This window comes from Nipponia nippon, unplaced genomic scaffold, assembly GCF_047370975.1.
Source record: "Nipponia nippon isolate SJK-2023a ecotype South Korea unplaced genomic scaffold, ASM4737097v1 scaffold_5, whole genome shotgun sequence".
In the NCBI taxonomy this organism is placed as follows: Eukaryota; Metazoa; Chordata; class Aves; order Pelecaniformes; family Threskiornithidae; genus Nipponia; species Nipponia nippon.
In genome coordinates this window covers 9,177,772-9,313,498 of record NW_028262369.1, presented here as the reverse complement: position 1 = coordinate 9,313,498, position 135,727 = coordinate 9,177,772, and the positions used below count along the sequence as shown (strand labels likewise).

At 41.9% G+C, this 135,727-nt stretch overlaps 3 protein-coding genes across 8 annotated transcripts; all 3 read left to right on the top strand.

The window, feature by feature from the left end:
- The first annotated feature begins 32,873 nt into the window (after window positions 1–32,873).
- Window positions 32,874–101,210, top strand: SMG1 (SMG1 nonsense mediated mRNA decay associated PI3K related kinase). 5 transcript variants are annotated; one of them, XM_087731184.1, is made up of 63 exons: window positions 32,874–33,141; window positions 42,560–42,723; window positions 46,790–46,945; window positions 52,209–52,345; window positions 54,680–54,738; window positions 55,391–55,604; window positions 56,423–56,548; window positions 56,646–56,718; window positions 57,405–57,502; window positions 59,127–59,300; window positions 60,360–60,584; window positions 61,257–61,358; window positions 61,807–62,076; window positions 62,639–62,769; window positions 63,495–63,656; window positions 64,146–64,264; window positions 65,046–65,133; window positions 65,217–65,318; window positions 65,786–65,926; window positions 66,245–66,444; window positions 66,723–66,919; window positions 67,620–67,787; window positions 68,623–68,777; window positions 69,873–70,018; window positions 70,706–70,907; window positions 72,717–72,826; window positions 73,220–73,367; window positions 73,759–73,918; window positions 74,600–74,720; window positions 75,407–75,655; window positions 75,949–76,233; window positions 77,298–77,442; window positions 77,728–77,866; window positions 78,171–78,401; window positions 78,497–78,674; window positions 79,510–79,671; window positions 80,000–80,217; window positions 80,420–80,574; window positions 81,529–81,751; window positions 82,798–83,044; window positions 83,663–83,892; window positions 84,454–84,702; window positions 85,106–85,244; window positions 85,332–85,441; window positions 86,063–86,281; window positions 86,707–86,897; window positions 87,522–87,694; window positions 88,084–88,363; window positions 89,110–89,382; window positions 89,518–89,752; window positions 91,258–91,484; window positions 92,729–92,879; window positions 92,973–93,162; window positions 93,393–93,862; window positions 94,876–95,013; window positions 95,939–96,091; window positions 96,463–96,642; window positions 96,864–97,091; window positions 97,541–97,752; window positions 97,951–98,057; window positions 98,823–99,002; window positions 99,145–99,251; window positions 99,552–99,942. In XM_087731184.1, the coding sequence occupies exons 1-63, from the start codon at window positions 33,053–33,055 to the stop codon at window positions 99,699–99,701; spliced, it is 11,061 nt and encodes a 3,686-aa protein (XP_087587310.1). In that variant the 5' UTR covers window positions 32,874–33,052; the 3' UTR covers window positions 99,702–99,942. The 5 variants fall into 5 exon arrangements, with proteins under 5 accessions (XP_087587310.1, XP_087587312.1, XP_087587314.1 ...); XM_087731185.1 differs by lacking the exon at window positions 99,552–99,942 and adding an exon at window positions 99,959–101,210 and having other exon boundaries at window positions 32,875–33,141; XM_087731186.1 differs by lacking the exon at window positions 67,620–67,787.
- Window positions 101,211–106,900: 5,690 nt separating this feature from the next.
- Window positions 106,901–114,271, top strand: ARL6IP1 (ARL6 interacting reticulophagy regulator 1). The gene is made up of 6 exons (XM_087732472.1): window positions 106,901–106,998; window positions 109,171–109,304; window positions 111,036–111,155; window positions 112,076–112,193; window positions 112,866–112,950; window positions 113,180–114,271. Exons 1-6 carry the CDS (start codon window positions 106,963–106,965, stop codon window positions 113,296–113,298), a joined length of 612 nt encoding a protein of 203 aa, XP_087588598.1. The 5' UTR covers window positions 106,901–106,962; the 3' UTR covers window positions 113,299–114,271.
- Window positions 114,272–115,239: 968 nt separating this feature from the next.
- Window positions 115,240–119,979, top strand: RPS15A (ribosomal protein S15a). Of its 2 annotated transcripts, none has more exons than XM_087732473.1 (5): window positions 115,240–115,391; window positions 116,555–116,692; window positions 116,884–116,963; window positions 118,488–118,573; window positions 119,844–119,979. In XM_087732473.1, exons 2-5 carry the CDS (start codon window positions 116,560–116,562, stop codon window positions 119,935–119,937), a joined length of 393 nt encoding a protein of 130 aa, XP_087588599.1. In that variant the 5' UTR covers window positions 115,240–115,391; window positions 116,555–116,559; the 3' UTR covers window positions 119,938–119,979. The 2 variants fall into 2 exon arrangements, with proteins under 2 accessions (XP_087588599.1, XP_087588600.1); XM_087732474.1 differs by lacking the exon at window positions 115,240–115,391 and adding an exon at window positions 115,403–115,762.
- Window positions 119,980–135,727: the final 15,748 nt, after the last annotated feature.

The following is a 135,727-nucleotide window of genomic DNA, read 5'->3' as shown; positions in this document are numbered from 1 at the left end:
ACCAGCAAGCAAGCCCAGAAGGATGCAGTACAATTGTCAGCGTGGAACTGGTGACTGAAGAACAAAAGCAGTTTCCTCTCCAATTCTCTGAATTGCCCTTGCAGTGATTTATTTTAGTTAAATGGTTTGTCCCTGCTAGCTGATTTGGGGAACTGGGTTCTCTGCTAATGACAGATTTTTCGTGGAATCAGATGCCGCACTGATTTACTTCTTGCCCCTTTGCTGACTTCCCTGGCAATGCCCGGGGTGGAAAACAGCACAGCTCCCATATGCCAGACTGAGAAAGGTCCCTATTTTGATCATAAAATGCCTTCTGCAATACTAAATAAGCAGTTTAAAAATAAAGCCTAAAATCACTATTATTAAGCCATGACTGCCGCTGGCCTCTGCCTTTTCTTGAAGGTTATTGATTGCCACCGTGGATAACAATTTTTCCTGCTTGGGCTTTCTTTCTCCCCAGGCAGCTGAGTTCCCGGGGAGCCCGTAGTTATCTGTGGTGGCCTCATGCCCAGGGCATGGTGCTCATCAGCTGGGGTGAAGTGTGGGGTGTCCTGGGGAGGACGTGGTGGCTCCTGTGACGGCTGGTTCGCCCGGTGCCACTTGCCTCCCCGTGGAGAGCGGCTCTGCAAAGCCTGAAACACTGCTTGATGCCTGGGGTTGCAGCAACGCTGCTCTGTGATCCGAGGGAGGTGGTTGCCATTGCTTATAAACATCCTGCAGAGATTAGATCTGTCGGTCCTTTTTCCTAGGAAAGCAGCTCAGCTCTCTGCTTGCTTTGAACACTTCAGCACAAGCTGAGCATCGGAGGAGCCCGTAGGACGAGTTACAGACGGGTACTGTGATAATGCTTACTCTGCTCCTTGCAGCACATCTGCAAATACACAAACAATATTGCGCTCTTGTTTTTCTATTATGCTCATTTTGAACACGTAATTTCCAAATGGCTCTGGGTGTTTGGTTTTTCCATTAACCCAGACAAGGCATCCTCAAGTACCACCAGAAACCAAATGAAATGCCTGCCAGCGTAAGCAAATCTAGGAAACATCATGCGCTGCATTTTGCAAGAGAGATGATAAAGATCCTATTTCCATGGCAGGCTGCTGTAATGTTTGTTGCTGCTCGTCCCCTAGCAATGGTGCTGAGGTCATGCCAGGGCTGTGGGCCAAATTCGGCCTGGGTGGAAGCGCCGGGCTCTCCTTGGCTTTGCAGAGGGTAAGGAAGGCAGTGCCTGCTGCATCCTTGTCTAGCCTGCCAGTGCTGGACTAGTGCAGAGACTTTTAAGGAAGCCCAAAAATCAGTGGGGCTGAGATATTTCACATGTCGCCAAAAGCAGCTTCCAGGTGTCACAGAGGCTGCCCTGCTGCTGGAGATGTCTTTTTTCCCAGGCTGGTGGGTCCTCCGCACTGCACTGGCGTTACCCCAAGGTTACCCCAAGGTTACCCCGCCGTCTGCTCGCCCTGAGGGGGACAGAAGCACCAGCAGGGACGGGGCACAGATGCTGGCCCCTGGGCAATGTCCAGCCCCGGGAGCTGCTCGGGTAGCACAGAAATACCAAAAAAAAAGGAGGGGAAAGGATGTGAGTGCATGGGAGCTGCAGACGGGGCGTCTGCCCCTGCAGCCCAGGGAGCACTGTAATGGAAACTCATCACATCTGCAGGAAATCAAGGAGACAACACTAAACCAAGCATGCTCAGTAAGTTTTCTGTCAATTTTTATTTACAGTTGGTCCAGACCCCAGATTCCTTGTTTTGTAAAGTCTGGATCTGGGCTTTTAGCATGCTTTGCTCTGGGTACTTGTGCTGGAGAGCGGCAGCTGGAGCAGTAATGCCCTCGCAGAGCAGTGGACAGAAAGTAGTCAGGCTTAATGAGCAGCTGGCACATGTAAAGTTTTCCATGCTAAGGAAAACATTTGATGCATTTTTTTTAAGCAAAGAGCCCCAATAAAACCTTTCCCATTGAAGCTGGCTCCCACGGGCTGCCGGAGGAGGTGGGTGCCCAGCGGGAAGGTGCTGCCAGCTCAGGGCTCCCTTCCCGTGACAGGCGAGGAGGCTGTGGCGCAGTGGCATTTGCAGGTAAGGCCACCTTGCTGCTTCTAATGAATGCTGTCACTAATTAATTCTGTCCCTAATTCTCTGCCCAAATTTCCCATGTTGGTGTTAGTGGGCTGTCTGCTGCAGAAACATGAGCCAGAGGCTCCTTGAGGTGATGGAGTGGAGCTGTGGGTCCTGCCGAAAGCCAATGGTGAAGGAGCATCTCTGGTTCGTGCTACCACCCGAGCAGACACAGGTCGCCTCAGAGGCTCTTTTTTGTAAAAATTTGTCATAATTATAAATTATTTTCCCTCCCCAGCTCTCAGAGTGACACCTTTCACTGTTGCTACTTCTGATGTGACAGCATTAAGCAGAGAGAGCTCAGGTCACGCTCATGTTTCACACTAAATCTGCCCGCGGTCATGGTCAACAGTGGCAGGGATAAAGGGTCTGTCCCTCTCCAAAAGCAGCGACCGAGGCCACTGCCCCGCTGTGCGCCTCCTGGGAGATCATCACTTTAGGCCAGGACTTTCCAAAGATGGGAGTCCCAGAAGCATCTTGGCAGGGAGTTTATGCCTCTTAAGTTAAAATCCAAGTAATGTTTTAACCAAAACGCTGGGAATTGGGGCAGGGTTGTGGTTGGGAAGCGGGGTGTGCACGAGGGATTTGGCTGGAAGTGCACAGCGCAGGTCAGATTGGAGCCACCCCCGGCTGCCTCGCTTGATGGCATGGCAAACACTGGCCAGGGCCCCATGGGAAGGAGAAACTCAGCAGGGAGCTGGGCATGAGGCTGCACCGGGGGCCCCATTAGAGCCGGCAGGACCGAGCAGCAGCGTTTCCCCCCTCCCCATTTCTGCCTGCCCTGGATGCAGCATTGCATGTTGGGCTCGTCATGCCCAGAGAAATGAAGCTTTTCCTCCTTCATTTGGCACAAGCTGACTCGTGGAGCCAGAGTAGTTTCCCCACCGCGGGCTCTCCGGATCTGCTGGACAGGCCCCTGGGGGACTGGAAACACTCAGCTCTGACTTCGACCTTAATGCACCAAAGATGTGATTATCCTAACACAGCACGGCTTCTGTTGCGCCATTACGTCCTGTTGCCGATGGGCTTCTTGATACGAGGTGGCTTCCTCTGGGTGCAGACACCCATGTCACCCACGGTGGGGAGGGACTGTCACCTCCAGCTTTTCCCCACGTGCAAATGCCATGATCTGCTCTGCAAATCTGAATTTCCCTGCAGCTCTCCATCCTCTTAGTTCCTTCTGTTTTCATAGGGATTATAAAGCAAATCTTTGCATCAGAATTATTGAAAGCAAACCTCAGGTTCTTCTGTTTGCAAAGCGCTGGGAATGAAGGAGGCATGGCTGCAATACCAGGCAGCAGTAACAGCCTGGTGGGATCCCACGGGAACCGAGCCTTGGCGGGGGCCGGAGGGTCAATGCACAGCAGGCTCCTGGGGCTGCACACAAACGAGCTCAGCAAAGTCACACTTACAATAGGTGCAGGGTAGGAAAAAAAAAAAAGCAAGTGGATGGAATCACATGGTGGATTTATCATCTTGGGAAAGGCAGAAATCAAGACTGAACGTTTTCTCTGAGTTTCTTTGCTCGAGCTCTTCCCGTGCACTTGACCTAGGAGAGGGTGTGCACTGGGGGCACCTGGGAGCTGCACTGCGTGGGGTGGCAGGGGAAGGAAGAGTCATTCCAGATGCAAAATTTGGCAAAAAGAATGCTATTAACTTCTTTTTTTTTCTCCCCCAAACAACACCCAGAAGACAAAGAACAAGTCCTTTTACTGACACCTAGCAAGCACCTGGATGCACAGCCCAGCATCGGCGCAGGGCTGATGGGGATGACCAGGCGTGGGTGAAATGACTACTGCCATTTCTTCTGTGCGTGGCAATGCTTGGCAGGGGCAAGGCCGGTGCCGTAGGCAGGCAGCAGCATCGTCCCTGCCCTGCACGCTCACAGCCTGCCTGGCTGCCACCGCAGCCCCACGGCTGTTAGTCTGGCTGTGTGCTAGAGCAGATGAGACAGGAAAATGTGCCTCCCATGTGCATCGCGGCTAGATTAGTTATACACGTTTGTATGCATTTGTAGGGAGAGAGGGAGCTTTTGCAGTGACAAATGTGAGAGAGTGCTGCCATCTTTTGGCTATGCAAATCAGGAGAGGTATAGAGGAGTTATAGAGGGGTCCTATGGCAACTTGCGTTGGCTGGGAAAATGTTGCTTGTGTGCTACTTTATTTTGTTCTGTGGATTTTTACCCTTATTCCCATTACCATATATTATTCCTGTTACTGTGTGAAGTGACCCTGGGTGTGAAGGGAGAGCCCTGACTTATGCTCAGCGCTGGTCGAGGGCACACCGTGGTGGTTCCCGACACTCCAAGCTGAGCATCCAAGCAAGCGTACTCTGTTGCAGGACACCAGCATCTCTCTCTTCCAAACAACATGCTTAATCAAGTAGCTGTTGTTAGTGTTTCAACCCAACATAGATAAAGATTTTCTGTAAATTTGAGAATTAATTATTGAATGATGGAAAGTCTCGGGCTTACCTATTTGCTTTAGTGGTGCACTGCAATATCTGAAGCCATGTAATTAGCACTTTCCTGGGTTTAAAAATGCAGTGTACAATCAGCAAACAAGTGAGCGCTATTTTATATACAGTGTTTGCTCTGTGTATGTGTTGCCCAGGATTGAATGGTAAATACTACCACTAAGCACAACAGGTTTCAGAAATGAACTTCAGAAAACAGGATAGCTGGTCCCTTTCTGGTGAGCACCATCCAGAGCTAAGCATGACTCCATCCATCCATCCATCCATCCATCCATCCATCCATCCATCCATCACCACAAAATCCACCAGTGTGATTTCTCTCAAAGAAAATGGGTTATGCTTTAACAGCTCCAGGGCACCATCAGCTATAGAAGTTATTTGTCAGTACAGCAGCCTTTCTTTTTCATTTCTGTGGGTCCAAGCAGCTCATCTGTAGTCCTTTGCCTTTGAAAAGGAAAAGAAAATGGAAATTATTGGAAAAATAGAAGTGAATACTCGTGGCTGCCACAGCTGGATGTAGGAAACGTAACCTGATGGCTCGCTTCCCACGCTAGGCTGGAGCCGAGCTGCCACCCATGCTGCAGTGGCATGTTTTGAACCCCACTGACGTTACTTTGTGCTGTGTGATCCCTTCCCTGGCTGGAAAGCACCGGCCGTTGGCGCTCTGTTCGTCTCCATCGCGGCCGCGGTCCTGCCCGATGGCTTGGCTGCAGCTGCGCAGTGCTGGGCTGAAATACCTCCCCGGGGCTCACCCTGATGTAAACATCTCTTTTGGGGTGAATGCTTTTGGGAGAACACCCCTGTGAAAATAGCCCTGAAAAGCTAATATGAGCATTTGCTCTACAGGTCACTCCTATCCTTCCTGTGGCGATAAAGCCAATATTTGAGCAGCCTTGAAAAAAGAAAGAAAAATTGCCTGGGGAGATGAGAGGGTCAAACTGTGCCAGGTATTTTGTTGATGCAGATGTGATCCATTTGAATGTGACATCTCTGGCAGTGACATAAGCTGCTTTCCCAAATATAAGGCTGTCAATATATCACTTTTCCAATATAGAAAAATAAATTTCAGTGATGCAGCACTGAAAGAAGGTGAAGGGGTTGGGGGACGGGAAGCTGCTCTGAGCTAATAGCCCTTGCTGAGAATATGAATGTTGAACTGGCGCATTTCAGGCTGTTTTTCTTGCCTCTGCCCAAATCAACAGTGGTGACTCATCACAGCAGACGGTATCAGCTGCCATGGCGTTCGCAGCGGTTCATAGCGCAGGCTGCCGAAACCCGCTGCTTTCCTCTGCTGCTGACAGGAGCGGGACTCTGATCCCGGCCATCCTCGGCACCAAAATGATGATTGCTCAACAGAAATGTGGTTTCAGGAGCCAGAGACCCTACGTTTTATTTTCAGTACCAAAAGAAGCGGTGCTGCGCTCCCGCGCTGGGATGGGAGACTGCGAAAGATTGGGCAGAGTCCATCCCAGCGGGTGCTGGGGAAGAGGAGCTGTGAGATGGGCAGCCCAGCGCTCCTGCCTGGCAAATCCCACAGATGCAGCCCCCCGAGGGTGTGAGTGTCGTGGTGCCGTTGTGATAGTGATACGGGAACTCTGCAAGAGGCAGACAAGCAAAGGTCTGGTTTTAGCTTCCTTCTCCCCCACTTGCCCTTTGGCCATCCCTACACCGCCACAGCTGCTGCCGGAGCATCCCTGCAGATGCAAGCCCAGTGTTTCCCCTATCCTACCCCATCTCAGCAAGGAATAAAGCGAAGTGCAGCCAGGGTCAGCTGGGCCAAGCCGCAGCACCCTTTTGGTCCGTGCAGCTGATCACCTGTCTCATGGAGAGCAGGACATTGAGTGGGGAAAGGGCAGTTTGGCACCTCGGTGTCCTGGCCCAGTATGAATTCAAGATACCTCCAGGGCATGTCCCCAAACCCATGACTGGGGCTCCCCACATGCACCCACTTGCACAGAGCTGGTGCAAGGTTGGTGGGGTCCGACTTCTTCCCCATCTGGAAAGGTGGGGTGGTGATCAGTGTCTGGGGTTCCCCATGGCCCTGCGGGTAGAAGGCACTGCTCAGCACCTCTCCTGCCAAATCCACCACTGACCACCCCAAAACCTCCTGGCTGGTGGCTCCAGGAGGGCCAGCGTGGTGCTTGGCAGGGCAGAGCAGGCATCCTGGGGAAGTGCCAGGGCTGCACGGGCCATGCACACCCTCTCCTCTGGGACCACACATGCACGCTGCTGGGGACTGGGGAATACCTGGATTTCTCTAGGAAAGCTGCAGGATGTGGATGTCACTGAGCAGCCTGACATGGCTGAGAAGGAAAGCCTCAGTACTTGTAGTCATTTTCCAGGATTGACCAGCACAGCTTAGCAAAAGGTCAGTCTGTGGCTGGAGCTGACGGACAGTCCCCGCGGGTGCAGGTACGTACCCACAGCACCAGCAAAAACAGCAAATGATGAAACACGCTGGCAGGACGTGGGAGGATTTAGTTCAGTTTGCTACAGAGGGAAGTATTTCAGCAGCTTTTCAAGGTCAATAGAGATGCCCTTTTGCCTCGGAAGTCCTTGTTGCTGCAGCTCCTCTCTGCCTCTTGCTTGGGAATGGAAATGCAGTTGAATTTAAAGGAGCAGAGCTGAAAGTTGCTGCTTTGGCACAGCCTGGGCTTTGCCCTGTGAAAGCCCCAGCAGCTCTGCTTAGGCTCTGGGGAGAAGACAACCTTCCTCGCTGCCCAGGCGGCTCCCTGCACAAAGAGCAATGGGATGGGGAAAGCATGAGCCTGCATAATCATCGCTATTAATGCCTTCAGCCTGGCCAGCCTCTGAAAGCATTCTCCCTTGAACACCAACCTCACAGATATTAATCAACCAGCCAGGCAGATTAGATTAACCGGATTTCTGCATCTAAAGCTGATGCTGATATCTGCTGATTGGAAATCACTCCAGAGCACAGGCAGTTAAATAGGAAGGTGTTTCCTATTCCCGCACAAGCATTTCTCAAGGAGATAAGGATTCATAATAAAAGGAGGCAGAGGAGACAAGGAACAAGGCTGAATTAGCAAGGAGTTTGGTATGCTTTTGGTCTGATGGTTACTACAGCCTCAGGAATTTGCTAATTAGCTGTGTGGGACAACTAATTATCTTGTCAGCCAGTAAGTCAAATACTAATTCAGTTTAAGCACTTTTTTTTTTTTTTTTTTCTGTTTGGAAGCATATTTAGCACTTTGGCATCTCCACGTGCAGTTGTGGTGCTGCACAGGCTGCAGCTCATTACTCCCCCTGGCTCTGCGGGAAGGTGGGCTCCCACCCCCTGGTCTCTGGGGTGACACTGCACACAGCCTCGCTCGCTGCTGTGGCAAAGCGAAGCAGGACAAAATGTTGGAGTTTGGGTTTTTTCTTTGTTTGCTTTTTCGTTTTTTGTTTGTTGGGGTTTTTTTTTGCATCCCACAAGACCCTCAATTACATCTCAAGGATGGGGCCAAAAGACAAGCCCAGAGCGAATGGGAGTTTTCAGCCTGCTATAGGGGAGCAGTGGTCCACCGGGGCCAGAGCTAGTGGAAAATAAAAGCCTGAATGTTTTTAATAAGAGACATGGGTCTGAGCCAGCAGTACAGAAACCTGTGCTTTAAGCAGGTGCCCTGGTTACCCCAGGTCCTAATTTCCTCAGTTTTGTATGCTTCCCATGTGAGTAACTGAAGCTGTGTGCACTAGATGAGGCTGAAATTAATAGCTGGAAAAGGCATTTCTTTCCCACCTAGTTGGTAAATATTTTAGTCTCTGGGCTTAAGCTTGCTCTGAGTGATACCAGAGTAAATCTGAACTTAATTTAATTTATTAGAGATACCCCAGGTGTAATGAAATGCAGAATTCGTCCCTGCATCTGATGAGGGATCCACGTCCTGGGCAGGAGAAGGAAATCTAGGATCAATGCTGCATTTTCCCCCATCAGTGTAAGAGTTATCTCCCCCACCTCCCCTGAGCCAAGGGAGAGTGGAACAAGGGGGTGACTTACATTATTCATGAGCCGAGTCCTAATGAGGCTAATCACCAGCTAATTAAAGTCCTCCTATTAGATATCCTGCGCTGCTTTGCCCCAACATACAGCATGGGCAGTTCTTAGCTGAAAAAATATCTTTGGAATACATTCCAAAATTAATTTAATATATGATGTCTGCTGGGACTGGGTGAGTCAGAGCGCTGTGATGGGACTGTGAATGCGCTGCAATTTATTTGTACTGAAGTTTAAATAAGATTGATGGAGCCATAAAAACATTATTGAAGAGTCTTCATGGTGGAGCCTAGGGGGGAAATAAAGCACAGCAACAGGCTCTTGGTTTTGTAGCATCCTCCCACCTCACTGTAAGGGTGTGATGGTGGTAGGTCTTCATCGGATGGGATTGGGTCTGCGGAGAGCTGTGGGTGGCTGTAGGTGGGGGTGGATATCTGGGACTTGCAAGAGTCGCCAAAGCTCTGCAAGGAGATTTCCCAGGAGATGAGGATGGCTGCTGGAGCCATATCTAGTATAAGTTTAAGGTCAATCTGAATTTTCTGGTTTAGATCTGAGGTTTTGTCAGAATTGGCCTTGAGGAAGAAAGCGTGCAAGCCTGGTGAGGTCTGAGGCCAGCAGGGTGGGGATAACTCAGTGGGGATGTGGAGGTCTCAGCTGACTTGAGCTGCAGCTCCTGAACAGCTGAGATCCTCAGACTTGCCCTTTTCAACTGCAAATTCATATTCAGTTGCCTCCTAATGCCTTTTATTAGCAAAGACATCAAGCACTGGTCCCAGGAGTATTCCCTTCCCTTTCACCCACTGAGGACCTCAACATGCCCCAGTGGTTGAAGGGTAAAAATGTTCTGGTCCAAAGGACGCAGGCAAAAGGCTGGATTTGGCCAACTCACTGCTTCCTTGAGCCATTTTTTTAAGACATCCCATGAGTGGAGAGCTTGAATCTCTTCCTGTATTCCTTGAAACAGTGATTGGAGAGTAGACCAGAAGAAGCCCTTTGGCTGCCTGGGATGAGTCAGGGCCGTGGCAGGGAAAGGTGGTTTGGAACAGAAACCAGAAAATCCAGAACTCCAGAAGGTTTTGCTGAAAGTTACTGGTGCTCAGACAGTTCAGAGATGGCTTGGGACACCATAATATCTCTTGGAAAAGAGCATTCATGCTCCTACAAGAGAAACCAAACTATGTTGCTGGCTGCAGTGCCTGGGAAAGTATTTGCAGCAGCAAGTGACTGCAGTTAATAAGGGAGATGCCTTGAGGGTCCGGGCACCTCTCTCTGTATCTGAGGCTGTCTGTCCACATCCTTTTTTCCCCAGGGCAGCTGAAGCTGGTTACCCTCTCCTCGCTGCACTCCTTCTCAGTGGTGCCAGTGCCTCTGCATGCAGAGCTGTGCAACGAACCCCACCAGCAAACTCTGCCAGGCTGGAAACTGGAGACTGCCCATCTGCCACAAACACTTTTGGAAGCAGAGCAAAAGAAACTGGATGGATGGTATAATAAAACTACAAAGGATTATTTGCTTTGGTTTGCTTTTCAAAGATTAAGTAGCTCTTTCAAGTGTCTTGGGCTTCATTTATCACCTAGATATAGACCAGCACAGACAAGTACATTTATGGTGCAAGATATCTCTAAAGGTCTTTCTTTATACTTCACAGCTGTGAGGTATCAAACCCTCAGCTTTTTAATAGTAATTCAGTCGAAGTAAGCTGTAAAGAGGAGCAGAGTATATGTGGAGTCTGCAACCACAGGCTGGGCATCCATGGGCCCCAGGCAGCTCCGCTTTCCCAGTGCTCATCACGCTGTCACATCGCTGGCATGCTTCAGCGGCAGGATGGCCTGGGAAGAGTAGCGAAAAGCCTGCTGTAAAATGTGTACAGGCATCCTATTTTGGCTGAACCCTCTCCATTTGGGTTTGTAGAAAGGTTTAGTGGCTGCTGCCTCAAGTTTTTCAATGCTGTATGTGTGCAGCTGACACGTACAACATTTCTCTCTTGGAAATCTCTTTCCAAATGTGCTGAGACCACAGCTTCAGGGCAAGAGCAGGAAAGACCCAGGACACACCAGGATTTCCAGCTGGGATATTTCTATCATTGCTGGATAAAAAGCGTGAAAGCAGAATCCTTCTGAGTAATTCAGAGTCTCCCTTTGCAACTGGGCGTGGGAGTCATCAATATGTTGACACACACTCATTTTAGTAAAATCTGGTATTTGTTTCACTACCAGTGTTGATGTACAAAAGGCATTGAAATTAAGTGCTGCATGTTAAAGATCAATTAGCTTTTACTCCCACTGAAAATGACATTGGTATTTGGAAGACATATGTGCACCCACAGCCCCGCATACACTCACTGGGAAATTTATGGCCCTCTCCCCAGCTGCAGAGAGGCCATTTCCTCTGCAGTGAACTTGAAACTTTGGTTTCTAGCTCTGCCCTTTTTCCATATGAGTATGCTTTTGTGTGCAGGAAGGAAAGTCCTGGTAAGAGTGAGTGGGTTGGTGCTGGCCAGGAGAGGCTGGGAGCCGCCTGCTGCTCTTCAGACCTCACTCCCTTCTCCTGGGGCTTATTTTGGGTAACCAAAGGAGCCAATTCACATCATGCGTGTGGGCTGCAGGTGGAAACACATCACCTGCCATGAGACCTGCACCCCCCGGGTCGTTAACAGCAGTTTAAAGGAAGGAGAGAAGGGGGAGCACTGTTACAGGTACCTCCATGGGAAGCACTGTGAGACCTGGTGCTGTTTGCAAGGCTGGTACCAGGGACTTTATGCTGCTCTACCAGAAGAAGAGATGAGGCAGGAGTAAACCACGGTAAAGGTGCTTGCCTGGATTACTAGAGGCACTGGGTTAAGCTTGTCCTGGTCCTTGCAGGTGTCCTTATGTGGGTGGCCTGGGGCCCTGATTGCTGGAGTGCTCCTCTGTCTCCACTGGTTTGAGCAGGGAGGGGTTTAATGCTGCTCTCTACTTAAGCAGCTTTGCTTATCAGTTCCCTGTGATCTTGGGCCACTGTTTTAAAAGAAAGTGGTATTTTGAGGAGTAAAGCACATCCCTCAGATGCATTATTTAAAGCAACAGTCATCCTTAAATGTGGGGTGGCACCTGCCCGGACTTTCCTGTTCCTGTGGTTGGTGTTGCAAGGAGGTGGAGGAGGCTGTTGCCCAACGTCTGTGACTAACGCACCCCTCCCTGCCCACAGCTCTCACAGGCAGCCGGCACCCTTGTCGCACCCCAGCCCTGCTGGGATCTGGGGTGCCTGGCCTGGAATTCTGCATAAGCAGACCTGGGCCAAAATAACCCTGGGAAAAGGGGGCTTGGGGGCTATTTTCAGCCTGGTCATTTCCCTGATGTGGTTAAGGGGGGTGGAGAGGGGCTGCTGCTCATGGAGGAAGGGGGTGCTCAAGAAATTTCTTGCTGGCAAAAGAAATGCCTGAGAGGTGGTCGCAGGTGGCAGCTGTGCTGGCTTAAGCCATCATTCAAAAATTATAAAACGAAAGAAACCAGCACAGAAGAGAGGCGATTCTTGCACTAGATCAGTTCCCTGGTGTGGTTTTTGCAACTGTGCCTCCCCGCAAAAAAGGTGTAGTGGCCCAATCTGGGCAGGACTGAGCCGGTGGGGAGAGGCTCTGCCTGGGCCAGCTCTGCCCTTGAGAGGACGATGATGCGTCGGGAGCCAAAAAGGTAAAACACAAGGCTCCCTCCTGCCACTTCTCTCTCTTCTGGACCCAGAAATTCAACCACTGCTGCATAAAGGATATGTGCACCTTTTCCTGTGTTCTGGCTTATTTTCTCTTCTATCCCTGTGTGAAGATAGATGCAGACTGAGTTCGGTACAGACTAGCTACAGAAGTGATTCCAACTTCCCAGAGCAACAGACTGGAAAGACAGAGGGATGAGAGGGCTGTGCATGCTCTGCCTCTCCTTTATACCAAAGTTGTAGATGTTATTTGTCATTTCCAATCGTGTGTGTGATTTTGTCAGTTTAATCAAGTTGCTCCTTTTGACACTAGATTTGCTGAGGGGCTCCTTTCCATTCCTGCCTACATCAGGCGAGGCTCCTGCAGCCTCCCCAAAGGGCTGCTGGGCAGGGATGCTGCTGGGGTGCTGCGCCCAGCTTTGGGCACAGGCTGGGGCTGGATGCACAGAAGCAGCATCTCGGGAGCTGCCAGCGGTGCTGATCCCTGCCATGATGCTGGTCTCCAGGGAGGCCCGGAGGAACTTGCCCGGTCATCGAAGGCATCTGTGAGCGACGGCAAGGAGGGCAGCAGTACGAAACTTGACGTCACCCGCTACGGCTGCTCGCTCCATCTCGTCTGCCAGGGACTATTTTTAGCATTATCTCAAAAGTGCCTCCATGCTGGGGTTTAGTTGCTTAGCAGCCGCCTTGCAGCTGGCGTGATTAGGATGCGAGCAGGCAGTTATTAATGCACACGTGTGGAGATTACCTTGAGGTTTCCACCCAGTCACTGCCTGAAAACCTAGCAGCTCTCAGGTGTGCGGGGATGGGGGTTTTCTGCCCCAGGGACTGATCTCCTCTGCATGCTGTGGCCTCAGGGGGCTGCCTGCATCCCCTGTCCTGGGCTCACCCCTCTCGCACAGCGGACCCCTTCTCTCTGGGTTTGCTCTGTTTGGGAACAGGCATCAAAAAAGGGGCTCGGGCTCAAAATATGCCTCTATGGAAGTCCCCAGCCCACAGCCAAGAAAACGCGGTGCACAAAAGATTGGCAGGATGCTTCGTTTATTCTTTGGTGAGCCATTTTACTTTCAGATGATCTATTTCCTCTGACATATATAGAATTGCATGTTTCTAAAACTGCCTACCAGGATTGCTGGTGTCTGAGAGTGGAATTATGTTTGTCGTAAAGTCAGTGATACCCTCAGTCATAATAGGGCTCTCAGAAGACAAAGGGAGTTATTTTCTCAAATTGAAAAGTTTGGTACTTAAATTATGTCTGCTCAAATTGATTAAATCAGATTGCTGAGCCACAGATAACTATAAATACGTTAAGCTGAAGAAAAAATTTTTCTAAGACTCTGTGCCCTGACAGGCTCCTTTTAAAACTGCAAAATCCTGAAATGAGTTACTGCAGGTGCAAATATAATACACAAAAAGGACTTTTAGGGACTGGTTTCCAAAATGGCAGGAGACCAAGCTGATGCACAATTGTAAGTGTGTCCCAGCTGCTGGCAAAGTGATGTCTGCCCATGGAGACCACTGCAGCCTTGCAACAGTCGGAGTATTGCAGCTCCTCCTAGGAGTTACTACAAGAGGTTATTTAGACACCAAAGTCGTCCTTCAACCGCTGTTCAGGGATGGTCTTGCTCAGTGGCAGTGTTGGACAGTGCCTCTTTGGGATGGCCACTGGGCGAAGGGACATGTCTCAGCCAAGTGCCTGCCCCAGGGAACCTCCATAAAGGGACAGACAGGTCTTGGAGATTAGGTGGCGAAGACAGGGGCTTTCGTGGATGGGCAGAAAGGGACATCCACCACCTCAATGCCATCCTTGACTGTGGTCTGGCCCTCAGCGCTTTCTTTTTTTGAGCTGTTGTAGAACAAGAACTTCCTTAGCAGGGTCCCAGCTGGGGACAGCAGCGTCTCATTAGCACCTTTAATCCTTTTCAAATTCCAGGATAGTGCAAATAATATTCCTCAAGAGTGATCAAAAGCTTGCACGTGGACATGGAGCAAAACTGGAGATCACACAAAGTGGAAAATTGGGCATAATCTGATAAACCTGAAAAATCAGGCTGAGGCTGTGTGTGTCTTCTGGGACACATCCTACTCCTGTCGGCCCAAGACCCTCAAGGATATGCTGTAGCTCCTGTTCCTGCACTCGCATCTCCTCATTGCATATGACTGGATATGTCTGGGAGTGCATCCAAGCTGGAGAGTGCTGATGCAGAGCCACAGGTCTCTGAGCACAGGCAAAGGTAGTGTCAGGAAGGTGAAGGCAGTGGGGCTGTGTGGGGAGGGCTGCCTGGGCTGGGAAGGTGCTTGATCTGGGCAGCTGAGGGAGGGAACGGAGGTCTGGGATCTCCTTGATAACCCACTGCCCGATTATCAGGGAGGGAGGTGTCATTGCAAGGAGAGATGCTATTTCAGGAGCGATGCTGTCTGTGAGACAGAAGGTCTCTGTCCAGCACCAGGGCCTGAAGGCTACTGGCAGGAGAGGGCTTCTGCCACGTGTCAGAAGCTGCCAGGAGGAGTCCCACAGCTTCCAAACCAGGGCCAGGGATCAGATTGCTACTCAAGGCAAGTGATCTCTGAACATCACCCCCTGTTAAATCCAGGGTAGGTTATACTGCTTGGTGTTTTATGCCCAGCATCTCATCTGGAGTATCTCCATGCCCCTCCTAGGCTGTGGGCAGGGAAAGGAGGTGGGAGCACTGGCTCCCAGCACGAACGCCCTGCATGCATATCTGTAGTCTTATCGATTTAGCATAAAAGGCATAAACCAAGTATGAATTCAGCCTTCTTTGCCAGCTTGGTCCACAGATCATGAATTTTTAGAAAGCCATCCTACATTCTTCAGGTAACTGAGGGTTACAAGCCACCACTCTTGATAAATGTCAGCCAAGAATTAAGTAGGGTATGGGAATGGGACAATCGTGCCTTTCCTGCAGGTGATGGTGACACCAAAAGCCTTTCTGGTGGCACATATTACTACCCAGCTAGTTGGTGAGCTGGAACAGAGCTCAAACAGTTTGAGGAAAAGTGAAATACAGCACTGCACAACAGAGGAGGCATTTCGGTTGGGTTACCATTGGTGCCCTAGAGTAATCTTGAATCACTTAAAAATTAAATGGCAATTCCCGAGCTACTGGAAACTCAGCATTTCAGGAGAATCATTCTCTTAAAGCATGCTTGAGTGACGGAGCTGTTTCCTCTCCCTTTGTCCTCTTTAACTGATGTACAGTAAAGGGTGCAGAGCCAGTTACTAAGTTGTTTTTCCTGACCAGCCCCTGGAGAGGTGGATCTGCCAGACAACAGCAGCAACAGCCTGGGAGTCCTGGCCAAAGCAGCAAAATGCGGGTGTGTGTTTCTGTCATGATCCCAAAAAGGTGATGGAGAGCCGGGTACTGCTGTGCTGGTGCTCCTGTTCCTCTGCAGCTACAGCCGGCTCATTTTCACTGTCTGGCACGTGTCCTGGCTGAATCAACTCAGTGTACGCCCAACTGTCTGCACAGGCATGCCCCGAGGTGATGCTGGGAAGGTTATTCCTCGGCTTTTTGCTCCTATTAGTCATGTTAGTGCTTGTGCCCATATTGATTACTTTCAGACATTAGTCAACATTAAAGTGTGAAGTTAAAGCCCCTCTGCCTTTGTGAGGCAGCGTGAGAGCAGATTTGCGTGCTTTTCTTTGAAACAGCTAAAACTATAAAACTATGCATTTGCAAAAACAACCCCTCGCTGGGCCTTTTTACGTTTTTAATGAAACACTTTCTGCATTCCAATTCCAGTTGCCTCTCGCTCTGTGCGACAGTGCCTTCGCTCTGCCACCTGCTGCCAGCTGCTGCGAACGCTGGCTTCACTGCAGCCAGGTCTAGGCCTTGGGGTTTTTTTCTTTATTGTAAAATAAAATTGAAATAAGAAATAATATTTAGGTGTTTTAGGGCAGAGCTTTATCCAACTACTTGTTTGCTTAATGCTCTTTGCTTTGGCAAGCATGTCAAGAGTGGGAAAGGAAATGAGTGTTAACATTTGTCACGCATTTGGTAATATTGCATATAGAAAGGTAAATGCTAAATGTACATATGCCATTTTATAAATAAATGCTTCTGGCAAGCAAAGGCGTTTTCTACCCAATTATGTGGCCTTTTTGATGTAAATGTTATGAATGTGTGGTAATATTTGGCCATCTGCTGATGACAGTAAGTATTGCATGGGCATGGCAGAACGGAGCCCCTTCACGCTGGCTTCTGCGGGAGCCACAGCCAACTGCGCTGCTGCGGGCGGGAGGAGGGATCGTGGGGACCCCCGCACCCCGCAGAGGTACCAGGATCTGCCCCACATGGCGGGATGGGGGTGACAGCCTCATCCAGACTTTCTGACATCAAAAGAAACCTAAATCCAGGTTTGGGATCACCACCTCGGTCTGTAATAGTATCTGTGGGTGGCAACTAGCAGATGAACCTGCCGGCCCTGGTGGCAAGCTTTCCCCAGGCTGTTGATCGCTTGTTGCTTTCAATGGCTGGAGGTGTTTCTAGAAATCCGTTTGCCTAATGCCTGTAACCTGTAGGGTCATGGACCGCACTCGGGAACAAAACCAGGGCACAGTATCTGGGTGAGAGGGGAAAAGGGGAGGTGCGTGAAGAAAGAAGAGGAGGTGAGAAAAACACAAAGTGGAAAAGGTCTAAATAAAAAGAAGGTGGGAAAGTCTTGGTTTGTGTGGTCGAGGCTGTGTGAAGGAGGAGATGGAGGTTGGGAGAGCAAGGAAAAGCTGATGAGGGAAGATGTGGAGACAAGAAAAGGAGAAAGGTGAGGAGCGGTGGAAGTAATGAGCCCTTCTCAGAAGAGAGAAGTTAGGATCTGCCATCCACATCATGATATACAGAAACTCATCCTTTCAAAGTCCCCTGTGCTCCCCCTCTGTCCGCACAGTCTGTGGGGCAGGGGGAAGAGGGGAGGGTGCGGGACTTCTCTGCTCCTGTCCAAGCTCTGCCAGCACCCGCATTTGGATTTCACACCTTCCTGGCTCGGTGTGCCTGATGGGCAGTGGGATGCACTGTCCCTACGTGGGCAGAGTGGGGTGTTTCAATGCCCTTCCAGCCTGCTGGCTTTCCCCATGGATTGGTGAAAGTGGTGGGTTCAAGTCTTATAGTCACAAGCTGGAGTCAGTCGGGATGGGAGAGCTGGGGCGAACACGCTGTGTGCTGGGGTGACGGCAGGGACAGGAGACTGTGACAACAGAGGTACGGTCTAACTTTGCCTCGACTCCATTTCAGAACGGAAAGAAGTTGGTTAAAGGTTTCATTGCTGGTTTTGTTTTCCTTTTCCTCTCTGAGACCGTCCGCCCCGTTTCATGTGCCAGCACAGACCGGCACTGCAGTGGCCCCGGCCAGGGTGGACACAGGGACATGGGTGCCCAACTGTGTCACCTACGAGACACCTGGTGCTAAAGTCTTCACAGTCCTTTCCTGCTCTTCCCTCATCACATGCACATATTGCAGGCTATTGGTATCGTGCTTTACAAAAAAAGGTTGCGTAAGGGGATGTGATTTTACAGTCTGCCCAGCAGTAGGCAGTCAGGTGAGCGCCGACAATATTTGATTATCTTCTCTTCCTCCCATCAGAGGGAGCTTTCAGAAGTTCTCATCCCTGCCACCCCACAAAAGGTACCAAGGACGTGTTTTAGGAGGTGAAAAAGGAGAACTTGGCTTTTAAACCCACAGAAACATAGTGAGTCAGGAAAGGTTTCTAGAAGAGACAGATAAAATAATAGCACAACCGTTTTCTTTTGATCTTTCCTAAACATGTTTGTTACATCTCTTTCTGCTGAATTAATCCTGAATTTTCTCAGCACAGCCAGAGTTTTGCCCTGCAAGCCCGCGCCCCCCCCCCAAGACAGGGGCATCTGGCATTGTTATAACACCAGTCCCACCTGTATCCATCAAACCCTGAGTCTCAGCTGTGGGTCATGAGCTGGGAACAGAGGACCATGTCCTCCAGTGAGAGCTAGAACTGGGTAAGGGAAGGTGACAAATACATGGCAGGGATTCTGAATCACTAGAGTTCAACAGGAGTACGGAGGCTGGCCAGCGCTGAGAGCCTCCAGCATGAGGAGCAGTCCTTGGGGCATGCGTCGCTGCTGGTCTGGCTTTCTTAGGTGAGAAGGAGAAATTCTCATCATCTGTCAAAAGTCATCACCTGAAACCCCCCAGTCCCTGGTTCAGCCCCAGGGTCATTCCACTGCTGCAATGAATTTGTGCCAGGTAGGAACTCTGTTGATTGCATCTGTAAAAAATATTTATTCTTTTACTTTCAGCTATCATCAGTTTGAAAACCGCTTCTATATTTGACAGGCAGTGTATTGACTCGCTTCTGCTCATTTGCTTTCCAACCCAGCGTTTCACCAGAAGCTATTCAAGTTTGTGCTCTTTCTGTGACAGGGCACATCCTCAAACTCGAAATTGCACATTTTGGACAAGAGATGACTGCTCCAAGGCTTACAGCTTGGCTTTTTATAAAGACCTGAACAATTTGCAAAATTTGGATCCAGCTGCTGTTTCAAATGAATGCAGCCAAGACTGTATCTGGGAGCTCAAATACAGCATTGGAGCTGTTTTGCTGCAGCACTAGGTTTTTGTTCCAGCTTAGAGTAAAAAATAAACCTGATGTATATTGAAGGAATTGGTGGAGATGTCATACAGAAGGGTGAGGTACTTGTGTTAGAGGTATGGGGAAAATTTCCCTGTTAGGGGACCCTACAGGGGAGACTCTGACTTCCAGGGGTGAGGTGTTCCTTTGGCCAAAAACCCTGCACAATGCCTTCACCCTGCTAAGTGACAAGCTTTGCTCTCTCTCTCTTACCACAGTCCTTAATCATAAGTGAAAATCTTTCCACATGTGGCTGAGATCTCTCTGTGTCCTAACAGTGTTCATAGCAATTGTATTCCAATTTCCTCTCTTATTTGATAGTTTAGTAATATCCTGAGTAGCATTTAATGCTACTGCTATACTTGCCACATTTGGTACAGAATGAATATCGATCCCTTACAAAGCTGGAGGCTGGGTTATTAATGAAAACTTTCTTCTATGCTGAGTTCATCCCCTTTCACATCTTCTGTTTCAATTAAAGGAAAAACAACTCTGAAAAAGAAAGGGAGGAGAAAAGGCAGTTTTTGTGGGCTCACATTAATGTTCCCGACCTACAGCCTCTTGGTCCTCCTTGCCTGTAGCTCTGTTGAAGTCAAGCAGACATACAACCCCTGTCACTGTACCAGGCTGGCCCATACTGATCTTTATGTATAGATTTCCCTAACTTCAAGGAGAATATTTGACCTCTGAAGGGCCTGAGCAACCCCCATAGCCAGGAATGGGAAAGGTGTCCTCTGTGCCTTTGCCACCGGGAACCACTGAGCTGTATTTCAGGCCATTGCTCCCTGCTCCAGAGGCAGCTACGTTGCAGCAACAGCGAAAGAAACCCCAGGTCGGAGGGCTGCGAGGTTAAACTGAAGCAGACATGGACTCATTTCTTGCCAAAAGACAAACGGTATTACTCACACAACGTGAACAAGATCTATCCCAGGGCTTAGGAAGACTGTCGGCTTTGCACATGTGGATAAAAGGCATTAAGGAAATCTCCCTTATTTTTTCGATGTGTTGTCTTTTCTGGGACTTGCCCATTTGCTGAATGCATTTTGAAGCTCTCTTGAAGTGCTGTGTATTTAATTGGCTTCACAGGCAGGCACCTTGCGCGACACAGTCTGTCTTGTTGGCAGTCTGTGAAATATTTTGCCATTGTTCTTTTTCATTTGGCACACGAGTGTCTGCACACAGTGTCCAGAATAGCCAGGTCCAAGTCACTCATGACGTCATGGTCTCTGGAAGAAAAACTTCCTTGGGGAGCAGGGGCAGTACGTGCAGCTTTGGGCTAACTACAAAACAAATCCACTTTTTGTGTAGCAAAGTAAAGATATGCTCAGAAAGCTAAAAGGGAATAATAACGTTGACTACTAGCAGAGGATCTGTTGGATGAGCCCAAAGTCAATGTGATTGTACTTCGCACTGTACCAGCAATTACATCTGTAGGATGAGCCCCAGTTCTCAGTGAATTCATCCTCGTGCCTTGGCGGCCCTTTCCCTCTTACAGGGGCAAACTGTGGTCCAGAATGACCTGCCAGGATTCAGCAGCAGGTGACCTGAAGGAAGGTAGGGCTCCCCAGCCAGCCTCCTGTCTTGGGAACCCGTCACTTCCAGACTAGAGCCTGCTGGGCCCCACGTTCTGACCGTGGTTTCCCTTTTTCTTCCTTTTCTTTATTTTTTTTGAGCTGGCTGCTGGTAGCAAATGGTAAAAGCCCTCTTTGCTGACACTGCTGCAGGAATTTTCATAGATTCTTCCTGGTTTCCAGGAAATATTGCAAACTCTAAGGCAGGGAAGAGTCAGCTGGGAGAGAAGGAGGAGGAACACAGCAGGAGCTATTCAACTGTCCTGGGAGATTTGCATCCTTCAGCTAATAACTGAAGTAGGGTATAACAATGGAATTAATTTTAAATTGCCTAAACAATCAAGGAGCAATTACTTCCTTTAATTACAAGCAAGATGGGGGGAAACAATAGGATTTAATTTCAATAAAAACTCAACCAACTCAGCTATGACTTTTATTTAATATAGAAGTGACAGAACTTCCTGCTTTGCAATACTCTATGTGCCTGAAAATACCCGGCTTTATCTTCACCACTGACACGATAAACCATGATATGGACTTTGCTTAATACTCAGCACCTGACTGAAAAATAAATCAGGGTCCTGCGCTTTGTTTTTAAATTATAATCCCAAGTCTCTACAGCACTATCTGCTCTCAGTGCCAAAGTTCACTGGGAGAACCTGGCACTAAGTTGAGTGATGCCCTGTTTGTTTTGGTATTACTTATTAATTATATTTTTTTAGACCCCCTCCGAGCATCATAGTTCCTTTACAGAGCACACAGCTAACTCCATCTGTCCCTGGAGGGGCTGAGGGCTCAGCGAGGGGGACGTGAGGAGGCCTTCGGGTACTTCCGAGCTGGGAAAACTTACTGAAATCTGGGTAAACAGAAAGGGAAATGAGAGCAAAAGTAACAGCTGGATTAGTTGGCTGCTGGAGTGCTGCAGGCGAGCTGGTGAGCGGCACAGCTGTAGAACAGTTTTGGCTTGCTTCTTTCTGCTTTTTTGCCTTTGTAGTTGCAGTTTATTTTTTTGGTAATATTTTTAGCATTATTCCAGTTTGGTAGCATTTAACCTTGCTGCTATAATAACTGCTGCAGAAATTGTCATGAGAGAATTTATTCTGTCTTTGTGAATACGTTTGTACAGCATGAAATAAAGAAGGCCTGAGGCAAGCTATTGAACAAGGAAAAGACAAAATATTGACTCACCAATTCAGTAAGCATCATCTGCCTAGTGTGCTGAACAAGGCAGGGGTCCTCTTAAGAAAAATCTCCCTTGATCATGTTATTAAGGAATATCTCATAAGGCAAAGAAACAGGAGGACTGGCGACAGCTGCGTGGCCTGTAGTAAGCCTGATAATTTTTGAATACTTGACTTCGCAGCATGTGAATATATAAAACTCATACATAATTCATATAGGTAGGCAAAGGAACCGATATACCCAGACATATATTTCCAATTCACGTAAATCAGTGGTAGTTTCATTCCTAGTGTTAGTGGTTCCATTTATTCTTGTGTTGGTGCTCGTTGCTTGTGTTTAGAGTAGCCCCTTCTGATGTCCTGAGTCACTTCAGAAGAGGAGGACATGAGGATCCAGCTTTAGTTTCTCCAGGCAACGCCCTCAGTCCCATGCCTCGATTGTTGTCAAGGAGACATATCTCTGGCATATATCTTCTCTGTGGTTTCTCTTCTTAGTATGCTTTTTCATTGCTATGGAGACTATCAGAAACTCATTTAGCAGCTCCCAGTGCCCCACGAGGAATGTGTATTTCATAACTCACTGCTCAGAATGAGGAGTGCTGTTTAATATTTGGCCTCTCACCTGCAGTGCCCAGCCTGGCTATGCCAGGGATTGTCTGTGCTGAGACTTTCTGAACCGACACAGCACAGGTCTAAGGGCAGGGCTATAAAAAGGTGTCTTTAATGGGGACAGTTCTGAAGCTGAAGGCAAACCTTGCATGTGGGAGGTAGCCAAAGGCTTAGCCTGGCTCCTTGGCACGGCTCTCCAAGTCCAAAACCCTCCTGTTCTCCAGGTCTTCAGCTTGTGTTCTGCTGAGTTCTCATGCCATTGCTATCTCCAGTAAAGAGACCATTTCAGATCAAGAAGTAAGTGTTTGCATGCTGTAGGTGAACTGTAGCTCTGGAGACCTTAAGGATTTCCTAATAATTTATTTTGAGGAGACATAATTACAGGAAAGACTACTAAGAGACAAGTCTCCAAATAGCAAGAGGGGCTGAACTTGTTGGGATAAGAGCAGAAGGAGCTCACAAACTTGAGGACTGGGGCAGAAAACACAGATATGGTGGTCTTTCATGAATACTACATGAAGCAAAACAGATGAAACCAAGGAAAATGCCTAACTATAATGGTGCAAAAGAGAGGGGAAGAGAACCACTCTGTTGGCCACCACTGCAGGGCAGGAGAGAGGGAATCACACAGCGGGGCTAGTGGTGTGGGGGTCTGCAGTGAGAGGGAGGATCTGTGCCTTGGTTTGACCAGCTCCCAAGGCGGTCAGCGTCCTGACACTGCAGATGAAGGCTGCATCCCCCTCAGGGCAGTACCTGAGTTTGTGTCAGTCAAGTGGTGGCACGTCGACTCCCAGAGAGCGGTGGGGCAGTTGTGCTAGAAGCGGCATCATCCCAGCAATAGAAGTGGCAATAGCAGGCTGGAGGAGCCTAACCGTGTGCTGGCACTGTGCACTCAAACCACTTTGGCCAGTACAGAAGCGTAGGTTTTACTAAGAAAACCAAGACATACGAGAAGTTATCATTTGGGGTTTACAACAGCTGGTACACAGGAAAGCGGTCACTGCGGGGCTGAAGGGCCAGCAAGCAGTGGGTTTGAGCACACCAGAGCTCCTTCCTTCTGAGACAGGAGGGAGAATAATCCTTGCAGCCTGGTCCAACAGGGACTTGGTACCATGGAAAGACCCCTTTCAAAGTGGATGCAAGTGAGCAGGCAAAAATTAGAAATAAATAGGGCAGCCTGTAAAATAATAAAGTTCCATATTCAAGGTGGGAATTACAGCCTCTCTGACGAGCTCTGCGGTTCATGTTGAGATGGCAGCTGAGGCTGCAGTTCCCAGCTCCTTGCCCTATTTCCCCACTCCAGTGCACAGTCTGACATATTAGCATAATCCTCAATTCCAGTTTGCATTGATATGTCAGTCTATGCCCTGCAGTAACTCAGGAACAGATATAATGTCATTCGGCTACTGGGGCTAGAAGGCCATAGGAGTGCTCTGAGATGGGGACAGTAACTCCATTACCCTCCCTGGGTAAATCAGAGCCCACTCATACCCAGAAATCTGTAAGTAGCCAGATAGATAGTCTCCAAATCACCACCTTAGTGCGATACAGAGCCATAAATATTCAGCAGGTACTAGGAACAGCCGAACCCAGCTAAAAGAATCTAAATATATAAATAAAATGAAGTAATTAATTCAGGCATTTTACAAAAAGGGCCATCAAATTTACATATTTTACTAAGGCACATGATTTGTAATGAAGTAAGGTTTGGGGAACTGAAAGGAATCACATATACCCTGTCACTTACACAAATCACTCTCTATTCACTGATTTAAAAAATCAGTTAGTTACATATGAAGCTGCTTTAAGATGCTGATGTGCATCTCCCTGATGTGTATTGGGCCACGTTTACATATGTGGGACTGTAGCCGGTTCAGCACAGCACAGAGCTGTGCCGGTACAGGAGGCATACACCGAAAGCACCCTCAGCACTAGGGAGCCAGCACACTGCAGCCGACACGCTCTTGCAGCAGCAGAGAACGAAAAGAGGAGGGAAATGCATTAAAAATCTACCCTGAACAATTTCAGTATGTCTTAGAAGTGATGGGTTGCTTTGTAATTTGCTTCAGCGTAATTTTTAATCTTACGAAGCTCAAAATTTCAAGGATGTATTTCATTTAAACTTAGATGTTATTTTTTTCAACTTGGATTCCAGATTTAAAGGAAATCGATTACATTGATCCAGCTAGTGTCTATAGACATGTATGTGTATGTATGTATGTATACACCATACATGCAAATGCATTTCAGCGGGGTACCTACGCCCAAACAGCAATTACCTGTGCAGCTCTGGCTCGTACCGCTACATTTCTCAGTGTCACTTTTTTGTCTCATCACGGGTTTTCTTCTCAGTGTTTAAACGCTTAGCTTGTTCTTTAGCTGTGTGTTGGTGAAAGCATACAGCCAGGATTTATGGATTTGCGAACATGTCATTATGGGGTTGGTGGACTGGGTCTGCACGCTTGGAGCTGAATTCCATTTATTTGAAGAGTAGGTGTTTAACTAATGGGCACATCAGACATGGACTAAATGCAGGGCAGCTTCTAGTGTCAGTGTTTTACAAAAACATCTGAATGAATGAGCCGAGAGAGCAAAACATCGCCTGTTTTTATATTCAGTGAACAGAAATAACAAGAAAAAGCACCATGATGAAGCACTATCCTTGTGCATTACTGATTATTTCAAGGTTAATTTTATTCATTCTGAATGATCGTCGTATCTGCGAGACTGAGGAACAACAAGTTCAAGGAACGGAGAGAATTAATTAATTACAAACCATACGCTGAAAACAATCTAATTAATATCTTAAATAAGAATTTAAAGGAACTTATGTGAAAGACAACAATAAATTTATGTCACTTACTGATTACTTTCTAGCTGAATGAAAGGCTGATCATGTTTGCTAAAAGGCCTCTGCATTAAAGGGCTGTAACACGGCTGTGTACATCGGCTGCACGAGCTGTGGTCCATGGAGGACGGCTGTGCTACAAGGAACCGGGCAAAAGCATAGCGTAAACTATGGTCTAGAAAAACAATGAAAGAGAGAAAGAGAAGGAGAGAGATGTGCTGTGTTTAGGGGCTCATTCTGCTTCAAATGATGGTGCTCCCGCCGACTTCAGGCTCTTGGACTCTTCTATAGCAGAATTATTAGACTTAATGTTGTTGTGCTCCAAGATCCCAACTAGATCAAGGTCTTACTGTGCTAAACATAAGGAAAGATGGCATTTCTGCCTAGAAAGCTTTACAATGTTTATAGAATAACTTGGTTTTCACAGGAGAAATCACAAGTATTGGGGACTAAGGAGTATCAATTATGTGTAAATAAAAAAAAAAAGTTAAAAGAACATGTCAATACTGCATGATGAGATCTGCTGTCTTTCTTATGTTCATTTCTGATTAAATCCTTGGTGTTTTCTCTGTAAACATGCAAAAACTGGGTTAAGAGAACTTTATGAAGGCTGCAAAAGCAAAACTCGCAAATTGGGAAGAAGTCAGAATTCAGATTGACTAGGAATAATGTATGCTTTTTATGCACAAGAACACATACTATTTTTTCATCCTGGCCTGCAGATGAGTCAAAGCTGCGTATTGAAGGAAGTTGTGGTTTGTAAGGCTGTTGTTAGAGAAGCTGGAAATTGTAGTGATTTAGATAGGGCACCACAGGAAGATGATTTGGCGGTTACAATGCATGTATGTTATTTGGAAAATCAGATTCTCTTTTACATAATGCTAGACAGCTCTCCCACACCAAGCTTTTCACAGGCTCAAATTAATACCAAGTCTTCACACTGAATGTATCTGGCAGTAGAAGGCAATTTATGCTCATTTGATTCAGCTTGAATTTTGTCATTATTTAGACACGGACACAGCCTTTCTCACAAAAATAACATGCAGTAACAACTATGCAGGTGAGATTTCAACCAAGTAGTGCCTGAGGCCTCAGTTCCCCCTGTAGAGACTTTGAACCCTCCTGGGTTTGTTCTAGATAATGCCAGGTGACTGTGGCCACGGGGATGCCCGTCCTCTGTATCGCCAAGCAGAAGAGCCACGGTTGAGCTGGAGCAGAGCAACTTCTGCTGCTGCTGACCCTGAGTTTACCCCAGCTTTATCCACACACCACAAGTGAAGGAGTCCAACTCCATTTGTTTTCTGCTGATGAGTGCTTTTCCACCCTGGTCGCATGTTATCATGCAAATGCCCAGAGGTGTGAAAGACTTTGTCTTCTCGGATGGTTTCTTATGGAGGCAGAGGTTATGTGGTCTCTTGGCCAGCAGGTGGGCCGTGGGTCCTCTAGTAATAACTTTTGGTCCCATGGCCAGCTCTGCGATCAAACACCTCAACTTGTGAGTTTCCACAAAAACACCCTTCAGAAGGACTACGAGAAAACCTGGGTGGGACTTGAGAAATGTGTGCAGAATTGACAGATAATTTGGTTGTACTTCACAAATAAAATCAGTCCCATGGAAGACTGCCCAGGTCAAAGCACTGATCTCTGGTGGATAAGGACCTGCTGCTTAAATCTCTCTCTGAGTCTGGCCCCATGGCTCCTCCCTTTCATGCTCTGATACTATGTTTTTTCTCATAAAGGCTGGTTATCGAGCTGTCACTCGAGGTATGACCCAAGTGACATCTCTAGTGATATCATCAAAGCCTTCTCCAGAGGCTTCAAGGAAAGATGGAAAGATAAGGACTTAGCTGAGACCCGGAACACATTAAAAAACAGGTAGGAAAATAAGCCTAGAAAAAGCAGTTAAAATTAGAGAAGATTAAAGGATAAATAACTTGGGGGCGTTTACTGTATGTTTCACTTCTAATTGTACTACACCTCTTAGATCAATTTTTCTTTTAATTTTCATAGCACTCCACTATCAGCAATAAGCACCAAACTGAGCTAAATTAACAAGTTGGATTCATTACACCATCCAAACAAATTTCCCTGGGCTTATTATGCCTTAAGGGCTTGATAGTTTCCTGGCAGCCTCTTTCAAATTACCCCTTCAACAAACATGACATGAACTTGGGTCTGTAAGCATGAAAATTTATGTGAGAGAGCAGTTATTTTAACAGATGGAAATTCTCAGATTCACCGGAAAGGTGAAGCATCAAGTACACTATTAATTTTTCAAAAGGACTTCACAGTGTAATAGTCTTGTGCTATTGGCATCCACGGTAAAAGATAACTGCTTCTTGCTCCAACTTAGTCTTTTTCTGCAGTGCAGTACAATGAACGCCAGCTCCGTTCCAGCACTGTGCAGCATTTCATAATATGCAATTGCTCGTAAGTCCTGATTCAGCTTTTCACTCTTGCAGGATGCAGTGTTTCTCATTAAGCTTCTGCCCAGGCTCTCCAGAAATAATGCAAGCAGCACAAATCTCCCAACAGCTGCCAGTCAAAACAGCCAGCTCTTGCAGCAACATGAACTAATCTGCAGCCACGCTGTTCGGCTTGCAGATAGCAGAACATCTTGGGCAGGACCTTGGGTACGGCACCGTCTCATTGAACAGAAGAGAGGGAACTGCTGCTTGTGGCACACATTTTATTCCGTATGAGTAAAGCACATTTGATTCTCAGCCAGCATTGCCTACCAGTCATCAGATGTGCGACTGTTCCACAAAGAAAGAGCTTGATTTTCAGAGATGTGGAGAAATTTTTTTAACCAAGTGGCTATGATCCTGTCAATTTAACTACGTAAGACACTGCATGCAGACTATGACTTTCCTCTAAGGCATTCTGTGTGACTTCCAAAACTCACAAAAGGATTGCTGCAGTTTCTGCTCTCCTGAAGACCAGCACGGAAATTACTGCTTCGGGCTATCTCACCATTTTAACCCTGGCTAAAATTTAGCAGATGTAATATGGCTGATTTTATTGACAAAAAATTTACTTTTCTACCATTTTTCCTTGGACATTTCAAGAACAAAATATTTCAAGACCTACAACTGTTCTAGGCTACGTATTTTTCTGGTCAAAGTAACTCCAACGACTACTTGTTTAGGAACCAGTCACTTAAATGGAAGTGCTCAGTTTATAGAATCACAGACTCATAGAATGCTTTGGGATGGAAGGGACCTTCAAAGGTCATCTAGTCCATCCCCCCTGCAATGGGCAGGGACATCTACAACCAGATCAGGTTGCTCAGAGTCCCATCCAGCCTGGCCTTGAACGTTTCCAAGGATGGGGCATCTACCACCTCTCTGGGCAACCCCTTCCAGTGTTTCGCTACCCTCATCGTAAAAAATTTCTTGCTTATATCTAGTCTGAATCTACCCTCTTTTAGTTTAAAACCATTATATATTATATATGACTGTTGCTGGTAATATGTAAATGATGTCTAGGACATTTAAGGAAGCATACTGTTAATAAACAGAAAAGTGTACTGTTAATAAACAGAAAATGAAGAAACAGCTTATACGCACAACCAAGAACTTCTGTAGTCCATGATATAATAAATCTATAATGAATATCTGCGACAGGAACTCATATACTGTACATAATGCTACCTTACCTAGGAGACGTAAAATGCCTTAAAGATGTAATAGCCTTAAAGAAATTCAGTAGAGCAAAAATGCAAGTTCTAAGAAAGTGAATGTATTGTATTTGTTGCACTGATGTAGAGGAATACTGTTCAGTAAAAGTTATCCTCTAAAAGACCTTGAGGAAATGGAGCAGATGGTTCCATGTGCTTTCCCACTTACATTCAAAGTGGTTTTATAAATACTCAGAAATAGCAAAGTAATATTTTCCTTAGTATTTTATGTGAAGAAAAGAAGGTAAAAGATGATCTTTGTTAGTATTCAAATCACAGTGTATTTGTTATGAAATTCTAAAGCGTAAGATTTACTTCTTTTGCATTAAAAAGATTTTCAACACGAAACCCTAGAATGGTTCAATATGTCTTGCTATCAGGACTATTTTTACATTGGATTTCTGTATTAATACCCACCAAAGGATAAGGAAAAATGCCAGTTTGTGATGAAACAAGGTAGGCCCCAATGCGGACTCCACCATTTGCTCATGACAGACAGTATCTTTGCTCGGCAGTACAATCTCCATAGCTCATGATACCTGCCGACATTTTAAATGAAGAGAACAGCAGGAGTCCTGAGGGAGCTACTGTGCATGTGCTGATGGGCTGTGCTGCGCCACAAGTACAATATGTTCTGGACACCCTGGGCTCTCTATTCCTGCACAGATTGGCCATACATCACATGTGCTTTGGGTCTGCTATGTCCAGAAAATAGCGTATGGGGCCATTCAATGGAAAATCTGGTAGGTTACTGATAAAAGCAGGATTCTGCCACCAAAGCAGTAGAATTGGCAGGTATAGGGAATAACTATTCTAGGAATCCTTTATAATTTTTAAGTGGCATCCATCTGCAATATACAGGCTATAGGATCTTGGCGTCTGGTACGTCTCTGCTCTAGTTAAATACTGTTTTGCTCCTTGGCTTCTGTCCTATTTCCAGAAGAGGAAACAGCATCTCCTTCCCTCTCGGGGTTGCTGATTGTTTTTCTCTCAATCTGTAGGTTTGTTATGGATCAGAGGGAGCCAAGGGCCAAAAGTGACTTGTGTTCCTCAGCACATGCTGGTTTTTCTAGACATACTGCTTAGTAAGGAAATAAACTAGTAAGGGGTAAAGGATGCAATATGGTGCTTATCGCCCTATTTCAGCACATTAAATATATACAATCTGCACTTTATTCCAACTAAAAATAACACTCAGATTAATACCGCTTTCTTCTATATATTAAATAGAGAAATCATTACCATGAATTATAAAGCAGGAAAAGTGTGGTTCACAGTGTCTGTCACTCCAGAGTTCCGCATTAGGATGGATGTGGACAGTTTGATGGAGTGGATTGAGCGTACGCCCGGGAGTGAGACGGGAGACGTATCTCTGAGTGTCATCGACTCGTTCTGAGATTTAAGACAGTTCTTTTAAGTCCATATCTTTCTATTTTGAGAGGGTCCAGATTTAGTCACCTTATTTATTTATTTTTTAACAAGACTCAAGAATCTACAGCTCCAACTGAGGTCAGTGCGGGCCACTAAGTATCCAAAACCGAAGTCCCGAACTTCAGGACAGAAAATTAGAAGGCAGTTTTGAAAATCCTGGCCTCAGCTTCCCTGGGCCTTCTTCATTCATAGCGTGGTGTCTGAACGGCCTTATCCATCTCTGCAAAGTAGCTGATTGAAATCTGCAGCTGCGAAAGTGCTATACAAATAATCATTGCTCTATCTCACAAATCTTGATGAGCATTTTAACTATTATGTATAATATCGTTCAAATTTCACAATATAATCATCCTTGTAGAAACAGATCAAGTATGTCTTTTCGTTTGGCAACTATATAACATTTTACAGTTTTAAGGCTGTGCACAACAGCAGTTTAGAAAGCTAAACATCACTGATGCATTTTGCAAATGGAGACAACTGCACTCAGAAGAGGGATCTGCATTAGACCACACAGACTGCAGCAAATTCACCACTAGAATACAGGATTTCTGATAAAAAATTTACTGTACCAAACACTACATCAGTGGTTCTTAAACTCTTGCTATACACAGGCAGTTGTTGGTCATAGCATGCCAGCTTTCTTTCTTGCCTCCCCCTGCTAAATTACTTTGAAAGGTAGTTAAGAGTACATTCCTAGTATTACCTTGCCCCTCAAATATTTAATGTTGTTACCCTTGGGATACTACTTAGTCATGAAATGAAAAGAAAAATTATCACCTGCTGCATCACCGGGGCAGAGGCCCTGCTAGACTTTGTCCGAAAGGGTCAGCAAATTTGCAGCAGGTACTGTCGCTATACTTATAAAAACCTAATTTTGCTGTATATTGTGTAATTCTGGATGTCCATCTCAATTATAAAGAAGGGGAAAAAAATCTATCATGGCTCATGGAATTGATTGTTTTTGCAAAACCGATTCACTTAAGATACACAAGCGTATGTCAGCTGAAACACAGTCTGATGGGCACTGGGTCATATTGCATCAAAATGTCAGTATGTTGCAACGAAGCCTTGTGATAGAATTTTTTTTTTTTTGTCCTGAAACTGATTTTGAAATCTGTACATGTCTTGCATGCGTTGCTTATGGACTGTAAGCCAACAAGAACGTATCAGCAGGATGATGGCTGCCCAGCAGAACCAAGGGAGGCGGCAGTATGCCATCTGTCTTAGCTAAGTCACCAACAGAACTGTGGCGTATTAGGCACAGGGGAATTTTAAAAGTCTCCTCAGGTCTTTCAGTGGTCTCAAATCTAGGATATTGTAATTAAAAAAACGAGTTTGATCTACCCAGGTCTCTTTGCTGAGTATCTGACTGAACTATTATAATTTTTCATAACTGAGGAAATATTCTGCAGTCAGGAGTTGGGTTTATCAAATCAGCTAGTTTAAGTTTCCAGGTCATGCAGGAGAAATAAAAATATGCCTGAGACAGCCTTCACATCTTTTTTTGGGAAATGTACTCAGAATATCTACCAAACTGAGGAGACTTTTTTCCTCCCCTCAGATTTGCCTGCCTTCCTGTTTACAGATAGGCTTTCCCCACAATGGGCATCAAATGCCCTTCTAGCAAATGTGGCGACTGCTTTACATCGAAAAGTCACCCGGGCTTAGAAAGACACTATTTCGCTAGCCAGCTTTTGAAATGCATTTTAGCAGCTGTGAGGAAGAAGGGAGGAAGGAGGAGAATCCTTAGGGGTTTAGTTAGTGTTTAGTGTGGGATTAGTCAGCTTTTTGCTGGCCACTGCCAAACATCAGACTTCTCCCTGGCAGTCATGGGTGATATGTCCTAATGGTGAGAACCATGGGCATGAAGATCTGATCTGTTCAGAGGGATGGAGCTCCCCGCAGACGCTCCAGCAAGGTTTGGGGCAGCACAGACCCCTGCAGAGGGAAGTGGGGGGAGGATGTCCACATCCTCTTAACACGGGGAGATGGGAGCAGGGCAGGGGTCCTCCAGCTCCGCTCGGGGCCTGGGAGCCCCGGCTCCTCTCAGGCTCAAGGGCCCCCGGCTCCCCTCACGTCCTGGGGACCTTGGTCCCCGCAGCGCCCAGGGGGCCCCGGGCTCCCCTCAGGACCCAGGGTCAGGGACCCTGCAGCTCCCCTCACAGCTGAGGGACTGGGGGCCCCCGCCTCCCCTCACGCCCCGGGTCCCTGGTCCCCTCAGGGGGCAGGGGTGCCAAGATGCCCTCAAGGCCCGGGATACCCCAAACCCCTTCCCGCTGGTCGGGCTGGGATCCCCTGGCTGCCCTCATGCTCAGTGGCCCCGGCTTCCCCTCACAGCTGAGGGGCTGGGCGCCTGACGGCTGCCACCGACCCTGACAGCCCAGGGGCCTGAGCCTCCCCTCAGGACCCGAGGGGCTGGCGGCCCCCGCTCCTCTCACGCCCCGGGGCGGGGTGGCGACGACGGCCGCCCGCTCCCCCACGCCCACTCGCAGGGGAGACCGCCGCCCGAGGCCCCGCGGGGCGGGCAGCGGCGGGGACCCCCCGCGGGCGGGGAAGCCCGTCCCGCGGCCGCCGGAGGCGGCCCGCCCCCGCGCCCCGTCCCCCGCCCTCCCAGCGTGCCCCGCGGAGGGGGCGGGCGGCCCATGTCCGCGATCCCGGCATGCCGCGCGGCCGGGCAGTAGCCGGAGCAGTCGCGGCGGCAGCGTCCCCTCCCTCCGGTGTGAGACAGCAGCCGCCCGCCGAGCGCGAGTGAGGAGCCGCCGCCCGCGCCTCTCCCCCCTCTTCCTCCTCCTCCGCCCCTGTCCCGCGCCGCTGCCCGGCCGGCCATGCCGTCTCGGGCAAGGTAATGAGCCGCAGAGCCCCGGGGTCTCGGCTGAGCGGCACCGGCAGCAGGCAGCACTACCACCCGCGGGGCTGGAATGACTGGCAACCCAGGTGGGCAGGGCTGGGGCAGGGGGCGCGGCCCGGCCGCCTGCGGGGCGCGGGGGCCGGGGCAGCGGGGCGCCGCGGCTGGCGGCTCGGCCCGGCCCCGCCGCCGGGCCTGGGGGAGCGGGGCGGCGCGGGCCGCGGCGGCTCGGAGCGGCGGCGGAGCCACTTCCTGGCTGTTGGGCCTAGGGGCGGGCGGCAGCCGCCGGGCCTAGCGCGGGGCGGGTGGCGGCGGGCCGGCCGCCGGGCCTAGGCGGCGGGGAGGGGGCTGGCCGCGGCCGTGCCCTGGCGGCAGCCGGGCAGGGGCGCGGAGGGGCTTTCCGGATCCGCGCCTGCCGGCGGCCTGAGACGGTACGGGGACAGGTCTGTCACCGCGCAGGGCTCGGTGGGACCCCGGTCTGGGCTCCGAGCAGGCGGGCGAGAGCGCTCCTGCCTCCCCCCGCTTCTCCCGGTGTCCCCTCCTCCCCTCGGCCTCCCGCTGTAACGTCTCGGGCGATGCCGGCTGCGTCTCCGCGGGCAGCGGCTTCCCTCTCCCCGCACCCCGCGGTGGGAGACGCCTGGCTGGAAAGCAGAAGCCTTGGGGGCCTGCAGTGGGGTGGAGGGCGGGAGGTGGGCTTGATACCCGCGTTTTTTCAGCCTAGTTTTCAGCTGGCAGTTAATCAGAGAAGAACAGGGGCTGCAGAAGTACTCGTAGTCTTTTGAGGGTTAATAAAATAATACAGGAATATTTTTCTTTTTTATCTGGGAAAAGTAGTTGAGCTGCCAGTAGGCTGGGGTGAGAGCTTATACAATGTGTTAGGTTTTAAGGTGTGTTTATACCTGGTACTTCTTAGTAAGTGAAATTCAAAGTCTGTTGACTTCTTTAGTCAAGTATAGAGAGTGTATTTCAGGTCTTGATTACTCCGAATATATCCGATGCCAGTGTATTTGCTGTACTGCTGGGCTTTGCTATTTTAAGAGTCAAAATTGTCGCATAGAAATAGTAAATAAACTTGGTGCTTCTTAAACTTTTTTAATGTGGAAGATTTGGGGCTTTTTTAGTGTTTTTGAAAGTTTAATACAATACGGGATCCTACTTTTAAACTTTCCAGCAAAGAACAGAGTGGCATGTGTTTGGGAATGTATTTACAGATGACAGTCCCAGTCGTATGCGATTTGGACTAGGAAAATTGAGTGGATGTGAAGGTAGATCTTATGAAACAGGTGTAACTTCGGTAGGTACTGTGAAGGAAGCTTTCCTTTTGCTTGAACAGCTAGCAGCGCAGCCTCTAGGGCTAAAACTAGAGGCAAGTCAATTCTTAATGGTGTGTGGCGCATGGTTATTTAAGTTCTAATTTCTTCTGTTATTGAGCTACTTGATCAAATAACTTATTATTTTTTCCTCACTTGAAAACTTGCAAACCTTGTTGGTGACATCTTCTTGGAGCATCTAGATTTTTTTGGAGGAATTAAGAAGTCTGGTCTCTCTCTTACTCCTTAACTACTACCTGGCTTCAGATTTCTGGGCTGCAGTCTGGAATTCTGGACCCTAACTCCTGACCTTCCCACGTGGAAGAAACTGGATGTACATCTTGTGTCTTTGCAGTGGATGGCTTCTAGAAATGCTTTCTGGTTAGACATATTAATTTGTCACAAGTTCTACCTTTTAGCCTAAAAATAACATCTTACAGGGGCTAGGAAGCTGGCTTTTTCCAGTATAGCATTATCTGCAATAGGTTCAGTTGTGTTAGGGGTGAGAGTAAGAGTGTAGCTGCAGAAATGCTTTGCCTGGTGATAAGGCTGGTTAACGAAGTCAGACTGTTACCTCAGCGTCTGACTCTGGTCCATTCCCCATGCTGTAGTTCGGTGCTTCCTTAGCTCTCAAGTACAGCTGCTGTAAACTGGGCTGCTAAAATAATTATCCCAAATGCCACAGCAGAAGCAAAAATCTGAAAGCGCTAGAGAAAGTGTGGCAGGCTAGGGGAGCTTCGTAGCGTGGATAAGGCCTAGTTCTGTTTCCATCACACTGTGATTAAAGCTCCTGCTAAGAAATAGGTAACACCTCTTCACTGATCCTGTCACTTGTAAGAAATTAACTTTATGCTTTCCTTTAGATATTAGGTTTTTTTAATCTGGTGAGAGCGCCCAGGAATCAGAAATGTTCACACAGTTCCAAACACAGAGCACATTTTTCTCTATATGTTAATTTTTTTTTAAATCTCAAAAAGATGACTAGAGATATGGAACCTGTGAGTCTACACTAAGAACTTAAAGAATGACGCAGAGATTAAATCACTTTGTTGTTTTGGCATTAATGAATTTTTAAAAGTGATTCACATGCACGGTTGAAAGGAGATCTGTTATATAAAACTGGCAATGAGTGTTTCTTTTTCATTGATTGTTTCGAATGTGCTCTTGGACAAACCCTGCAACATGAAACATACCCACGTATTCTTTCCTTCCCCTTTCTTTTCTGTTGACTGTTAGTTTCGTTTAGCTCAGGTGATGTTGCTGGTAAATGCTTTCTTGCAGGGTGTGGAAGAGGGAATGCACATGGCCAAAGTAATGAAAACTGCAGTAACTGTAGTTGGTTCAAGTTCCTAAAGGGGAAAAAAGGAACTGCTAATGCACAGGTGTATTATCAGATGGATTGTGTTTTCAAACACACATTTTTGTGTGAGTAAAAATGGCTAGATTGCTTCTCGTTACTAGGTCCAGATTCCTCTCAATTTTTGGTAGTGGTAATCACCGCTGGGGCTGAAAACAGTGTGAAACTGAAAGTTGGAGCCAACATCCTTCTTTAAGGGAGAGTAGTTTTCAATTAGAATTTGATATTTTTTTTTTGGTGTTTGCATGAATGCAGTCATATCTGTCAGATGCACGTGGACTGGTTTTCCTACAGTGTGTGTATTGATAGAGCTGTGTATTACAGAGGAAGAAGTTGTCCTGATATACATGGGCATATTAGTTTTTGCACTGGGGTGTACCAGACTAATAGCAACACAAAAACTTTTGAGATAAATGTTGAATGTATGTGACAGAGAACAGTGAAGTTTTTTTGAGAAGGCTTGGTAAGATCTTATTCCCCCTTCTTCTAATCTTTATAGCTTTCTAGACCTTTACTTCTTTTTCTTTCCTTTTTGTTTGACAGATCTCACTGCGTTTTCCCTGATACGACTTCTGGGGGAAAAAAATAAAATCATGTCAGTGTGCAGGTCTTTCATGTGAGCAGAGTTAATTCGGTAGGTTACTAAAGGCTAATTATATACTGAAACAAGCAGTATTTCCCTTTGATAGGAAATGTTCTGGGTGGCAAAGCAAGTTTCATGTGCTTATGGTGATACTAAGCAGGAGTGCGAGTGCAGGGTAGCAGGTTAGCAAGTGCAGGGTGCACCATGGCTTTCTTATTCTTAGGCGAAAGGGAGAAAAGGAAGATAAGATTTTAATTAACAGGACCTCTCTGTCCCTTCTGTCATAAATGTAGGTTAGCAGGGGAGTATATGGAAAAGTGAAGAAGAAAATCTTTCACATCTAAGAAGTTCTAGAAGTGTCTTATTAGGTTCAGTACTGAAATTTGTTCTTGAAAATGAAGTGTATCCTTCTCATGCAATGTAAGGCAGTGTTATGAATTACTAATTTCTGTTAGCATGGTGCCTGCCAAACCAAGTGGGTCTAGACACGATGAGACAAGGCAGTAAATACGTCTCTCCTTCCAGGTAGCTTGTAACCTAAGCAGGAGAGCAGTATTGGCTAGCACTTTATAACTGAGGACAAGTACCCGTGTTTAATTAAAGGCAGAATGGGAGGTATTGGCAGGGAGCAAAGAAGCTCATCAGGGCAAATGGGCTAAGAAGGTGATGGTTAGAGCAGTGCTTTTTACGTGGCTGTGAAGGACAGAGGCAGGTCTTTTACAAAAGGCAAGCACGAGCTGTGGATATTGTCTGTTCATAATACTGGATTAACACATTGAATGGCAAGCAGGGTGATAGCAGTGGGTGCTGTGTATAAGGAGAGTTGAGACAGAGACTTTCTTTTGCGTTTGCATGTGCAACAAGGTACACAGAAAATGTTTGTTAGAAAAAGGCTGAAATCTTAGTTTGGATGGGTCTGTGACTGAGACACCTGAAAGTTGACAACATAGAGGTGTTTGAGGATGTCGCTGAAATTACCTGAGAATGGGTGTAGAGTCATATAGGATGAAAGTCCGTCTCTTCAGGGACAGTTGACAGAGAGGAGAGTGCAAAGAGTGAGAGAGATAGATATGTGCATGGGGGGGGAGAGAGAAATACAGTCTGCGATGTTGAAGGCAGCTTAGAGAACGAGGTGCAGTATCAGTTGTGAGGCGCCGTTGGGAAGAGGTCAATGGAAGCCTTGGGAAGAGATTCAGTGGACTGTGCGTGGGAGATGCAGAACGGGAGTGGGTTCAGTTCTGAACTGGAAACAAGTAATTCTTGATCTCTTTTCACATCTGAGTGTGTTGAATATGCTGATAAGGTTGGGAAGGTATGAGATCAAAGAGCTTTTTTCTTTTTTGGTAAAATGGGGGAGCCTAAGTTTGTAATGTGAAAGTCTCTGTTTTTAATGTGAAGACAGAGGAGAATGAGATGTGAGAAAGATGAAAGAAGTTGAAAATGTATCAGTGGGAAGGCAAAGGAACTTGAGCAGATGGTCTTCCATATAAGAGTAGCCATACTAGATTGGACCAATGATTTAGGTAGCATAATATCCTGTATCCAAAAATGGCTATTAGAAGATGCCTATGGAAAGATAAGAACGGGATGCATATATGTGATACATTCCCTCCTAATGTCCGTCACAGGACAGAAGGAAATTGGTGAGCTACTGTGTAAGAAGGGAGTGATGCAGGATCAAGAGGTGATTGGAAAAGCTACTGAGACTGCAGGTAGTTGTCCAGCAGTGGAGATGGCAGAATTGCAGTGGGAAAATCGTTAATTAGTTGTTATTTCACTAGTAGAAAACATAGCCACTTAGACTCTTGTTGTGCTCTCTCAGCACAGAGATAGAAACTAAAGTTGGCTTTGGGGTGGACTCAGCCAGGTTTGGGCTTGGCGAGATGGACCAGGTGATGATAAAGGAGCATGGCAAAAGAGGGCTGTCGCTGCTCTGCATGCCAGTGGAAGAAGCGTCGGAAACTTGGTGGGAAGCTGTTGATTTGAGTGGATACAGTGACTCTAAGTTTTAAATATTTTATTGATAAAGATTTTAAGTAATGAAGAATTTGTCTGCATTATAGCAAATAAACTTGGCAAATAGAGCAAATACACAAGTAAAATTGACTGACTTGAAGAATAATACAGCTCATACAGTAGAGTCATCTCAGAATAAATCCTCCATGTAGATCCTGTCCTTGGAAATAAAATCAAATAGAATAATTAAGTGATTTTTGTCTCAAAATAATATCCATATGGCAGGGTTGTTCTGAAAGAGCTACAGATAATGAATAGTATACACCAGATTGTTTGTAACAAGTTTTTTGGACAAAAATTCTTAAGGCTTCCATATAACTAAAGAAACATGATGTATTTTTGATTGACCTATTTTTTTTCCTAGGTAAAAAAGGTTTGTTTGTGTTTTTTTTTAAGTCAGTTGTTCTCAGCCATGCTTTCTTCAGTCATACAAATTGGCTAGTCAAATCATGCTGATACTTTTGATGGAATGAGATATACACTTATTTTTGGAAACGTCTAACTTCCCTTCTGTATGTCCCTGGAAAAAAAATTAAGTAGCTTTTTTTTAGGGAGAACTAGTGGCCATTTCTGCTTATTTAGATAGGCGAACTATTTTGTTTTTCTGATGGATAAAGGCAGGTTAAAAATCACCCTGCAGAAAACTGAATGCAATCTCTTCTGTATAAATGATATTGCTAAAACATCGTATGCAGGAAATTGGTGCCGGTGTTGGTGGTAATCAGGTAATCTTCCACCCAGGCACAGAGGAAGGCTGTCATGGGAGCTCTTGAAGTACTTTGCTTAGTCTCCCTCAATGAGCTTTTCAGGTGGAAATAAAACAGAATAGTGTCTCAAAGCGGCAAATATGCTTTTGAAGCTACACCACAAGGTACTCGCAGTCATGTTCATCCTTGCAATTTCCCCTTCCAACTTTGTCTAATATCACGTTTGTATTTGTACTTCTGCTTATCTGTTGCTAGCATTGTACGTTGTGACTTTATTAGTATACAATGTTTGTTCAGGTCTGTGACAATGTCAATGTATGTAACGATAAATTTATTGTTACATAGACTTCTTTTGAAAGATGACGCTAAGTGTTACGTCTGTCACGTAACCTAGTCTCTGCTTGGCACAATGTAATTAAAGTGAAAATACCACCGTGTGAACAGGAAAAGTGCCCTCCTGGAACGCGGGCATGAGCTGAGGTAGCCGGGAGTACAGTTCTTCCCGTCCCCTGGTGGCATGGCTGCAGTGTACCTCAAAGGGCTGGAGGGAGGCAGAAAAAGTAACTATTTGTACAACTTTGGCAAGTACCTGTCCATACATTGGCTGTGTTTTGAGTTCTAAGTGGTTGTCTTTCGAAATCATGAATACGTTACTGACACGAAAAATGGTATTTTTCAGAAACAGATTTGAAAATTGAATGTCTCTTCCTGTGCACGCAGACCATGCTTTGCCGTGAGTTTGCACAGCGGTGCCCTGTGTCACCCAGGCGTCTGTGTTCCTTGGTGAGGGAGCACAGGCGCAGGTGACAGGTACTGGGGTTGCGTCCCCAGGTCTTGACAAGCCCACGCCACAAACTTCCACAGCGTTGACGCAGGAGCCTGCGGTACAATTCTTTAATTCAGTTCCCACCTGAGAAATGGAGTGCATCACTGGACAGCTAGAAATGCTCAGGCCCATGAGATGGTGGGCTCTGCTTCTGGTGTGAATCTTATTGCAAGCTTCTTTCAGGTCAAAATCCTCCTTCAAAGCAATACAGACCATAGCAGCCAGTTGGGTCACAGAACCTAGTTCTCTGGAAACTGTATGTTCCTAGGAAGCATTTTTTACTCTGCCTCATAAAGGGTGGGCAGAAACTGCTGGATATCTAAGCTACGTATTTATTGTAGTGGCAACCGTGTTTTCAGTGGGAACTACTGTCTCTTAAATTGGTACATAGGAGAACAATTATATATTTCTAATAAAATTGCGCTCGCCTTTTAGTTGGGTTATAAAGTGTGAACAGGTTAGCTTGCAGAAAGCTGTTCCCAAAGACAGAACGAAGCGAGTGTGTGGTTTTCCCCAGGGAAACAATAGGCTTATGTATTTTACCACAATGGAAAATTTTACAAAACATTCAAAGGCTGTGCTGCGGGAAGTGAGGTTAGCTGAGAACATGTGTAGTCCTTCAGTTGATTGGGATACACAGAACAGTCTTAAAAATTGTACGTTTGATCAGCTTGCCTTCAGACTTAAGAATTTCAGACTTAATGTGTGACAATTGGAGATGATACAGTCTACAGCACATTGACTTAAAAAAAAGTGGTGCTCTTTGGGGAGGTACACTATTAAGAACCCATCAGTACTTAAATTTACCAACTGAAAATTTGTCAGTCTGTTTCATTGGAAGGCTAAAATAATTTGAGTCCTCCATAATAAACTCTGCTGTTCCTCAAAGTGAGCTGGAAGTTTCCTGAGGTTTTAGGGCAGGGAGAAAATCTGGGGGCTCTGTAGCTGACTGGAAAATTTGCACATGGTGTAGGCGTATCTAAAGTTCATACCATTTGAAGGTTCAGTGCAGAACTTTGTTGTTGTTCAGCATAACTTAGGTGAATGATGAAGGTCCAACTATATAAGTATTTCTACAATCCTAGTTGACTCACGAGCAAAGACTTTTACTAAGGCTTTGCTTCTTGAGTAACATAGCCTATTTTATAAAACAGTCCAAGCAAGTGCTCAACAAAACAGTAGATGTGATGCCACAGTGAATACTGAATGAGAAGAGTCTTATTGTGTATATCTAAAGATGAATTTGCTTATAGAGCAAAAGGGAATAATAACCTAGGTTCTTCTTTTGAACCCTGTTCCAGATTGATAGTGTATTGTCTTTTAACATTCTCAAGAGAATAAAATATGTGAGGGGGGGGTTCTTTAGTTCCAATTGTTTTTGCAAATATCAGCCCTCATGGTGTTACTCTTCCAATTGTACTGAGGACAAACTATATTTGAAAATAGCAAGCCTTCAGGACAGCTTAAGTAACAGCTGCTTTTCAAAAATTTTAGCTGTGTTTTTCCCTTTTGGCCTTGAGATGTATTTAACTCCTTTTCCCTGAATTTGTCTAGTGGTTCTAATCACAGTGTTCTCTTGAAAAGTGAAAATGAAAGACAAAAACCAAGAACATGTGGTGTTTGTCCTCGCACAAATTGTAGTTAATTTACAGGAATGAAAAGGAATGATCTGTCCTGCTTTTTGTTAAATAATCAAATGAACTATCCAAGCTTAAAATAAAAATAGAGCTTTAGAGTTTGCTTAGGAAAAGCCCTCCGTAAATAATTTGAGTAGTGTGATTCCAGATATACTGGAGTTGAACAAAATTCTGTTGATTTTTGTTTTGGCTGGCTATAGTTTTACTAGTTTTAATGTAAAACCTCCAGTATTGCTTGTAAGAATGCATTTGAAGTGATCGGTTGAATTTAGGTTCTGAAGTGTCATGCACACAAGTTAGGTATATTAAAGTTACTGTATTTTTAAAAATAAAATAACTTAGTATGTCCAGTGAGAAGAGTTGGTTTCATAATTTCCACCTTTTTCTTTAAAAGTTTATTCTGGGCTATAAATCAGTTTTCTGATATGAGAGTGGTTTAAACTTAATGTAGATTTTTTTAACTCACTTTTTATCTGCAAACATTTACTCTAAAGGATAACAGCTCTTAATTTCCATTCCAGTTTTTTCCACAGTAAAGCCTGTTTTCTTGTTTTGCAATTTTTGTTTTGCAAAAACTTAATATGTGATTCCTATTTTGATTATCAGTTACATGCTAGTAACACCTCTGTCTAATAAGTGGTTTTACATTGCTCAATAAGGCCCATAGCATATTATGTAAATGTTCACGTGTGGATTAGTAATGACTTTCACAAACGGTAGGCGCTGTCGCCTATCTGTGGTATATACCTATACCTAGTTGTATTTTATTTTTCACTTCTGGGAAGTAATGTTTCCGTATATAGGCATCCAACTGAAAAGAGACTTGAGAATGTCCTCAGAAAAGGCACTGGCGCACTAGAATGCATTTCCTTTGCGTGTTGCTGTAATAATTAGTCAATTCTAATCCCAATGTGAATTGAAGGTCATTTTAAGAAGCAGGTTAGACGTGCAACTTTTTTGACACAGGAAAATACATTTGGGATTGTCATTTAAATATGTTGCATTTATAAGTGAATGTGAATCCCACTCCTGTTACGCCACTACATAAAAAAAATATTTTTCTCTTTATAGAACTGACAGTGCATCAGCTGACCAGGACAATTTAAAATACTCTTCATCCAGAGATCGGGGCAGTTCTGCCTCCTATGGATTACAACCCTCAAATTCAGCTGTGGTGTCTCGACAAAGACACGATGATATCAGAGTCCACACTGACATACAGAATGAAGAAAAAGGTATACAGATTGCTGTTTCATGTGTAAATTGTGAGGGGATGTTCAGAGAAGGGCAGTAAACTTGAAATGGTGGAGATTTTTTTTTTTTCCCCCCCAAGACAGACAGTGAACTGATATAACTCATTGCCACAGTATCACTGTGTTGAGAGAGTTATCAAGGATCAAAGAAATGTTGTGGTTGATACGAATAGTGAGAAAAATATGCATTTGCATTAGGAGAAGAGAATGTAAGAGAAGACTTAATGCATTAACAGAATAAGCACTCTTTCCTAAAGAATAGTATTCCGGATGTGTCTGGTCTGCAAGTTGTAATTTCTTCCAGAATACCGTCTAGTGCTTCTGGTATTGAAAATGGACTGCCTGAATAAATGGGCTACTAATCTGATATATTACCTATTGCAGCTTTACTGCAGCAAACTGGAATCTTTGGGAATCAAATCTATATTTTGTCTTTAATGGGAATTTCTCCTTCTATGTGCCTCAGTTTGACTTAATATAAATCGCGCGATGCATGGTTCGTACAATTTTTTCTGGTGTTTTTTTTAAGAATGGAAATATTTTCTTTAGAAAATAGCTAAAAATTCAGAATCATATCTTTTCATCTTTATGAAAAAGAAATCTGTATTCTGATTTTTATTTTTTAATTGCCAAATACAGGTATCAAATAGGAGGATTTTTTTTACTTGCAGAGTCACTTTTTAGACTATGTAAATCATCTTCAGGCAGGCCAGACTCAAAAAAATCTTGCAGGAATATTATTGTGGGAGTTTTTGTTCAGGAACCTAAAAAGCATTCGCAGTCCCCCTACTTTGCCCTCTAACTATCTGTAAAGAATTGCTGCATCTTAGGGGAAGTTACACCTGGGTGTGCTGATGCAAATTTATTTTTTTATAAGTAGTAGGTACTGTTAGCAGGAGGCAGGAGCATGAAACAGGTATTTGTTTATCTGCATACCTTGAGAACCTTAAGATTTGGTTAACTTTAACAGAGTAACTGCTTAGAAAGTGAAGTGTCAGTGTGTCTGCTAACATGGAGAGTTTTACTGTGTTTCACGCAGACTGGCATAGTAGGTTATACTTCAAAGTGTGCTACTATTTAAAGAACATACTGGCATAAGTATAGTGAAATAGTAAGTTTCGGACAAATACTGTAAAGTAGCTTATGAAGTTGCTGGGAAAGTGCCATTTAAAAGGAAAAATGCACCTATTTCTCCCTCAAGTACTGTATCTTACAGGGCATGTCTGCTAGCTTAGCACTTTAACTAAGCTATTTTGTTCAGATGTGACTTGAAAAGAGATGATTAGGATATTGTGTACTATAAAACCAAATTCCAAGTATCTCTAGTTCTAGGGATAGAAGGAGATATCTAGAGATATCTAGAAATTTGTAAGCTTACAGATGCAGAATAGTTTCTTTGTTTACTGAGACTTTTCAATTAATGTGTTGGAGTCTGCTAGCATGGAATTTTCATTTTAAGAACTAGCTTTTCTATCCTGGATAACCATATGTCATAAATACCTAGAATCCTTGAGAAGAGATTCCACCCCCCCACCCCCCTCCACCCCCCAGCTTCTGGTGTTGATAATAAAAATGACTTCCAACTTGATAATTTCTGGAAGCTGTTCAGGTTTGAAAACCTCTAAGGATGGGAGGTTCTGCATCTACAGCCTCCCTTAGCAGCCTGTTCAGTGCTTTACCGCTCTCCTAGTAAATAATTGTTTTGTCATATCCAGTTTGAATTTCCCTTGCTGCAACTTATGACTGTTGACTCCTGTCCTTTTGCTCTGCATCTGTAAGATTAGTCTGGCTGTCTTTTTCTCTTTCTTTTCTTTTTTTTTTTTTAAGTAAGCCTTCACATGAACTAGTGGAAGACTGCAGTTAGGTTTGACCTAGTGGAAGACTGCAATTAGGTCTCTCCCCTTTGTCTTCTCTCCTTTACTTTATAAAACAAGACAGGGGAGTTGGAAGATTTAAGTTTTTAAAGCTAAATAGAAGGCTTTTGGGTTTTTACTTATAGATGAGATGTTCTTCCTTCCTGCAACACTTTCCTCCCTTTTGATTTGTAACTATGATGTGCTCAAGAGTCCTTACTGCTAAAAAGATGCTGCACTAATATTCATATGTCATGGTATCTGCATATTTACGTTAAAATTAATAACAGTGACATAGCTGATCATATTCTTATTTGGTCGCAGATTTAACATTTGAAGGGAAATGAATAAAATATGTCTATATTAGGATTTTTAAAAACACTTCAGACCAGGAGATAACTGAAGAGAGTTATAATGTAATATTTACAGCCTTATTGCTGAAAAACCTGATTGCCCTGCTGTTTGTTAATTACTCTAAATGACAATTTATTTCATGTTGTTACCAAAGATGTACCATCTATATGTCAAGTGGAAGAATATAGATTTGTGTTTAATTCATTTAAGATAATGTCAAATACGCTGTAGCAAATACTACGTGCCTTTGCAGACAACCAAAAAAGCTGGGATACTTTGTGTGCTAGAGCGAGAGTATGAAATAACTTTAAGAGCTCCAACAGTATATGGTAGTATGTCTGTTTTTGATAGTTCATGCTTGTGGTCTGAATGCATGATTATCTGACATCAGTTAAACTAATTGCTTTGTTGCTTTGAATTTTAGTGATAAACTTCTGTTTAGTCATAAATATAATTATTGCTGTTAGAAGTAATTTCCTTCACAGGACAGTGTTGGTTTGTTATGACAAAATAATGTTAACGTTGCATACATGCTAGTTTATGTTTAAAAATTGAGTTTAATTTTGTAAATCCAAATATACACAAATTATCTTTACTGTAATGGTAATTAAGTAATTACAACTGAGACTTTGCACAGGATTTTCTGTGATGGTAGGGTAGTCCTGTGTGTATAGAAATACACAAACTTCTGGTAGTTCACAGCTTCTTTTTATCAAAAGCTTTGCCTTCAAGATGACATTCTTTACATCTACTAAGGTCCAGATTCACCTTGATGTTTCAACTTATTTTTCTATCCATCCTGTAGTCTCGGTAGGCTGCCTCTTTTTACGGAGAGCTACCTCTCCTTTACCCCAGGCTTTCTTTTATACACTGATTCAGGTGGAATTGTGGAAGTACCTCTTCTGAAAGAAGTCTTGCATATCTTTTGTTGTTCTGGGTTTAATTTTATTAGTGGATTCTTCCCTGTCTCAGGCAGAGAAGGCACTTTAGAAAGCTGCCTGTGCAGCTGCCTTGAAAGTGAGCTCTAATACATTGAGTGAAGTATTGGGCAGGCTCAAGGGACAGTTTCATTTCTCCACCCTACTGCAGAGGAAGAACCTGCCCCTCAAAATGTTGTGGCAGACTGGAAAAATCTTTGGTTTCAACATTTGAGTATGTAAATTCTTGTGGATGTAGGAGTAAATAGAATTGAATTATTCAAAATTATACTTTTATTTCTGTTTTATATTGTGACCAAAGATTACCATATGTATCTCAAGTGGGACAGTGTAGGATTGAGTTTAATTTAAGATAATGTCAGTATTAGTGTGTGAAAATATTAACTGGTATATGTTTAGGGAGAGTTGTTCAATCTGTACATATAAATAATCTGTGGCTTTTTAAAAGCTTTCTCCTTTTTTTTTTGTCCATTTTACTGAGCCCGTGTAGTGAATTTATAACAAAAACAGAGTGGAAATTTGATGTGCATAGTCAAGGAGCAAGTAAGTGAATGTATCTAGCCATGTGTACTAGCAGTTTGACATGAAGGGCCTTATAAAATACAGGTTCAAAATTAATAATAAGAAAACACCAAATGCAACAAAATCAATGTTAAACTTCATTGCGACAGAGGTTTTTTCATATGCTTCAAAAAAAAGACTGATTAGATTCTGAATATGTGACCTGGAAACTTACAAGGCATAACAAAACATGTTTGCATGTGAAAATGAAAAAGGAAGCTAAAGAAGGTGATAGAGGATAGGGCTGCTAATTTGCATATGAATTGAATAACCCATAACATACTACCCTACTAAATATATGGTCTGATGGCCTGTTTTAATCTCACGTTGGTTTTTCCACAGGTGGCTACAGTGTCAATGGAGGATCTGGGGAAAATACTTATGGTCGGAAGTCGTTGGGGCAAGAGCTGAGAGTTAACAATGTGACCAATCCTGATTTTACCAGTGTTCCGCATGGGAATCGTGCTTTAGCCACAAAAGACATGAGGAAATCACAGGGTAAGGATACCACAGATTTTGAGGAAAATAGGATCTCTTGGCAACCTCTCTTGTCTTCAGAATATGAAAAGAAGTTCACTATGATTAGACAATCTATATGGATTTTATTTTTTGTGATATATGATTAGATGATGTTGATGGAAACTGTCATCTTGTATTTACTGTTCCCTGCATTGAGACTTCCTCCATAGGTTGGGCAGATCTCTAGACTACATGGCTTATGCTATCAATCTTTCCATTTCCTTTAAATAGCTTTTGAACCCTTATTCAGGTTAGCCACATTTGGCAAAGAGATCAAGGGCTCCAAAAAGGAGAATTTGCTGTTAGATTTGTTGAAAATTGACGCCTCAGTAAAAAATTGTTAATTAATGAGTCCCTAGTGCGGGAAAACCTTCAACGGTGAGCTCAACCGTTATCTGTTCTCACTGGCCTGCAGGTCAACTAGTCATCACATCATACCAGCTGATTAGTCAGTAGATGTGTACTCCTGAACCAGCCACAATTTGTGCTCCCACTTGCTCAGCTGAGGATTAGAGGCCAGGGAGGAACTGGAGGCATCATGAGAATGTCAGCAAGGTCTTGGGAGATGCAGCGAGAGGAAATCTGGAGTTGCAAGAGGGTGCAAGAATGCTGGGCATGTGGTTTTGGAAAAAAGGCTTCACTTTTTCCACTATCTGGGTTTAAATCATAGTTTTTAAAAAAAGAAAAAGTAGTTACTCCAAGGACTTCTGAATGAAAATAGAAGCTTTGTTATGACTAAGCACTGTCATTTATTGCATCACTTAGTATAAATGGTAGTTGAGCCACTGACAAAAACTGTGACTGCTTTATGCCAAGCACATTATAAACATATGAGGACACGGTGTTTCTCCTCAGGGATTTATATTTTGGAGGAGACAAAAGGTGAAAGAAGAGTGTTCAGTGTGCTTTCTGGGTGGAAGGACTGAGGTGCAAGTGGTGACATGACTTGCAAAAGCCTCATCTTTGGAATGGGTTAAACTCAGACTATATAATCCCATTCTGGTGTCTTGATATAAAAATTATTCAGTCCTTTTAGTGTCTTAAATTATGTCTATGTAGAGGAAACAGAGAATTATCTAATAGATAACTGTGTAAATAATACTTCTGGTAGTGGGCTTGTGCATGAATTTACTATTAGTTAGTACTGGCATAAAATTCAGACTGTTCTCCTGGCACCTCTTCAATCCTTAAAATGTTAGGAACTATAATTTCAGATGACTGAAGTCTCTGCCTATGACTTGTATGCTTCTGTACATATTCTGTCCTCTAGATGTTAGATTTCAAGAGTTTCTCCTTTTTAACTGGGCTGTCTTTGTGATTGTTGTAGGTTTCAGCAAGTCATTTTGATTTTTCATATCTTCAAAATACAGTGGAATTATGTTGCAATAGGATCTTATTTTTAAAATTCTTTTATACTGTTTGTTAGTGTGTGCATTAAGCAATTTTTAAAATAGTTGTCTTCTGTGTGTGAGTTGACATGTGGCTGAGACCTTGCTGATTTTTCACAAAGTGGAAGTCATACAGGTGTTCATTAACTAGTGCTTTGATTAGTATAGCTTCACTCATGTTCTTGGTTAGCTTATTTTTTTTTTTAGGTTATGATTATAGCTCAACATACAGCTAACACTTACTCTCTTAGGGAGTAATGCCAATGTTCATCAGATATTAACTGAATAAAAACAAAGCTGCTTTTAGTAGAGAGTTTTGAACAGTATGTCTTATTCTAGCAGCAGTTAAATGTGTGTCTCACACCAGTAATCTTGGTGGTAGTAGTTTTATTTATACAGTTCTGGTTTTAGGATTTTTTTTTTGTCTGTAGAACAGAAAAACCATATTTCAAAATAAATTACAGTTTTCCATGAAGAGATTGCAAACAAAAAGATGAATGCAGAGAAGACAACACTAAAAAGTTGCAAGTTGTGGATTTAATTAATTCAAGGCTTATATTTCTGTTGACTTTTAATCTAACACTGAAGACTCAACCAACATTTTTAGGGACAGGAGGAGGGACTTTTTTAGGAATCTTGCAAATATCTGGAATATCTTTATAAAAAGTTATTTAGTAAAAATAATTTTCAGTGTTTTCCAAACCACTGCATCCTGGTTTGCCCTTCAAGAGCAGTACCTAGTGACCTAACCCAGCTGTGCTGGTGTAGCTTCCCATGCGGTTGCTTGCTGAGCGGCCGAGATCAGTGCAAACTGGGAGTGACTGAAGAGAAGTGATGTGTACTGTGTGTTCCTGGTCCAGGTTAGTGTTAGTAGAGTGTAGCTTTAGGAATATTGTAGAATAGACTTTTCTCCTTCTTATGAGGCACACCTATTGTCTTGGAAAGGACTGTATTATGGGGTGGCCAATGCATTGACTTACTCAAGGACAGATTCAAATTGCTGTTTTGAGAGGCTTCATATGTAGACAGTCTAATAGTGAAATAAGTGTATGTAGATTTGGCTCAGCTTAAGCTTTCGAGATACATTCAATGACATAGAACACAGTACTTTCCTAGCAGAAGAGGTTTCATGTGGAATTATTCATGAATAGCAGTTGCGCTTTTTATTTTGTGTACAGTAGTCTGTGTTAATTTCCATTGTAACCAAGCTTTAAAAGAACTTCCGTGGTTGCGTATGTTTTGTTTCCAAACTATTCCATTTGAACTTTCAAAAATTTTTTTCCCTTGGTCTGGTGGCCTTCTACTACTGCCCAGGTTTTAAAGAAAATGGTAGACATGGTACACCCCTGGGCAGGCTGCATTCTTCTTGGTAGTCCTTTTCTTTCTTCTCCAGGGCTGATCAAATTTTTTGGGTGGGTAATTGTGCTAGGTCCATCTTTCTGAAGTTTGGCTATGTATTGACCATTGGCAGGCAAGCCTTGGACTACAGCTGCTAGCTCAACTCTGGGCAGAAGTACAAGGAGATCTTCAGATGCAAGTGATCATCTAGCAGAGAGATATAGCAGATATGCTTCAGAAGGAGTCTTTGCTGATCGTGATTCCTTGTATGTTTCTCACCGGACACGTAGATTTTTGTCCACTGCTGAAGACTGTGGTTTCCAGATAAAGCAAGGGAAAAGAATCGTAATTCTTCCTAAATGGATGTGTATGCCTTAGTCCTCTGTAAAATCAGTAACATCTTAAAAGATGCCTGTCAGATAACATCTCAACATGTCTTGTGTAGTTGTGCTAGCTAGGAACAAAATGTAGATTTGATCCTTCAGACTCTTATTTCTATTTTAATGTTTGCTAAGCCTGCCTAATCCTTCAGAATGTCAGGTGTCTTCAAAATTAATTGCTTAAACTGATGCCTGGCAAGAAACAGATTATCAAAGCCTATTTTATTCATATTCTCTTTTAAAATTCAAAAAAATAAAGACATGAAAATAAGGTTGAGAATATTGACTATAATATAGAAGACATGCTCCCCTGTAGATGATGCCATGACCTATAAGAGTTACTGGCTTGTGGGTGGGTTCATAGGATTCTGTAATACACAAGGACACAAAGGTTTTTTTCTTATATTTCTTTATTACAAGTTACTACAAATTACCACTAGTAAAGCAAGTGTATACTTATGATTAATTACTTATATGCACACCTATATATATTATTCAAAGTGTTACTGGTACAGCACTTGCCAAACTTCTCCCAGGAGTGTGGCCAGTTGACGACAGGCAAAGTGTCACTTCAAAGACGATCTGCATCATGGAGCCTGGAGTCAGTCAGGCGTCCCCAGTGAGGGTCCGGTCTGTCCAGGAGATCTCGCGTAGCAAGTCTTTGAAGGGGGAGCTCTTGGAGAGAAGCTCCATTTTGGGTAGAAAGTGAGTTGTTTTCATATTGTTAGAGACATAAGGGGGCATAGGACACAACCACTTGGAGCCACCAGTAGCTTTTACTAACTATTGTTTTTCAGCTGGAACAGCCAATAGATGATGCTGTATTCTATTTTCTCAGACCAATGTTGGCTTTCCCAGTCTGTTTTTCCAGCTGGAGCAGCCAATAGCTGTTGCCGATTCCTGCTTTTGCAGGATGTTTTCCTCCATTACAGTCTATTTTTCACCTTTCCAGACAATAAATTTGTTGTTGCGCTTTCTTGGTTTTGCATTTATCAAGGGTATCTCGGGATGTCTCAGGTTCTTAGGTACCCAGCTGCCCTTCAAGGGGATGCTCCAGGCTCCCAGGCCAGGTTCTCAGGCTTGCAGTTCCCAGGCTGGCAGACATCATCTTCTGTCAGTATTTTCCCATTTTAACCTTCCCATTATAACCAGGTTGCCTTTATAGCTGCTCCCATCAAATGTCTGATGTGTAACATACCAGAGAAAAAACCTGTCTGTAGTTGTCTTGGGTGCTCTCATAAGAGTTATGGTGACTAAGAAAACCTTACAATGTTCATGAATCCTCTAATTTTAATCACCATGAAACATGTAATGTTAAACTTTTCAAAAGAAACTCTGTTTCCTCTTTGCAAATGAGGGAAATGAATTATTCATATAAATTAATTGCAATCGGTAACTAAATCAGGTAAACGGAGTTGTGACCTTTACTGGTATCGATAGTGCTATTGGTCAACTTAAATGAAATGTTTTCTTAGGAAACATTCTCCTGTATTATGGTCCACTTAAATCAATAGCCACTGCACCTCTGCACAGTGTATATTTTGTTCCTCAACAGAGGAAAATCAGATCTATTTTCCTTTTCAAAGCAGAACCCTGCTAGCTATCTGAGGACTACTCATAATCTTTCTTTTGTGCCAAAATGATAGAGGAAATCTTGTTTCTTGGTAGTTGCTTGAGCTTAAGTCTGGTTCTTTGCTTCAAGAAGCAGCTTGGTTTTTTCCACAAGGTTTTTTTTAAATATTATTTGTTGGAAGTATTTTTGTTTATATATTCAGTCAGAAGTCTGATCTAACCTTACCATGCCCCCCCCCCCCCCTTTTTTTTGTTCCCGTTATGTAGAAGGGAACTAAACCCAGGTTTTTGTGTAGAAGTAAAACAGTTCTGCTTAGTTCTGAATGAGTTCTGTCCAGGTACTGGGCTGTCCACTAGACGAAATGAAATATTTTGGTAGCTAAATTAGATTTTACATTTCATTTTCCTCATATTAGCTTTAAAACAAATCAGGATTTTTTTTTTTTACTTTTTTCTCCAAATACTATTATGACTTATTGAGTCCACAAATACACATTTCAGACAATACAGGTAGTATTGATCAAATGCTGTAGAGAAAAGAAATAATTGCCTTTTCTTTTTCAGAGCGATCGTTGTCTTATTCTGACGAGTCTCGACTGTCAAATCTTCTTCGGAGGATTACTCGGGAAGACGACAGAGACCGAAGACTGGCTACTGTAAAGCAATTGAAAGAATTCATTCAGCAACCAGAAAACAAACTGGTTAGTAATTTTTACTTTTTCGTAGCACTGGAGTATTTCTCGTTTTATAAAACTGTCTTGTTAAAAATCTGAGTATTGGGATATGTCTGAGAGGAATATCTTATATACAGGGAGGAATTTCCTTCCACAACAAAGGAAAATGTATTCCTGGATTGCCTGTCCTTTTTCCGGCATTCAGGAAATTTTTTATTGCTTGATTACTTATGACATATTGCCTTAAAGCAAACTACTGAATGCATGAGCTGTAGGAATAAATATGGCATGCATGTGGGGTTTTTTTGACTGGTCTTGGCAATATCCTCTGGATCTTTCAGCAAGGAAATAGAGGAAAAGGAAGTGAACCATGTTGTTGTCTTGTTCAAGAACTGTTTCTGTATTTTAAATTAAAAATATGCAGATATTTATACAGTCTTGTGAAAAGCTCATCTTAGAGTTACTCAGCTTTCTAGCTAAACACCTTTGTATGTGGATTCCCGTTTATGGAAAGAGAACAAATAAGTCTTTGTTTTCATTACATCTTTGGGTTTTTTAATGGGTTGTTGAACTCTCTAATATCCTCAAGTGTTTCTTAAGGATTTGGGGGTGGGGGGGAGGAAGTATCCCACTGTGGGTATATGTTTTTAATATTACTTATTTTAGAGAGAAGTATTAAGAGTATTTTGTCTGACATCTGTCGCACCGTTTCGGAGAGCTTAGGAGTTCTTCAAGTATTGAAAAAGCAGGACATGATGGTTTAATACTCTGCCATTCATTTATAGGCAGTGCAGTGATATTTCAGTTGTGGGTCTTGTGTCTGTCCATATTTATAAGAAGTTGGTTAATTCTCTCATTATTTGTTAATTAACCAGTGGTAATTGTGCTCTTTTCCAAAAGGCATGACACTTAAACATTGAGACTTTTCTATTCTGTGCACCTAGGTGTAAGCAGACCATGTGCAAGGCTAATATTTCAGCTTTCCTCTGAAACAAAATCCTTGTTAATACAAGGGTTTGGGGAGTAAATACTTTCCACAGTTATTCAGTGGTTGTTTTTTTTAATTACTTCCATTATTCTCAATGATTTCCCCTCCCCTTTTTTTTGTAACTGCATTTTATTTAGGTTTATTGGTATCTCAGAACATATTGGAATTGCCATTCTAATATGTAACATAATATCAGTGGTGACAAACTTCGGACTTCATAGTGGTCAGAACGTTAAAAGTTTGTCACTGAGAAATTTTTCTTTAAACTTCTCCTAGCTCACTAATGAGAACAAGATCAGATGTCAAGTGATATCCACGATGTCAATCCTAAAACTTCATAATGGACAGTGTTTAACCTAGCACTGGGTCCTGCAGTTCTTGGCACTATTAAGTGTAGTTTAACAGAGTTCTTTTCTTTCTCAGGGTTGAAATGTGTGTTCAACAAAGTAAAGCAGTAAAAATCACTAGGCAGTGGCATTGTCATGTAATGGCACCATGCTCCAGCTTCTAAATTGTATAGATGCCTTCTCCTGTCTCTTTTGTAGCCTCTTTTGCAGATACCAGGCACATTTTTAAAATGTCCTTGTGAGTTCTGAGGAGCCAAGCATGTGGACCTCTCTCTCTCCTTCACCCCCCCTGCCCCAAAAGAATGGTGGTGTTCAAAACTTAACAAAACCTAGAGAACTTCCACTGTGTTACAGATTAATATCTTTCTGAAGAAAAGAGAACAAACCTTTTTATTAACTCGTCAAGAAAACTTCTTGTTAATATCTTATACAGTTGCAGCTAATGTGTGACTTTGCAACTCAACTCACTAATGTGTCTTTTTTTTCAGTGCATGTTAGGAAAACAAGTATTTCTGGTTATGTTTACTGAGAAGCACAGGTTCATCAATAACGTTTCATCCCCCAAAATAGTAGTCTGTTTCTCTGAAAGTCAGGATTGCCTAAGGAGAAACTTTAATATTTCAGATTGTATTATCTGATCAATTAAATATTCTGCTGATAGAGTTGATTATTAGTATAGGAGACTAGGTCTTCAGTAGACGCTACTGACGAGCTGTGTGGTGAGTCTTACATTTGTGATGTAACATTACCAGCAAGAACTAAACTTAGAACAAACCTTGATAGCAGGCTGCCAGTGTATTTTCGTGGCTACTGTAAATAAATACGAAATATAACATGTAGGATAATATTGCAGTATTGCTTAATATAGTTCATGCTAGTCTGCAGTGGCCGTGGAAAGCATAATAGCATTCTATTAGCAAACAGAATTGGCAGTGGTGTTTTTAATGTGCGTGTAAACGGGACCTTGTTTGCAGAAGTTATCGTGCCATTATTATACATATGCCTTTTATGTATCTTATATTATAGGTACTAGTTAAACAACTGGATAATATCCTGACTGCCATTCATGATGTACTCAATGAAAGGTAAGCTGGAAAAACTAAGCAGTTTGAAGGCTTTAAAGAGGAAAAATGATGACAGTGTTAGGTTTAGATTTCAGTATCGAAATGGGCTCTTAGGCATATCAACAATACTGTTAGACTGTCTAGAGTACACTTCACACACAGAGAATTTGAATGCACAACTGTGGCTTTTATGTTGTAGGTAATATGAAGTCTGTCTTAGCTATGTTTAATCACCTGGGCGTAGTAGTGCGCTGCTGTGCTAATCTAGCTTGCAAATTGAACTTTTTTACAACCTGATTTAGTTCATTTACATGCAACTAAGAGTATATATAGAGGGAGCTCAGGTGTGTGCCGGCTTTTTGGTGTTTAGTTCAGTGTTATTAGCCAAAGCCAGCTGTATATTAAGAACTTTCTTCCTTGGATCACGTGTTGCGAGTAGAACGGCCTATTTATTGCATACTTTTATTCAAGTTGATTTATTTCATAGAATCTTTCAGATTATTAATTATTATTTTAGCTTTATCACTGCTGCCATTAAGTGGGAGGGAAGCAGGTTCATTCATGCATATATTTTTGTGTTTTAGAAAATGTTTCAATTTGTTCACGGTTTCTTCTGTTATGCTCTTATGTCTGGAGATTCCACGTTTCTATTTTTTTCTCCCCAAAAATACAGTAGCAAATTGCTTCAAGAACTGAGACAGGAAGGAGCTTGCTGTCTTGGCCTTCTTTGTGCTTCTCTGAGCTACGAGGCTGAGAAGATCTTTAAATGGATTTTTAGCAAATTCAGCTCATCCACAAAAGATGAAGTTAAACTTCTTTATTTGTGTGCAACCTACAAAGCACTAGAGACTGTAGGAGAAAAGAAAGCCTTTTCATCTTTAATGCAGGTAAGACTACAAGTTAAAACAGGATTATTAACGATTTTTCCAGTGCAATGCTTGAATCAACTTTTTAAACTAGAGTGAACAGTAAGTAACGCTATGTTGACATAATAAGTAAATATAATTACAACTAGGAGGGAACTTTCTGACTGAATGGGATTCTTCGATTACACTAGAAAGGAATGTCAAGTCTTTGTAGGATGATATATATTTTGATGCGGCTTTTTAGTATATATTGCATATCCAAGGGGAGGAATCTTGTTGAGACCAAAAAGAGAACTCAAGTGCAATGGTACACAAAATCCAACCTGTTGATTGCTTTGTGCTACCTCTTATTTACAATTTTTAACTTGAATTGTAATTAGATCTGAGAGGGAGTAGGATGTATGCGGACAGATCTGGTCCCCTGGTTCAAGTTTTAGGGTCTGTTATATTGGGTGTAGAACAACTATGTCCAGGTCTGTGCTGGAATTTACTATTTATTTTACAGAGCCAAAAAGCTTCAGGAGGAGAAACAGGGACTTAGAACAACTAGTTGTTCTATGGCTAAAGAATTAAAGAAAACAGTGTCCCCAAGCCTTGAACCTGGGTCTGCCATATTTCAAGCAACCACTTGAAATGATTATTTTCATGCAATATACGTGATGCTTTTTACATTTTTCCTTCCTGCAGAAAGTGTGTTGAGATGTCTCTGTTACTTGAATCAAAGTAGTTTGCTAAAAAGTGTTCAGCACTGAATAAATCTCTGTGTGTCTAATATCGTAACTTTTTCACATGTTGTTTTCATGAAGTGAAATGTCTAGTGGCTTTGCTTTACTTTTTAGCTTGTAATGACCAGCCTGCAGTCCATTCTAGAAAATGTGGATACACCAGAGTTACTGTGCAAATGTGTCAAGTGCATCCTTTTGGTGTCCCGATGCTACCCACACATTTTCAGCACCAATTTTAGGGTAAGCTTACTTTGTCCTCTGTATTTTCTTTCTCGCATAGAAATGTTGGTGCAGCAAAGTGGGTAATTAACCTTTTTTTTTCAAAATTGCTTTCCAGGACACAGTGGACATACTGGTTGGATGGCATATAGATCACACTCAGAAACCTTCATTGACGCAACAGGTGTCTGGTGAGTTTGACCAAAGAGTCACTGATGTAGTCTGCTCTGGCTTGCAGATGATGTGGGTTTATGTACACAAGTCTGGTCCTACTGACATGGAAGTTGACATAAAACCAAAATGAGTTTCTGACTACATAACAAGAGACTTTGCTCCTAATTTTTTAGTAAATTAACGTTTGCCATTTTATGCTATATCTGGAAAAATGGGATGCTTTAGCTAGGCACATTTAAACATCTATTGTTTTGTGTAACTTTTTAACAATTTTTAATAATTTTATAGATCTTAATATAGTCTCTGTGAAAGAATATATTTTCTGCTATGTATTTCTAGAAAATCTTTGTGGTGAAGACACTGTACTGGCATTTAAGAAACTGGGAAACTTCTTCCTATAGCTATAGCAGTTGTCTTGGCATTATTCACAGCAAGTCTGTTATGTTTTCTGTGTTATAGTCCTAGATTCAATCCTTAACGTTTAACTGCTGTGGGGCAGGACTGAACCTTAAAATGAATTTGTCAAAGGGGCAAAGAAGGGCAGTACAACTTATATTTATTTTTAAAACAACTTATGTTAGAATTTTCATGCAGATGACCTTCTCTTACCTTAGAAACTTTTACCTCACCAATCTGCAACTAAAACTTAATTTTCCTATGTTACCTTGTTCCCCTGTTCAATTGCCCTGGTATTTTTATACAGGATGGCTGCAGAGCTTGGAGCCCTTTTGGGTGGCTGATCTTACTTTTTCTACCACACTCTTGGGTCAGTTTTTAGAAGATATGGAAGCTTATGCTGAGGTAAACAAGACTTTATGGTGTATACCAGAGTTAACTGTTGTGGATATCTTAGTAAATTCACAGCTGTGATTCTTATTGATGTATTACATTTGTAGAGAATAAAATTATATGGTTTTCCAGGGGAAAAGAGGATCAAATTACAAAGTATACTTAAAGGCATGTGCAATGACAGTTCTACACGAATCCTCATGAACTACTTAAATTGTATCATAGCCAGGCATTCAGCCACTGTTGATTGAGAATATCATGTTATAATAAAAATAAAAGCAGTTTACCAAACAGGAATGCCTTCATTTTTAAAAAGCTGCAATGAAGACATTTCACAGTCTTTCCTTGGTATTTGTTCTAATTGTCCAACTTCAGAGTTTTTCAGAAGTAATGACTACTAGGGGGAGAAGAATTCTTAATGCTTCTGTAGATTAATGGTAAATGTCTTTTTTTCTTTAAATAAAGTAACAGATCATATTGCACAGGAAATAATGCAGCAGGAACTGATAAAAAACTGAAGTACATTCATTTAATGTGCTTTGTTTTGACTATGTAATCTTTGGTTAGTTAACAGGGTGTAGAGTTTATCTGATGCTGTCATTAAAGGAAGAGTTTTGTTTTGGGGGGGGAGTGTTGTCTTTTTCTTAAAGTATATGTGCTCGTATGTATATATGCTCATAATTAGATTATGCTATATTATATATGTTAACATGCAGATCTTATAGGTGAAATTGTACTTCCAGCATAATCTGTTTCACTCAAAGTGGAATAAGTAATTTGATTTTATTAGTGTACTTACATGTACACCAAGGCTTCTGATGGTACAGCTTTAAGAGTTAGGATTCAGAGACCTCTTTGGCAGTGTCAAGCCCATAGAAACCTGCACTGCTGTGACTGTAGGCACATGGCTGAAAGTGATTAGTCAGCGCAGTAAGTCGCTGCTTATCAACTTGTCTGCTGAACTGGACAACGTGTGTATTCTTAGTCACGGAAGAGTTTTAAGATAACATGCGTGAACTTAAATCATGGAGGAGGTGGTTCCAGCTAGTGTGTTTTTATCTCACAGTGGGGTAGACCAAGGCTATATCTATACTAATGAGATCAGCACTTCTGGGAATGTTCCCAGGCGCTGATGCCAGCTGGCATGAAGTAGCCTGCTAGTAAACTCATGGCCTCCAGATCAAGGTAGCTGCATGTAAACAGTGTGATGGGAATGGCCACTCGAACATCCTGACTCCAATTCATGGACAGGAATTGTTTGGGAGAGTGGTAAAAGTGTGCAGACAACTGTTGTACCAGTGCAGCAATATGGATGATCACGTTCCAGGGGCCAGGAACATCATAAGCCTCCGTTTTAATTTACAAGATATAGTCTGAGTATTCTGTTACAGTGGCTAAACTAATGAGCAGCGTCTCATTACTGCTCTGTGACTTTCTCGTTGTCATTGTGTGCCTATATCGTGTCTTCGTATGTATGTGGTCAGGGATATTGGATAAATATATCTATAATTGGATAGTATCTATAATATGCCTGGAAAATAGATAGATGAAGTATTTTCAATCTCATATTTTGATCTTTTATGCATGTATTAAAACTGTTAATGATGTGTACTGATATATGACTTCTGTGCTGTAGGACCTCAGCCATGTGGCTTCTGGGGAATCAGTAGATGAAGATATCCCTCCTCCTTCAGTATCGCTACCGAAACTGGCTGCACTTCTTCGGGTTTTCAGTACTGTGGTGAGGAGTATTGGGGAACGCTTCAGCCCAATTAGAGGACCACCAATTACGGAAGCATATGTAACTGATGTAAGAATTCAAGTTTTTCTTTTTGTTTGTTGCTGACAGGATTTATCACTATATAATGGTGCTATTCACTGTTGAGTTTATTTAGGTTTTGTGGATTTTACATGAATATCTATATGCTCAACTTAGAGCAAATGTATTTTCTTGAAAGAAATACAGTACAAGAATTTTATTAAACATTAAGGAATAGATTCTGGTAGTGACCCAGGGGAGTCGTGTATACCAGAAACTAACTTTTTTAGGCATTTTAACTTTATGCAGCTAGGTTTATGCTTGTGTTATCCGTCTTCGTAACCATAATGTTACCATTTATTCAGATTGCTATGATGCTATAAAAACTGAATTCAAATTATAAGTTCCATTCTATAAAATGTAGGTTTTTTTATCCATGCTAAAATTGTATCTATCAAATCTGATAGCAAAGTCCTTTTGTTCTATAGTATAGAATGGTGTAAACTCAGAATAAATATTATATAATATGCTAAATAGCTGCTATACTGCTGTAAAAGGAATTGTAGAGGGTGTGAATGATTTAAAAAAAAAAAAAATTACCTGCAGTCAAAATCTTGTTGTTGCTGCATGAGCTGCACAACTGTAACTTATGCCCTTGCAGAGTTCTGTGAAGGATGAAACTTCTTGGATAAATAAGTTTATGGATTTCCCAATTAAAGCCAAGACAGTTATGTAACTTGTGTCTTAATCTGCAGAGGATTCTTGTGACAAGAGCTCAAGAAAAGAAAACTAGTCTGTCTTTTACAAGAGGAGTTCTGTTGACATCAGTTGGAACTGAACAGAATTCTGAATAATAAATTTAGGTTTTCTAGGTCTTTGCAGGCTTTTAACTGGGTAGGAAACCAGACAACTGAAGGTTTGTTTTTTCTTATACTTCTGAAGTGTAATACCATGGTGGGCATTATTCAGGATAGTGTATTGACAGGATTTACCAAGCTGCAGAGTAGGTGATGGGACAGGATATCAAATGGATGTGAATATAATTAAATAGCATGCAGTCCTTGTCTCTTTTTAATGGAGTTTAATTTAGGCGTGTTTTTAATTTTCCAGGTTCTGTACAGAGTAATGAGATGTGTGACTGCAGCAAACCAAGTATTCTTTTCTGAAGCCGTACTTACAGCTGCCAATGAGTGTGTTGGTGTTTTACTTGGCAGCCTAGATCCAAGTATGACCATACACTGTGACATGGTCGTCACGTATGGATTAGATCAGATGGAAAATTGTCAGACTTGTGGCACTGATTATATCATTTCAGTCCTGAATCTGTTGACACTGGTTTGTACATATTCTTCTTATTGCAGTTTTCACGTTGGAAAATATTTTTTTTTAAGCAACCTTGCTTTTTTGTGTGTGTATTAGATAAATATTTAAAACTCTTCTTGTCCTGATCATGATCAAGAAATTCCTCTTCTAAATGGTTGTATTCTTTTCTGTAAAGCTTATGCTGCTTGCTTGTTTATGCATTTGGCTTGTTGTTAAAGTGGTGTTTAGTTTTAGCCTGAGTGTTTGTGGTTTGAGGTTTTTTTCTCCCTGTCCGGCTTGACTGTTGGACAGTGCTATTCTCTGGCCTTTGCAGTTGATAATACCACTTGATGAATTTTAGAATCTTAGCGCTTAATACGTTTCATTTATCTACTTATGCCATGACCTGGAAAATCAGGCTTCTTCAAAACATAGCTCTTAATGTGTAGGCCACAAACTCTTAAACTCACATCGTTCTAAATTAATTGTGCAACTTTCTCTGTCAGCTGTGCTGTTAAAGCCTGAAAATAAGTGATTCTCTGAATGTGAATTTGGGAAAGCAACTACAAAATACTTGTGTTGCTGCGAAGCTGTTTTTTCTAGATGTAGTGTATACAGGCTAGAAAAACAGTATTTTAATCTTTATTCTAATAAAAATTAATTCAAGTAGTTAAAGATATTTATAACTTTGGTTTTTATCCCCAGATTGTTGAACAAATAAATACAAAACTGCCATCGTCATTTGTAGAGAAATTATTTATACCAGAGTCTAAACTACTTGTTCTTCGTTATCATAAGGAGAAAGAGGTAAGAGTAAGTGACTTCTACAGGTATATTACAACAGCCTTCATGCATTTCCTAGAATATATTTATTAAGGTGTAAAACTTTGTTCATTGTAAATACACTTTTTTATCTAACGATATACCTGTGAAACTTCTGAAAAGGCAGATGTAGCTAGTTCTTGGTTTTGGCACTTATATTTGATAAGGAATTGGTAACTTGGCCATCATACCAGATAGAGAAGTCCTTAGTTGATGTGGCTTTCATACTGAGCATGTTATGTGGATGATCCAGAAAGTAATTAATAGATTCTCTAAGTAGTACTTAATTACAGAAAACTGAAGATAGGTATGTGTATCAGACTAGACTATTCATAGATAAAGAAGCATAACTTCACATTCTATGGTGGTGATTTAATACATCTTATGATTTCATGCTAATCAATTATTACTGTAATTATTTTATGTTCTCAAGGTTGTTGCAGCAGCCCATGCTGTATACCAAGCCGTATTGAGCCTGAAGAACATTCCTGTTTTGGAGACTGCTTACAGGTTGATTCTAGGAGAAATGACTTGTGCTCTAAATAGTCTTCTCTATAGTTTACATCTTCCTGAGGCCTGTTCTGAAATCCAGCATGACTCTTTCAAGAAGCATATATTCAATGTGGATAATGCGAAGTTTGTTGTTATATTTGACCTCAGTGCTCTAAGTACTATTGGAAATGCTAAAAACTCATTAATTGGGGTGAGTAAAAACTCTACAGATAGTTTGTGCAATAAGTGTGAAAACACTTTTTTACCTAAAATATACCATAATGTATTTCACCAGTAATGCACACATGTATGATAAAAATGATCATATTTGTTTCCTAACTTATGTTATGGAATAACTTCCAGGATTAAAACTTAGGGGAAACAGAATGGGTGGATTGTATCTCTAGTTGGTGCATAACAGAAAAACACTTTCTAGGGAAGAGCATCTTACCAGGGTTATTCATGGATTGATACTAAGATCGTCAGTAATTCTTTCTGAAAATCAAGACAGATAAAAGCAGCTTTAGTGTGTCCTCTGGTAGTATATCAGCCATCTGAAAACACTTGTTCCAAATCTTTCCAAATGAAACCATAAACTGCTTTTAACAGGTTGTTAAAAAGGGAAAGAAAATACTTAAAATTAAGGTCAGAAAATTGAGTTAAATTATTTCCCTTGGGAAGAAGTGAAACACAATAATTAATGGTATAGAAACTACACTTAAAATAGATCCTATTTATTATGTTTCTTTGCTTGTGTTGCAATTGTTTTGTAGATGTGGGCCCTTTCGCCGACTGTGTTTGCACTACTGAGTAAAAATCTGATGATTGTTCATGGTGACATAGCAGTTCATTTTCCTGCTGTCCAGTATGCAGTACTCTATACATTATATTCACACTGTTCCAGGTATGAAGATTAATAATTCATCAGTATTTTAAGAGGACTAGGATAGACTGATCTGAATAGAATATATTGTTGGAGGGATGAATTTAAATAGGCTGTTAGAATTAAGGCTTTGCCCAAACTTCTCTAATCAGTTTTTACTTTCATTAATTGCAGGGAGTCTGTATTTCAGCCAAGAAAGCATATCCTGGCTTAAAAATTGGCATTTTATTCAAAGGCAGACTAGAAGTCTTGTGTTTGAATAGAGATAACTGAGGGAGAACTCTACTGAAAGTAAATAAGGAAAGATTATTTACTATTTTGCTTACTGTGAGATCTAGGAGAGGTAATGAAATGTAAACAACAGACTTAAACACATTTTGGACCTTATTACTACAAAATGTTGTCAAAGTAGGGGGATATACTAGCTTAACTGTTACTCTGTACATTTCTTGGGATTGGTGATTTTTTTCACTAAGCATTTGATACCAGCCGTAGTTGAAACCAAGTTACTGGGCTGCATGGACTGATGTAAAATTGTAGCTTTTTTCTTTTAGGCCAGGGATCAAAATACTTGGGTTTTGAGATAATGTGGTTATTGTATGGGTCTACATTAACTTTTTGCTGCTGGGTTTTTTGGTTGGTTTTGTTTGTTTGTTTGTTTGTTTTTCCTGCCTCCTGTGTACTTTAACGAAGTATCCCTAGTCTTGGGGTGATTTTATGTTCCATGTTTTTCCTTGCCTTTTCAGACATGACCACTTCATATCTAGTAGCCTCAGTTCTTCCTCTCCCTCTCTGTTTGATGGAGCAGTTATAAGTACTGTAACCACAGCAACAAAAAAACATTTCTCAATCATACTAAACCTTTTGGGGCTGCTACTTAAGAAGGATAACCTTACTCAAGATACCAGGTAACTAACATTTTTCTTATTAATCAGGAGACTTTTTTCTTTCCCCCCCCCCCCCTCAGTAGAATGCCTTAATTCAGAAACCAGGATAACTTTAATCTATAAAACTTGGGGTAAATTTAACCAGTCAAGTATTTCATTATTAATGTTTCAAAAAAGCCAAATACCTGTGGAAAAAGTAGCTGCTCATTTTTATGCATGAAAACTAGAAAAGTTGAAACCATTGTAAGATCTATACAGTAAAAGCAAAGCTATCAAACTTTACTGAAAAAAAGTTTTTGCTCACTGAAAGTGCCCTTTTTCAATAGTTACAATCCTGTATTACCAAAATGCTGTGAAAGCTAAGGACATTTTTAATGTTACGAAACCTTTTGTGTAAAAAAATGAATTATGGTATAATACTCATCTGTAACATGAAGTAGTTTAAGTTATATTGGAAGATTATCTTTCTGTAACTGTACAGAGTGACTAATATACTTTTGTTTTTTGAAGGAAACTACTTATGACATGGGCCTTGGAAGTGGCTGTTCTGATGAAAAAATCAGAAACATATGCACCGTTATTTTCTCTCCCATCTTTTCATAAGTTTTGTAAAGGACTTCTAGCAAACAGTAAGATATCACATATTTTTACTTATTAACTGTCTTTTACATGGCATAATTAAGTACACAAGTGACCTTGTCATATACCACCGATAGCTTTAACTGTACTTGTTTCATTAACTTTTAGGGATACTTTTGGTTTGTATTGCACAAAAACTTACACTCTCCTTCTATAATTTTTTCTATTATTTTTCTCAAATGGATCCCTACCTATTACTTATGCAAACAATTAATTTTTAATTTTCTTAAAATAATAATTTGTGATTGTGAAATTGATCTACCAAAAATGTAAGTGATGTGCCAAATCTTACTTGTAAGATTGCATTTTATTTTAGGAGTGGAACCGTTCCATAATGTGATGTGTTGTTTTGGATTTCAAAACCTGGAAATGGAAATATGGGAACAAATGCTTTTAGTAGCATAATACTAGCAAAAGCAGTAACTTCCCATGGCCAGGAGTTACTAACTTTACCTTAGCTTTTTTTTTTTTTAATTGAAATATATGGTGTATAATGCCAATGTGTAGAGACCATAGCAGGATTAATGTCAGCTGTCAGAAAAGGCCCATAAGTAACATGTAGCACAAGTGACTCTTTGTTACTAAGCATTTACTTGTTACAGTAAAACCAGTCAATGAAGTCCAAAGAAAAGTATTGCTTAAAGCCTGTGACGACTTCTACCAGCTAAGCTGTAAAAATGTCTTTAGATGTTCTACCCCAACTAGGGTAATGCATAAGTTATCTAATTCTAGCAAGTATAACTTTTTTTTTCTTTCAACTCCTTAATTCAGCCCTTCTGGAAGATGTGAACATTTGTCTTCAAGCATGTAGTAGCCTCCATGCCCTGTCTTCCTCCCTCCCAGACGACCTTTTACAAAGGTACTTGCACAGAATTCTGTATATTATTTGAATTGTGCTGTTAATGGAAATGTTATCACCTTTTTTCCTTTTTGGTGATGCAGGTGTGTTGATGTGTGTCGTGTTCAACTAGTACACAGCGGTGCTCGTGTAAGACAAACTTTTGGAAAACTTCTGAAGTCAATTCCTTTAGATGTTGTGTTGAGGTAAGTTGTTCAGATTAACTTCAATACAGAGAATGGTTTAGTTTCTTTCTTCAATGACATTTATCTGAAAAATAACGCCAGTCAAATGTCATCATACTGTCTTAATTTAAAATCAAAAACCATGAAGTGTCTTGCTATCTCTTTTACTTTGTTACAGGTTTAAGAACAGTAGGTAGTACACAAAGTAATTAACAAATTTGATAAACTATGCAGCACTTCTTACAGCAAATATGAATACTTGTAAGGTCTATGTTATCCAGAGCTTCAGCAATATTATGTCTTGCAACTTACCTCAAAGACCTGAACTCTTAAAGCACTTTGTCTTCATACGTAATAGTATACTTATTTCCAGTCATTTCATATATATATATGTGTGTGTGTGTGTGTGTAACTTTTTTGCACAACTCTTTTTGATTTATTCAAGTACATTATAGCATGGGTTGTTTTTCCCCCACCTCTTCCTGCAGTAACCGTACCCACACAGAAATACAAGAAATTTCTTTGGCTATAAGAAGTCATATGAGCAAAGCTCCAAGTAATACATTCCACCCACAGGATTTCTCTGATGTCATTAGTTTTATTTTGTATGGGAACTCTCACCGAACTGGGTAAGAACTTCTTTTAAAACTGAAATCCATGGATGTTGAATTTATAGTAAACGATTACAAGCTATATTTAGTTTAAAATTTGTAATTATCTTTACAAATTACATTGCTTTACCTTCAGTCATTTTTTTTTTACACTTCTCTTTTAAGTATTTATAAATATCTTCAAATACAGACTCTTTTGCATATTTGCCTATGTACATTTCTGCTTGGAAGTAATCCTATGGGAGATTTGTTTGAGAGCAATAGGGAGCTGAAGCGTGTGCAATATAAACTCGTTACCACATGAACTTGTGTTAATGTACTGATGTTTTCTTTCAGGAAGGATAATTGGTTAGAAAGATTATTCTATAGCTGTCAAAGACTAGATAAGAGAGATCAACCAACCATCCCTCGTAATCTGTTGAAGACTGATGCTGTTCTTTGGCAATGGGCTGTTTGGGAAGCAGCTCAGTTTACTGTTCTTTCTAAGTTACGAACTCCTCTGGGAAGAGCCCAAGATACATTTCAAACAATTGAAGGTACTGTAAAAAATATAGTTTATTTTAATGGGATTTTTTGGTAAGATTGTGCAGCGAAGCATTTCATGTCTAAGGCAAGAAGCACAATGGCTCTGTTTTTCGAAGATCGTAGATTTTAAGCATGTTTTTGACTGACACATCAAGAAATACAATGGCAGAAGAGTGGTTGCATAATTGCTATTAACTTTTGAGAGACTTTAGCATTGCTATCCCTTGACACATTTAAATCAAATATTGTCTGGTAACTTTTTTTTCCCATGTTTTGGTAAAACGTGTAGGTATTATTAGGAGTCTTGCAGCCCACACGTTAAACCCTGACCAAGATGTTAGCCAGTGGACTACTGCAGACAATGACGAAGGACACAGTAGCAACCAGCTTAGGCTTGTTCTCCTTCTACAGTATCTGGAGAACTTGGAAAAATTGATGTACAATGCTTATGAAGGATGTGCCAATGCCCTTACCTCTCCACCCAAGGTTTGTCTGTCGTACAGTGCTGATGTTACTTGAAACAGTCTATTGAATGAACAGTGTTTTCAGGGTTGTTCACGTCTTAACCATGGAACTTCAGAAGAGCTTCTCAAACAAAGTTTGAAACTCTTAATTCTTCTGGCTTTCACTTTGGCTTATTACTAGAGAACATGTGAAAACAGGATTTATTTCTGGAGTGCCAGCTTGTATAGTGGTACAAATCAAGTCTGTAGTACCTCTAATTTATAGCAGTCACTTATTTGTAGCTTGTCAGCAGTCCTGTTATAAAGTAACACAATTATTCGAGGCTTTAAATTGCTTTTTGAAGACTATAATAATTATGTATAAACAACATACCCTTTTGTGTAGTTCTAGCTGCAAAACATTCTTCACTGTTGAAATAAGCTGTTTAACTACCAGACTTTGACATGACAGTAACATATAATTTATAGTCAGTTCATGTCAAGATTTTTAGCTCGCCCGTATGCCTGGCCAGTTGCCCGCTATGCGTGATTTCAGACCATCTGCGTTAATAAAATTAAACATGCAGAATTTTACCTGTTTCTTCATATCTCAATTGAAAACTCAACTGGAGAAAAGAAACCTGTCCTGACTTTGATTGTTATAAATATTAAGTACTTCATGTAACTGTTTTGATTCATACAGAAGAACGGTGTTGTAAAACGTATCTTTTCTGTCTCTAAAGGTTATCAGGACTTTCTTTTATACTAATCGTCAGACATGCCAAGATTGGCTAACACGGATTAGACTTTCCATCATGAGAGTTGGATTGCTGGCTGGCCAGCCTGCTGTGACAGTCAGGCATGGTTTTGATTTACTCACAGAAATGAAAACTAACAATAGTATCTCTCAGGTACTCTCTTTTCAGACTCTGTAGACTATTACAAAAATATTCCCACAATATTTGAAAAGAACTAAGCTAAGGCAATCAGTAGTTATTAAACCAACTGGTCTATAAAAGATTCTTATTTAAAGCCACGTTTTAAACTCATACTTCTGTATTGACAGACTTTTGTGGTTAAGTGATACTGTAGGTTGGAGATTAGGATCTACTGTATACATGTGGTCAAATAGTATACATAAATGAACACTATAGTTTGTTCACAATTTGAATTGAGCAATTTCATTTTAAACAGAAGGTTCTGCTTAAACCTTATGAAACTTCAGTTGTATTAGTGCGAGGCCTTCCTGAGCTTGTGGTAGCGTAGTGTCTTTGCTTACCTGTGGGTATGAGCAGGAGGGGGATGTGTTGTGAGGGTGTCCTTCCACTGTAAGTAACTAGCAGATAAGTGCAGGGGTGGGATGAGTGGATAAAGTGGATAAGCCTTCTTAAAAAGGTTGAATAGTTTCTTCAGTACATGACTTCATTTGCGTAAATATTTTAACAAAGGAAGTTTGATTAGATATTTATTACTTTCTGCTTCATTACAAATTCTCGTACTTGCATAGGTATACACTATCGCATAGTGATTGCTAACTGTTGACGTTCAGGCTGTGGATTCAGAGTATATACTCCTCCCTTAGCTCTCCTGCTTTTCCAAAAGCAGTGTAATGGATGGATATGCAGAGCACTTCACTTGTAGATGCATATAATGAAATACTGCTTTACCATTTCCAAGTATTAAACCATGTATATAGCTCTTAGTTTATATGAGATTTGTTAAATAAAGCTGTTGGTTTGGTTTTAGGGAAATGAATTGGAAGTGACAATTATGATGCTGGTAGAAGCATTATGTGAGCTTCACTGTCCTGAAGCTATTCAGGGTATTGCTGTCTGGTCTTCTGCTGTAGTTGGGAAGAGTCTTGCCTGGATCAATTCTGTAGCTCAACAAGCGGAAGGGCGGTAAGTTTTCTCAGATAACTGGATTTTACAAACTTGGACACTTTTTCCTTCTTATGCATAGTTCTACTTCTGAATCGTTTAAATTGTGGTGTGAATCAAGGCTACAGATCTAATTTCCATGTCAATTAAAGTCATTGTGTCTTTCAGAGATACCTAATGCATCTAGCATTTTTAGATATTTTAACTTTTAGTTTTAACTAAATTACCAGGATTTGAATATAAATGGTGTTCCTAAGCTGTTTTTTCATAGTTTTCCATACACAGCATTATTATTTTCATATTGTATTTAATTTTCTATTGCAAAATATTATTAATTTAAATATTTTCTAATGAAGTTTCTGACCAACGGCGTGATCTGATTACCTGCCACAGTTTGCCAAGAGAGGGACTCCGAGGGAGATGCTTTGCAGTTTTAGTTCAGCTTTGAAAAAGTGGCTTCTACGTCTATTGAAGTAGAGTCTTTGGCTGCAGATACAAATAAGTGGGTCAATGTTCCAGATAGGGTATGCCTTCATTTTGGTGTTTTCATCTCCTTAAAGGAATGCATCCTTTCTTCTGTATGAAATGAAAAAGAGACACCTTTCATTATTTACCTGCCATGTAAAAATCCCCAAACAAAACAAAAGAAATGAGGGTTTATGTTTATAACTATCTTTTGCCCATTTGGGTAAGATTTCTTAAAATAATGTGCAGCTTTATAATATGTGAGAAGTTTCTCAGAAATGTCAAGTTTAAGGTGTGACTTGTTGCCCTAGACCCAGTTTTACAATCCTCTGTTAAATGATATGTAGTTAATCGGTATTCAGCTTTACTCATTCAGGTAAAAAGTGTGACAGTCAGATATAAAACTCATTTATCTCCTTCAATCTGTACTTGGTTTGAAGTTGCCATTAAAACCTGAATGGAAAAGCTTTTATACTGTGCTATAACCTGGAAATTCAGCCGGTAAACTTGTATTCTATGTTAATACCTTTCTTTTGCTGAAGGTGACATGCGAACTTTTTGAGTTTTGTGGTAAAGAAATGTTTAAAATATAGTCTATTTACCAGAAAACTGATTCTGTAAAATGCTGACTAAAATATTAAACCATTTAAGGTTTGAAAAAGCAACTGCGGAATACCAGGAGCACCTGTGCTCCATGACAGGAGTGGATTGCTGCATAACAGGCTTTGACAAAACTGTTCTGAAGTTGGCCAATTCAAACAGTGTGAATAATGCCAGCCCAAAGCATTCCTTGAATGGTCAGTATTTATTGTTTTCTGTTTAAGAGAAATACAATTTTGTAGCTGTATGTACATAAAATTAGAACATTGAGTGATATAGCCATGTTAATGATGGTGTCTGATTCTTAAATCTGAAAACCTGTTTCTGTGTGCAGTTAAAGAGAACTGCTTAATGCCGTTGAAACCAGTATTACGTGTAGATATGAGGGTTTGCAGTACTGAGGTCTAGCTGAATGAAACTAAAAATAATAGGTAAACTATATTGTAATTTGCTGGTTTAATTCTAAATTATTTTAGATCATCATAACTTAAGGCTTAGTATTTATGACATAAATGTATCATAAATGTGCTATTACTCAGTATTTTTACTACTGAGACTTTGTTGCAGTATTCCGGTTCATCTTTGAAAAGGGACCTTCTTTGTTCCTAATTTAGTTCTTCTGTTTTCCTGTTTTGATGCTTCTTTACAGATATGGATTAAATTTTCCAAAACCTCCTTTGAAAAGGTTCTTTTTGTTTAAGAAAAAAAAAAAGTATAAGTGGAAGAATACTGTAAATGTTGTGTAACTATTTGATTTTTTTTTTAATTAAGTGTTTTTCCTGACAAAAGACATAGAAATTACATTTGAGTAATAGAATTGCTATTTAAAAATATATAAGCATAAATATATGTTTAAGTATATATATTATTCTTTCGTTTCACAGGAGAAACTAGAAAAACTGTTCTGACTAAGCCAAGTGACTCTTCACCTGAAGTTATAAACTACTTGGGTAACAAAGCATGTGAATGTTACATTTCCATTGCTGACTGGTCTGCTGTTCAGGAGTGGCAAAACATGGTCCATGACTTGAAGAAAAGCAATAGTAATACCTCAATCAATCTGAAAGCAGATTTTAACTACATAAAGTAAGGATATAATTAATTTATTCAACAGTACCTTAGAGTTCAGTATCTTAGAATTGAAATATTGAAGTTTTTATGGATTTTAGAAACTGAATGTCATCGAATTAGAGGCTTGATAAGAAGAAAGTTGTGTTCTTGGGAGGGGGAAGACTTGGCCATAATATTTACTAGCCATACAAATAAGTAAAGAGGTAACATCATTCTAAATAGTTACTGCGGCTTTCTGACTGCTGAGGTTTCTTAGTATTCAAGAAAAATATCTCTTCATTTGGAAGTAAAAGATGTCAAATTCTACTTCTATTGTCAGAAGATGCATCCTTTTGCACAACTTAATAGTAAAAAGTAAAATGCCTTGTCAGTGGTACAGTTCTTAAAAATATTTTAATTCATTAATCTAATGTAAAAAGTATATTAAGGAGGTGGTCTTGTTGCTTAAATTATTTCTTTTTTTTTTTAATGGAATTTAGAATTGTAGTTTGTGCATTTATTTCCTAACCCTTTATATTCGTCTGGTTCATGAAAAAATATTTGTGACATTGAAATAGTCCTTCAAGGTTTAAGGGTCTTTTCTGTTTCGTTTGACAACTTGATTGCTTTCCATTCCTGTACTATTGTGGTAAACATTGTAAAATCCTTTTGACTTGAAAATAAAAGCTTAGAAGGAAGCTTTTAAATAAAATCTTGCAGGTCTGAAAAGGTGACTACTTCTGTCAGAGAAAGGGGTGATCCTTTTGCTTACTGCAGTAACTCAGTGTTGTGCAGTTAATCCATTAGGGGAGTGAGTGCTTGTCATGGATGTGAAAACATGTAATTTCTGAATGTTCATGTTTTTGTAAACTAAACCCACTGTACTTCTGATAAACATCACAAGTGCTTGCTGTACTGTTGCAGAGGTCTGGTCGTTTTGACTGGTTTGGGTTAGTTTCCATCCAGGTAATTACTGGAAGTAAGATACTATACCATCAGAAAAATCCTGTAAAGTGCTCCTGAGGATGCACAGCACTTTGACTCTTCTGCTCCTGAGCAGGCTGAGAAGAGACTCTGTGTAGTAATGAGGATCGAAATAATTCAGCAGAAAGGGGAGTTTTCACATGCTGAATATTTTTTTTTCTTTTCTAATGCAGATGCTTAGATAATTCCTTCTTCAGTGGATAGTAACAAGAATATTGAACCTTTGAGTTTTCTGTATTCTGAGCTATCAAGCCTCTTAACCTTTCAGTGCCTTTTTTGTGTAGTTCTGTAAAAGTCTATAATGCCCAAATTATTTCCTAGTGTAGAACAATGGAAAAAAAAAAAAGATAAATTTGCTGCTTCAGGCTGTTAAGCAATATAAATTTGTATAATCTATGACTTGCAAAATAGTCCATCATTTCTGGAATTTTGGTTTCATGTAAACTGAAGAGTTGAAACCATGGCCTCATGAAATTCTGCCCCAAAACTTACTTTTCTGTGCATAGAGGGGGGGAAAAAGTTTTTTGGGTTTTCTTTGTTTTTAAACCCTTCCAAAGTCAACCTTTTTTTTCCTGACTATCATAGAAGAGTATTATATATAGTGTGATTATAATATGAAAAGCTTCATAGCTGGAGAGGTGTGTTTTCCGTTCACTTTGATATTGGATTTATCCATTTCGCGCAGTACTATTGCCTCTTATTGATTATATGGAAATTGGGATTTTTTTTGCTTAGAATTAATTATAAGTGCTCTGTAGGATTTTGAGTTAGGCTTGAGTCTTCTTTTTTGCTGTATAAGGTATTTAGCAACTGGAATGAAATAAGAAATGTGAAAATAAAACTATAAACATTGAATTGCAGATCTTTGAGCAGCTTTGAGTCTGGACAACTTACTGAATGCACTGAACAACTAGAATTATTACCAGGAGAAAATATCAACCTACTTGCAGGGGGATCCAAAGAAAAAATAGGTATAAATGCATAAGTTAACATTACTTCAAATATAATAGTAAATATTTATTCATGTATCTGTCTTGATAAATGACAGACTGAAACTTCTGAATGCAGTTTGCTGTGTTCAGTGGATTGACCATAACCTTTATGAATTGAGCTTCAAAATGATTGGCAGTTGTCATTCTAAATGTTGATACAAGTGTGTTTTTGGGAGTTAATGTGTTTGTTTATAAGGAATCTATCATCAGTTTCTAATATGAATACATACATACGTATATACTAAATATATGTATATATTAAAAAAGAGGTTTTTTCCGAACTTCCTTGCTCTCAAAAATGCATTCTCAGATGGTGACACTTGATAAAATTTGGCAGTTCTAGTTGGTTTCAATTGTTTAATCTCCATCTAGACATGAAGAAGCTCCTTCCTAATATGCTAAGTCCTGATCCAAGAGAACTTCAAAAAGCAGTTGAAGTACAGCTCTTGAGAAGTTCAGTATGTCTGGCAACAGCTGTAAACCACATAGAACAGGAGCAAAAGTGGCAGTCAATATCTGAGTAAGTTGAAATGCGCTACGAATGAATGTAATATACTGTGAAAAGCTGTTCTAGTTTGTTAAACGTAACTTGTGAAAAACATACTCTGCTTTGTACTTCAGCATCTATGGTAGTTTGCTACTAGTTTTAGTTGTTGTGAGTTATAAGCTTACTGGGGAAAAATAAGATGACGTTTAACTTGGAAATTATGTGGTTCTTTGGGTTGATAAAGTACTGCTTCTTGTCAGTTTAATAATAAAGTATCATACTGTAACCTGTGCACGATATTGCAAGATTTTCTCGTCATTTCTTTGAGGATGTTGGATTTGCTTTTTCTTCAGTAATTTTGATATCACTGTTTACTCTTGAAGTCTAGCTAACAAAAATGACTATTCTGATTCTTTTGTTTCAGAAATGTTATTAAGTACTTAAAGCAAACATCACGAATCGCTATTGGACCTTTAAGACTTTCCACACTCACTGTGTCTCAGTCTTTACCAGTGTTGAGCACTCTCCAGTTGTATTGTTCTTCTGCTTTGGAAAACACTGTATCCAACAGGCTGACATCAGAGGTATGTCTGTGTGTTTAAAACCTAAATTGGAGTAATGTCTTTCTCCATGTCATGTCATGAAGTATTGAATATAGAACATACATGAATTGTTTTGACTGTTGTTAATCATACTGTAAAAAGACCTCATTTGGTTTTCTAATGTGCCTTGGCCCAAGTTTTTTAAAATTTACATCTCGGTTGGACTTCTTTGCATAGTTATAAACACACCATCTCTTTCAATTACACTTCTAGTATTCTTAAAGTTTTGTTGGTAGTTGCTTTTTAGAGAAGCATTGATATTTCTTCTCTAAATACATTGTAATGCTTGTTCCTACAACACACACATGTGACTTATTTTAAAAGTAACTTCAAAATATTTATCAAAAAACAATCACTTCAGCAATTAAAAACTCAATGTCAAACTTCAACCAGCATGAATGATCTGGTTCTAATTTCTATTCACATTGTCCAGAAAACAATTCTGCTTGATTTTGAGCTATTCTTAGTATTGTCCTCTCAAAATCAAGCATGTGAGTTGCATAAAACTTACTTGCGTTTTATTAATTAACAATAAAGAGTGGCTACTAATACAAACAAGAATGTTTACTCTGCAGTGAAATGATCTCTGGTTTTAGTAATTGAAAATACATTTTAGTAAAGATGTCTTTCATGACAGCTATGCAACTTCCATGTCTCTTTCAGGACTGTCTTATACCTCTTTTCAATGATGCTTTGAGGTCATGCAAACAGCATGATGTAAGGCCATGGATGCATGCGCTGAGGTACACAGTGTACCAGCATCAGTTGATGGAAAAACTTAAAGGTATATAAGCTCTCATTTTAGTGTTATGAAAGGTAAATGCAGAATTTGAACTTAAATCTTCTGCTGAAAGCAGCAGCTGTGTCTTTTTCTGTTATGTAGATGGTTTACTTTTTAAAAGTTTTGGTTACTTAAATGTCTTGCTTTACAACTAGGGGTCTCAGTTACTACTGTAATGTAGACAGTGTTGAAAAGAAAAAATTATTCTGAAATGCTTAGCAGTTCTGTACTCTTCTAATTGCACTTTACTTGCTCATCTCTTCATACTTGAAATGCTTTCACTTTTGAACACTTCAATATTATCAATAACGGGTCTTTAAAAACAGTCACGAAAGCCATATAAGTGTGCAGTACGATAAGAGGTAATGGGAGAAAAAGAAGGAAGGTGTATCAGAGGACAAGTAGATTTCTTAGCTAAAAAGAATGCTTATAGTGGAAAAAATGGCTCTTTTGCCCAGCAGATAATCTATGGATATATTTTTTTTGTTTCGAATGGGGTATATAAATATTCTAGGCAGAAATGAAGTTGTCTGAATTTCTCAAGGAGGTGTTAGGAAATATGGAAGAGCTGAGTAATTTTTTTTTACTGATGGCCATGTACAGAATACATTGGGCAGAAATTATCTGTATAACGCAGGTGCAATTATTGTTTAATAATTTTGTTTACAATGTCTTGCTTTCTTCTTCAGAACCAACAGTACCAATTAAAAGCCATCTAATGGAGCTGGGCTTAACAGCAGCAAAATTTGCACGGAAGCGAGGAAATATTGCCCTAGCTACGCGACTGCTTGCCCAGTGCAGCGAAGTTCAGCTAGGAAAAACCACTACTGCACAAGACTTAGTCCAGCACTTTAAAAAATTGTCTGCACCAGGTCAGATAGATGAAAAATGGGGTCCTGAACTTGATATTGAGAAAACAAAATTGTTATACACGGCAGGTGAGTATGTTCTAGATACTTGAGCTGCTTGTCCTTGTAACCAGGCCAATTCCCCTGGCTTTGAGGAAATTATAATAGGACAGTATCATTAGGAACTGATTCCATCCTATTAACTGTTTCAGTCTGAAAGTATTTTCACAAGTATCTTCTTCCTTGTCATTTTGAACTTCAGAAGACAATTTTCTTTGTAAAAATATATTGTTACAAGCTGTATCTGAATATGCTGAACTTCAGAAGAACTGTTTTGAGTAAAGTTAACGCTCTGCTGAAGATATGCTTTTCATGATATGCAGGTCAGTCAACACATGCCATGGAAATGCTGAGTTCTTGTGCCATATCCTTTTGTAAATCTGCCAAAGCTGAATATGCAGTTGCTAAATCTATTCTTACGCTGGCTAAATGGATTCAAGCAGAATGGAAAGAGATTTCAGGACAGTTGAAACAAGTATATAGAGCTCGACAGCAGCAGAATCACACTGGTCTGTCTACCTTGTCTAAAAACATATATAATTTGATTGATCTCCCAGCTGTGAATACACAAGAAGAAGAATATCCTAGGATTGAAAGTGAATCTACAGGTAGATTTGTTCTCCTCCTTATTCATTTTTTTATTAAATTAGTTACTGATGATTCCACTGAGGGATAGCACCAGTTATATTGATAAAGATTAAGTGCTCCATCACTCATGTATTTGTTTTCCTAATAGATGTATAAGCAGTGTGTGTTTTGTGGAATTGGTAACTATACACGTTTAAACCCAAACACCTAAATATTGATATTTCGTATTTCTTTCAAATTTCTCTCATTCAAGTGATGGTGGCCTGAAGAAGAAACTGGAATGCGTTTATTTTATGAGGAGGATATAAAACTTTGTCATGCCTTTGCCTGCTTTCAGCTCCTGTATTTGCTAAAGTTTGAATGAGATCTTTCAGATTAAGCATTGACAGGATTTATATTTTGAAGGCCCTGATAAGTGTGAAAAGCAGTTACCTTAGGTTTTTCTCGTGATCTTTAACCTATGCTTAATTTGAGCACTTCTGTTGTTGCCACTAGATGTACTCTAATTCCCAATTTTCAGCAGACTTTTCTTCAAATGTCAAGATAAAGTTCTTTCTTTGATTAAACATGGATTTCATAAATAACTTTGTTCCTCTCTTGCAGAGTCAGAATTATTTTAGAGCTGTTAATGGATGTTAAGTAGTAGGTGCTTTCTGACTTCATGGTGAAGAAAATAAATATATACACAAATAAACACAAACACACTGCCCTAGGTACTTCATAAAAATCTGCTCTCTCAAGCATCTTGCTCTTTTGGAGATCATGAGTTTCTTGCCTCAGTTCCATCTTTCTGTGAAAGAGAAAGCAATTGTAGAGTACAGGCAGTGGTTGTTAGAAAATTAAAAACTGGTCTTTGCTTTGCAGCAGGTGTCAGAACTGAAAAATAATTGCATTTTGGAAAATTTTACAGTCTTGGATACTAACTCGACCAAAAAAAAAAATTACATGCTTAGAATGTTTTGGTTTGTTTCCTTTGTTAAGGAAACAAATGTATGTACTTAGAATGTTTTGGTTTTCCTTTGTTAACGAAATCAGAAGCAGGGTTTACATCTTAACATATATTGCTCTGTTTATTCCATCACAGTAAATATTGGAGTTGGAGAGCCTGACTTCATCTTGGGACAGCTGTATCACTTGTCTTCAGTACAGGCACCTGAAGTAGCCAAGTCTTGGGCAGCCCTGGCTAGTTGGGCTTATAGATGGGGCCGGAAAGTAGTTGATAATGCCAGGTAAATTCTTCCTAATGTTTAAACTTATACTTCACAGTTAGTTTCCTTAAGGTAAACCCTAGCTTTGTATTTATGATTACTGTTCTTTGTGATCTAAAGTCGCATGCGAGCAGAGGACTGAATATTCTCTTGATTACTTGCCCTCTGTAAAAAGAAGTGTGTTTAATTCTGAGATAAGGATGAAGATTTCTTCCTTAAAGAAGTTTTATATATATAGTCTTAATGGGTTCAGTAGCTCTACGAATACTAATATGTTGGGGATCAATAATTCATTAAATGTTACAGTCAGGGAGAAGGTGTTCGTCTGCTGCCCCGGGAAAAATCTGAGGTTCAGAACTTGCTTCCAGACAACATTGCAGAGGAAGATAGAGAGAAAATCTATGGGATTCTTGGGCAGGCAGTGTGTCGTCCAGCTGGGATTCAAGTAAGTGTAAATTTGCTTGCTTAAAAAATGTTCAGCTTTAGTGTGAACCTTATTTTTCCTCTACTTGTGATTCATATTAACTCTTGTAAATGTTTTAAAGTTAAAATTCAGACAATACAAGAGTTCTCTAAGAAACCATCAATTAGCAAAGTGGTAACACATCTGTTCTATGGACTATGGTATTATGATCAAGTAATGTAGTTGCATGAGTTGCCTAGACAAAAACTGGATTAGGAACTAATATTGCTTCTAACAATGAATGGAGGACTCAAATCAAATCTGTTTTCTCTTTATTTGCATTTAGGATGAAGATATGACTCTACAAATCACTGAAAATGAAGACAATGAAGAAGATGATATGGTGGATGTTATATGGCGTCAATTATTAACAAGTTGTCCCTGGCTTTCAGATCTTGATGAAAATGCAACAGAAGGGTTAATTAAAGTGTGGAGGAAAGTTGTAGACAGAATCTTCAGTCTCTATAAACTCTCCTGCAGCGCATACTTTACTTTCCTCAAACTCAATGCTGGCCAGGTTAGTGTTTGTGCTGATGAGGAAATCCAGTTACAAACTTTTCTAAATGATTATATGAATGATAGACTTAGCTTGGAGTATTTCTTTCTTTCAAGGTTCCACTTGATGAAGATGATCCCAGGCTGCACTTAAGAAATACTTCTGAGCAAAGCACTGATGATGTTATTGTGATGGCAACCCTAAGACTGTTACGACTGCTTGTGAAACATGCTGGAGAACTTAGACAGTATCTAGAGCATGGGCTAGAAACTACACCTACTGCTCCTTGGAGAGGTAAGTAGATGTTATCTAGTTGTTAAAATTAATTTTGACACATTTTCTCTAAATACAAGCAGAAAGGTATTCATTGCAGTTCCATAAAATTTTTATTTAAGGATGATGGAAAGAGAGCCTGTCTTTTACTAAATAATTTCATTAAAGCTGTTCAAGTCTGCTGTGCATTCTGATCTTAGAATAGATAAGTAGCACAGATTCTGATTCCCTCCCTTCCCTGCCTTAACACATTGAAAGGAGAAAGGAGATGTAGTTTGTAAAGTATTACATTATATTACCACCTTAAAAAAAAAAAAAAAAAAGGGGTGGGGTTTTTTCCTAGCTACAGTTTGAAATGCTGTTCAGAGAAAGATGTGTGTCTAAAGCCAGATGTCTCAGAAGTAGTTGTTTGTCATTACACTGCTGGTTCTGGTTGCTCAGGGACTTTCCCACAAAAGGTTATTGAGTTGAAGTGTGGAAGGCAGCAGAAGAGGAGGCCACCTATTGCAAAACTGCTTTCTTTTGAAACATCCAGTTATGCTAACTTCAAGAACTATTAATGTGACTCTCCTTATTTTTGAAAAGTGATGTAACATATACAATGTGCAAAACTAAGTTCCTAGTGCTTGACTAAAAAATTTATATATTGCATCTGATGTTATCTGTATTTGAATAGTAGAAGAAAATAAGCTATTGCCTGTACTGTAACAGACAGTTAGTTAAAAGAAGTTTTTATTGGGAAACTAGACATTTATGTTCTCCCAATGTGAAACCAGCATGCTTTTAAAAATAAATTAAAATAAAATTCTGCATCACTTGAAATGAATAGGCACATTTTCTTTTTCTGTTTATGAAGGTATTATACCTCAGCTTTTCTCCCGCCTGAATCACCCAGAAGTGTATGTTCGTCAGAGTATTTGCAACTTATTGTGTCGAGTGGCTCAAGATTCTCCTCATCTCATACTGTATCCTGCAATAGTGGGTACCATTTCACTTAGCAGTGAATCCCAGACTTCAGGTATGGAAATAAAAATAAATGTTCAAATACACTTTAGCGTATATTTTTATATACTGAATATACTGAATCAAATGATACTGAGGCTTTTTTTTCTTCAATAACTCTGAAACTTTCTATCTTAAGAATATTTTTATTATGGGACCTCACTGGTAGCTTTCATGTGATTTACCAGTTTGGCAAATAAGTTAGTTTTTTTCAATTTTATCATCATATATTTTGCCAGTACTTAATGTAATATGGGGACCTGATGCTAAATGAAGTATTGAGTGATGTATCTTTCAAGGCCAGAACAGTGTAGCTAATATTTTAACATCTGTTTTTAATTTAGGAAACAAGCTGCCTTCTGCCATCCCTACTTTGCTAGGTAATATTCAAGGAGAAGAACTGTTGGGTGGTGAATGTGATGGAGGCAGCCCCCCAGCTTCTCAAGAAAGTAGTAAAGATGACACAAAAGTTGGATTAAATGAAGATCAAGCAATGATGCAAGATTGTTACAGCAAAATTGTGGAGAAACTCTCTGCTGCAAATCCAACAATGGTATTGCAGGTAAATAATCTGAATGTATGTTACTTGTGCTTTTATTTGAACCACAAAATAGGTGATTTGTATATCTTGTGGGTAGGCCTACTGAAAGTTTGGTGCATCTTTGCTGTTAGGCTGTCACCTTTTTTCAAGTTGTTCATCTACAAGAATAAGTCTTAATACTAGTATTCTTAAAAGTAAGCGAATCTTAATTTATTTTATACAGGTTCAGATGCTAGTGGCTGAGCTGCGCAGAGTTACAGTTCTTTGGGATGAACTTTGGTTGGGAGTTTTGCTGCAGCAGCATATGTATGTCCTCAGAAGAATTCAACAACTGGAAGATGAAGTCAAGAGGGTCCAAAACAACAACACTTTACGGAAGTATGTCTTTTTTTGAATAATTCAAGTGATAATTGTAACAAGTGTTTGTTCTTGGGGAAGCATACAGTCAAACTGATCAACAGTGTTGTTGCTCCTGAATTTGTACTATTCTACCTTCTGCTTTGTAAGCCAGTGACCTTACTTCAAGAACATCTTGATGCTACAGCTAGTACTCTAATCAAATGAGAAACAACAACAGTTCACCTGTGAATCCATGTTGGGATTTCCTTAATAACAATGTGTTGGAACCCAATGCATATCAAGTTGTGGATTATGAGATCCTATAGTTCTTCATCCCAAGGTCTTTCTTACAAGTCAGCTGAAACGAGGACAAGCATGTTGAAGGATGTAATCTGTTTGGAGTTTACTGTAAACACAGATATTTGGAGTAAACAGAACATCTTAATCTGCATTTGGTTTTCAATGTTCAGCAAGTCTCTTGTTCTCTCTCATCTGGGTTCTCCTGTGAATGGATTTGTGGAAGAGGAAAGCCATTCACTGGGAACCTGGCTAAGCTTAAGAACACCTCTTGAATTCTGTAGTCAGAGCTGACATGGAACGGGAGAAAGCATAATTTGAATTGTGCTCTTTCCCTTCTTTATAGTGTGGTACACCCTCAGGAAGTAGTAGTTAGGAGCTCTTTTATTAAAGGAAATAGTTGCTTAGGGTGGTTTGAGCTCTCTGAGCTTCTCCTCAGGGTTTCCAGTGGTGAAGAGCACAGTTCAATTGTTTCAGTTACAAAAAAAGTGTGATTCAGAGGAACACGCATTCAATGTGGAATGAAATAGTCTTCCTTTTAATACGGTCATCCTTGAAGATCTCATTTTAGAGATGTAACCATTTTCGTGAATTCTTAGATGTCTCATTTACAGTCTTATTTTAATGCTCTGCTTATGAAGTAACTTGGTTTTATGGAGTTAAGAGGAATTCCTTTTTTTTTTTTTTTTTTTTTAGAGAGGAGAAGATAGCAATCATGCGTGAAAAGCATACAGCTCTAATGAAGCCCATTGTATTTGCTTTGGAACATGTACAGAGCATCACTGCAGCTCCTGCAGAAACTCCTCATGAGAAATGGTTTCAGGATAACTATGGAGATGCAATTGAAAATGCGCTAGAGAAACTGAAGAATCCTTTGAATCCTGCTAAACCTGGAAGCAGCTGGCTCCCATTTAAAGAGGTATTATATGCACAGACTAAGAGTACAATGTAGAGACTCTCGACACTCTTGCTGCACCATGTGCTTGACCCTCTCCTTAGTATTCTCTTGCTATTCTCTTGCCACGTCAAAACTGCAGCCTGAAACTTTGTCTTCTCTGCAATCACCACAGGCATGCTAGACACTAAAGCAAAGTAATTGTTGCCTCTGTAACAAGTCTTACTGACTATCTGCATTACTGCATTTCTACCCAATGAAATTATTTTTTTCAAATCTCGTATCTTACGCTGTCTGAGATCCTGTCAGTTTTGGGGGCAGAGGGCTTTAATTTATTAACTACTGTCTTTCTGAAACTCTATGCTATTTGAGTTTAGTGGATTTAACCAGAGTACCAACTTGTTAGAAGTTATCTAAGCATAGTCCTCAGGCTGTGCAGCAACCTTCAAATGATCAACCCTTCCCAGATGTACTCTGTTTTTCAATTATGTGATCTTGTCTTATTAATTTTTTATGGGTCTGAGGAAAAACAAAATATGTATTCACTTGGATATCCAGAGCCAACCTGGTGGTTTTTAAGTCTTGATAGACAGAACCTAGATTTTACACACAAATAGACTTTTTTTTTTCAGTTCCCCTTCTACTTTGCAGAACAAGCAAGCATGTAGACACATAAACAGGAGGTTGCTGAATGCTGCTGCTTTTGACCACAGCTCAAATACTTAAAAATGCAGGAGCAAACCTCCTGAGGAGTTTGATTTGTTGTGACTTTGGTGCTTATCACTGGGCAGAGTATATTTGCTGCATAAAGGATTTCTTTTCAGATTTTGTCATCTTCATCGTAAGCTATAAATGGATTAGTAGGGTGGCAAGGATGAAAGGTAGTTTAAGAAGAATGTCCGTGGTTTCTGGAAGATGACTACCATTACATCTGCTTTGGTGTTTGTGTGGTTTGTTTTTGGTTTTTGTGGTGTTCTTTTTGTGTGTTTTTGGTTTTTTGTGGTTTTTTTTTTTTAATGCTAGCTGGTAAGGTGAATCTCAACCTAAACCAAAAAATTTCCTTGGAATAGGTTATGCTAAGTTTGCAGCAAAGAGCACAGAAACGGGCTAGTTACCTCTTACGCCTTGAAGAAATCAGTCCTTGGTTGGCTGCCATGATGAGCACTGAAATAGCACTTCCTGGAGAAGTATCTACCAGAGACACAGTCACGATTCATAGTGTGGGCAGTACCATCACAATTCTGCCTACCAAAACCAAACCTAAAAAGCTGCTTTTCCTGGGTTCAGATGGGAAGAACTATCCCTACCTATTCAAAGGTAAGAAATTGAAATTTTCTCATACAAGTTACTGTCTCTTGTTATAAATCAGACTATATTAAAGTTTGGGAGATGCATAGTTGCAACTTTTGCTTTCTTGGCCTGCATGATACGGAGAAAGAGTTGTTTGGAGCATCTTCTCCCTCTCCTCCCCGCCTCCCACCTCACCATACATTTTTGAGGATTTTTGCTTTGTGAAGCTGTAAGTCAGGGGTGTTTTCAGATACCTTCTTTGTAAGGGCTGCATTAGAAACAGTGTTCTACTTGCATACTGATTGGATTGGCTGGATGCACTTTTCCAGAAGCTTAAGGTAGCACCCAGAAGAGAACTTAAGAGACTTCATGCCTTCCCTGAACGGGAAAGACCTACTTGTTATGCTAGTAACTGTTGTGTGTACTGTTCACAGAGAGAGCTGTCATAAACTGTTGATTCTAGTAGGTAAATGCTATGTAAACCTTTAGGTTTAGGCTGAACAACTCATCCTTAACCTGCATAATTTATAAAGCTATTCATGGTCTGAAATGAAGTAGGCTTTCAAAAAATGCTGAGTTTTGGGCTTTAAGAGAATAATTTTTTTATCTAGAAACTAAATTTTAAACAAAATAAATTTATCGCAGGTTTAGAAGACTTGCATCTAGATGAAAGAATCATGCAATTCTTATCAATTGTGAACACAATGTTTGCTACCATTAACCGTCAAGAGACACCGAGGTTCCATGCGAGGCACTACTCTGTGACACCTCTGGGAACAAGATCAGGCTTGATCCAGTGGGTGGATGGAGCTACACCTTTGTTTGGTCTTTACAAGCGGTGGCAACAGCGAGAAGCTGCTTTACAAGCACAAAAGGTAGCAACTATGTTTTATGCCAGCTAGGACAATTCAGAAGGGAACCATTTATTCTGATTTGCTTTCCAATTCTAAGTAAAGTAGTCTTAAATGGATTGTGTTTTGTTCATAATTGTGCAGAATGGTTCTGTGTATTCATATCTCTTGGGATTTCACCAGATGTCAATGAAATTGCGTATATATTTATCTATATTACAGTATGTAACATAAATATACCATTCTGGCATGATAATTCAAGGAGAACTGTTTTTGAACAAATAGAGTTAACCTTGGTTAAAATTGTTTTAGTTCCACATCTCATTCTCTCATTCTCATTTCATTTTAAATACAGGGTTTTTTTTTAAATTGACCTTGATAATAGTAGAGTTAGGGTAAAGCAATGTGTTTTCAGTTCCTTTAGGTTTTCTTAACCATTGCGTTTTGAAAGGATTCTCTGAGCTGTAAAAGTCATCCTCGGTGGAGGAGCTGATTTCATATTATTGTCACCAAAACTGAATTTGGGATACTTTTCTGTGGTAATGACAGTTGCAAAATGTAAACCAGCATTTTTACCTCTTCTAGGCTCAGGACTCTTACCAGACTCCTCAGAATCCTGGAATAGTGCCTAGACCCAGTGAACTTTACTACAGTAAAATTGGACCCGCATTAAAGGCAGTCGGGCTTAGTCTTGATGTGTCACGTCGTGACTGGCCCTTGAATGTCATGAGGGCTGTTCTAGAAGAACTGATGGAAGCAACTCCCCCAAATCTCCTAGCTAAGGAGCTCTGGTCATCGTGTACTACACCGGATGAATGGTGGAGAGTTACACAGGTGAGTTATAACAAATATATTTTCCCGTTGAAAGGATGTGTTTTTAATGGGATGAGGGGCAACAAATGCCTGGGATGTGTTCAAGCAATGATACTCCTGAGCTAGGACTGCTGAAGTTTCATGTAACAGGAAGTGTTAGCATTTGGCAGGAAATGATGCAGTTTTACCATCTGGAATAAAAAAATGGGTGTACACCTGATAATTCTACATTAGTAAACTAGAATTATCAGCCTAAGACATGAAAACTCTTGTAAGATATCATCAGACAACAAATAGAATACAGCTTGGAATAAGTTGGGTTTGATTTGTCTTACACTTAAAATAATGTTTTAAGATGGTAGTCAGTCCAATGTGTTGGCAGAGGATTCCCACAAATAATTTTTTCCTGAAACTCTCTTTAAAGTCGTATGCAAGATCCACTGCAGTTATGTCCATGGTTGGCTACATCATTGGTCTTGGAGACAGACATCTGGATAATGTTCTTATAGATATGACTACAGGAGAAGTTGTCCACATAGATTATAATGTTTGCTTTGAAAAAGGTAATCTAAAAAATGCTATATGTTATTCAAATAAAAGGTTTCCCTGCTTGGTAATTAAAAGAAACAACTTAAATTTTTATCTTAAAGGGAAAAGCCTTAGGGTACCAGAGAAGGTTCCATTCCGGATGACGCACAATATTGAAACAGCACTTGGAGTGACAGGAGTAGAAGGGGTTTTCAGGCTTTCTTGTGAACAGGTAAGTCAGGAAACTTGCAGAAAAGTGAGGGCTATCACTTGCCAAATACAATCTTAGAACTTTTTTCTATTAAACATTCTGCTGTTGATTTATAAAGCCTTCACCTCTTCTGCTGTGATTTTAATTGGACTTACTTTAGATACATCCTATAATAGGTATTTAAGAAATATGAGGATGTCAGATAAATACATATGCAAGTAGTGGTACAACTACGGTTCAGGGGGGAGGGGGACTTGTAGCTCTAGATGTAAAACGTTCTGTTTTTCCTGAAGCTTTTTTTGTGAAGTTTTGCTTACCCTCTTTCTTCAGGACTCATCCTTTATAAACATGACAGATATGTTTTTAAAAAAGAAAAATGCTCTGAACAAAGGAGAGTTTTCTTCCTCAAGTGTCTGTTGCTAGAGTTTTGTGTGGAAGGCTAGAATGCAATCTTTAGTTTTAGTGATGTTACCACAGGCTAGCTGCATTTGTACATACTGTAGTGTTCTTCCTGTGTTTGTAGTGGTTAGGGATAAGTTATAGATTTCTGACCTACTCAAGTACCATATTTTGCATTTAAAATTCCACTGTTCTACAAGGATAATGCAAGATTAGAATGAGTCTGTTTAAAATATGATGCAGGTCCTTCATATTATGCGACGTGGGAGAGAGACTTTGCTGACGTTGCTTGAAGCTTTTGTTTATGATCCTCTGGTGGACTGGACAGCAGGAGGCGAAGCAGGATTTGCTGGAGCTGTCTATGGTGGTGGTGGCCAGCAGGCTGAAAACAAACAAAGCAAAAGAGAAATGGAAAGAGATATTACACGTAGTCTCTTTTCGTCAAGAGTGGCTGAGATAAAGGTAAGTTTACTACATAATTTTCTATTTTATAACCAAAGTAGGCCCTATGATTTCACTTCACTTATTTGTATTTTGGGGGTGGTGGAAGAGTTGGTCATCTACTAGAAATAGTTCACAAATTTTATTGAGCTAAATTGAGTTTCTATTGAGGGAAGTGCTTATATGGAACTTGCAAGTATTTAGTTTTCATTTTCTGTGTGCTTAATTCTAAAAAAATGTTTTAATGTTTTGCCTGAATCTGTGCTAGAGGAATAAAAATGGGAGTTTAGAGAGCAGTCTAAATGTCCATTAAGCTGTAGCGCTTTTGGCACTGGAGGTATTCCTAGGTAAACAACATCATTGAAGGGTCAAGTGCTGCCATATATTACTTTCTCTTACCTGTTTGAATTAAGTCCAGTTCTATAACGTCTGTGTCTTGGTTATAGGTTAACTGGTTTAAGAACAGAGATGAAATGCTTTCTGTGCTGCCAAAATTGGACAGTAGCTTAGAAGAGTATCTGAACCTGCAAGAGCAGTTGACAGATGTAGAAAAGTTGCAAGGAAAACTACTGGAGGAGATAGAATTTCTGGAAGGTGCAGAAGGAGTGGATCATCCCTCCCACACGCTTCAGCACAGGTACAGAGGAGCCAGGAATTCTGTCAGGAATCTTGCGGTTCTATACAGTTGGTGGCTTAGTAATGTACTTATAAGTTAAATGTTAGAAATGTATATATGAGAGGTATTAATAGCTGGGTGAAAGCTATTCTTACAGTAAGCAAGTCACTCCTTGTACAGAAGAGCTATTGAAACCATTTTCTTACTGAATAATCTTATTTATGTCCTATGCCTCATATTCGTCAATATAACCTGTGCTGGTCCGTGTTCCACACTTGACTTCAAGGCAAGAGACAGAATGTGCTGCATGTGGTGTCTCATCAAATTAATCCACATAATGCAGCTATTGATAAATAGCACAAAAATCTTTTCATCTAAGTTTTTAATTCTTTAACTTATTTTTCAAGTTTATTTGAAATTGATCAAGGATTTCAGAGTTGCATGAATATGCACATGCATTCATTATTTTGTAGGAAACCAGAATTAATTATTAACACAACATTGTTAGTTTTATGTAATTTGTGAGAATATGTTCATTTTCTGGTCAACAAAGTAGTTGTGTTGTTCAATATAGTTTTGTATTCAATATAGTTAAGTATTTTTTTCTTGTAGTACTTACTTGATTCTGTGGCTTCAATAATTCAGGTATTCTGAGCACACACAGTTGCAGACTCAACAAAGAGCTGTCCAGGAAGCAATCCAGGTGAAGCTGAATGAGTTTGAGCAGTGGATAACACATTACCAAACTGCTTTCAGTAATTTAGAGGCAACGCAACTTGCAAGTCTTCTTCAAGAAATTAGCACACAAATGGACCTAGGTATAAAATAGTATGGGGGGGGGGGGGGGGAGTTTAATGGTTTGAAATAACTAGAGTTTAATATCAGGAGGCATTATGAGTATCCTCTAACTTAAAGGCAAGGACCTGCGTATCATAAATGAAAAGAAAGGGGGTTCTTCAAAGGGTGATTTAGAGCACTTCAAGGTTTCTGTGCCAAGCTGTCTGAAGGAACTTGTCTGTCTGACCATATCTGGGCATGAGATTATTCTCTTACCTTGTGCTTAAAGTAGTCAATATGAATTCTCCATGCCTCCTTTATCACAAGTAAAAGAATATTTTTGGAAAGATGTTAATGCTCAGTATATGTATGCTATAAAATATGTGTGCTTCAGAGATGTGTCTTAATTTTTAACCATCTTTCTTAAAAGGTCCTCCAAGTTATGTACCAGCAACAGCGTTTCTGCAAAACGCAGGCCAGGCACATCTAATCAGTCAGTGTGAACAACTGGAAGGAGAAGTTGGTGCTCTTCTCCAGCAGAGGAGATCTGTGTTACGTGGTTGTCTTGAACAATTGCACAACTATGCAACAGTAGCTCTTCAGTATCCAAAAGCTGTGTTTCAGAAGCATCGAATAGAGCAGTGGAAAACCTGGATGGAAGAACTCATCTGTAACATGACAATAGAGCGTTGTCAGGATATCTTTAGGAAGTAAGTTGACAGAATAATGGATTATTTGAAGAACTTAATTTTCAAGCTACTTCAGGATTTTAATTTCCTAATTAAAATGAATACTTTTGTGAGGACCGATCTAATTATAAAGCAAGACAAGATTAAGTTGTAATTCCAGAAGTTTGGAGGAAAAGATGAAAAACTGCGTTAAAAATACTGTTCCAGAGTTTAATCTGTGTACTACAAAAAGAAAACCAAGTAACATTGCCCTGTAATGAGCAAATGAAGAACCATGTTTGTGGCTTTAGCTTAGTGATATTTAGGGGTTTTAGAAACTTCTAGTATTTAAGAATCACTTCAGTCTACTAAAGACTTTTTTTTTTTATTAAAGCAGATTTTCAAGCAATTTTTTTTTTTTTCTTCTTTTTCTTCTGAAGTCAGGCCATTTCAGCATTATTACTGCCTGGCTTACAAAATCTAGATTATATTCAAGCATTTACACTGAAACCTGTTTCCTTCCTATTTCTTATCTTCTATTCATTCTTTGCCTCAAGGACTACTGACTGTCTTCTGTCCTTGCAAATAGGTATGAAATATGGTGCATTCTAGGACTTTATGAAAGTGTCTTTAGGGTAGCCATCAACTGCTGTGGTATTTAGAGTTGATACGGAGTAGGTGATGTGGGAACTGTTCACATGCAGAGTATTTTTCCTACCCAAAGAGCAGAGTGCAATTTGCTAGTGCTTGAGAAGGGAGAATTTTCTCATTGTACTTTTGCTTTACAGGTATGAAATGCAATATGCTCCTCAGCCACCTCCAAGTATGTGTCAGTTCATAACCGCTACAGAAATGACTCTACAGCGCTATGCAGCAGATATAAATAACAGACTTATCAGGCAGGTGGAACGTTTGAAACAGGAGGCAGTTACTGTACCTGTTTGTGAAGAGCAGCTGAAAGAAATTGAACGTTGCATAAAAGTTTTCCTTCATGAAAATGGAGAGGAGGGCTCACTGAGCTTAGCAAGTGTTATCATCTCTGCTCTGTGTACCCTGACGAGGTGAGTTGCCTCTTGTGAAATTTTTTTCTATGCGTTCATGTTTGAGACCACATAAGAGGAATATTCAAGTGACACAATTATGTGGAGAATGCAATAGCAGGCAGGTTGTCTAACTAAGTGTCATAATTTATCTAGGCGAAATCTGATGATGGAAGGTGCAGCATCTAGTGCTGGAGAGCAACTGGTTGATCTGACTTCAAGAGATGGAGCCTGGTTCTTGGAGGAGCTTTGCAGCATGAGTGGGAATGTTACCTGCCTTGTGCAGTTGCTGAAGCAGTGCCATCTTGTACCCCAGGACTTAGATATTCCTAACCCAATTGAAGCATCAGAAGCTGTTCACTTAGCAAATGGAGTATATATTTCACTTCAGGTGATACTTACTTTTATGTTATTTTTTCTTTCCTCATCCCCAACCTTCTAAGGCTTCAGCTAAGCTGTTCTTAACAGCTTCTTCCTTAAACAGCTAAATGTTTGTTTATGATGCTGCCGAGATTTTTTTTTTTATTGGACCTTAGTCTTTATTGCTGTATTTGGCTGAGCTGAACAGGCATTTACTGCTGCCATTTACACTTTTATTGGTTGAAAGAAACCATTTTGATCTATACATGACAAATTGTAAAAACTGCTGTCAAGTAAGTAACCATGAGAAAGAAGTTAGTACCAGATTTATAGACACACCAGGTTCATGTCTTGCTTTCATTCTTCTATTCTGTTGCTGGCAGTCCAGAACATCTTCCAAACTGTTCAATCTGTGCTCTTTCTGTTTTCTGCTCCTGCTAAGCCTTACTAATTTTCACCTGAAACAAGTAGTTTGAAACAAATTCTGAAAACCTGTTTTACATGCCCCTATCTCCAAGACTGGGAAAGAGAAAAACGCATTTATAATTTTGTGTTTTAGAAATGTTTCCACTTTAATAAAACAAAAAAACATTAGCGGCAGCTTGAGTAAAATATCTGCTGAAGACTTAAGTGATTTATAAACCGTGGCTGGTGTAAACAGCTTTTTGAGGCTTTTGGTTCCGCTGTATTGTATTTGAAAAATATTTTCCTACCAACCTGTGTAAGCGCATTGAGATTTTCGTCACTTTGTTTCTTCACTCTTCAAAGTATTAATGTTTCAGAAATTTTCCAGAAATATGCATGCAATTTCATTGCATTGCAGCTGAGATCTTTCACCCATACATTGTTGTCCTCCCTGTGAGCTCTTAGGTAAGATGTGGAGCTCACTGAGCAGTCAAGATAACTAATCTTTTTGGTGTGTATTGTCTCATTTTGGAGACAGAGTGCATTGGTTGGTTCTTTCTGTAGCTGCCTTTAGCTCTCTGCATTCTGCTTGGAGAAAATTGCTTTATGCCACTTAGGGTACTGTTTTTCTTGCCTGCATTGATTTCTGTGGCATGAGTAGGACTCTAGCAAAATAATCTCTATCTGGCAGGTTTTTGATTCTTTTCCCTTGCCTGGTCCAATCAGTTTAGCAAATCATAAATTCAGTAAATAATTTAACTCACTCATTTATAGTTATATAATGGAAAAGAAAAGCTACATAATTTGACGAAATTGATTTGCAAAGTGTGATCTCTGTACCACTCATCCTTTGCTGAGCATTGCTGTAAGGTATTGCTGCTGATGCTATTGAGGTAGTTGTTGCTACATTGTGCAAATGTCAAACCTTTGGGTTGGTACAGGGTTTAATGTATTCCTGATTTCTTTAAATTGAAAAAAAAGAAGTAGATTTTGACCCTTGGCTGACCACCATCGTGTTATCTTTTAGATAATGTCTGCTGCAGGATGGTGTAATACTAGAAGGAGAAAGATGTTGCACATGATACTTTTTGAGAGGGGAAAATTTATGTTTTCATACTTATGTCCCAACAGGAATTGAACTCAAACTTCCGACAGATCATTTTTCCTGAAGCGCTTAGGTGCTTAATGAAAGGAGAGTATACTTTAGAAAGTATGCTCCATGAATTAGATAATCTTATTGAACAAACAACAGATGGAGTCCCTTTGCAAACATTGGTTGAATCTCTTCAGGCCTACTTACGAAATGCTGCTATGGGACTAGAGGAAGAAACACATACTCATTACATTGATGTTGCAAGGTAAATCACCTTTTTTTTTTTTTTTAAGTTCAGGTATGAGAGAATGAAGACCGCAGATCATTAGTTTTTCTAAATTGTATTATTTGTTTGACGTACAGGCTTTTCTTGCCCAAGAATACCCTTAAGCAGAGTGCAGTGTCTAGAGTGTGCACGTTTCCTCTCTGTGTGTTTGTGCGTTTATCTGCATGCATACATAGAAATACAGAGCTGTGGCAATCTACATTTACATCTGCTTAAAGTTGACTTTTAGTAGACAACTTTTTCCAAAATATGTAGTTCTGATTTTTTTGTTTGAAATTAAGGGGTGCTAAAAATAGGAACTAGTCCATTAGTTTGTGGGAGGAACCTGTGAAAGGGAGAGCTTGTAACCATGGTACTACTCTCGTCAGGAGGTTTGATGAGCAGCTTTTGCATAATGAATCAGTGACTTGATTAAAAAAAAACAAAACACAAACAAACAAAATCCCAGCCAAACAAAAAGACTTGTGCATCTTGCAATGTGGGACAGTACCTTTCTGGGGAAGTGCTTGGTAGACAACTGAGCCAATTCAAAAGCTTCCTGCCGAGTAGAAGTGATCTTGCTGCTTCCCTTGAGCCAGTTATGGTGGCTCCATCAGTGGTACAATGAAGGCTGCCATACCAGTTGAAAACTATACTTTTTTTTCTTAGGTTAGTTTTGTTCCTGGTTTACCCATTGGCAAGCCTGCCCAGCCTGTTAGTTGAGGGTCAAAAGTGGTATAAGGGAGGGAGAGGATAAGACCACCCTTTCAGGAGGGGCAAGCTGTTAAGCCATCTCAGCCATAACCCGAGACCTCGTCCTCCACCTTTTTATCCCGTACTCCATTCAGTCAGTTACACATGTGTACATTATAAAACCAGTACTTGGTTTTCAAGGAAGGAAAGGTGATATTTACATCACTTACTATTCATAACTTTTTTACCGTGCTCATAGGAAGTACAGTCCGTATCCTCTACCTGTGTTTTAAGTTAGCTTTGTAGCTGGTCCTTTAATACAATCCTGTCATATATGGTATCCGTAGCTGTTCTTGTGAGATCATCATTAGGATTCATGTGGTAAGCAGGGTGGGAGGGTGGGCAGGAAGAGCCTGCGAAAATTTCACCTTGTTCAGATGCAACTTAATTCCAATCTGGTCTAGCTGTGGGTTAAGAAAATCCTATTTATTTCTTGTAGACTAAGCAAAAACATGTAAATTTTCTTTTTTTTTTGTTTGTTTGTTTTTAAGAGTACTTCATGCTCAGTATGGTGAGCTGATTCAGCCAAGAAATGGTTCAGTTGATGAAACTCCCAAGATGTCAGCTGGTCAGATGCTTTTGGTAGCCTTTGATGGAATGTTTGCTCAAGTGGAAACTGCATTTGGTTTATTGATTGAAAAGGTATGGATTTGTTCTTTTCAGAGTACTCTTTTCAGTCAGGAGTATGGAAGTTTTATAAAAACAAAGCTAATTTATTTCCTTTACGTTGCTCAGCTAAACAAGATGGAAATACCTGTTGCTTGGCGTAAGATTGACATAATTAGGGAAGCCCGCAGCACCCAAGTTAACTTCTTTGACGATGACAATAATCGTCAAGTTCTAGAGGAAATTTTCTTTCTGAAGAGACTGCAAACAATTAAAGAATTTTTCAGGCTCTGTGGTACCTTTTCTAAAACATTGTCAGGTAAGTAAATGTTATCAAATATTCAGTATCGCTTTGTCCACTTCTCATCCCGTGTCCTTTTGAGAAGAATGTGAAATGATCACTTCTACTGTAACTTACCTGTCATACATGGCAAGTATGCAGAAATTAAAAATTAATTCCTGTAATCTTGCTGTGTTTATAAGTCAGATAATATTTTTCTAGATGCATCAAATGTTTATAACAAAAATACTGTTTCTTTCCTTTAAAAGGCATCAGTTCACTTGAAGACCAGAATGCAGTAAATGGACCTGTTCAGATTGTTAATGTGAAAGCCCTTTACAGAAACTCTTGTTTTAGTGAAGACCAAATGGCCAAACCAATCAAGGCTTTTACAGCTGACTTTGTGAGACAGCTTTTAATTGGCCTTCCAAATCAAGCTTTGGGACTTACTTTGTGCAGTTTCATCAGTGCTTTGGGTGTCGATATCATTGCTCAGGTAGAGGCTAAAGACTTTGGAGCAGAAAGCAAAGTTTCTGTGGATGACCTGTGCAAGAAAGCTGTGGAGCACAATATCCAAATTGGCAAGTTCTCGCAGTTGGTCATGAACAGGGCAACAGTATTAGCTAGTTCATACGATACAGCATGGAAGAAGCATGATCTAGTGCGCAGGCTCGAAACCAGTATTTCATCTTGCAAGACCAGTCTTCAGAGGGTACAGTTGCATATTGCCATGTTCCAGGTAAGACCACAACGCATGTTATTTCTCTCCAAATTGTGCCTGTGGAAAGTGAGCTTTAGTTACTGTGTCTGAGCACAAGAAGAATTGTTGAATGACCTTTAGAGTAATTTAATGGACTTGATCAAGTATTTTGGTTTTAAAATATTCTCTAAATGTATAAGGAAAAAAGTGTTAACAGCTTCTTTTGAAGACTAGCTGCTTTATAAGATGCAAATGTGGCAATGTGTACATTCTTTTTCAAGTCAATACATGTAAATTTTTTTCAATAACCGTTAAGTCATTTATTGGAAAAGAAGCCATTCACTGGCTTTCGTACTAGCAGTGTTGTCCCGTTCTCCCCCTTTTTTTCAGACAGACTATGACTTTAAGGGAGGAGATTGCTTAAAACTGAGGGTGGGCATTGCTGAATGTCATCTTGTACCTTTCCTTCAAAGTTTAAACGCATTGTGTCTCCTTGCTCCGCTGTTTGCCTCATGAAAAAATATAAATAGCAGTATCAATCCTGAAAATGTTCTTCTGAGACTTTAGATAAATGCCATTGTGTACCTTGAACTGTATGCTGGTATCCAGTTGTATTGTAGTGTCTCTGATCTTCATTTTGTAGTGATTTGTAGGTTAAGGGTAAAGGCTTTCTCCATGTCAGTTAATAAACCATATCATAGACTGGTAAGCAAAATTGTCTTCGTTTTAATGCATCACAAGTTAACTGTTTCTGAATATTGATGCGTTTTCCTTTAGATTGAGGAAATGTGTGTAAATCACTTCTAGTAGATTAATGACTGATTAATGGTATAAATATCCAAGCCAGCAAAACAGTTTACGACGACTTATATAATTTAACACTTTCTAGTGATTTAGAACTTTTAAACGTGCCGGTATCATCTGACACCTAAGCCTTTTAAAATGCCCTTACTTATAAAGTGTACCAGAGTACTAGAATTGCTGTTTGTGAAGCAAAGTAGTTTGTGCTGAGCAGTATTTGATAATCAAGTGTTCCCATTATTTTCTTCAAGTGGCAGCATGAAGATCTCCTCATTAGTCGCCCACAAGCTATTTCTGTTACTCCTCCACCTCGTTCTGCAATTTTAGCCAGCATGAAAAAGAAACTTCACACGCTCAGTCAGATTGAAGCTTCAATTGCAACAGTTCAGGTACTACTATTTTTGGGGGGTTTGTTCAGCAGCCTGTTGGAATGTGACTCTAACACAAACTGCAAAATTATCTGCCACCTGCAGATTATGTTATCTCTCTTGCTATCAAAGCACAAATCTGGTGGTATTTTCATTGATCTCTTTTGTCTGATGTATACTGTTAACGTTTGATTTTGCTGTCTCATACAAAATGTTCTCTCTAGAATATCAGTAAATCTGTTTAATGAGCAAAAATACAAGTATGTGAAAGTACTTTTCCTTCTGAAGGCTGATCATGCTCCTGTTGTTTAAGTTTGCCTGACTTAGATCGTCCTTACTATCATTTTGCTAGCTAAGTGTCAAAGCTTCCTTTTTAGATTTGGGCAAATCAATTATTCTGTGTGTTAAGGTTTCTGTGTTCTTGTGGCTTGGATCAGCTTTTTAGACTTTTGGGTATCAGTAATATAGAATGTTTAATAGTTTAAAATAAAATTCAAGAAGCTAAACAGTATCTATTTTCCTTTTTAGTTGCAAAGGTACTGTTTGTAATTTTTTTCAAATTATTTGTAAAATAATTCAGGACTTATGATTTTATATAATTTTTAGTCTAGAAATGCAATTACTTTTAACTTGCTTTTTTGTTTTTTGGGTTTTTTTGGGTTTTTTTTTTTTCTGGTGGGTTAAAATCTAGACAGGTGACATTATTTGCATAACAATCAAATCCAGTTGTGATGCGTGCCGAAAATAAACCTTTAAACAGCATAAGCTAACATTTGTCAATCATGAATACCACGTTCTTTTATATATATATGGGTATAAGAATGTGTCTGCATGTATTGTATATGCATAATTTTTTCTAAAGTCAGGCAGTTAGGCTTAAGGTGATATATATGAGTATGGATTATCTATATCTATGTATTTTTATTTTTTTTCTTCCCTAATACAGGACAAACTAGCAGCACTTGAAGCAAGTATTGAGCAGCGTTTAAAATGGGCAGGAGGTGCTAATCCTGCACTGGCACCAGTCTTGCAAGATTTTGATGCCACTATTGCTGAAAGAAGAAACCTTGTACTGAAAGAAAGTCAAAGAGCAAGTCAGGTACTATACACAAGTATAGTACTAGTGACTCAATCAGTGTGTTCACTCTTTATTTCCTACTTGAGGTTTATGTAGAAGGTATTTTTCCTCCTCAGCATCTAAAGAGCTAAACATCTATCTAGAAGTATTTGGTTATCTACCTAAATATAGATGAGCAGACACTTCTGGGAATCCCACTTTAAAAGCAATATGAATAATCTCTGGGAGAATTGCTGCAGGGTTGGATGAACCTGAAATGATACTGCTACGGTAACAGGGCGGCTTTACTGCTGTATTTAAAATTCTCCCTTCTAAGGACATGGAGTAAATGCAGTTTGTATAATAGACAGTTTAATTGGAGTAATTTTTCTCACTCTTGCTTTGACTTTCAGGTCACTTTCCTCTGCAGTAATATCATTCATTTTGAAAGTTTACGTACTAGAACAGCAGAAGCCTTAAATCTTGATGCTGCATTATTTGAACTTCTCAAACGCTGTCAACAAATGTGCTCATTTGCATCGCAGTTCAACAGTTCAGTCTCTGAGCTGGAGCTTCGCCTACTTCAGAGGGTGGTAAGTAAAGGTTGAAGTAAAATATGTAACATTACGGAATCGCTGTAATAATGAGTTCTCAATTTTGTCTTTCATTCTACGTTAATGTTGTGTATACCTTCTAATGGGTTGTGGATTACAGAGTTTATTCCATCAGCTGCTAAACACTTGGCAGTAGCATCTACACGGTAATTGAATTTTATCTCTGGATACAGATATAAAAATGTTTCTGTTATTTTTAGGGCACTGGTCTTGAACATCCTATTGGCAGCTCTGAATGGCTTCACTCGGCTCACAAGCAGTTGACCCAGGAAATATCTACACAGAGAACAGTACAAACAGAAAGAGAACAGCAAATAGAAACAGTTTGTGAAACAATTCAGAATCTGGTGGATAGTATTAAAACTGTGCTCACGGGTCATAATAGACAACTTGGAGATGTCAAGCATCTACTGAAAGCTATGGCAAAGGTATGCCTAAAACGTCATTAAATTTATTCCTCAAACCCATGTCAGTAGTTTAAGAAAAATAACACTTGTAACTGTGCTTTTTAAAGTATCTAGAAACAGTGAAATGTGTTCATGCATATGGAGTTCAAGACACAAAATTAATTTCATCTCTAAGAATTTATACAGCTTTATTTCTAGAGTTAGGCTAATCAGGCTTTGGTTGAATTAAACCTTTTCTCTCATTTGGCATTTGAAACATTTTCTTTGTGTTTATAAATCCCCTTGGTTTTTAGTCAGTGAAACATTTGCTCTTTTTCAAATGTATTTTCTTGAAATGTAACTACTGAAAATTATGGTTATTTGTAGTCAAATGACAAACTGAGGGGCTGAAAAGGCTAAGAAATGCTCAGCTTTATTCTCCTAGCCAAAACATAGCAAATAGTTAACCTTTTTGCACATCTTTGTTACAGGATGAAGAAGCGGCTTTGGCAGATGGTGAAGACGTTCCCTATGAGAATAGTGTTAGGCAGTTCTTGGGTGAATATAAATCGTGGCAAGATAATATTCAGACAGTTTTGTTTACATTAGTTCAGGTTATGGGTCAAGTCCGCAGTCAGGAACATGTTGAAATGCTGCAGGAAATAACACCCACCTTGAAAGAACTAAAAACACAGAGCCAAAGGTAAGAAAGCCACCTTCTCTCAGGTGAAGGCGTTTTGCTTATCTACTTGTATATAGCAGAAACGCAGCATGGGGTACCTTCTTGCTGTGTGTCTTAGACTGCAGAAATCTTTTTGCAAAATTTGACTTAACTTTCTTTTGAGTTTTCAGTAAGTCAAATAGTTGCATGAATATTTATCAACTCCATTATGTTTCCTAGTGTCTACAATAATCTAGTGGGTTTTGCATCACCCTTAGTCACGGATACATCAAATGAATGCTCGAGCCCAACATCAGCTGCTACATATCAGCCAACCTTTGCTGCAGGTAATACTTGTTCAAGTACAAACGTTAAAACATCAGGAATTGATATTAGAGAGGGGATCATAACTTCTATTAAATTTTGAAATACGGACAATCTCTGTAAGATTAAAAAAAGCCTATGAAATTCAAGTTATTCAGCATACAATACTGAATGACCACTTGATCATAGCCTTTGCATAGCCTTCGAGATCTGGATTCACTCCACAAAGCCCAGAATACATGGAATGCATTGTCACGAATATCAGCTGAACTGTAATTTCTGTTGAAATTAGCATTAAAATTTATGGTGACTTCGGAATTAATCCTGAAACTCTACAAATGCATTCATGTTTGCAAAATTTTCATTACTTTACAGTTAAAAACATGAATAAAGTTTCTTATAAACATGGATTTCTTTCTATTTAAAGGATTATTCTACTGTCAATATTCGGACTAAGCACAGCTTCCTGATTTCTATCAAGAACAAGAATTGCATTTTATAACTGCCATACAAAATGATAGAATTAGAGGTTAAGGGAGCCCATAAAAATTTGTTTAATGTAAATAAATGTTGTGCAATGGAACAAAACTTCTTGTTTATAAAGTGAAAGAAATTAGAAAACAAAGATTGAAGAGAGAAGAACTGGTGCAGAGCTTAAAATACAAGTTTAAAATGCATTTGTACTGAAGTACTGATAGCTGCATTTGATACACATTTAGTTGTGCTTTTTCTTGCATCTATAATGTATTATTTTGAATACTTAAAGCACTTTTAAACTTTCTTTACAGCTGTACGTAGCAATACAGGGCAGAAAACTCAGCCAGAGGTGATGTCGCAGAATGCAAGAAAGCTAATTCAGAAAAATCTTGCCACGTCAGCAGATACTCCTCCAAGCACAGTCCCAGGAACTGGCAAAAGTGTTGCCTGTAGTCCCAAAAAGACAGCCAGGGACCCTAAAACAGGAAAAGGTAAATATAGGGCTTAAAAAAACAAAACCAGAAAACAACTGAAAAACCCACCACTTGACAACAACAAAAAAACTCAAAACTCCTCCATGGGCTTCTGAGCAGGAACGTAAAATTGAATTAACTTTTTGGTTTGTACCTTCAGCCGTGCAGGAAAGGAATTCATATGCAGTTAGCGTGTGGAAGCGAGTCAAAGCCAAGTTAGAGGGCCGAGATGTGGATCCCAACAGGAGAATGTCTGTTGCTGAACAGGTGAGTTGAAAGTAGTAAAGTTCCAGTACTGGTCCTTGCTTTAAATACTTGGTAGCAAGCACATGTGTATGCATGCTGAAGTATGCCGTAAAGACTAAAATCCTGTTGTGAATGGGGGAGCCCTTTTGAGATACGTGATTTATATTCCAACGCAAATCAAGGTATGTTGCTGCCTTGTATTGCTGCATTCTTTTTTTTTTTTAACAAATGCTTTTATTTTCTATGTCGTAGATTTATATAAACTCATCAATTGGATAAAATTGCCTTTTGTCTATCAGTAAACTAACATTTGTTACACAGCTATTGATATCCAGGGAAAACGTGAGCTCTGCACAGCTGTCGGAAGGACAGAACTTGTCTGTGTTCACTAGCAGGACACAACTGCGCTCCTGTCTCTGGGAAATTGAGTCAGCGGACGCAGATATCCATGTACATTTGAGAATGTTGTGACTGTTCTCAAGATAGGGGTTATGAATAGCATGACACGTGATATTCTTTTTTTTTTTTTTTCCCCTTCAGTACAAATTCCTATTTCTTATGTGGACTACACAAAGTTACGTAAGATTAAGTTTGCAGTTACCGTAGATTTTTTTTTTCCACTGACATTTTGTATTTGCAGGTGACATTCAACAGTAAATTTTAAGATCTCTTAAACACTTTTAAAAAATGTAGCTTACTTTTAATTACTTGTTTGACCTTTTTAATAGGTTGACTTTGTGATTAAGGAAGCAACTAATCTAGATAACTTGGCTCAGCTGTATGAAGGTTGGACTGCCTGGGTATGAGTAGGGAGAAAGCAGATCAGTCTGGTTCAGCGAGGTCAGACATCCACCAGAATCAACTCGGCCTCAGGCATCCATAGCCGCACCACAGTCGGTGGTGATGCATACTGGGGCTTAATCTGAGGAAACCTAGGAAATCTCGGTGCACTGGGAAGTGAATCCTGCAGGATAGCTGCACTCAGGGATACGCTAAACACAATGGTCTGCAACCCCCACGGTCAAGGGTGAAAGCTCACCGCTTGAACAACACGGTTTGTCTTTCTGCTACGGAAGAACTGCAAACGTGTCTGGGGGTTAGCTGCAGAAAGAAATCGGGATGCTACAAACCGCAGAGTGATTTGGAACTCAATTCCACCTGACCCTGTGAACAATTCAGGAAACACCGAACCCTGTTCAAAGAAAAACAGAAAAAATGGGGCCATGAAGAAATCACAGCAAGGGAAGATTTGATGCATTCAGATTCTTGTTACTCTTGTTGCGTGGCAACAGCGCTGGTTGAGTCGACCAGTTAGTACGGAAAAAGGCTACAAAATGTAAACTTCAGAAATGGACTGAAAGCAAAGAGCTGTACATCAGATATACGCTGCATTGGAAGAACTTCTGAGATAGAAGAAAAAGCCTTTGTCCTCTTCTCCCTTTCCTCTTTCCTTTCTCTCCTCCCTCCCAGCCTCTCCTTGCATACACCCCTCTTGGCTTATTCTTGTAGGTTAGGCGTACTTCCAATATACTTTTTATTTCAATCCTTCTACTTCACAGTTTAGTCAAATTAACAACTTAAATTTTGTTTGGTAAACAAATTTTCCAAAAGCACTGAAAATATAGAACATCAATGATTACTTATGAGTTGGATGGTCAAATGCAAAATGTAATTTTGGTTATTTTGAAGTCATTTCTGTGATTCTATTATGTACAGTTTCTCAAAATTGTCACTGTGCATTTAAAAGTAATGAATCCTACAGGCATTTGATTTAATGTGCACTTTCCTCTGCTTGCAGTGTACACTTTTTTGTAATTCAAATTGTCCCTCCAATCTCATTCTACTGTGATTGCTGTAGTTTCTTTCGTACGACGTAGCTAATCCAATGTAATCTTTACCTTTTTAAAAAACAGGATAGAGTATCTAGTAGAGTTTTACATTGTTGATGACAGATAAACAATAAAGTGATGTTCTGGTGGAGGTAGAGTGATATGCTTTTTACTTCACTTTCCTACTCCTTTTAGTTTACACTTGTAAATTATAATGCTTCAGTTCACAGAGGTATACTTATAATCCAAGAAATTAAGGACTCTCTGATTTTTGTTCAACTAGATCTGTAAAGATTTCTGCAAAGTCATTTTCCTTTGCCACATTACTTCTGTAGATGGTTGTTCGATAAGGCATTCATAAGGAATCTTCCACCGAGGTTTTTTGGTTCTTTTAATCAATTCTGCACTCAAAGTGTGATTATGGTCGGAAAAGTCTCTAAAAATGGCATCTTCTTACTTAGATCGATGTCCTGCTTGTCTGCTGGTTGTCTAACAGACTTCTCGCTTCCTTTTTAAAGTGGAACGCCTTTAGGAAAAGGCAACTTCCTTTTCTTAGAGCAAATAAACCTGACACAGTTCAGTTACAACTACAGAATCTTACAGGTGCCGATAGCTAAAGCAGGAGTGCACACTGGTGTTCTCAACCCAGAGAAATTTGCATAGCTACGTATAAAAAGTTTCTCTTCTGTAAACTGGGTGAATTCATTACGCACAGTTGCTGAAAAACAACATATGGGGGAAGATGCTTTGTGCCATTTCAGTCACTTTTTGGAGTAAAACCACACTTTAAATACAGCATTTTTTCAATCAAAATCTAAGTATTAAAGGATTTGAGCCAAGCCCGCTACTGGCATAAAATTCATTTAATTAGAATAGATTTGCAGCAGTTTGTCTGAGTAGAGAGCTTGGCTAGCAATTTTCAGATAACCTAAATTAACACCAGGCATAAGTAATAGACAAACTTGTATTGTTTTCAGTATTTGCACTATGCTAACTGCTCTGCCTCCTCAGTAGGTCTTAGAATTCACTTTCTCCTCTGTTGCCAATTTTTCGTGGACATGCACTTTGAAGTGTAAGAATTTTCAACAGACACATGGCCTTTTTTTGCATTCTGATTGCCTGATTAACTCTAGGGAAGTCACAGGCTTTATACCGAACGATACCCGTGCAAATGCATTCCACTGCCATTGCTTCCTGAACCCTCTGCCACGCCGTGCATTGCAAGGAAGAAGGTGTTTGAATGTTGCAGTGAAGAACATTCATATGCAGAACAAGACACTTGACACTGTTGGTCCTTTTTATTTTTCTCCAGTTAAAAATAACCTTACGAACAATCCCTTTGGAGTACCATAGTAACAAGAGTGTATTATACATGCTGTTTTATTTCTTGGAAGCTGGGGGGAAGGGAGGGGTAATGCACTCACCTGTGGCTCATGTATTATACCTCTGCTCTCCAGAAATGAAACACTTGTGTGGAGATGGGTTCTTACTGCGTAATTTAATAAAGTTTTAAAAAAAAAAAAAGAATATGTATTCATAATTTCCTTGTATGCAAAACTACTCATGGTTGTGAAAATTATGGGGGAGAATTGAAATGCCAAATAGAAACAAATACAAAACAAATCCCAAATTAGAGCAGGATTCTACAGAGTCTTAAATTTGCATAACTCATGTTGAGGAGACAGCTCAGATGCTTCGGAGTTAGTGGGACTGGCAGCTTTTCTGTGCCGATGCATTTTCCTTGGTACATGTTGACAATACGGCAAACAGGTACAGTCTTGGTTAAACCCAAAATGCAGATTCTCTGCGTGCATCTTGCATGTTAAATAAGATCGCATTAGTTCCATTATCTTCTAAAAGATAATGTGTTTCTTATAAAGACATAAAATTACTTCATTTTTTTCAGTAAAACTGAAGACATTTACTTTTTTTCTGCAGTAAGACGGACCTAGACTAATGCAAATCTGGAATCAAATCCTTGTAAATACATGCAAATCAGCTGAAGCTATGGAAGTCAAACCGTTCTGCTGATGGCAATTTTTTTGCATGATGCTCACCTGCAGTAAATGTTAACCAAGGGATCATGCTAAAAACTAATTTGTCAAAGTCAAATCCAAAGTATGCTCATCAGTTTTAAGTTGTTACCTCCTCCCAATTATGTAGGCTATGGTTGAGATGCTCTTAACCCTTTGAAAATCCGGTTACTGGTTTGCCTCTCTTCCTGCTGCCCTCCATAAAGCCTCTGTAAAGCACTGCTCTACCAAACGGGTTACTGGGATGTGTTAAACTGGAGTCATTAGTGGTGTCTCAGATTATTTTGGTGGAGTAACAGTAGCATTAAGTTAATATAACTGAAATTGTAACAGATGTTTACAGGTAACAGAAATTATTTTGGTACTTTGCAGGGACTTCATGGTCCGTTTTTCCTTTGCAACAATTAGTTTTGCCTTCAGTGATTAGTCTGTTTAAATAGTAATATATTTTGTCTGTGATTTTTCAAGTATCTGTAAAAGGCTCAAGTCTTCCATATAAATCAGACATAAATCAGAGGGAGGGGGCTAGTTTTCTAAGGAAAAATGAATGAGACCTCTGTAAAAGCACTGGTGACACTTAGTGCTAGCGCGAGGTTACCTTGCGTGGGAAAGGAGGGTGTTTCCCTGCACAAACTCCACTGTGAGAATGGCAGCAGCCGCCAGCCACAGCAGACACAGTGCTGCTGTATGCCCTTGGTAAACTAAACTCATCAAATAACGTTTATCCTGTTAACTGCTTTGTGATACCTGAATGAAAAGCACCATATGAAAATAGGACTTCAGAAATACTGGAAGGGATTGGAGAGGCTAAACTTCCATTTTTCTAAATGCTGTAGTCCTTAAGGTTCATTTGCTTCAATTATTCATCAGCGTGTTCTGTGCCTAGTACATTTGGCCATCCTGTTTTAGCACACTCAAGTACTTCAAAGATTTCTTTGCTTTTTCCCCCCCCCCCGTCCTTTTTTTGCAAGCTTTTCCTAAAATTAGCAGACACACCCCTTTATGCATTAAAGAACTGGACTAGGAAAAAAGTTTAAGATGACACCTGCCATCCATCTTTTGCTTTCTTAATACAGTACCCAGTTATCACATGCATATATATTTTTTCTCCTTACTGGAAAATAGTTATTAATGAGTACACTGTTAACATTTTAGTTAAAGAATTTCATTGAAAATATGGATACTACATAAAACTACTGTTGTATGTACTTAAGCGCATAGCTGATTAGAGAAATTTTGCCATCCATCAGACTAATTTTTTATTAATAGCATAAGAAGAAAGTTTGAGATGCATTTATTATATTAGGTATGATGAATGGGTGGAGGCTTAACATGTAAAATTTGTGTCTCTGTTCTAAGTGCGCAGAGCAATTAAACTGCTCTGTGTAAAGGTGCTTTGAAGTTAGCTTGGGCATTTAATTTTGTGTGCCTCTGCTAAGAGAGAATCTCAGCGTTAGGAAGAATGCATCACTTTGCAGCATGATCTGTGTCATACATTGAAGCATAAAGAAAACAATTGGCTTTCTATAGCTCAGGTAATGTATGGGAGGTGATTAATAGTTTTCCACACTCTGAGCTACTGCAATTACCATTCTCTGCCTTCTACATTAGAATTCCGATTTTAACAACCAAATTTATAAATATATACATGTATATGTATACAGACACATCTTTTTTTCATTTTATGTAGTGCTTCAAAAGGCCTGGCTGCTCAGGGAGGGGGGTGTTGAGTAGCGTGGCAGGGCCCCACGCTGTCCTGTTCTCTGCAGGGCGATGGCGCGCCTCCTCCGGTGTTTCTGGGCAGCGAGGGCATCCCACAAGGCTTGCTTTTCCTCTGCCTTTTCCCTCTGCCCCTCCGAGTTACAGAGAAATGCTTGCCACAAGGGAACCGCACCTCCATGGGCCCTCTAGGATGGGAGAAAAGCTGTAACAATAGACTGACTTGGGAGCTGGCATTTGAAAGACTAGCTGGAAGATAATGAATCTGACAGTGTTTGGAGATGATGGAAATACCTGCTTTTGTCATTGGTAAGTGCTTGTGTTTTTGTGGTGAGAAGCATACAAATGGATGAAACCAGGAGCTGGCTGATTGTACCGAATAGCCAAAGAGGTGGCTTCTGCAGGGCGCTGCAAGTACTCCTAGGAACAGCAATGCATCATGCTTCCGTGTGTGCCCATCTTCCTCAAAAGAGTAATCAGAATTATTGCTGGCATCACTTCACTACAAAATTAGCTTTTGTTCGAGCTTTGCCGTAGTGCAATTATGGATTTTGAGGCTGGACTCCATCATTTTTAGGTGCAAAATGGTACAAAAAATACTCTTAGCTTTTAACAACATGTAAATGAATTTGAAAGTTGTTCAGTAAAGTATCTATTCTTTACATACAGTCTTGAATGAGTCTGAAAAGCACCCTGTAAAAGATCAAACAATTCAGTACGGACATGGTTTTGCTTTTATAGTATCATCCTTAGTCCTCTTTTTTCTCTCCATCAGGATGGTGAGCTGGGTTGGAAAACTATTGCAGTTTTGGTGCCAGAAATGACGTTTTCTTTGCCTTCATTTTAGAATTGCATTACATCCTAGGGATTGTGATTAAGCTCGTTAACATGTGTGACAAACATTTAGGAAGTTGAGTCAGAAAAAATATTTATATCCTAGTGCTTTTTTCCTGTGTTTATTCCAATGCTGCTACAGCTTCTGAAAAAAAGCAAGCAAGTAGTTGGACGGATGGTAATTCTCATAGGTAGGTCAGGGAGCGGTGGTGTTCAGAGCTGGAGAACCTTCCTGCGAAGCTCGGAGTTGTTTCATTGGTTTCCCGTGTGGCAATCCAGAAACCTCGTACCCGCAGATTCTGCTGTCTACTGCTGACACGCTGGCTGCGCCATGTCGGTCACAGGCAATAAACAAATACCTGTGCTGGAAAGACAGCAAAACTTTAAGTCAAAGAAAGTTTGTTGGCGAGTGCCTCCGGTGCCATGTTATTTCAGCAATAACAGGCTATTTATTAGCCTTGAAACGTTATGGATCAGAAGGCTCCGTCTAGTTCATAGGACATGCACATGTATGATGTATGTCAAAAAAAAGGTAACATTTTTTTAGACAGCATATAGTCTTTCACTTATTTGCTTCCTCGTGATCACATGTTCAGGTTATATAGAATCATAGGATCATTTAGGTTGGAACAGACCTTTAAGATCATCAAGTCCAACCATTAACTGAGCACTGCCAAGTCTACCACTAAACCAGGTCCCTAAGCACCACATCTACCTGTCTTTTAAATACCTGCGGGGATGGAGTCAGGGATATGAGTCAGGCTTTTTAAAATAAAAGCCTTGTCCTTGAAAGTCCTGGTGGGGAGGTCACCGCGTTATCACTGCTGTGTCGCCGGCTGGGCTGCTGGCTCGCCTTCCTCAGCCGAGGCGGCCCGCTGGCGGGCTTCCTCGCAGCCTGGCAGCCAACGGCCGCCGCGACGCCTCCACCAACGCTCGCCTCGGGCACGCCCCACCGGCCCGCCCTCGGCCAAGGCTGCCACCACCTCCCCGAGCAGGGCCGCCCTCCGCCGCCTCAGCCACCGCCCCAGCGGCAGCCAGGCTCCAACGGCCTCTCCTCCGGCAGTCGCATTGCGACGGAGGGGGGGCGGGTGGAGGCGCGGAGGCCCCACGCTGATTGGGCGGCTGTCGCTATTCGAATCCCACCAGCCAACCGGCTGTCGGCGGGGCGCGATACGAGCTCTGGGATTGGCCCGCGCTGGGTTTCGAGCAGGCCAATCAGAGTGCCGAGAAGGGCCGCGGAGGCTATAAAAGGCGGCGGCGCAGCGCGGCGCGGGAGGGCGCGGCCGGTGGGGGTTGCCTGTGCGAGGGCCGCGCAAGATGGCGGAGGGGGACAACAACAGCGTCTACCAGCTGGTGAGGGCGGGCGGCGCCGGGGCCAGTCGGCCCTTCTAGGGCTGGCGGCGGGGAGGTGCTGTGCCTCCCGGTGGCTGGGGAAGGGCTGGCGGCCGCTCGGCCCTGCCGGCGCTGGGGGAGCCAGGCCTGCCCGCGGCGGCGGCTGGCGAGGGCCGCCTCGGCCCCCGAGCTTGTGAAACGCGGGGGAGCGGCCTCCCTGCGCTCGCTTTGGTCTCTGAAAGGTTCCCGTGCAGGGATCGGCTTTCGCCTTAGGGGCTGGGTTGGAGGGGGGCTGCCCTGGGAGCCGCGCCGGCGGCGGGCACGGCTGTGGCGCTGCTGCTGGCAGGCCGGAGCTCGCAGCCGTGATGTGCGGGGCTGGCGTTTCCTATTCGTGTCTTTGTGTTTCAGCATCCTTTGGCTGTGTTATCGCATGCTTCCGCGATGCAGGAGAGTGGCAGGAGCTGGGTGATTAGCTTAGCTTAATAATGTCAAGGGTGGGCTTGAATACTTAAAAACTTAAATAAATACAAGGATACGTATATTTATGTCTGCAATGGTAAGCGGCTGCCATGGGAAGATGGCTGTAAAAGCATGTGCAGGGGCTGAAGAAGGGAAGCGTCTGAGGGCATTGCTGGTCAGCGCTGTCTCTTGCAGCAGGGAGCTGTGCAGCCTGGCAGAGAGGGAGAGAAGCAGTCAGTAGCCCGGAGGTGGAAGGGAGGTTCGAATTTCTGCAGAAAAAGTGCGCGGAACTGTATTGCCAAAAATACGTGCAGTGTTTGGGAGGGATGCCCCTTTCAGAGAAGTTCATATTTGTGGAAACTTTGTGTTGTTTGAGTAATGAAGAAACACTTTTTGATGGATGGGCTCTGGAATGAAGAGGGCATTGGCAAAAGCTGACTTAAATTTTCTCTACCTGGCCCAGTGGGAAAACGACTTACAATAGTTGTCTTCTAGGCTGACAGAGGCAGGCTGCTATTAATAACACTGTTATATTCCAGTCTGGTTCCCATTAAATTTTCTCTTGGTGTGATTTTAAATGCAGACAGCCAGAGGTAATAAACCAAAACAGTTTGTCATAAAATGTCTTCTGGAGAAATGCAGCTTTTTTTTTCTCCACGTGATGGTTTGTGTTTATAACATGAAGTAGATATGTCAGAGAGCTTTCTACTCCTTTTTTTTTTTTCCCCTGAACTGTAGTTTTCAAATAGTTTCCAATGGTATCACACAAGAAAACTATGCTTTACCATGATAGCTGCACTCAGCTCTCCTTGTTATTCTAGTGGTGTCAGGCTTCTCATTTGAGGTAAGTTCAGCGCACAGTTGAGAACGAAACCTGCTCTGCTGTCTCTGCACAGCACACATGCACGGTCGTAATTACTTTTCACCTCTTACTACTTGGGCAGGGATTGGTTCTGTTCATGGTTGCCTGAGTTTTGTAATCTCTGAGGTACTTGTCCCCCTGAGGGGAAGCTATTAAGCTATGTTAAATGTGGAACACCTCAGGTGAACGTCTTAGCAAGCTGATGCCAGAGCAGGTAGGGCCTCCTTGCAGAAGATGTGTAGAGAAGAATGTAGGAATAATACGGGAAGAGGAGTTTAAAGGCTGCCTGATCACTGTCTTGGGCAACCTGTGGAAAAACTTTCTTTGCAGTCCAAATGTGATCAGTTGGGTAACTTTCCTCTACTGTGGATTCTAAGTTTTTATCCATCTTCCGCATAATAAAAAAATTGGTGTTGGACAGCAACTAGAAGGCTTCAGTTTAATGTGGTAGAGTTGTCTTTGAAAATACATATTTTTTAATTAGTTCTCACATTGCAATTTTCAGATGTTGACACTGAAAACTTGAGAGGTTTTAGCTAAAACTTGACTTCCTACTAATCTGGAGGGAGGGAGTACTGTAAATGGGAGACGGGGAAGAACATCTTGGCAAAATCTGGGAGGAGGTATCATTTGGTCTAACAACATATCATGCTACTTTGTTAGGATCTTGAGTATTTCAAAGAATCACTGCTACAATGTCATAACTTAGTACAAAAATTACAATATTATTAGTAATTTAATTACCCAGAAAGGTTTGTGACTTGGGTCTTTAATTATGACACTCTTTTTTTTTTGGGGGGGGGGTACTTCAAGTGTGCGAATTAGTTTGATACTCTGGTTAGTAATAATAGTTTTCTTCTCTTTTTGTGTAGGCTGCAGAAACTGCTAGCTTGGAAGAGCAGTTGCAAGGATGGGGAGAAGTGATTTTGATGACTGATAAAGTTCTTCGCTGGGAGAGAGCCTGGTTTCCTCTGGCGCTGATGAGTGTTGTTTCCTTTTCTTTTCTGTAAGTAGCTTATGGAGGGAGCCTAAAACACCACTGCGCTTTCATGGCTGGTAGCACACCTATTAAGTAAATTAGTAAGACACCTTTAAAAATCTAATAGGAAGGCTCTTACTCCAGGTTCTGTTTCTGAATGCCTGTGAGCTTTGTTGAAAACAAAAGCTTTAAGTATTGAGAACAGGAAGTAATGCGAGTCACATCCTGCTCGGAGGAGGGGTAGTGCTTTCTGCAAAAGCTGTTTGCCAGCAATGGTTTCTGTACTTTGTTACCATGCTCAGCTGTATGTTTTTTGTTGGTGTGTTCATATTCTGCCCTTATCCTTTGTATCCTGCTTCTTAGTCAAATCTGGTTATCTCCTTTGGCTTTTTTCCCCCCAAACCAACAGCAATATCATTATGGAAAATTTATTTCCATAGGGCAAACTTTCCTATTCTGCATCTTTGTTTAGGATGAGTTAAATCGGTTTTGTGCAACTTTGGTTTTTTACCTTCTCTGTCCTGTTCTTTTCCTGAAGGAGGAAAAGGAGAGACTCCAGGTAACTTTCAGTCAACAGGATGGGAGGATGTTGCCTGTCTCTGGTTTGGAGATACAGAACTGGCTTGCTGGAGGCACTTGTACATGCTTTTATGTAACATGGTAGTAGTCAAGATGACCCCAGCCTGCCTTGTACAGATAAGTGTCCACACCAGCTGTGGAGTTTGCCAGCTGCATCTGTTTTTGGAGTAAGGAGAAGAGGGGAGTTAGAAAAATAAATGTTGAACCAGGTGAGGCAGGATAATTGGTCTTCTGGCTAATATAAATTTTATGGTCTTCAAGGGAGGTGAGGTGGATGGAAATCAAATGAAGCTGAAAAGTAACTTTTAAAAGAAGTAATTGCATGAACTTCAGGGTATTCTGTTATAAAGTCTGTGATTGTAGCAGGAAAGATCTTGTGTTGAATAATACTTTGAGGAAATAGACAGAACCACTTCAGATTCTGTATTGGTACTTCATCAAAAATGAGCTTGAACATTCAGCGCAGTAGCACTGTGCCAGATGTATAGAAAGGCTGGCCCTGCAGTGGACTGCGTCATTTCTTTACTTTTATTACTTCAATATTCGGAAAGTTCTAATAAGTAGCACAGGGCACAGCTGAGCGTTAACAGACACTTCTGAGATGAGCTAGTTCTTGTCCAGTACCCATACTTCTGTATTTGGGTGTTGGCACACTTCATATATAAAAGCACAAACTGGAGATTGATGGCTCCTTGTCCAGACCAGGTTTGGTTACCTCTCACAGGTGAGACAGAGTAAGTGACAACCTGTAGTGGATTTGAATTCTGTGACTTAAGAACCAAGAAGATTAGAGCTTTCACTCTACCTGTTTATTTCAAATGTTCACTCACTCATCCCCCAGTCTGTATTCAGTTCACTAGAGGTCAACTTCTGAGAGAGCAGCAATGATGATGAATTTTTACTTCTACTGGACTTCATACTATGGTTGCTGTATTGTAGCATTTTCTTATCTAGTACATTAAGAAAATTGTATTTTTATCTGTATTTCTTTGTAATAGTCTTGACGTACTTAAACCTCGTTATTAGTAATAGGAGCAAATTTGAAATTTCTTTTGAGGTTGCGCAAGAGGGTAGGTCTACTGTTTGAAGTCCTGAGCCAATCTGAAGAGGCGACTAAATGTCTCCAGTATTTAGCAATCTGAGCATCCAGAAATCACTTCTGTTCTCTTCTTTCTGCAGGATGATCTACTACTTGGACCCATCAGTTCTTTCAGGCGTCTCCTGTTTCGTAATGTTCCTCTGTTTGGCTGATTATCTTGTTCCTGCGCTTGCACCTAGAATCTTTGGCTCTAACAAATGGTGAGGAAAGCTTGAATTAAAACAGTTTCTTGAGTGTAAATAAATTATGAACTTTATCAAAATAGATGTCTGACTTGCAAATATCAAATGATTGCTTTACAGAGTCATTGTAGTAAGAAACTGGCAATCTCTATAATTTATGAAGTGAGGACACTAGCAAGATGTCTGGCCTTCTTTTTCTGAAAGATAACTACTACAACATATCTTTATTGTTCCTTCTCTTCTAGAAAAATAAGATTTTTTTTTTTTCAAAGGAGTAGGCACATTCTTTGTGCTTCATTAATGATGCTAGTTAGTTCTGCTAAACGAGTTTTTAGTAATTAGTGGATAATAGATACAGAGAACTAAAATTATGAAGAAGGGTATTGGATTATATGTTTGGAAAGAGTGGCAGTAGTAAATACGATGAAGGAAAAGAGTGATGCAGAGAGTATGAATGTGATTGTAAGTGACTGAAACAGATTTGAAGAAGGGCAAGGCTTAAAAACAGTAAGCTGGAGAAGAATGTTATTTGAACAAAATTAAAAGTAAATTTTAGTGTATCTGCTTTAAGATGACTAGTGGATAAATGTTCTTGTTTAATGACGAACCAACATAAAATAATACACAGAAAGTAATACACGCTGATATCAGGTGTGTATTGTGTGTATCACACTGGTATCAGATTAAAATCAATGGTCTTCTGGTTTGAATGTGATTGCTCTTTGGGAGTCAGTTTAAGAGACTCAGTGTACAGAAAAAGTTACATGGGCAATTGCATTACAATGCTCAATAGAGATAAGGTATGAAACTAAGTGAAGCAAATGCCAGGATAGGTACTGGATAAATTTTTACTGCTGGAAAAATACCATAGGAGATTTTTTTAAATTTCAGATGAAATCTTGAATTCTTATTTCTGGCTTTTTTTTCTTTAATAAAAGGACTACAGAACAGCAGCAAAGATTTCATGAGATTTGCAGCAATTTGGTAAAATCTCGTCGCCGAATTGTTGGCTGGTGGAAACGTCTCTTCACACTGAAGGAAGAGAAGCCTAAAATGGTACTGAGTTCCAGGAGCTCATCTCTCTTGTCTTAAGATTTTTTGTTTTGTTTTGTCTTAAGTATTTTAGCAAGGCACATGTCTGAATAAACTGGTATTTCAAACCAAGAACCAGCAGTTCTGGCTGTGACTTAATGCCAGTCACACATCTTTCTCAAACCTGGAGTGGCAAGATACATGACTTTAAACTTGCAATACTGTGCAATTAGGAGCACACCCTTGATATTAAGGTAAAGCTAAACGGGGTTTCTTTGGATAGGTCAACTTTTTGGAAACACGGCTTGTTTCCAGTGTACATGAGCTGTCCAAAGAACTAGATCTTAGTAACGTGTCAGCTCAGGTACATGAACTACTGAGTTTACTGTCCTGAAAACAGCTTCAGGTACTGCGTGAGGATGAAGTTCTGTCAGTGGGGATGGTGTAGTCTGACTCTTAAGGGATATCTGGACAGAAAAGAACTGCCATCCTGTAAAACTGATGGTCAAAATAAATGAGAACATATAATTGTAGACTCTGCAATCTCACTTTTAACAAGCCTGTGCATAGGTATCGCATGTGGTAGAGCCAGCAGACTTCAAGTTAGTTTTAAATGTTGAAGTGTTGCTTGGTACTGAAGGGAAGGGGGAGAAGTCCCAACGGATCTGTGACAACTGTTCGCTTTTCATTTTTTAGTACTTCATGACCATGCTTTTTTCCCTTGCTGTGGTTGCCTGGATTGGACAGCAAGTTCACAATCTCTTTCTGACCTATCTTATTGGTAAGTGTGCAGCATGCAAAACAAGTAACTTTTTTGTTAGCTGCCTAAAATGGCATGAGGCGGGTAGAAGTAAGTTTTCATTATTTGAATGTGGTGATTTTTTTTGTCGCAGGGTTTTGTCTGTTTTCAAGCAATTAATGGGGCTTAAGGGAAGCAAGGGATTGCGAAGTGACAGAAGCTTGTTAAAGGAGTGTTAAGTAATTCCCTTTTTTTTTCCCCTCCTCTGTAGTAAGTTTCTTGCTGCTGTTTCCTGGACTAAACCAGCACGGGATCATTACAAAGTATGTTGGAATGGCGAAAAGGGAGATAAACAAACTCCTCAAGCACAAGGAAAAGAAAAATGAATGAAGGATTAACTGCTGTCACTCTTGTAAAGGGTTTTCTTGGGAACAGTTTTGAGATTTAACATACAATTAAGATGACAGAAGTTGTATTGCTCACTGGCTTTTTTTTTATTGGCTCCCTGATGAAGTGAAAATGTCACTCTAGCAACTGCTGTGGGCTTGTGTGTCTCTTGCTGTGCTGACTAGGGTTCTGCAGCCTGCAGCTGATCTTATAGGAAAGATCCTGACCTTTGATGTATGGAGCTTAAGTGTCTTCACCAAACTAAGAGGCCCTGTGAATAAATACCCCAACTCAAGAAACAGCAGAATTGTAATGTGTGGTAGCATTTCTGTAACTGTGCTCGTTTCACTGATCATTAATTTGTGGCTACAAGAAGTATGAAAGGCAGTTCTGAAAGCTTGCACTTCTTGGAGGCTTGTTACTACTGATCCGGGTGGAAGGAGGACAATTAGCTGAATAGGAATGATCACAGCTGAGGGTGCGGACCCAAAATGGCTGCAGAAGGTGAGCCCATTGTCTCACTGAATCTGTTTGCTTTCTTTGGCTGCGTATACCAGATTATCTGTTGAATAGGGGTCTGGAATAGATAAACTTGTAGTTCAGTTACCTAGCTGTAGTGTAAACTTCAACTCATTGCACTGAGACTGTAGAAAATGAGTTAAGGTGTGTGTTACCTGAACAGCCGATTGTTCTAAAAACTGCTGTTGTCATGGAGCCATGTAGCACGTTTGGTTTTATGAATGCTGTTGTCTGTATACAAAATCACCTTGAATATGCTAGGTTTGTCTCTGTAAATAAGCCTGAATTGTTTGTGCTTTTCTATGACCTCTCCTTCCTTTTTTTAAAGCTGAACTTTTTTCTTTAAAAAGCTAAAACCTGTGTTAATGCATTTTAAAAGTTTACTGTTTTAATATGAACTCTCTCCAGTGTCTATTGTAACTGTCAAATAGGTAAATACAGATTAAAGAGAACCTTCTGTAAGCCTTGCTCTTTGTGCACATACAGAAAATTGTGGAAATGTCTTTCAGTCAAGAACTGGAGCTGGGAGTGGTGTTTCAGTGCCGGTGGTAGCCGGCGCACAGCGTCCTAGCAGAAAACCACCTTTTGTTTGAAATAGCTCACTGCCGATAGTAAAGCTTTTGTCAGCTGTGACTACACTACACAGCTCCTGCTGCCGAGGGGAAAGGCTGTCAGTGTCATCTGTGGCTGGTGAACACTGGGAACAGTGACTGAGGCGGTGGGCGAGTGGGACCCGGTCAGTGACACTGGGCGTAGGGCCGAACTGTGGGGAGATGCTACAGCGCGATCTTCAAACCGTTCTTTGGAGAGCGCCCTGCTGACCTGGCACAGGCTGTTGCTGGAAGAGATGCGGGGTGTAAAAAAGACAAGTGGTGACGCTGCACGGTGTGGCTGAGCTGTCGTTGCTGAGGTGTCTTTGGGGGAGTGGGTGGCAGCCCCTCTGCCCCTGCGTTGACGCCGGTGCGTTTGCTGTCGCGGTCCTGAGAGCTCCCCTCACCCTTTTAAGGTAAAATTCGGTAGAAACACAACCCGTCTGCTTGGTGCAGCTTTGTTCACCTCACACCTCACGTAGCCCCTCACAACGCGGAGTAGCTACACCCTCCTGCGGTGTGCGCGGCCCCGTTGAAGCTTCAGTGGAAACCAAATACAGGAGGAACTCCTCTGTTGTCTTACGTCTTGTTGAAACAAAATTAAAAATAGGAGTAAAAAAAACCTCACCGAAACGCAGAACCGCCGTTACCGCCGCTGTCCCGTTGTTGTTGGTTCGGGGTGGGTGGTGCGGTTGGTGGTTTGTCCCCCGGGGCCGCCGCTGTTTGTCCCTCCCGCCCCGCCGTAGCCCCGCCCGCCGCCAAGCGTCCCGGTTGCTATGGGAACCCGGACGGAAGCGTCGCTCCGGAAGTGCGATCCGCGGCTCTCGGCCAATGGGGATGATCAGGCCCGGCGCGCGGCGCCTCCCGACTGGGACGCCGAGTCTCGCGAGATCTCGCGGGGCGCCGCGCACCACCCCGCGCCCATGGCCCTCCCATAATCCCGCGCGGGCGCGCGGCCTCTTCCTTTTCCGCCATCTTGCTGCACCGGTGAGTGGGGGGTGCCGCTGGGTCCCGGCCGCCATCCGCCGCTTCCCGGCCCCATCCCGCCCCCGCGGCCCCCTCTGCCCGCCTCGTCGGGGCCGCGAGAGTGCCCCCGACCGGCCCGGCCCCTTTTGAGCCGCCGGCGTCTCCCCTAGCGCTCTCTGGAGCCTCCGGAGCGGAGGGTGGGGGGAAGCCCCCTCCTGCCTGCGGCTCCGCTCTCCGCAGAGATGTGGGGCGGGAGCCGAGGGCGGGGGCTGGCACGGCAGCCAGGCCCGGGCCGCTGCGGCGGGAGGCTGGGCCGGGCAGCGCTTGGGGGAGCCGGGCCGCGGAGTCTGGATCTCGGGGAGCGAGCATCGTGCGGCGAGGCCTGGGAGGAGGTAGCGGAGGGCTTGGGGAGCGGGGGGAGGGCTGGGCCCTGGAGAGGAGGCGGCCCTGGGGACGGGGGGTCTGGCTGCACTCGCCCCCTGGGCAGGAGTTAGCCAGGCCTGTTTGCTTGGGGGTCCCTGGCTTAGCGGTAAGAGCCCGCCTGTGCCGCAGGACCCGGCCAGCTGGGGAGTGGCCCTGTGGCCCAGGTCGGGAGCACCTTCCTGGCCGCGTACTGGCCCTGCCAGTAAGGGGGCGGCAGTACCAGGCCGTGCCGTGCCTTGGGGTGGCCCGTGGGCTCTTGTCTTAATCACGGGGATGCAAGGAGTTGATGCCGGGTTTCCTTTGTAGAGGCTTGTGTTGCGCTGGCATCCTGCGTTTTTTTTGCAGATAAGCAAGCCGAGAAGCATCTGTTATATTTAATACCGTGTACGACCTAGTTTTTGAACAGTGCTGATACTGCATAATTGGGTCTTAAAGTCCAAAACGATTCACCTGGGAAAGGTGTCATACTGATGAAATGTCTGGATGGTGGATTTTAAATCTTTCTGTGCCTGTTGATAAAGCCAAGTTTAAATAAGTGTGTCAAACTTCCTAATTTGTCATAATCATTATGAATCCTCTTGAGCACACCTGAGTATGTGATTTGATCTGCTTTTTAGCCTAAGAATGCTTTTCAAGGTTTAATGTAACTTTCTGTCAGTCTTAGATCTTTTAGGTCTAGAATTAGGCTTAAAAAAGTGCACTGCTCGGTATTTCTGTGCTGAAAAGCTGGTGTACATAACTGCCTCTCCTCTTGCCTGCAGGCACCATGGTGCGCATGAATGTTCTAGCCGATGCTCTCAAAAGCATCAACAATGCAGAGAAACGTGGGAAACGCCAAGTTCTCATTAGGCCGTGCTCCAAAGTAATCGTCCGGTTTTTAACTGTGATGATGAAGCACGGTAAGTCTGGAGTGCACAGCGCTGACTTTTTTCTCATTCGTGGTTTCTGTGGATGCTGTTGTGTTAAGGTGCTTTTTGACTTAAAGTAAATCAAGATGCTGGAGCGAGTTTTGTACGTCATAGTTAATTGAGTTGTATTAATGGAGCTAAGTATGATATATTTGATTTGCCTGTTTGCTGATCTTTTGTAGGTTACATTGGTGAATTTGAGATAATTGATGATCACAGAGCTGGGAAGATTGTTGTCAATCTCACAGGCAGACTCAACAAGGTAGGATTTGTCTTCCTGAATTTAGTTCTCTAGGGGGCGTGTTTAAATGAGACTTTTTAGTTTAACGTTTGTCCGCTCAAGTTCTGAAAGAATTACTTGTAAAGAAGGTGGTATGTATTGAATCCACGTAAATGAGAGCAATATGGGTATTATCAGTGGTTACCAAATGCTTGTTAATTTTTCTGGATTCATAATGTTATCGCTGACTAATTATATGTCTTTTAAACTCTGAATACGGAAGACATTTTGAGGGAAGTCTGCTTGCAAGTGCTGTGTGTTTCTCTCTTTTTAAAAAGCTTTCTGGCTACCTAGTGATTTCTCAGTTTCTTTGATGTTCAAGCTATGTAGAAGACTTTTCTTAAGAGATGGGAAGTGAGTTGCTTTCCAGTTGACATTTAATACCTGTAAATGTTGAGAAGACAAGCTTTTCTCCTGCTGCTAGATGGGCTTTGCTTGCAGTTGAGGGAAAGTTGAATGTTATGTTAATTAGTGTTTTTTAAGTTCCTGGGGCATATGAAGTATTCATGTCAGTTTTGGAAATTTTTTAAGTGCTATTGTCTGAAAATGTTGAGCTGTGTAGTTCTGTGATGACTTGCTGTGCATCATTGTTGTCAATTAAGTTATTCAAGAGAGAGGTGGCTTTTTGGTAAATAAAAAAATTACTTGGTCAAAATATGTTGAGGGCTATCTCCACGATGAACAAACATAGCAGCTGAAAACTGCTTGAGTGTACTAGGCAGAGAATTCTGACGCTGCCCAAATTACTGGTATTATGTGTCTGTAACAAAAATAATGTGTGCTAGGTTTGAGTGTAGTGTTCCTTAAACTCTTCTGGGATGATTTCGTAACAGATCTTCCTAGGTGCAGCTGGATAGAATCTTTCAATAGTTGCAATAAGGGAACAACTGTTTGGTTCAGAAAAATGTCCCATCAGTGCAGGAAGGTGGGCTTCTGTTTTCCTCTTGGATGTTTATTAAGATAATTGGAGCCAGTGAGGTACGCAGAGGTGGTAGGAGTGGTCATGGTCAGTAAATATGATTAACTTGAAAACTTCGATGACTTTTATGCATGTTAATTTCTCCCTGTGTAAAATCTACAGGTATTTTTTGCTAACTATGTATGATGATTAGAATATCCCTGAGTAATTGTAGGATTTTTGATGATATAGGATGCTTAATAGTCTTTAGTGGTTTATAGTATGCTTTTGTGCTCTCCCAGGCCTAGCTGTTAATTTGTTAGTTTAGCTTCAGCAGCAGTGTAAGTGACCTGTTGAAGCAAGGAGGAGGAGGAGGCAAGGCTAAGGAAGTAGCAGCTGAATAGCTGTGTGAGAGTCTCAGCTTCCCTGAGAGGAAGCGCCGTTTCATATTACAGGTAACGGAGCGTGCTTCTTGGTGCTCTGATCTTTTGCTGCCAAAAAGATTTTAATTGCAGTTGTTAAATTCCTTCATCCAGTGAACTGGAACGACAAATGTGCAAATCCAGTTTATAAAGTTCTTCAGTTTGTAATGGAATTCTGTTTTATAGTGCGGTGTAATCAGTCCCAGATTTGATGTTCAGCTGAAGGATTTGGAAAAGTGGCAGAACAACCTACTGCCTTCACGTCAGTTTGGGTGAGTATGGAGAAGAGTTAAATCTGGGTTGTATGTAAAAACGTGGGGGTTTTTATTATGCTTTCATACTGCCCGAGTTAGACTCGCCTGACGCCTTTCCTCTCTCATCAGTCTGGAGGTAGATACCAGTCTAAAAATCCATCTTCCGTATAAATGCTCTTCTTAACCAGTTTTAAAGGGGCACTGCTAAGCAAGGACCTGTTTTTGCTTGGCTTTGGTAAATCCTGGTTTCACTGTTTCCTTTTTACCAGGAAACTAGGACTTTTCTCTTGCTCGTTTTAATTTTATTAATGGCCATTTATAGATGGGGGAGGAGTCATGTAAGTTACCAGGTCAGTGGAGGTAGGTCACACTACTTTAGTTTAAACTTCCTGATTGTATGTAAATCGATTAGATAATAAGTGATGAGAGACTCAGAGCCTCTGTTAAGCAAGCCTCCACAGCAGAGAAAATCTTACTATTATGCAATATATTTTTCCTTCCCAAAATTCACCGAGTCAAGAGTAATAAATCTCAGTGCACCAGGATGACAGAGCTGGAAGAGTCTTCAGGGGCTCAGCCAGTCTGTCCCGTCAAAGGGAGGATTAACAGCTCCTTGTCATTTTCTGTTCTTAAAGCTCCAGCGATAAGCCGCTTGCTTTCGCTGTACCTATGTAGCTTACTGGTATGTGCTGTCATACTGAGATTTTTAAGAGTATTTCCAGAGTGGTGGGACAAGAGGTTCTCAGGCGTGAAGCTGTGTGGATGAAGTACACTGGTGATCCAGAGGCTGGCATCAGCCATGACTCAGGCTGCCTCAGTTGTCGGTCCAGATCCAGATCTTCATCTGCACCAGCGCACAGCGTGCAAAATGCTGAGAGACAAAGCGCTCGGAGCCGAGGAGCTGTCTGGCACCATGGCAACTCTACCTGCTCTGAAGAAAAATGTCTGCTTAAAATAGAAGCAGACTTTGTCTAGAAGGTGTAGAGTTGCTCCTGCTACCACAGCTGAACTGACTTTGCAGTGGGAATGCTCAAGAAAACTTCTTGCTGAGACTTATGCAAATATTTGGAGAACAGAAGCCTGTGTATGTCCTTTGTGTGCTGCAGAGTTGTACTTGCGAGAGGGGTCTCTTTTTCATGGTCTGATAACCTGATCTTGCTTCCGTTAGGCCCATTCTTACAGAAACAGATCTTACTATTGTAATACAGAAGTGAAGTTAGTGCTGTCAACTCTGCATGAGCATAGAGCAAAACTTGGGATAAACTGAACGTTTGTTCTTTCTTAACAGGTACATTGTACTGACAACCTCAGCTGGCATCATGGACCATGAGGAGGCTAGGCGAAAACACACAGGAGGCAAAATCCTGGGATTCTTTTTCTAAAACTTGTAAAAAAAGAGGATACTAATAAATTGTTCAAATGGACTCTGGTGTTTCCACTCAGTATTTTAATGACTTCGAACGCTACCTGTGATAGTGCTTGTAACAGACAGCTCTTCAATAGTGCTTACGTTCCAACTTTAATTCAAATGACGTTCGGGTTCCACACCATCCCTGGTCACAACTGTTACTTCTGTTAATGATCTAACATACTTCTAATAGTTACTGCTTGAATGAAAGTTACAGGTCGCTATGCAGAATAGCCTCAGCAGGGGAACTCTAACGTTGAACTACACACTCAGCTGTCACGCAGTGGGATTGCCTCTTAGGTGTTAGATACGTGTGTCTCCGTAGTTAACATATGTGTGACTCTATAGTTTGACTTTTTGGGTAAATAATCGACGATGCCTTGCTAGAAGGTATTTCCTGTTTACGGTTTAGAAAGTTATGAGATGTGGGATCGTGGAATAATTAAGATGGTTGAAGTTTGATTTCAGATCACAAACTTGTTCTGCATCTTGCATTGTAAGGAGTAACTGAGGTAGAGGTGTGAATAACTTTTTTTTTTTTTCCTTCAAATTTCTACTCTGAAAGTCCTTTGGGACATCAGAGTTTTGGGTAGGGTAGTTGCTGTGCAGCTGCTTTGCGTGTTGCTGTGAAGATCTAACTGTTTGGGATTTCTTTAAGTTTTTGGAGTGAGGAAATAAGGATATCTGAACTTACAGGTAGTGAATATGAGTATGGAATGAGTTGTTGGTCTTTGTTTCAGGCATCTGATGCATGACGGCATAATGTACTTGATACAGAAAAATCAACGAATTTCTTTCAAAGCAGGAGCTTTGCAGGTGACTGCAGCTGAGGAGCTACTTGCAGATGGTAGGGAACGGGAAGCAAGCTTCTGGGCTGATTGCGTTGTCCTTTCACGGCAGTTGGAAATGCCTTATTTCGCTTTGTTTGGAGTCTTTGTTAGGAAGGAGCCTATGAAATGTAGCAAGCCTGTTCCAACATGCTCTAAAGAAGCTGTAGAATTTATGGTTCTCCTGATACAGGCGGTTGGAAACATTTTTCCTTCTTGGTGGTATGTCCCGATGCTTGATATCTACAGTGAGGTAGAAGGATGGTGCCTTGAAGGTAACACTTCATCACAGAGCTTTTCAGAGAGTCTTGGGGTGGAAGTGACCGTCTTCAGGCACAAAGTCTTAAAACTCTGTAGTTTATAACTATGTAACCTGTTTTGGTCCGTCTGTTACTTGTTATGGAGAAAAGGAGAAGGGGATACTTAACCGCTAAGCAAACAGGTCTTGGGTAGGCGGGCAGCACAGTCTTGGCTGATGTGGTGGCTATTCTCTGGGGAGCAAGCAGCCAGCGACAGAGCTGTGAAGGAGTGCGTACAGTAAGCGTGCTGGTGGCGTACCCTAGTGTCCCGTAACAGAGACTTGCACCTTGACTGAGAAGAGCAGGGGAATAATAATAAAGGCTCGTTTACCTGTTTTGTCTCAGTCACGTGCTGGTTACAGTCACAAAGTATGGATTGCAGATTGCATCAGAACATTCAAATGTGATCAGTACGGTTCTCAGTTTGATTTGAAACAAATTTGCTTAGCTGAAGCTAAAGATCTGTACACTGAATTACAAAGAGTAGTTATGAAGTCAAAAGAAGTCTGTCTTGACCCCTTTTTTATTGTCAAATTAAGCTATTTTGTTACAGGTTTTTTTTTTCCTATCCTTAATGGAGATAATTCTGCAGTACTAAGCATCGATAGATGCGCGAGCTTTTTTATTTCTTGCTCAGGGTAACCCTGAAGATCATCTCAACATTCCACTGTTCCTTTTTATAAAATCTTGATTTTTATCAGTCCAGAATAGAACATACTTTTCTGATACCTGATGGAGGAAGGTCAGTGATACTTTAAGTCTTCCTTTAGATGGATTTACCATGGCTTCAAGTTCCCTGCTAGTTCGACATTCATATTTTAAACCAATTTTATACAGGACGTGCACATCAGTTTTTCTGAACCAGTTTACCTGTGTATGACTTCGGAAGTAAGCGAATTTCTGATATTCTCAGTTGAGGGACCAGTTGGGAATAGACTGTTAATTTATTTCACAAGCCAGCCCAACGACTTCTGTAGAACTATTAAATGGAAATTAGAGCTCCAATGTAAAAAGAATGAGTTGGAGGGAAGCATGCAGGAGCAGGCGCGCCTTTTTCATGGTATATCTAACAAATGCAACTGCGCACTGGCTTACCACACGTGGAAGCTGATGTGGCTGTTCCGAGTTCGTAAGATGATCTCTGAGCTTGCACCTCGCTGACAGAGCTTTACTCCTGGGCAATCGCTGCTGGCTGAGCTGCAGTGGGGCTCGGGAGCTGACAGGCGGGATTGTGACATGCCCTGCAACACAACTGCTTTAAATGGGTTTGCTGAAATTCTCAGGCATGTTTAAACGCTGAAAGTGGTATTTTAAGCCTCAGTGATGTTCTGTGAGCTGAGGGCACGTGCCTTGGGAAAGCAGTTTGTAGGTAAAAGTTAACTATCGTTTTGGGTAATAAAAGGATTCACAGGGAGAGCGGAGAGGGAAAATGGCCCAAAGGTGGAAGTGCAGCACGGGTTGCGCCTGGCAGTCAAGGCACAGTGTTAGTTTAGAGAAGGTGCCTGGTACCTGTGGAGCAGAGGGTGACGTTCATGACGGAGGAGTCCCTGGTGGGACAGAGGCAGTTGGCCTTCATGTGGGGGAAACCGGGAGGGTGGGTGACACCTGCGAAAAGCATCTGCGCTGTGAACCCCAAATTACCAAGCTTTACCTCCGGCGCTGTCCCCTGTACCGTGCAGTCTAACGCTGAACAAGTCTGGGAGTGATGGTGTCACCTCCGTACCCTTCTAGCTGTAGAGAGAAGTCTGGGCCTTCTGGCTGGAGGTCTGCTACTTGCTAAGCTGAATCTGAACACGTAGGTCTGTGTGAGCGTGGCCGCTTGCCAGCTGTTGTGCTGCGGAGAGGCTAGGCGTATTACGGAATGGAGCGTGTATGGTGGTGCTGCACTGCCTGCAGTCCCCTCTTACCTGCTCAGCTGAGCACAAGAAGGTGAGCATCAGAAGTCCTGGTCACAGGTGGTAAAATGGGGTCAGAACTTAAATTGAGCTGTGGAAATTACTGATTAAGCCAGCAGTAGCTGGGAGAGGGTAGGTGACCCATCTGCGGGGTACAGCCTGGTCTCACTTCTGCTGTCAGATACACGATAGGTATTTCCAGATGCCGCTGGCCACTGCTCCTTATGTCACTGTTTAAGAACAGGATAAAACACATTCAAACCGTGTGCCATGCATTAGGAGAAATCCCTATTTATTGTTGCAGTGGGAAGTTGTCAACAGATGGCAGCATCCGACTGTGAGGCTCTGGAGACTGAGGGCCATCTGCGTGAGGGGAGTCCCAGGCGGGCTTTGGCGTTGCTGCTGGTCTCCCTGCTCCTTCTGTAGCACTAAATACCCTGACTTCTGCTATACTCTGGCCCACAAAGACAATTTTTTCTGTCTTTGATGCAATAGATCCTGATTTAAGATAATACGGCAGGTGAGAATAAGTCTGGATCTTCAAAATACGGCAACAGGGTAGAAAGCCTGGTGCATGACAGTGGCTTCACTGGAGATGCGCATTCTCCTCCTCCTCTCGTTGTTTTTCTGCCACAGGTAATTCAGTCAGCTCCGTTCCCCTGAATGGAGCGTGTGTTTTGTTTCTCAAACTCGTCTGCCAGTTACTTGCACCAGAAATGTAAGCGGTAATTAAACCTTGATGCCCAATGTCTGAACAGCTGCCTTAGTGGCTCTTTCATGCCTACTGGAGTCTCGATGAAAGCTGGCACCGACAGACAAGGATGTGTGTGGCGGTGCAGCGGAAAGCAGGGAGAGAAAATGGGCTGAAGTGGTGAGCGAGGCTTTAGAACTTGCCCCAGCGGCTTTGGCGCCGAGCAGCTCTTTCACAGCAGTGAAAGCATGAGAAGTCGCTCGTGGCTGGCGTGGGGGCCCTGCCTGCAGGGTGCAGGGACGGGGAGCACGGTGATGAGCCTGCCAAGACGTGCAGGTGAGGCTGATGGTAGAGGATAGGAGACATCATGTATTTTTAAAGGATCTGGGACTGCCAAAGCTATTATTTTAGGGTATTTAATTAAAATTACATGCTCTCAAATGACAAGATTTTTTTGTGTTTTGTTTAATGCTACTTAGCTAATTTAGATTTAAGACACGACTATCTGCTGTTCGGTGTCTTACTGCCAATTAATGCAAGTACCAGGCTGTCAGTAAATATCTGGATGGACTTAACCACAGTTTAGCCCAGAGGACTGTTCTGGTAGGGTCAGGGAGTTTCAGAAGCTGGTGGCCTCTGCTCTCGCTCATGCCTCTGGTGCTTTCTCTGCTCAAGTGCTGCCATTTTACTCATGCAGTTCTATTTTAAAAGAGAATTATCTATTTTTCTCTTAATTCTCCTGCTGTTCGCCATCTCCTTGGTCTGGTACATTGTATTTTGACTACCAGCTCATGACCTGAATTAATTTGGTTTTGTTTACAAATATTTTTACAAAGAGAGAAGTGCTGACATAGCAAGTGAAAAGAATAACTGGGTAAACTTTATTGCTTGATACGCAAAGGTGCATCTTCTGCTGGGGAAAAAAAAATAAATTCCATTGACCTTCTCCTGCTCTTCTCAGACAAAGCGAATGAGGATGTCTGAAGGCATAAATCTTTCCACTTAGTTTTAAGTTAATCCAATCTGGTTTATTGCATGAGATATGTAAGAATAATCTCATAAAAGCACTAGAAACAGAGGAGAACATGTACAAAGAAATATTGTAGTTCTGGTGAAGGTAATGAGAGTTTTGACCTTTGCTAGGACCACTCCTAATGGAATCGGGTAGTCCTGGTACCCACCATTACCTAGTGGCTACCCATGGTTTCGAAAGCTGCCCTGGCATTCTTGATCCGGCTGCGCTGGGTTTAGCAGCCACCAAGCGATTCCTACTCAGGTGTGTATCTATATCTATTTATATAGGGAGCACAAATTAAAATCTGTACTACTGGGGTGCTGTGATGCACCGGGCAAGTGCAGCGCGTTGCGGGGGGAGTGTGGGCACAGCCAAGCAGAGGCGGCAGCCGCTGGGAATTGCACCATCTCCAAAAGGGTTACAGCTCCACCAGGACAGGCTGTACCGACTGGATCTCTTCTCGCTCAGTACCCAGAATGAAAGGATGGGCAGATATTTGATTAACAACTAAATTAGAACCTGGTAAAATGTGATACTTGTGATATGACTGTATTTTAGTCATGCTCGGTCTGTGTAACACAGGTTTCAGCTGGTGCTGATACTTCAGTGTACTGACTCTCCTTGGCATGCTAGTTTTCCCTAAGCAGAGAAATGGATGTCTTTAATCACCTGATGTGTGTCCCAGCTGGAGTTTCACTGGCTGAAGGTGGGGGAAGGAAAACTGCAGGCCAAAAATATATGCAAAGTAAAAGTGGCAAAAATAATGCTTGTGTCAATAAGACCATTGTTCCACCTTCTAAAATCTGAGTTGGGAAGTAAATCCAGAAGAAACATTTGGTTATCTTCCCTGACCTTGGTATAACAAAGGCCCCAGATCTCATTCCTGTTGAATTTCACCCTGTTCAGTTCTTTCCAGGTGCGAGGGGGCAAACAAGAACAGGAGGCTTCTTGTTAGGGGCGAAGCTGCCTTTACAAGCTCAGCAAAGCTACGATGATTGCTCCAAGTAAGCAGCAAGCGAGTTAAAAGCCCTTTTGCAAAATCTCTGATGTGCTGGTGACAAGCCTCAGTCTAACAAGGTAATCAAATTCATGTCCGCTTTCTTCAGTAGACTAAATGGGGCTGACTGCTACAACTGCGTTACGTGTCCTACAGCCCTCTTCCCCCTCCTTCATACGCCGGTTGTGACACTTAACTGTTTAAGCAAAACCTCTGGGGACATGTGTTTTCTTCTTGGGTTGGCATCAGGGCAGTAGTCATTGCGCAGTTGTAGTTGATCAAATTTTAGTGCCATGCAACAGCATAATGCAGCAGGGTGCTTAGGTCAGCCAGCTGAAAACACCCAGCCACCACCACTTACACTTGTTATAGTGACATAAAACATTGTTAAAGTGGATGCCAAATGGCCTATAAAAGCAAATGGGTCAGGTGCATATTTTAATGAAACGGGTCGCTTGTTCTACCTGTTCTGGGCTGTAACTTTCCTGATCCTCAGGACAACCCCATCTCATCAGTCTTGCAACCGAGTTGAGAATAGTGACACTGTTGGTGCAATTGTGCTGGTGGGGTGGACGTGGGCCTTTGCTTTGGGATTAAAAGGGCAGGATTCAAGTTCCAAGTCTAGCTTAGTTACATTTTATTGAGGGTTTTATCTGCTAGTGCTGGCACTTAATCATTGCGTATCCATTACTGTAGTATTGCCTGCTTTTGGACAGGGTGCCCTAGCAGGGTATGTGACTCACCCCAAACTTTCTGTCTGCTGAGGAGGTGCTTTTCTTCACAGTGTGGGGGTAGTGGTGTGTGAGGGCAAGCCATGGAAACGGAGAGCGTTCCTGCTACTCCATAATCCATTGCTATTCCCTCTTGGGTCTTCATCATTCATAACCGGGAGTTGATTTGTTTCATGTTTCATTCATTTTATTTATTGTTCCCACTCTGTAAACACATCATGCTATCCATTCTACAGAAAACTTTTTCCAGAAGCTTGCAATCCCCTGCCTGTGATCTCTAGATGTCTCTCTTGCCCTAGTATAAGAAAATATGAAAAACGCAGGAGTAGCAAACCACTTGGTATGTGATCTTGGATAGAAACGTGTGTGTGCAACACTCCTCTGTCTTCACCTCCCCAGCTAGATTAGAGTGGGACTTGCCCCTTCTATTGTGGGGAAGAAATGTGGCATAACCATTCTTGTTGTCTTCCACTGATGCAAGTAAATTGTGCTTTCAGCCGGACCAGGCTGTAAGCAGGAAGGAGCAAGGATTATATCTGGGAGCAGGAGGAGAAAAGCAGGTGACGAGTGAGGTTAAAAGAAAAGCTGCTGCTGAAACCCACCTCTGGGGTACTTTCCCAGTCTCATTAGCTCTACGGATGGAGCCTAATTGGTGTTTGGTCCACTGTTTTGTGCAGCTTTAAAAAGCAAAGTCCAGGAACATCAATGAGAACTTTAGGTTTTTAGTATCTTTACAAATCAGCCCTTTAACCATAAGAATGAAAAAAGTCAGGGGGAAAATGAAAGGGATTTTTTTTCCTTTTCTCCCGACACCTCTGCAGTTCACATGGATGCTTGTCTCCTGGCTTGCAATAACATGCCCAGCTGTATTCTTGCGTAACAGGATCCTCGACATAAAATCCACAAGTCTGCGTGGGCTGGTAATTAGTGCTGGCCCTCGTTCAGTCCTTGAGATTCATTCCTTAGGGCAGCAACATTAGCCCCTCAGTTAAGCATCTGCGCTCCTCAGATTTGAAGCCATTTGAAGCCTCACTCGGGTCCCGGAGCCGACTGCACACATCGCTTGTGTTTGTGCAGAGACCTGTGTTTGCTCTGGTGTGGATGGGCAGGTGGATCTGTCCCTCTTGGGCAGAAGTCAAAGCCTTGCTTGTTTTCCATGACTGGTGGAGGATTTCTGACTCAGTTCTATTTTCAGTTTAATGTGAAAATCAGTTATAGTTCAGCCCAGGTAGCGGGAGTTGCTGAGTTTGGTGTGGTGCCTTGCTTACTGTGTCTGTGAAGCATCGTCAGGCGAAAGATGAGATGTGTGTTGTAGGACCACTAAATTCATCTGCTACCTGCCAGGCGGACATTTGCTCTGGGAGGGAAGCAAAAACCAGGAGACTATTTTTAGCTCTGAAATACTTTTCTTGAATGACATTCAGTCCTTGCCAGCCTTTGATGAGCAGAGAAATAATCCCTCAAGGCAACCAAAGGTGCCTGGATCTGTGCTCGGCTGCCGGCAGCTCCCAGCATGGCTGTGGGAGCGCTGGGGCAGCTCCGGGAGCAGCAGGCATCACCTAACGGCAGGCATCAGGGGAGAGCGAAATTCACCCGGGGTGGCAGGGAGCTGGAGTCTGTGGTACAGGAACATATCAGAGCTTGAGTAAAAATGACTCTGAGCCCATTTTCCTGATAGAGAGCCAGTCCTGCGGCGCAGGGCACGGGGCTGAGAACCAGAAGCCTGTTGCGTGTCAGGAGACAGCCCTGTTCCCATGCCCAGGTGGGAGAACTCATCTTGCAAATCGGCAAAACACGAACCCAGTGCTGGTAGGTGGCGGCTCCAGAAATAGAAAGATACAGTGATAGCAGATAACACTCCCTGATAGCTGAAATAAAAAGAATTAAACTCTACAAAAGTGTGCTTTAATTGCTAACTCTCTCCTGTCTGCTTAAATCAGTAGAAATAAAGGTCTCCTCTTTAGTGATGAGCAGTTCCAGGCAGAGCAGACGTGATGGGGAAAACATGTTTGGAATAAATACTGATGTGAATGACACTTATTAGCTACAGCGTGGCATATTTATTTCTCTGTAGTTAGCATAATAGCACAGCTTGATATGAGAAGGGTTCTTTACTCGTGTCTGTCTGTGCGTGCGTAAAAATAACAATGGATTGTTACGGGCAGAATGCAGATGATTTTCCTGTCTCTGCAATTAGCACCAATGTTTGGATGGCATCATTTGTTGTGGGAGATGAGCGATTGGCCTAAGCGTGGCTGTGCTTTGAGAAAACCTTCCCTTCCTTCTGTCAAACAGGAGACAAGTGAGACAACAGCACGAAAGGCTGGCTCTTCTCCCTGTCTCCGTGTCCGACAGTTGCCTGCTGCAGAGCTCCTACGAGGGTGAGACACCCCTCGCCAGCCCCCCGGGACTCCTGGCAGCCTGGCTGCAGCCAACAGCCTTAACTTGAGCTGTGGCTGGAGCGGGAGGGGAGTGGAAACATCCCAATTATCTCGCAGGAATTTAATTGCAGAGGTGTGGGTGGCCAGGGGAAAGCTTTATTGTCTTCTGAGGAGTTGGGTGCTCCAACTGGAGATTGGCAGTGGAAGTAAGGTTGGTTGCTGGAAAGTGCAGGTTACCTGCCTTTCTGCTGATGAGAACCTGCTCATCTTATTCTTTTCTTGTTTTTCTGTGTTTGTGTGCCGGGTGCTTCCAGGTGCCCCGTACCTGGCCCTCTTAGTTAGGAGTGGTGTTGGAGGCTCTGCAGGGAGGTGCTTGTTGCTGCCTCGCCCAGAGCCTGCTCGGTCACGCTGGCTGTGTCAGGGTCTGGCAGCCCCGCTGCTGCCCTGCCCCTTCTCGTTTTGTGGGGTTTCTCGCCCTTAGAGCGCAAGAGCCTGCAGTAATTTTAAAAGCATTGACTGGTTCAGTGGGGGCTTCCCACTATGGTGGTTGTTTCTCCCCCAGGTTTCTGGAGTGAGAGAGGGAAGAAGAGAGGGAAAGCTTTGCTGGGGGTCCGTGTGCTGGGCAGACGCTGGCTGGCAGGCAGCGCGGGGCGAGGGGCCCCCTTGTAACAGCTTCTGGACAAATCTCTTAACACTCAACTGGTTCAGTGGGCATCATCTTTGAGCTGTTGCTTTGCAAGAGCAGTAAGATTTCTCATCTCTTCTGCATACATTTTAATGTAGGAACCTGTGGAAATGGACCTTTACTGTCCTGTTTAAACTTTGAGTGACACTGGCTGGTGGATTGCAGAGCTGCTTGGGGAAGGGAAGGGCAGACATCGGGGTGGACAGACAAAGGGACTGTCTGAGCTCTGTTTCCTTAAGAAAAATGATGAGGCATTTCAAATGAGGAGCCAAGAGCTTCTCAGGTCGGCTGTGAATGCTGAGTACTGTCTCAGGAGCCATCTTGGAAGCCTTTTTGTTGAGGGGAATAATTATACTGTGGCAAAAATATTTACTTGCCAGGTATTTGCCTGCCTTATTTGTACTGTGTTCTTCCATTGCTGAAATGCAAGATGAAAAACCTTAAGACATATGCCTGGGAGTAACAAACTTTCCGTTCTTTCTAAGTTCCCTTGATTGAGTGCTTGGTTTAGAAATACCATGAAAGTGCCAGGCCATAGCTTGAAATATCTCATTACCAGGTGTCAGGCTGCTTATAACTTTCACTCAGGGATTGTTGAGTTGTTTTTTTTTTCCTGTTGGTCTTCTAATGAAAATGCCAAAGGGGGAAAAACTATTACAAAAAAATAAAAAATGCTGCTTTGATTGAAAATAAAAATGCTGGGCCAGCAGCGGCTTTCAGTAGTGTTTGCTCTGTTGTATTGCCCTTACTATATATTATTTCACAAGCCTATGGGATGTTGTATGGTGTGAGGGTCTTGTACGGGCACAGACCTGCTGGTTTTCAGCAAGCTGAGAGGTATTGCAGAGCTGAGATGAGCACGTAGTTTATGTCAATAGAGGGACCTCACAAGTAGGCAGGGAGGAAAAAAACTCAGATGCTGAGGTTACAGCACTGACTTGGCTGAAGTCAGACAAATGTCCCCTGTAGGGCATGGGCAGCATGGCCAGCTGAGGGGACAAGGACCTTGCTGGATCTTCTGTGGCTGCTGGTGAGCTGTGACAATGTGGGGACACTGTTTTAATGCTCTTGCCTTCTCTTACAGGGTTGTCTGCTCCTCTAGCTTTGGGTGCTAGCGGAATAAGTGATGTGAGAGAGCTTATGGCATTGCCAGGCCCTGTGTAATATGTGCATAGGACCACCGAGGTCTCTATGGACCTGTGAAAGGTGGCTGAAGAAGCAGCTGAGAACTGGTGGTCTGAAGCATGAGCAGGCAGCACCGGCACTGGGAAGGAAATGTGGGGAAGGCTAATGCAGAGCGCTGCTGGAGAGGCTGGGGAGGCCATATCTCCTCTGCCTGAAAGGAGGAGGAGGGTGCTTCTCTGGAGACCTTAGTCATGGTTATTCATGTGAATTATTCATGTCAGTCATTGGAATAATCTCCCCAGGGAAGTGGTTGACTCTGCTATGCTGAACATGTTTAAGACTCAGCTGGACATGGTGCTGGGCCATCTCATCTAGATTGTGCTAGAAAGGTTGGACCAGATGATCCCTGAGGTCCCTTCCAACCTGGTATTCTGTGATTCTATGTGGCATCTTCAGAAGCCTCCTGTCACGGAGAAGATGATGCTCTAGAAGGACAGTCTTGGCCAGGTCCAGCTCATACTGACTTTGGGTGGCATCAGAATTTGTCTTTAGTCCTGGACTTCAGCAGTGCTTCCCGCCTGCCTGGGCATCTCCCAGTGCTGGCAGCAGAAGTGATGGTTTGAGGATCTCCATGTCACACTGGAGAACATGTTGTCAAGGATGGAGGTGTCACAGCTTGTGTACCAGCACCCAAATGTGCTGGCTGCTGGGAAGCCTGCGATCCCATTGCTGTCTCTCAGCAAGCCATGCCCTGGCACAGGAAGGTCCCTGCTGCCTGGGGCACGCAGACAGAGGTGCTCGAAGACACCGTGATATCACCGGGGGAGGTCACGGTGCCCCAGAGCAGCTTGCATTTGTGGGAGGTTTCTGTAGTCCTCTCCAAGGTTCGACTGATTGCTTCTTCGGGCCTGCCAAAGGCTGCAGTCCCCTCCTTACAGCAATGCTGGCACTTTCTGCAGCAGGGAAAGGGAAACTTGGAGACGTGGCAACCAATTTGCAAATAATAAAACACTTAAAGCTATATGAAAAGCATCTCACATGGAAAATCAGACAGGGCAGGAAAAACAGCACTTACCATCAACATAATGCAGCTGAAATCTCTTTCTTAAAGATAATCATCTCTGACTCCAGCAGTAAAAATAAAGGACAAAAGCTGGAAGAAGCCAGAAAGCACGGTCGTGGGAGTGAATCTTGGTGAAATGAAAATTAAAAACACAATGAAAGGCATAGAATTGCCTTAAGTAAAAACAGAGCTGTCTGCCTAGAACAACAACTGAGATTATATGGGAAGCACATGGGGGTGTGGGGAACTGGGCTGAGCGTGGAGCTGCAGCAAGGCTGGTGCTGTGCCAGCGCTCAGCCATGAAGGAAAGGGGGGAAAGAGCCCCTGCCTAGACTTGAGAAAGACCCAGATTTCAGGTGTCCCTCGCAGTCTAGGAGACATTAATGTCCTTGCTTTTAGCACCCGATCTGAAGGATAAAGTAATTTATGGTCTGTCTGAAGGATAATGGCTGATCCTGGCCAGTGCCCGCTCCTGCCTGCTGAAGCTCATCCCTGAACTGCTGACCTTTAATGGCCAGTATGTGCTGAACTGGCCTTCCTCAGCGCATCTTGCTGAAGCTCACATTTAAAGGTCTGTGCAAGTCACTCCTCATCCAAAGCTCCAACAACTGAAGGGAAGGTTTCTACTGGCACAGATCCAAGCCCCACCAGGCTGTGAGGGCTCAGAGAGGCAGTGCTGCCAGCTGAACCGGGTGGGGAGCAGCCCATGGAGTTCATTATTGTCCCTGCTATGTGAGAGCACGGTCTCATGCAAATCAGAGCCACAAAACTGGGCTTTAAATGTTGTTTCCCACTTCAGGTTTTAAACAGCCATTTGGAGACCTTCATTTAAAAATAGGTATCACTTTTTAAGTGCTACAGGAGATGCACAGCCTGTTATCAGAGGATATATGGTGTGAATACTTATGTCTTGTGACTATTTCAGGCTGACCTTGATGGATTTGTTACGCTAAGCATCATAAAAATCAACCTGCTCAATGAACTATCTGCTATTTCCCACAACACCAAGAAAGCACCTGGGGCCCTTTTGCTCCTCGTAGACAATGGCGTGCAGAGGCTTATGCAGCTCCCCTGCTCTGCTGGTGGCTGCTCTCTTCCAGATGCAAAGGAGAAGTGTCTCCTAACTATGTGCTAATTACATTTTCAAAGCTTCGGCTGATATTAAAATGATTCAACCCTTGCCTGAATTCCCGTGCTTTTGTTTGTTGCCTTGTGTATGCTGCGTGTAGCTTTTCATATGACTGTGCCTATTTTCTACCAAAATCATGGTTTGGGAGCTGCTGTACAAAAAAGGATGTTTTTATCCTTTTTGAAGATCTTTTGAGTTATCTTTGGCCCCAGCTATCTGAAATACAGACTCATGCACATATATTCTCTCTGCAGGCAAAGAATAGAGGCAGGAATAGACTTTACAGCTGTGGTTCTCAAATTTTATTAGTCAAAGGGCTGCCTGACCTTCAGGGAAAAAAAAAAATACCTGGGAACCATCATATCTGATGCTGCCACCCTGGTGTTCATTTATGGCCAAATATCTTCTTTATAGGATTTTTTTTTTTTTTTATTAGTTTTGCTTGCCCTTTTGTTTACTCGCTTGCCTGGATGGGAATGTGCTCAGTAAATGTCTTTGTCTGTCTTCATGGGTCGCTCTCTGGTGTCTTGCACAGCACCCTCGGGCCTACGCTGACTGTGGGTCTGCAGCCCTCTGCCCCGTTGGGCTTACGTGGTGTCTGCTAAGCTGAGGAAAACAGTCACTTCCCTGCGGACGGTGTGGTGAATTAGTCCTTTTCTTGGTAAAAAGATGCCGCATGCTCAGCCCAGCCCATTGTCTGAGACTGAGGAAGCATTTTCAAATTCAGTACATCACAGGATAAACTCACCGTGTACTTACACGAACAAGGAACACAAGCAGTGGTTGCCATAGCTTTTCCTGTTTTACTGGGTGCTGGTGAGGATGCTGGCTCGGAGCAGGGTCCTTGCCGGTGGGGTTCATTGGGAATGAAGGGAAGACCCAGCTGGGCTTCGCTGGTGTTTCTAGACCCGGGAGCTGTCGCCTGGGGCAGGCTGGGCTCATCTCTCTGCAGAGGTGGGGTTTTGGGGATTCCCATGTAGGAACTGGTGCTTCCAAAGCCAGGCCTTTCGGTGGCAAAGCAATGCCTGGGTTTGCTGTTGCCAAAGGCGAGGGCTGCTGCCCTCCCGGGCCATCTTGGCCTGGCGCAGAGGAACCAGGGTGGGGGACGCTGGGCTGCCTTCCCGGGCATTTTGGGATCTCTCCCCTTGCCAAGCTGCTCTCCCGGTGCCCTGTCCTAGCCTGTGGTCTCAGAGGTGGGCCAGGTGCGTGTGTGCTTCCCCGAGTGGCACTTGGACGTGGATGGAGCCTCTGCCCGTCCCTCGGTCCCCTTTCAAAAGCAGTCGGCTGTGGTTTTCTGCGACGCGATGCGTGTGGGAAGGGAATGGCCTCCTGTGGTACATGTGGCACAAGCGCCAGCAAGCGCCGCGTTGATGCCCTATGCTCTTGTTGTCCCGTTTCCGAAAGCACCCCACTGTCCCATTTCTCCCTCTTTCAGCTCGGCAATCACTGTCGGACTCTGAGTTTCAGGATCTTGTGTCTCCTGAAAGAGGTCAGGCTGCTGGCGCGGCTCGGCTCCTGGCCCACCGAGCCCTTTAAAAGCCACATGGCCGCCACCTGTGCCAGCTCCTGGCGTGCAGGGCCACTCCCAGAGATGGGGCTGCTCTGGGAAGGGCAGCACTGCGGGGGGACCCCTTTTGCCAGGGCCTGGCCAGGCAGGGCTGCTGGCGGCCACAGCCCCGCTTCCCCACAGGCCAGGACCACGCCACATGGCTGCCAGCCCTGCCCCAGCTGGTGCAGGCCCACAGCTGTGCCCGCTTTGGCCCAGCCCCTCCCGAGGGGCCAGGGAAAGCTGAGATGGAGGCTGGCTGCTGGGGTTTTCAGCTCTCCTGAGCTCCTATTGCCTTGCAGGCACCGAGTCTTCTCTTGCTTTTCAGCTGCCCTCTCCAGACCAGTGGCCTCTCGGTCCCATGTGTGTCCCTTCTGCCCAGCCATGAGACCTGGTCTGGCCCGAAACCACTGGCCGTGAGTGGGAACAGCAATGCTAGTGTCCCTGGAGGGCAGCAAACAGCTCTGGTCTGGGCTCTGGCAAGGTCCCTGCATCAAGGTGAGGCACAGATGACATTTTTGAAAGAAACTAGTCTTGTGTAATTCACGCACCAGAAGGAGCAACTTGTGCTGATGGAGGGTTTGTTCTGTGCCCCCTCTCTTCCCTGTGCCGCTTTTCTTCCCCTCCTCCTCTTTAATCCCCATCTTTCTTGGATTCAGCTTTTTATCCTGATCTTCAAGGACCAACACAAAATGATTCCACAGCTCAGGAAGCTGCCCAGATTTGCATTTAACTTATTTAAATATTTAACATATTTAGGGCTGGATTAAAGCAAAGGGAGACAAAATTGGGAACAGTCTGAAGAATAAGTGTGTGTGCATGTACGAAGGAATAAAGGCGATGCCTGCAGATACACAGGGAAAATAAAACATGGGAAAGAAGACAGAGGGAGCCCGGTCCCTCTTTGTTGTTGTATCAAGCACACTGCGACTGATGGTGATAATTTTTTTTTCCTCCCATCAGTACCATAATAGAAGAATAAAACTAATTGTCATCTGCCACCCACTGTTTGTAAAGCAGCTTCTCTTAAATAGTTCTTATGTATTGAGTTCAGCTGTCAAAAGGAACCACTTTTTTCATGGTCTGCAAAATGCGTTTCAGTATGAACACAGCTCGATGCAAAGGTCACCCCATCAAAAATGTTTTCCCTCAGCAGTGAATATAATGGCCAAAAAAAGGCATTTTGCAGTCTATTCTCACCATTTTACTTGATATTTCTTAAATGGTAGACAGCTGGAGATTAAATTCCCTTTGATGGGCAGAATTTGAGGGAGAATGTTTTGTAGTGTATTTTAGGTTTCCCCCTCCTCTCTTCCATGCTGCGGTATAGGCTCTTTAATAGCCACTTATGACAGGCAGTATAAGCCATAAAAAAAGCAG

Coding starts and splice junctions, on each gene's coding strand:
- SMG1 (XM_087731184.1), top strand. CDS start 33,053: ATGAGCCGCAGAGCCCCGGGGTCTCGGCTGAGCGGCACCGGCAGCAGG. Junction 59,301..60,359: donor CGGAAGCATATGTAACTGAT/GTAAGAATTCAA, acceptor TTAATTTTCCAG/GTTCTGTACAGAGTAATGAG. Junction 80,218..80,419: donor ATCCAACAATGGTATTGCAG/GTAAATAATCTG, acceptor TATTTTATACAG/GTTCAGATGCTAGTGGCTGA.
- ARL6IP1 (XM_087732472.1), top strand. CDS start 106,963: ATGGCGGAGGGGGACAACAACAGCGTCTACCAGCTG. Junction 109,305..111,035: donor GTTGTTTCCTTTTCTTTTCT/GTAAGTAGCTTA, acceptor TTCTTTCTGCAG/GATGATCTACTACTTGGACC. Junction 112,194..112,865: donor AGGAAGAGAAGCCTAAAATG/GTACTGAGTTCC, acceptor TTCATTTTTTAG/TACTTCATGACCATGCTTTT.
- RPS15A (XM_087732473.1), top strand. CDS start 116,560: ATGGTGCGCATGAATGTTCTAGCCGATGCTCTCAAAAGCATCAACAAT. Junction 116,964..118,487: donor TCACAGGCAGACTCAACAAG/GTAGGATTTGTC, acceptor TCTGTTTTATAG/TGCGGTGTAATCAGTCCCAG. Junction 118,574..119,843: donor CTGCCTTCACGTCAGTTTGG/GTGAGTATGGAG, acceptor CTTTCTTAACAG/GTACATTGTACTGACAACCT.